We start from the raw sequence: 143,471 nt of genomic DNA on the forward strand, positions 1-143,471 counted from the left end.
ATTAACTTCATCACCTGGAAGATTTCTTTGACAAGAATTAGGTAACCATTTTGTGCTTACAGCAGAGGCCTAGAATTTTCCTATAGATAAATAAATTCATAAGATTATTTTAAACAGTATGCCAATGGTAAACTTTTAAGATAAACCCGTTTTCGAAATGTTTACATCTTGCAAGGCGCCTGACATAGATTTGAAGACACTTAATCAAAAGGAAAGGTTTATTTAGTAGACTGACTTATTAAGACGCAGATATCATATCATCAGGTCAAAGTGTGCCAATCAGTTTTACCGATCCATGCAGTCTCAGTCTTGAAGAGTGTGTAATGCTTTCCCAGGTGGAACCCACAGATAAATCCAGACTCCCTTATCTGCCTATAGCAGCTTTGAGTTTTTGAAAGCATTACCTGGATTGCTTTTTCAATACCACACTCACGTAACATCCCATGCAAAAACTGTCTTCCACCTTCCATCAAACAATTTCTGTGTACAAAATGGAAGTTCCTCTTACCTTCTCTGAATGTCATTTCGTCAACACTCGTTTCTTGGAGAGAAAGATCTGTGATAGCCTTATGAGCAATATAGAGATTCTCTTCTGGTTTTTCTGGGAAGAAAACCCCCCACAAGATTAATATTTTAACATTTAAGTAGTCTAAGATAAATAAATTACCAATGAAGACTCTAACAAGGTCGAGGTCTTTGATTTTTGTGGTCACCAAAAATAACTATTTCATTCTTCCAACTCATTTCTTCACTGATTCCTTTTATGTATAAGCATAACGGTAACCTCTCCTTTAATGTCTATGTAAGTTTATAGTACCACGAATTCAGACACTTCCAGGTAGATTTAGAAAGAAAAGTTGAATTTATGAATTTCTTCTGACTGAATAATAATGGTGCTGTCCATATAATAATAAATAACAGTAGTTAACATTTAACCAACAGGAATTTTCACAACAACTGTACAAATATCAGAACTATTATTCTGCCTTCTTCTAATGAGAAAACCAAGGCTTCGGGAAGCCAAGAAATTTGTCTAGGGTCACAGAGCTATCAAATAAATGAGCCTGGATTTGACCCAGGGCAGAGGTTTAGTCCTTATACTCTGCAGCCCCTGTAGGATAAGGGACTGCATTTGGGCAGGGGCAAGGGTGGGAGGATGTGCAGCTTATTCCTGTCATAACAGTTCACCCAAAGATTCCTGAGTGAGTTTACAAATCAAATCAAGCAAATTATAGAAGAGGAAAATGCTTTACCTTTTAGAATCTTCTCATCCATGGACGAGTGGAGCAGTATGTTCTCTTGTAATTTTTCACTTTTCTCCTGACTTCCTTTCGTGGGTTCATCTTCAAGACTAGATTCTACCCTGCAGTATGGTGGGGTGCCATCCATATCACTGGCTTTTTCCGTGATTTTAGTGATTTTTTGTTGACCGTTTTCAGGGGGTGTATCCCCATTACACTCAACCTGACTGAATGTCACTGGAACGTCTGTCATGATGTACAGTTGAGTCCGACTTGGAGAGAGCTTTGGGGAAAATCCTTGAGAAGTTCTCTTGCCTTCAAATCCAGCTCTTACTCTAAGGACACAAATGATTCCCTTTAGTGCATAATAACAAGCTTCTTTTCCTGAAGGTGTGCAGATAGAGCATAGCACAAAAGTAATAGAATTTGTCAGATTTGCCACCAACCCATGAGCGAGAATCTGGCCAATCACCACCTTCTTTGTTGCTCAGCAGTCCCACTTGCAGAATTAATGGCAGCCTTTTGATTTACATAAACAAACAATCCGAGGCAATCAGCCTTTTGTGTTGGCATGTACAGGGGGACTTTCAGCTTGTCAGTCCCCCTCTGGGAACAGAGATTTTTGTCCCTTTTCATAATGGCCCTTTGTCATTTTCCTTGTAACAGGAGCCACAATTGTTCCACAGCTTTAATCCAGAGAGAATGACCACCTTGAGGCATATTAGTTCTGTGTAACCAGCTTAACATTTCCAAACAGATTTTGTTCAAGTACAACCTCAGCTATTTTGTAAAGGACAATGGCCTCTTTTCTTATTTATTAAAGAATAAAAACAGCTTATCAAAAACCTGTAAACAGGACAACTTTATTGTAAGTGGTCTGGCAGCGGATTCCACGGTATGCTTTCGGGAGCCCAGAGAAGTAGATCTAAGAAAATACGAGCATAAATTCTGCCGTCTTGCTAATACCAAACGTTTTACATTTCAGTGATGTATTTGGTCTATAGCTTCTTATCCTCTAGTTTATTCATGTCTATTGTAGCTCAACCCATCCTGTAAAACCCTAGTATAATTGCCTCCATGAAATCTTCCCTTCCCTCAATCAGAATTATTTTCAATATTCCCTACTGCTGTTTCATGGTGCTGGTAAAATTATAAGGCACCCACACTGTCTGCCTTTGGGGGAAACAGGTGATTATATAAAACATCTGCCACCTACCGTTCCTTCCTTCTTAAAGTAAGACATTAATTCTTTTCTTTGTTGAATCTCATCTAGTGCAAAATGATTCCAGAGCCTTTGCCCATGTTGCTCCCTCAGCTTGGAACGCCCTTCTCTTCCTCAAGGCCAAACCCCTGGCCTAACCAGCTCCTCTGAAATACCATTTCTTTAAAGACACTTTCCCTGACCCACAGGATTAGGATGGGACTCCTGTTACACATTATCTTTCTCCTTCAGAGTGCTCTTCACAGTTGTGATTAAATAAGTAATTGCACAGTTATCTGCATAATGTCTCTCACCAACTAGAATCTAAGCCTTATCTGGGCAGAGACCATGGTTAACTTACTTATGTGTGTCCCCAGCATGTAGCATCTGCCTTGAAATAAGTAGGTACTGAATAGAGAAAAAAAAATTACTGTTGAATAAATGAATGAATGTTACTCCCTAGAGAATACATTTAAGATCTTTTCTAAAGGGAAGAAGAATAGAGGTTTGAGAGTAATTGCACATTTATCATCTTTAAACCTGTGTCTAGGGCTGAATGCATTAGGGTCTATATCAGGGACGACAAATACAAGGCACTCTGGTCTCATCCCCTTTCCCCACATACTTGGAGGATATCTCTATGATCCTAGAATTCTCTCCCTTGTCATCACTAACTCTTCTCTACCCAACACACTGATTATTTGTTTGTTTGTTTCTGCACAGGAGGAAAATTAACTTTCCCTCTACCTTCTTCTGAGTTCTTGTCTGAGATCCCTGTAATAAAAGATAGATTAACAAGAGAAAAGGGAACAGACGTTTATTAATATGTTGTTAAAAGGTAAATTGAGGTATATTAAAAATTTTAAGAGTTTTTTTTGAGCAAAAATCAATTCTAACTGGGTAATGTTAAAACAGAAGTGGCTAGGAGCACTGTATGGGACAGGAAATGGGGAGACTTTTATAGAGAAAAGGCAGAAGCAAAGTAAGGAAATTATTGATTGACTACAGCTTAAAACCTAGCTGGCTGTTTATGACTGGTTGTCCTTAGCATTTTGATCTAGGAAGCGTGAGGAATATATAGGCTTTTATTTTGGTTTGCTTATGTAGGCCACCAGGCACTAGAGCCACATTAGTCCAATGGCCTCCTTGTCTAATTAATTTAACAAATATGCCTCATGTATACATGGGAGAGACCCAGGGAAACCTAGTAATTCCCTAGGATGGCCTATGCCACTCCCATAAATATCATCTCCAGCTAAAGACAAAAGAGAAAGGTGTGTGCTGGGGGTGGAACAGAGGAGGCCAGTTAGAGGTTTCCAGGAAAACCACAGTCAACAAGGGTATGGTATGTTATGCAGATTTACGTGGCTGCCTTCTCCATTGACAAGATTCTGTTATGTTTTAGAGTTATCCTTCTTTTCCTGGTACCGAGAGGGAGACACCCTTACAAAGGGAGATCTCCTTTATAAGTGCCAATTTCCCTTACAAAAGATAACTTTCTATTTTCTGAGCTTCTCCAGTGTCTGCAGTTTCTCAAAAAAAATTAGCTCAAAATAATCCTTATGCCAAAGAGACATATTTTGGAGTGGCATATCCTAATGCTCTTCTTTTGTTTGTTTTTATTTTTTTTAACAAACTTTCATATAGGATTTATTATATGTTAGGCACTGTTCAAATGCTTCACAAATAGTAACACATTTGATCTTCAAAACAGCAGTGTAAGGAAGGTGCTATTATTAGCCTCATTTTGCAGAATAGAAAAATTAAACACAGAGAGATTAAGAAACTTGCTGAAGGTCACACAGCTGGTAAACCTACTGTTGAGAGTTTGCAGCTTAGATGAAGCCAAGAGCCATCTGGTCGGGGTGCTAGTGTTTCCTTGGGCCAGAGAACCCACTGGGCTCCAGCCTGATGAATTAACCGCCTCGGCAGCAGAAGTAGCTCTAGCCAGGAAAGGGCAACAGAAGGCCTGAGGTGTCATCAAGGCCTTCCCAAGACAGACACCCCAGCTGCTGAGGACAGGGTTGGGAGGGTCAGGGAGTTTCCTTCCCAGCAGAAATAACAGAGCTATTCTCTTAATTCAAAAATCAGAACCTGGAGCTTCAGGGCCAGGTCGATCCACCCCCACTAGCTTAGAGGTAGAACAGCCCAGGATCTAGGGCAAGAAGAAAATATAGGGGGAATCAGATGGGAGGATGCAGAGACTAACACCAAAGCTAGGAAAGTATGGGGACATACTAGATTGTGAGATGCAGAAGGGCAGGAAATAGTACTAATTCAACCGAATGCCCAGCAATAAACATAAAAATGTAGAAGCGCTCACATTAGCTTTGAAATCCTGTCTCCAACATCTGTCAGTTCCCTCGAGACTGCCAAGTACTTCAGGGACACAGCAAAGTTTTGTTTCTCTCTCATACTCTTAGATTGCTATGACCATATAGCAACTTGCAACTTGTACCTATAGCTTAGTTTTTATGGGGATTAAAATTTGGGGGTGGGGGGAGGATCATCTTTTTTCTAATGCCTTGCTTTGACATTTTTGGGGGGCATTAGAATTATTTCAGATTTAGAAACATAGAAAAGTGATCCAGACTTCTATCAGCCTCGGCTAACCAGTGTGTTCACTTCTATAAAAAGCCAGGTAAAATGTTTTGTAACGTGTATAAGTTTTCCTATAAGTAGATGGCAACACAAAAACCATTTAGCTCCAAAATGAGTCTAACAACCAAATAAAACACAGGGTATTTTATCTATTAAAAGGTATGTTGTCACCCATTGACTGTAACAACCTACGATTTGTAAAGTGTGTTTGAATTTGCATTAAGGATCCTCATTTCAAAATACCATTGCATATGGGCTTCCCTGGTGGCTCAGTGGTTGAGAGTCCGCCTGCCAATGCAGGGGACACGGGTTTGTGCCCCGGTCCAGGAAGATCCCACATGCCGCAGAGCGGCTGGGCCCATGAGCCATGGCCGCTGAGCCTGCGGGTCCAGAGCCTGCACTCCGCAACGGGAGAGGCCACAACAGTGAGAGGCCCACGTACCGCAGAAAAAAAAAAAAAAAAAACCATTGCATAATTTTCACTGCATGAAATATGACTTTTTTAAAAGAGAATTTACTGGAGTATTTATGTTTTTTCCCTAGTTATTATTCTAAATGGTAAAGGATATTATATAAATATAACCATTCTGAAATCTATAACAAAATATGATAATGAAAGAATTTTCACATGGGAACTTAAAAAGTATCAAAATTACATTATGCAGATACCCACATTTCACTTGTCAAATGCCAAATGATGAATCTTAAGGCTATATTAGGTCCAGCTAAGGAGCCAGGATAACCTGATTTGGTTCACTTAAGGGACTAACATTCCAAATTGACGGGACAGCCCAGCTAAAGTGAACTGTTACAGAAATACAAAATATTATAACATCATAAAATCAATCAGTAATCATATATCTCACTTCGAAAAACAATAATTGCCTACCACCTTGCATAAATTAGATTAAGTTGATTATCTTATGCCATCTTCGTACCTTGTGTTTATATTTAAGCCTAGCTTGAAGCAATAGCTATCATTTGGGCAATATAAGGTCTTGAAGCAAAGGATGGTGTCTTCCAGGCAGCCAGTAGTGAAGTCTGTGGGTAACAGTTGAGGTTTAAGAATTTAATGTAACAAAATTTAAAAATTCAACTGTTTTTTACTAAAAGCATGCTTTCCAGTCTTGGAGATGGGATCGGTTGGAAGGGGATAGTTAGTTATCTCTCTAAAGACAAAGTCTTTCTTATACCCCAGGAAAGATACATGTCTTTGCAGCCCTAGAATCTGGGGCCTAGCTTCTCAGTGAGTTACTGTTTACCATATTTTTAAAAGTACTGGAAGAAACAGGCTAGGAATTTGGTGAGGATTAGAAGAGAGTATAGCCCTGAACAAGAAGCCACAACGTAAATCCCTGTGGCCAAGGCAGGCAGGTGGGAGTGAGAGCACGAATCAAGAATTAAGAGGCCCCCCCCTCAAATAAAGGGCTAATGAGCATTATCATCAGCGACCCCTATAATGATCAAGAGGTTGGACTCGGTCATCAGATGACCTGGCATGAAATCTTGCTCTGCTGTTCGTTTTTTTGTTGTTTTTTTTTTGCGGTACGCGGGCCTCTCACTGTTGTGGCCTCTCCCGTTGTGGAGCACAGGCTCCGGACACACAGGCCCAGCGGCCATGGCTCACGGGCCCAGCCGCTCCACGGCATGTGGGATCTTCCTGGACCGGGGCACGAACCCATGTCCCCTGCATCGGCAGGCGGACTCTCAACCACTGCGCTACCAGGGAAGCCCTTGCTCTGCTGTTTTGTGACCCTGAGCCAGTGTACAAATCAGGCATGTTTGGGTCGCAGATTACAGAAACTCAATTCAAAAAATCTTAAACTCTGGATTTAATAGATCATTTCACTAGAAAGTCCAGAATTGGCTTTGCACTTGTTTGGATCCTAGGATTTAAACAGTGTCACAGGTAACCTTTCTCTCTTTCTTCCAAGGAAGGTGACGATTAGGAGGTATTTGGGTGAAACTTTTTTCTAGGTCCCATAAGATTTCCAGCTGAGTGTGATAGGCCGGAAGATGACCACCCCGCAAAGGTGTCCAAGCCCCTAATTCCCATACCCTGTGAATCATTACCTTACAGGGTAAATGGGACTTTGCAGACATGATTAAATTAAGGATTTTGAGATAAGGAGATTATCCTGGATTATCAGATTGAATCCAATGTAATAATCACAAGGGCCCTGAAAAAAAAGAGGTAAGAAGGTGAAATGTGATGTCACAGGAGATGTCACAGGAAAGCAAGAGGTTGGAGTCATACAAGGAAGGGATCGTGAGGTAAGAAACATGAATCATCTCTAAAAGCTGAAAAGGGCAAGGAAATGGAATACAAAGACTCTGAACGGAGTACAACCCTGCCAGCACCTTGATTTTAGACTTCCAACATCCAGAACTGAAAGAGAATAAATTAGTGCTGCTTTAAGCTATTAAATGTGTGACTATTTGTTGCAGCAGTAATAAGAAACTAATACACTGAGTTTCTTGTTTCTCTGCTTTCATTTTCATTGACTGCCTTGGGGCAGAAAATTCAGCTTTTCCAACTATTTGTGGGATATATATTTTTGAATCTTAATCATCTTGGATTGCTTCCTACTGGCCAAGAAGACCTCTCATACTCTCATAATAAGGTTGTATTTTCTTCTCACTCATCTGTCCATCAGTACAGGTTTGACTTTATCTGTAGCAGTTTGCTAAAAACTATAAGAAAATTACAAACTCTCAAGCATCCTGATATTTTTCTATCAAGTCTTCTAAAATTCAATCTTTAGTAGGAAATGGTCCTAATCAAGATTTGAGGGGACAGTTTAGAGCAATGATGGTCAGTTTCACAATCAGGAATGAGAGAATTCTCATTTCTTCTCATCACTCCTAGTTATCCAATCCCACATTTTAAGGTCTATAATCTACCTTTCACTCTTGGTGTCCATTTCTTTGATATATAATGTTTCACTGGTTGAAAATGAAAGAGAGTCAATTCAAAACAAATTCCACAGAAAGGAGAATTATTCTGGCTTCCGGAAAGTTTCATTTCTCTCCCTCTCTCTCTTTCACACTCTCTCTCTCTCTCTCTCTCTCTCTCTTATTGTTCTACTTTGCTCTATACTGGCTTGTTTCTCAGGTAAATTCTCCCAAGGTCATAGCAAATACTTCTCTGGCAACCCTAAGTTTACATTATCAAGATAATTATTAATATGAAACAGGAGCATTTCTTTCCCATTAATTCCAGCCCAAGTCCCTGGGATGGTCTTCATTGGGCCACTTTGGGGCATGGGTTAACTCCCGAGCCAGTTGTTGTGACTTGGGGGATAGAATCCTCCAGTTGCCAGGCCTGGGACAGGTGTCCACTCCTGAGCAGAAAAATGGGCAAAGACAATGAGAGGGACTATAGGACAAACAAACAAACAAAAACCAGACATTAGCAGATGCCTACCTTTTGAAGAGATTCAGGTCTCCCATCAGTAAAAGATAGATTCTAATATAATATTCCTCCTAGAATTGTAAAAGTTGAATGTGTTAATCCAGGGAAACTGATTAGCACCGTGTGGCATAATAGATATTCATTCATACTTGTTTCTTTTTTGTTTATTGTTTTATCGTTACTTAGTTATGTTACTATTATTATGACTGCTAGCCATGTAGCTTTGGAAAAGTCACTTAACCTACCTGAGCCCATTCCTTCATATTAATAAGAATGGTAACACATCCCTTGTCGCGTAACAGTAAAAAGCAAGTTAATATGTACAAGGTGCCAGGCACAAGGTTGGCACATAGGAGAGAACCATGAAGAGGAGATATTATTTTTATTGTTATCTGAGAGAGAAGGAACAGGACCACCCCTATCTTATCTACATATGCATAGATTTTTTTTTACAAACCAAACGCTGAAATTTGACTTCTGAGATAGGTATCATTAGATCACTGAAAGGCTCTTTTTCACTCAGTAGGAGGCAATGCGTGGGCTGCTCCCGAGACTGACACACATACATGGAATTTAGATCTAATGTAGCTTCAGTCCTATCCCTTCCTGTAGTCCCTGGGAAAACTTCAGTCATTGACACACTTTAGAATGATTTGTTGTAGAGGGTCATTGCAAACAATGGTGGCATCTGTTCCATCTAATAACACACACCTGGGTGAGTACCGTGGCTTCATCCTTCCTATCTTGAATTGGGATTAGTGTGTAAGCACCAGCCTGTGGCCACTACAAATACCCCAGTGCATTGGCTTGGTGGAAACTGATCCTAAAAATGTACAGAAACTGATCCTAAAAATGTATGAAATAACAGGTGACTATGAAAACCTTGAACCCTAGATCTCTCTTACACATCAATCCTTGCAGTAGAGAATGAATTATGTTTGAGACCCTTGCAGAGCAATCGCACAGGTAAGGAAGGGGAAGCCCCATGGAATGAAATCATTTCACTCTGTTGGCCATAATTTTAAGAGTATACTCTCCTAGATGCACGAAGGAGTGTCCCCGATGAGCTGGGCTTTTAGCCAGGCAATTATAATAATCCTGTCTTACTTACAGTGGGATTTTTCTTGATGCGCTTTAATGGAAAGAATGGTTTCTTTATTCACGGACACACCATATATGTTAGTTAATAAAAGGAATTTGTGCAGGTGTTTATAAAACCACAGAAAGAAAGTTTTTAACTGCATACACACTCTTTGGTAGTTTGAAAGCATTTTATCATCCTCCAGGGGAAGCAGAGCTATGAAAGTCATATCACTGCCAGCAGCAGCCCTCCTGAACTATTTTGAATGTCACTAGGAGTTTAAGGCAACATATTGTTTTTCAGAGGAGAAAGGCAACAAAATAATTAAACACCTTTTTCCTTCAGGAAAAAAAAAAGAAAAAACAAGTCATCTCTGCTTTTGTACAAAGGTGATATGATGTGACCATGAACAAATATAATCTCCTCAAAGATGCCTCTGGTAACTTAGCTCAGAAGACTGTTTCAGGGTAAGCAGGAAAAATTCACACACTCTCAATGAGTGAAATACATCTGCAGAGAGATTAGAATTTCTTGTAAATCCTTTGTGTTGAATCCAAATGAGGAACACTGGACAGCTGTGCAGATTCTTCTGACGTTTAGATGAGGAGAGCAATGATTTGAAAGCTCTATTTATTGATTAGCTTATTCACCCCCCTGCACCCCGAAACTTGAAGCCAAACAGGAAATGTACTTCAGAAACCATCTGGGGGCTTCCCTGGTGGCACAGTGGTTAAGAATCCGCCTGCCAATGCAGGCGACACGGGTTCGAGCCCTGTTCCAGGAAGATTGCACATGTCATGGAGCAACTAAGCCCATGCGCCATAACTACTGCAGCCTGAGCTCCTAGAGCCCACGAGCCACAACTACTGAGCCTGTGCTCTAGAGCCCGTGAGCCACAACTAATGAGCCCGTGTGCCACAACTACTGAAGCCCGTGTGCCTAGAGGCCGTGCTCCGCAACAAGAGAAGCCACCGCAATGAGAAGGCCACGCACCACAACGAAGAGTAGCCCCCGCTGGCCACAACTAGAGAAAGTCCACGGGCAGCAACAAAGACCAGACAACGAAGACCCAACACAGCCAAAAATAAATAAATGAATTAATTAATTAAAATAAAATAAAATAAAAAGAAGCCATCTGACTCAGAGAAATGTAGAAGAACAGCACACTCGCTCTGTGGGGTCTGCACAGCAAGGTAAATATAGGTTCTGGGAATTGTTGATGTGGACCGTAGTAATAGTCTTCTACCTGGTTGCCCACCTCCAGTCTTCAATTCTCTGTCTCCCAACTCCAAATGGTAATATTGCAAATTCCAAGTACATTATGTGCTTCACAGCAAATGTTCATTCACACACAGAGAAACTCAGTTTTTGCCCATTGCTCCACTGCTTGCCATTTTCAGTACCAGTTCCTTGTAACACAATACAGCTACTTTCCAGGTTGATCACCCCAAATTGCCCCGTTCTTGTTTCTACCCTTGCCACAGAGAAGTATTCTGTGTTACCACATGTGACTCCCGTTTGCATGTCTTGGAGTATTCTTTTCTCCATGTCTGGAACTTTCAGAACTTCAGAACATCTGGAGAATGCCTACCTCATGGAGTTTTTGAGATTAAATTACGTGACAAAATATATGTGGATCACCCGGTACAGTGCTTGATACGTAGTGAGAGCCGAATACTAGCAACAACGCTATTTATTAATATATTGTTGGCTACTTGCAGGCTTTGCGTGATTTGTTTTTGTACTTCTACAGGGGCAAGCACACCACCTAGTTCACAGTCTATGTTATATACACAAGATTTGAGTTGGCAGTAGAGGTTTCTGGCATTAGAATGTGACAATAAAATTCATTTGAATATATCTCGGATCCCTTTCTTGTCCTTCTTTTACAAATCTGCTTTTATCTATTTAAATTAAGTATTAGGGATTCAGGATCTAAGAGTTGGGTTTTCCACGGTGTAGGATTGTGGTATGGCTTTCGAAGACGCCACCTACTGGCAAACAGGCAGAGTTTGTTAGAAAGTGAAATAAAAGCAGCTCTGTGGGGCTTCCCTGGTGGCGCAGTGGTTGGGAGTCCGCCTGTCGGTGCAGGGGACGCGGGTTCGTGCCCCGGTCCGGGAAGGTCCCGTGTGCCGCGGAGCGGCTGGGCCCGTGGGCCGTGGCCGCTCGGCCTGCGCGTCTGGAGCCTGTGCCCCGCAAGGGGAGAGGCCACAGCAGTGAGAGGCCCGCGTACCGCAAAAAACAAAACAAAGCAAAACCAAAAAAAGCAGCTCTGTGGTGCCACAGAAGACTGTGCTCAGTGTTCTCATCGTCACCCTCCTGGTTGCTCACTGGACAGAACCTCTCAGTAGAATACACATTGGCTAATACAGTCTTCATGTAGAGAGTTTTAGAAGTCAGCTGACACTGATTTGGAGGTGAATATTCTGGCTCGGATTTCCCAGAGCAGAAAGCCTCCACAGAGGAGGAGCACGTGATCAGACAGGATGTGATGCGCTTGGCCTGTTTAGGAGCCCTAGATTCTGGCCGGGTAGACCCCACCCTATCCCTCAATGTGCCCCCTCACCAGTAGCTCTTGGGCAAATCCTTTCATCAGAGGCCTCTTATGAGGGCTTAATGAGATCCTATCCAGAGATCTCAGTGGCTGGTGTCTAATATATGCTCTAGAAACGGACCTGTTGCTGTGATTAAGCAAAAGAGGCCATGCCTGCATTACTCAGTCATCTTCAACATTCAGTTTGCCTCAGAATATTCTGGGCACCTCCTTTAAAATCTAGGTTTCTAGACTGTACTCCCAGATATTCTAACTTGGTTGAAGTCCAGAAGATGCACTATAAACAGACACCTGGGTGATTCTGGTACACATTCTGATAAGTAATACTACACTTTCTAACCTCCAACACACACCTAAACAAGGAAAAATAAAAGGCAGTAACTCTTGGAGGACAATGTTTTTTTCATTATTCATATTACTTAAGAACTTAAAGACTGTGAATAAATAAATTTCTGGAATAACAGTAATAATTTCAAAATAAAAGTAGTAATAATAATAACCAACACGCGCTAGCACTTACTATGTACCAAGATTGGTCAATGAGCTCTGAAAGCAATAGCCCTTTAGTCTTCACAACAATCTTTGAGATAGGTATTCTGGTTGTCACCATTTTACAGAAGAGGAAACCTAGGCACCATCTAGTCATCTATCTAGTAAGGGACAGAGCCAGGAGCCAGCATCTAAACCAAGAAAGTCTGGGTCAGAGCCTATGTTCTTAAACACGATCCACCCTTTATAAAAATATAGCACTATTCACAACCGAACCAAATCACAGGGACTAAACAGCTATTAGTCAAATAAGGGACCAAATTTCCTGTAGAGCTTTTCTATTTAATAGACATCCCAGGGGAACAGGTAACTAATAGTATAGTCACAGCCCACCTTTTAATGCATTCCACCTTCCCATGTTTGATTTTTAAAATTTTTTTTCTAATAGGTTGGTCTTCACTTCTTATACTTTACAATATCCCAATGTTGAATTCCCATGGTTAATAACATTCTTTAGTCTGGTGTTCATGGATAGACTTGCAACGTTATACTTGTTTGCAGTTTTAATTTTAAAAAATGAGCTGCCTAATAAAACCAATACATCCTCAATAAAAGTCAAGGTTCAGAAAGACTAAAGGGATAGAGAAGTCCTAGCAACCTCTGTGAAAGGCTGGTTTTGAGGGAAAGAGCTAATGTGTACCTAAAAGCCTAAAGGTTATACTTAGTTTTACTATCTACAGTAAGAAACATAATTTAAAGGGTAACGTCTCCCAGGCTATGTTCTCAAGAGATTCTATGGCTGACAATAAAATTCATGCCTGAGGCTCACTTTTGCAACAAATTTTAAGCAACCACTTGCCACTTCTTCCATCCAAAATCCTGAGGGAGAAGAAAAAAGTGCGTAAGAGAATGACAGGGCTCAGAACTCATAGTCATCCTTAAGGGGAAATTCGTGGAAATTAAAGTGATTTGTTTCCTTTCTCATTTTGAATCCCTCGCACTCTGTGCATAGGCTTTTGGATAATAAGAATATGTGTATAGATGGAGCATTCCTGTGTTCACAGTCTTTCACAGTCATTCATTTGATATGAGCGAAGCAAATCATTTCAGGCTGAGTCCAGTGAGGAGTTTTTTAAAGACAATGTTGGCAGCCCAGGATCATAGCCGTCTTGTCACTGACTTGACGTGAACTCAGAGCACCTAAGGGCAAGCCAGGACGTGTGTCTCTGCATCACAGAGAACTAGTGCAATGCCTGCCACCAAGGATGCACTTCATAAATGCTTAATTAAACGAATAAACAAAGTATCTTACCCAACCCACTCCATTTACAGATGAAAAGCTCAAACCTCATAGGAGTGGAAGGTTTCATGAAGCAGAAGTTAAGACATAAAGAGAGGCAAAAGAGCCAGGCATATAAAAGAGAACATCCTTCTGCCAATTACCTTCCTTTTTCCCAGCTCTACCTCTTCTCTCTGGTTCCTTGTTCACTAAATTAATTGACATTAATATGTAACTAAAATATATGGTTAATGTATTGAATTAAGAAAACTTGAAATATTTAAACAGGCTTCTTAAAAATGAGCTGACCTCAGATAGGTTTGGGTTGCTGTGTACATCTCTAGGATATGTACACTCTGCATTTATTTGTCTCTCTTTGGGTTAGTAGCCCTCAGGCGTAAAGAGGTTTATCGTACCAGCAGCTTATGTTTCTAGTTAACTCATGTAGTTTCATGCTCTCATTTTATTTTCGAGGCTAAAGAGGGGAATAAACTTGACATAATGTATATAAGTAACTCACAGAAATAACAGAATTACCACTGAGACTCCTGCCTCTTGGTCATAGAATCAAAGATGCTCAGGGATGAAGGGATCTTTGAGCTGAATCTATGACTCCAACGGTTCAATAGTTGAATCCCTTCCACAACACCCATTCCAGGCACTTGACTATTCTCTTTTCGAATATCGTTAAATAATGGAGAATTCAGCCGTGCTTGAACTGCTCTGAGTTCTGAAAACTTATCCCTGTATGGAGGTGAACTTTCATGCCCTAAAGCTTTCACACATCAGTTGTGCTTGATTGAACCCTCTGGAACCACCCAGAACAAGTCTAGTTTCTCTTCTACCTGACACTCTTCAGATATTTGAAGACAGCTTTCATGCCCACCCCCATCACCCAAGTCTTCCCTTTTCTGGAATAAATTTCTCTGGTTCATCATATAACATTGTATTGAGTAGCTTTACACTATCAAACGTTCTTACCTGAACATACTGTCATATGCTGTGTACAGGGCTGACAGGGGTCAGATATATACTAACATAGATACACTGTGTATTAAAATAGTTTCCCTATAACTGATAAAAAGTCATGGTTCTAAATCTCTCCCTGAGTGTCCACCACTGCCTTTGCCCATCACCTGGCACCCTCCTGACATCGGCATGACCAAATAATCAAAGGTTGTTCCTAGACCAATGTGTTGATTAGTAAATGACTAAATCATATTCGTTGCTAGATGTTCTAAATATGACCTATTCCTAACTATCTTTTTCAAGGTAATGGCCGGAAATTTAAAAAAAAAAACAACAACTTGAAGGAAACTTTCAACATTTACTCAGAGCTTCTTACGTGCCCAGCAATATGACAAGCGTTTTCAAACATTATTCTCATCTAACTGTCATAGAAAGACTGTGAAATAATCATTATTATTTCTGTTCTAGAAAAGAGAACACTAAGATCCTTGGAGGTCACATATCTTACCCAGTGTTTCACAACTATTAAATGTCAGAGCCAGAATTCAAAAACAGATCAATGGTCAAATAAATTTGGCAAATGCTACAGGTTCTTTATCCTCATGGAAAATCCTGATGAACTTGAGCACATTAAAGATTCTAAAAAGTTCTTTAATAAAGAAAGTAGTTTAACCCAATGCCTTTGAGGTTTTACTCTTATTCGATACCCATAAGCACTTAGCCGAACCAATGCTTTAATTACTTTGGAAGCTGATCCCCACTGTTGATTCATGGCAGTCTAAATGATGACTAAAGCCCCAGATCTTTTTCATGGATGTCATTGTTAAAGATCAGCTATCCTTTCCTATCCCTGAAAAATGTATTTTGAACTCAAGGGCAGAAACTTAAGTCTATCTCTTTTATATTACCTTTGGTTAAATTCATGCTTTTTCCAGCTTGTCAATATCACAACTCTGCCATCTTATGTAGTCACTGTTCCTTTTGTTTTCATTCATCCTCACACTGACCACATTCTCTACATCTTCACTTAGACTGGGAATTATAAATGTTAAACATAGAAGAATTGAGGACTTTCAGTTTCAGATCTAACATGTAATGAGGTCGGAAGTCATCACCTCCATCCTTATAATTAAAAATCTGGATAAATTAAAAGTCACTGACTTTTCTTGGACCTATCAGAGAATTGAGGTTTCAGGGCAAAACATAACCTCCAAATCTGAAGGGTTCATCCAGACAGACACAGTTGATACCTGCTTACTTAGAGCAGAAGGTACTGGAGCCATAAACTGTTAGAAACACTCACACAATAACTTTGACAATTTGCTATAAGCTGAGGGAGGACTAGTGTGAGAGGAGAAATGCCTGGGGGCCACACTTCTCAGGGGTTCCCTCACAGGTTTATGGGCTTTATGTCCAGAAACCCAACCAGGTTCTCATGATGAAGATCTGAGAAGGATCTTCTACTGGCTCTGGCAGAAAAAAGGAAGAATAATAATTGTGAAATATACCCAAGAGTCTTGTTCATAACAAAGGTCTAATCTCCCTGGGGAAAGACTTTCCCTGAGCATTAGTCCAGCTGGAGGAGGGCATTCCTCCCTCTCCAGCCCCGTCTGGTCTCCCTGTCTCACCTAAGGGAGAAATTAAAAAGCTATGCTAGTGCAGAAATACTTGTGAAGGTGACAGCTCAGAGACACTGCCCCAAAAAGGACTGAGATTTAATCATAAAATTATTGAATGTTTCTGCTCCCCCTACCTTTCCACCACAGCAATGGGGGCTCCAGTATAATAGTGGGTTGCCAATGAAGGAGCTTCAAGACATAGATTCTTTCTGAGGAAAAGTAAACAGGGAAGCCCAAAGGCAAGAGGAGAGACAAAACTAAGGAAGAATTTGAAATCTCTGATGCCTAACACTATAGTGAACACTAAACACAGCTCAACTACTAGCCAGATTAATATAAATCCTCACACTGAAATCCTATTACCTATTTACCTGTCTCACCTTCAACCAAGAATTACTAGGCATGCCAAAAGGAAAAACAAAAAACAAAAAAACACACTCTAAAGGGAAAATCAGTCATCAGAACTCAGAGATGCCAGATCAGTCTGGTAATTTATAATATAATAACTATGATTAGTGTGTTAAGAGCTTTAATAAATAAGGTAGGCAACATGCAAGAACAGATAAGTGATGCAAGCAGAGAGATGAAAACTCTAAAAAAGAATCAAAAGAAAATATTCCAAATAAAAAACACTCATTTATGGAGAACTATATGGAGGTAACTTTAAAAAACTAAAAATAGAGCTACCATATGATCCTGCAATCCTATTCCTGGGCATATATCTGGAGAAAACAATAATTCAAAAATTTACATGCACCCCAATGTTCATTGCAGCACTATTTACAATAGCCAAGACATGGAAGAAAACTAAATGTCCGCTGACAGATGAACAGATAAAGAAGATGTGGTATATATATACAATGGAATATTACTCAGCCATAAAAAAGAAGGAAATAATGCCATGTGCAGCAAAATGGATGGACCTACAGATTATCATAATAAGTGAAGTAAGCCAGACAGAGAAAGAAAAATGTCATATGATATCGTTTATATATAGAATCTAAAAAAAAAAAAAAGACACAAATGAACTTATATACAAAACAAAAATAGACCCACAGACATAGAAAACAAACTTATGGTTACCAAAAGGGAAAGAAGGGGGAGGGATAAATTAAGTGTTTGAGATTAACATTTACATACTACTGTACATAAAATAGATAACCAACAGGGTCCTACTGTGTAGCATAGGGAGCTATAGTCAATATTTTGTAATAACCTAAAAGGGAAAAGGTTGTCTTTTTCAGATTGAAAAAAACACAGATAAATATATATATATATATATATATATATATATATGTATATACACACACACACACATATATATATATATATAAAACTGAATCACTTTGCTGTACACCTGAAATTAACACAAAATTGTAAATCAACTATACTTCAATTAAAAATCAATAGGTCAATAGTGACTTCCAAAAACTGAAATGCAAAGAGAAAAATAATGAGAAAAAAATAAACAGAACATCTAAGACCCATGCGGCAATTTCAAAAGATATGACATATAATTGGAATACCAGGATAAAAAAGAGAGAATGAAACAGAAGAAATATTTGAAGTATAAACGCCAAGAACTTTACAAAATTAATGTCGGACACCAAACCACAGATCCGGGAAGATCAGAGAATACCAAGCAGGTTAAGTAAGAAACACAAAACAAAAAACTAACCACATCATATTCCAACTGCAGAAAACCAAACACAAAAAAGAAAAATCATGAAAGAAGCCAGAAGGAAAAAATCATTTTACCTATAAGGACCAAGAATAAGAATCACCACAGACTTCTCATCAGAAACCATGCAAGCAAGAAGAGAGTAGAGTGAAATAGAGTGTTAAAAGAAAAACGTCCACTCACCTAGAATTCTATATCCTGTGAAATTATCCTTCAAAAATGAAAGAGAAATACTTTTCTCAGACAAAAACTGAGGGAATTCATCACCAACAGACCCATCCTTCAAGAAATGTTAAACGTGGAAGAATCCTGGGAAGCAGCATTTAGAACTTCCTCTTTGGATAACATCATTCTGTTAAGCAGCCCTTGTTCAGACGCATGTGAACCATTTTCCAACAGGATATTTATAATTGTATTAAATCTATTCTTCATCCTTTCTCCAGAAACTTTATGAAGGAACTTCCAATATGCCTGTGGAAGATCAAATACACTCATACAACAGGCAATATTTCTTGCTAAAAGATGAAATGAAGTTATTCTGTCATGAAGTGACCTTAGTGAACTCTTGCTGGATTTTCTTCTCAGTTTTTCTGAATCCTCTCTTTAATAATTCATTCTGGAACCTTGCCCAATATTAATTTAAATCTCACTAATCTGGAATGTCAGAATATACTCTTTTTTGTTCCTCTTTTTAAAATGTGAATCTAAATTTGCATTATCGTATCTTCAACTTTTCCTTCTAATTTCTTTACACGTCACTGTCCTCATTTGCACCCTGGGAAACTGTACTCCTGATTTGCCACAGCAGGAAACTTGAACACATTTTTAGTAGCAGGATTATCTCTTAGACTATTTTATTCCATCTTTATCTTCCATTCTGCCTAACCAATGTTTATTCTGTACAATTTAATATAGAAGTCAGTCTATCTCAGTATGCTAACACATATATATGGAATCTAAAAATAAATGGTTGTGATGAACCTAGGGGAAGGACAGGAATAAAGACACAGAAGTAGAGAATGGACTTGAAGACAGGGAGGGGGAAGGGTAAGCTGGGACGAAGTGAGAGAGTAGCATGGACATATATACACTACCAAATGTAAAATAGATAGCTAGTGGGAAGCAGCTGCACAGCACAGGGAGATGAGCTCAGTGCTTTGTGACCACCTAGAGGGGTGGGATAGGGAGGGTGGGAGGGAGACACGAGAGGGAGGGGATATGGGGATATATGTATATGTATAGCTGATTCACTTTGCTATACAGCAGAAACTAACACAACATTGTAATTATACTCCAATAAAGACGTTAAAAAAAAAGAATGTATCAGTGTAAAATATGAACTACTTGCTTTTTTCTTTAAAAAAAGAATAAAATATTAATATGTTTTTGGAAAAAAAAAAAGAGTTCTACTCTCTGGTGTCAGCAAGCAACTTTATATCCTAATTGTGATATACCCCCTGTCCCTGAGCCTATTCTCTTGATGATCTTATTCTTGTTCTAAATGTAACTAAGATCATTTGGTCATCCTTGACTTTCTCATAAGTTACAAACCACTTTGGATCTTAGTCTTTCTAAAGCTGATCTTCAGATCTTTGCTTCCCCCCTCTGCTGTGACTTTAAATTTTTCAGTATCAGGAGCCCTTATTTTTACTTCTCTAAACCTAAGGTCATTGAAGAGTCTAGTACATTTCCTATACTGCCACTCAGGCCAAATCTCTTCCTTCTCCATACATCTATTACACTATATATGAAAGCAGATGAATGAAATTTCCTAACCAACCCAGATCCCTCTTGAAATAAATCACAAGCAGAGGCTGAATGTCAGTTAATAAAATGTCTACCCTCAGGGTACTGAAATAAGAAAAATCAGTTTCCTGTATCTTAATAAATTTTTTTGATAATTTTTATTGTTACTTATTTGAGATATTTAATAATAAAAGAGCTTAGTGAAATAAGTCAGACAGAGACAACAAACACTGTACGACCTTTCTTATATGCAGAGTTTTAAAAAATCGAACTCAGAAACAGAGACTAGAATGGTGGTTACAAGGGGCTGGGGTATGGAAGAATAGAGGAGATGTTGGTCAAAGGATACAAATTCCAGTTGTAAGATGAGCAAATTCTGGAGATACAGAATAATAATGATAATCACCATACAACATGGTGATTATCGTTAATAATATTGTATTATATACCTGAAAGTTGTTAAGAGACTACCTCCTAAATGCTTTTATCACAAAAGCAAAATGGTACTTTATGTGATGTGATGTGATGCAGGTGTTAGCTAACACTACGGTGGTAATCATTTTGTAATATATGTGTATCAAATCAACACATTGTATACCTTAAACTTATACAGTGTTATATGTCAATTATATCTCAATAAAGCTGGGGAGAAAAAAGGAATAAAAAGAGCTTGAAATAGTCGTTGTATAACGTATAACACAATAATAGTGTGAAACATAATAATATAATACAATGATTGTATAATTGGAAAGTGCTTTGTTTCTCAAAAATCTGGGCTCCTGTCTGTATCTAACACTAAACACGGGGGAGCAGTGGTCTTTTAACCTCCTTAGTCTTTGTTTCCTCATCTCTAAAATTGGTCTAATACATGAACAAGCTGTTAATGCCAACCTCATAAAGTTCTTGTAAGGGTAGATGAAATAAAGTATATGATCTTGACCTTGAAAGCCTCAAGGCAGTGAATTCAAAGTATGGGACATGATGTTTTGTTTTGTCTTGTTTTGTTTTGTTTTATGGCTGTTGGACATGCATCAATACTAAGTAACATTAAATCACATAGTAAGAAAATGATTTCAATATATTTTTAAAATTTATTTATTTATTTTTGGCTGTGTTGGGTCTTCATTTCTGTGTTAGGGCTTTCTCCAATTGCGGCAAGCGGGGGCCACTCTTCATCACGGTGCGCGGGCCTCTCACTGTCGCGGCCTCTCTTGTTGAAGAGCACAGGCTCCAGATGCGGAGGCTCAGTAGTTGTGGCTCACGGGCCTAGTTGCTCCGCGGCATGTGGGGTCTTCCCAGACCAGGGCTCGAACCCGTGTCCCCTGCATCGGCAGGCAGATTCTCAACCACTGCGCCACCAGGGAAGCCCCAATATTTTTAATTATGTAAAGAAGAAAGTCTCTTTTTGGTGCTGGTATGGTTTCACACCTTTCTAGCCCTAGTTAATCTCCTTTTTAAACAAAGGGAATGTAGGTCACAGGCCTCCCTTCAGCAGGCAACAGCATTTATCTAGAATTTAATTACATTATTTTGTTTTAATTGTACTTATTTTTTAGAACTATACTTACTTTAATTTTTTTTTTAATTTTTATTTATTTATTTATGGCTGCATGGGTGTTCGTTGCTGCACGCAGGCTTCCTCTAGTTGTGGCGAGCGGGGGCTACTCTTCATTGCGGCGCACAGGCTTCTCATTGCAGTGGCTTCTCTTGTTGTGGAGCACGGGCGCTAGGTGCACGGGCCTCAGCAGTTGCAGCACGCAGGCCCTAGAGCGCAAGCTCAGTAGTTGTGGCGCACTGGCTTAGTTGCTCCGTGGCATGTGGGATCTTCCCAGACCAGGGCTCAAACCTGTGTCCCCTGCATTGGCAGGCAGATTCGTAACCACTCCATCACCAGGGAAGTCGCAATTGTACTTATTTCTATAATTACTTTCTATTTAAACTATATTTGTTTCTGATTTTCCATTTCTTTTTCAAATAAGCAAATTGAAATAAAAAGAAAATTGACTTTAAAAAAAAAAGGAAATTGACTTTTTAAGTGAGTAAAAACTAGTACAGATGGTTTAAGGTTTGGCATAAATCATGAAGTTAATATAAAAAGGACTGAGGAAATATCCTATACTGAAATGTACTCATTTTACTGTATTATACTGGTATTATCAATGAAATTATATTCTTATTATTTGTTGCTAAAAACAAATCATTATTTGAAAAATTGATGTTTGGTACAATTTCCTACACCTGATTCCCAACGCTTCTTACACAGAATTTTAAAAGAATTCATCCATAAAAAATAAAAATGCAACTTGCATTTGATGTCTGACTTTTATCTCCTTTAAGTTAGGGATAATATCCTACTGCCTTTGTTTGTCCTACGGTTAACTCTCAGAGTGCTGAGTGCGTAAGTGTTGCTAAGTAAATATTCAAATGTGTTAAACTGACATTTAGGAATATCAAGAAAGTTTATGTTTAAGATATCAGTGCCTCCCCAACTCTTCTCAAAGTATCACTGGATGTTAACTAGCAGGACAATTTCCTCACCTAACTCCCATTCTCAACTATGAAGTTATAGCTAGATAATGTAGAGACCAGTCTGGCTCATAGAATCTTCAGCTGTTTAGCATAATGTCTGCCAGTACCCTTAAGCAGGCTGAGTCTAGGTCAAGGAAGTGTACTTTTCTCCATAGTTTATATATGCTATAATTATAATTACATGTCATTAAGTGTAATTATATATGCCTTCTCTAATCCTTTCCCAATTCAGTCCCTGTTCCCCATCACCATGACAATGCATATCTTACAAAGAGAGCCTTTATCAACAGTCAAAAGGTGAGACCTTTTGACTTTTCTCTTCAGGGATCTCATCCATATCTGTATTCTCTGCTTGTGGGCTCCTAACATTTTAATGTCTGAAATAACTAAATCCTTTATAACCAATAGGAAAAAACAGAACGAAACAAACAAACAAAAAAACACAATGTCTCTACATTCTAATCATAAAAATGGTTGTTCAAAGTCTTAAGCCAAAAAGGAATAAAAAACATTTCCAGGAACCTCATCTTGGAAGATATTTCAATATTCATGAGAAGCATTATTTACCATTAAAATATCTGAAAAGGAAAACCAAAGCCTGCAGAGGAAAGCCAGCTAAAGGCAGATTTTAAATTCTCTGCCCTTGAAGCTGGGTTAGTAGAGCTCATACCAATTGCATTTGATTAGGTTCTGCTTTAAGCCTGTGGAATCCTCTCAACTAGTACTATGCTTTTCCTTTCTCACTGTTGTGGCCTCTCCCGTTGCGGAGCACAGGCTCCGGACGCGCAGGCTCAGCGGCCACGGCTCCCGGGCCCAGCTGCTCCGCGGCACGTGGGATCCTCCCGGACCGGGTCACGAACCCGTGTCCCCTGCATCGGCAGGTGGACTCTCAACCACTGCGCCACCAGGGAAGCCCTCTGACTCTTACTCTTACTCTTAGGGTCTTTAATCAAAAAAGTGACTTGGCTGACTGCCCAAATAACACAGTTGGCTAAAATCCCAAGCTCTGACATTTGTCTGGCATGCTAGGTTGTTCATCAGAACCTAGATTTCTGAACCTTCTGAACGCTGGGCAGGCTGACTGCTGGCTGATAACAAGCGTCTGCCCAGTCTTCCGCCTGCCCTCAAGAAGGACTCTAGTGTAACTACTTTGTGAAAGACCAAGCTCTATCTTGCCCTTTATATGTGATATTTCCTGTCTTCCTCCCAACAACTCAATGAGAAAGTCTTGCTATGTGCATTATAGGGAGAAGGAATCCTGAGCTTAGAAAGTTGTTACTCAAGGTTATGGAACTTGTGAAGGGCAGGGCAAGTTAAAATCCAGGTCTGTCTGACTACAAAAGCCATTCTCTTTCTATTACACCAGCGAACTCCAAAACAGTGTTCTAATGGTAATCTTAAGTGTGTTTTAGAATATTAAAAGAAGTATTTCAATTGACTTGCATCCAATATTAGCTTATCACTTGCCTTAAGAAGCAACTATTTCTCCCATCTGTTCAATCAGAAAATCAAATCTCAACAGATATTTAGTACCCTCTCTGGCAACTTGTGATGGTAAAACAGCTCCTCTGTTCAAATGCTGTTACACTTGCTTCATGTATATGTGACCATAGTCATCCTTTCTGCAGAAAATACAGAAAATAAATGGACTACCACATCTTGCTAATGCTTATAATTAGTCTGTTGTTCAAACTCCTAAGCTTCTGTTTCAATTCTGGTTTTTTATTTGCATTCTTGCTTTTTTTTCCTTTTTTTTTTTTTACCACTAATAATTTCTACTGTTGCTGTTTTATCAAATTCAGGAAAGTCAGGCTTTCTGCACCTCATTAATAGCATTTCCTGCAGACCAACAGCACTTGTGAATCTAATAAGCCTGAGCAATCTGCAAACAATACTCCTCCCATGTATGTATAACCAAACCTTGGGGAAATAGTCTAGGACCCTTTCAGCTTTCTCGAAGAAGACATGCTTTCATCTAGAGAAAAACAAAGCTCGGGACAATTGGCTGCCTGATGAATGCTTCCATATGGAAGTCTGTGATTCCCAAATTTTCTGACTAGTAAAGCATGTTGGCATCTGCTTATTGCATCTGGAGGCAGCCTGGGGCATATGAATTTTATATCCATATATATTTCTTCATGTTCCTAAACAGTGTTTTCACTATATCTTTTGGTTAAAACTCTTCCTGTTTACTCTTTCCAAAATATGCCCTGCTTCTACATTTCATCCACCCCTCCCTGAATTATTCCAATAAACCAATTTTTAGAAGAGACCCCAACAGGATTCCTACACTAAGAATGCTTCTATGAAGTTTTAGAAGCCCTTGGATCGCAGTTTTCTGAAATACAAACAAAATCATAATGAGAAGAAATACTCCTCTTATCATCTAGTGGGACAGCTTATCACCACCACTCTTCAGTTCCATAGAGAACAGACTTCCACATCTCTCTGAAGAGTAAGCAGTGAGTTCTAAGTTGTAGGCAGCCCATTATGTCGCCCACAGTGGTTTCTATTTTCCCAATTGAGCTCTGACTGAGACAATCACATAAATTAATAAGAAATGAGATTGAGAACATAGTCTATCTTGCTGTGAGCCCCATGCTCTTTCTACAAAGAAATAAATAGCACACTTGTGGAGGTAAGGGAATTTCCACCACCTTGGATACCTATACCACCCAGCTAACTGAAGTTTAGCTTAGTACTGAGTGGCACTGTAGAAGCCATCCTAGTCCAGTGCCCTCATTTTACAGAAGAGAAAACTGAAGTCCAGAATTATTGAGACTTGCCAGAATCACCCAGATAGAATGTGGCAGAGTGATAACATGAACACAAATCTTTTGAGTCACATACAAAAAACTTTTTTTGATTAATCCATTAACTTTCACGTTACTACAAAGGAAGAAAGAATCTGGGGACTAGATACAAGAGAGGAACAAGTTTGGTCTTGCTAAGAAAGGGAGGACAAATCTGAATGATTCTGCCCTTTATGAAGGAAATTAAGAGTGGAAGGGGGTGTTAAAGATTAATGCCATCTCTTCCAAATTGTGCCAACATAATTCACACACACACACACACACACACACACACACACACTCACACATCAGTTATTTATCAAAACCATGTCTATTTGTGGGAATGAAATTATGGGTCTAACACAGCTTCCTTCTTTAGGATTGAGGAAACAAGTCTGCTTTGAAATGGTAAAGGAAACTGTGAGGCTTGAAAAGGTGGGGATGCTGATTTCCCATCTGTGCCTGAGTAGGACCCAGATCACCTGCATCCACTACCTGGCAGGTGAAGGACTGGCAGGTGACATGCACACATGCATTCTCCAGAGCAGTGCTATCTAGGCTGGGGACTACAGGTTCCCAAAGGAGAGGAAAGGGTGGACTCAGAGGGATTTCAAGAGTTCTGTCAATACACATAATTTCCTTTCATAGAATTTTCTGTGGACTAATATTTTTCTGGGCTCCCTGCTTTGGAAGCATGGAGTCTTAACCACTGGACCGCCGGGGAAGTCCCTGTGGACTAATTATTATCCAAAAGCACTCAGAAAACAAATGGTTTCTAATATTCCCGAATGATTAGGAGTTGTTATTTTAAAGCAAATGTGCTGGCTCAGCCACATCTTTTCTTCCCACTGGCTCCCTTCCCTTCACTACCTTGCCCTTTTCTGGGTCACTGCACATCACAGCTGCAAGAGGCAGCCAGGGCATTCTCTGCGACAGCCCCAGACACCTGGGTGGGGAGACACGGGGGAGGTACTGCTATTTCTGCATGAAGAGAAGATCCACCGAAACAGAGAAGTTGCAAGTATGGACCTATTCCCTGTCTCATTTTTGTGTGTTTCTTTAATTCTTTCCTTTTTTGCCACAGGTAAAATTTTAAAAGATGAAAATAAACCAAAAAAAACTGAGAAGTCTTTGCAGGTATCAGCCAAGATCACTTTGAGATTGAGTTCTCAATTAAAATAATTACTTTATTGCAAACAGCTATTCATCTCAGTAGACAAGAGCTGAATGTCTGATTTAGAGGTTAGGTTGAGACAGTCAAAGAAAGTTTGAAAAGCCCTAAACTCAATGTGATTGCACCCTAAGAGGTGGGAAAAGGGATGGAGAGGAGGAATGAGGACTTATGATGCATGGCTAAGAAGGCCAGGGTCAACATGCTTGGCAAGAAAGCTCAGGAAACAGCGTTGAATTGAACTTAATTGAAACTAGCCAACAAAGTGGAATTTCAATGTGATATTTGAATAGAAGACTAAAATAATTCCAGAATAGAAGCATAGAGAAAGAATATAGAGGAGTCTGGTAATTCCATTGAAAAATTAAAGACAAATATAAACATTTTGGTAGACTTAGACGACTAAATATAGTAATATGTCAGGAAAAATCATAAACAGTGAACTAAAAATCTTAACAAAAGAGAACAAAAAAAGAGAAACATTGGGCTCTTTCTCCAGGTCAAATATATCACTTCCTTTAATATTCATAATAACCTTATAAGACAAATATTATTTCTACTTTATGGATTAGGAAGCCATGATTCTGGAAGGTACGTAATGTGCTTGAAGTCATAAAGATACTTTCGTTTCTGCAAGTGTTGGTAGGTATTCTACAAAAAAGAATTTCACAGTAAATAATTTTTGTAAAACAACAGCTAATGCCATTTCTCTCTTCTACAGATTAGGCTCTGAGAGGTTGTACAGAGATAATTTTTTTTTTTTTTTTTTTTTTTTTTTTTTTTTGCGGTACGCGGGCCTCTCACTGTTGTGGCCTCTCCCGTTGCAGAGCACAGGCTCTGGACGCACAGGCTCAGCGGCCATGGCTCACGGGCCCAGCCGCTCCGCGGCATGTGGGACCTTCCCGGACTGGGGCACAAACCCGTGTCCCCTGCATCGGCAGACGGACTCTCAACCACTGCGCCACCAGGGAAGCCCGAGATAAATATTTTTAACCTCTCTTTAACCCAGAACTTCTCAAACTTATAACATGATGGGAAATGTGTGTGTGTACATTTGTACTCTCTTACTACCTTTGTGAGCACATGAATGTTCTGTAGGAAGTATGTTGCAAGAGACAGAAAAAAGCTATAATAGAGCTAACCAATAGGACTAAATTTAATAGAGAGCAATTTTAATCTGGCATTGGATATTTTTAAAGTCTGATTGTGCAAGAACAAATTCCAGGCGAAAAATGTCATTTAAAATGCCCAGAAGCAGAGCTACCATGAGTCAAAAGATGATGACAAAGCTAAAAGTTAATGAAATCTTAGGCTATGTTAATAGAACTATACTGCCAATATTAAAGGAGGTTAGGGTGTATGTCTGGCCCTGGATGAAACCTTGAAATAGAATGTTTACAAATTAAAGAAGACATTGAGGGGCTTCCCTGGTAGCGCAGTGGTTGAGAGTCTGCCTGCCGATGCAGGGGACGTGGGTTCGTGCCCCGGTCCGGGAAGATCCCACATGCCGCGGAGCGGCTAGGCCCGTGAGCCATGGCTGCTGAGCCTGCACGTCCGGAGCCTGTGCTCCGCAACGGGAGAGGCCACAACAGTGAGAGGCCCGCGTACCACAAAAAACAAACAAACAAAATAAATAAATAAATAAAAGAAGCCATTGACATTAAAGTTGAAAGTTCTGGGAATTATGTCACATGACATTACTGGTTAACTTGAGAATATTTTAACTGATATAAATATTTGGTTGGAGGCTTGGGGTCGCTAAGGAGAGGTAGTTATCTTGCCATAGTTAACAGATTGTCATAAGGATAATGGTGTAGACTTGGTGGTTTTCTAGAATGCTGAACTAGGACTAACAAATTATGGTTATAAGGGATTAAGTTTAGGTGTAACATAATAAAATGATTCAATAAGGTATCTAAGAAGAAAACAGGCTGATGAAAGGTTAGACTTGTTAGATAGTCTCTTAGAAGTTACCAAGGAAGAGAGGCATTTTCTGGTTACTTCACTTAATAAAGTTTCACTCCGAAAATTCATTAGTGAAAATGGCAGTCTCAGAAATCTCATAGCTGTGTTTAAAGAAGAAATAGAATATTATGTACTGATGTCCAGAATTCAGACATCTTTAGTTGTCAAAGAACTGTTCTGTTGACCCAACACAGCAACTCCAGTTATTGGCTATGCTTGTGACTGAGCTTCTCCTCTTTGCTGCTCCAACTGCTTTGACCTGTCCCACAATTGACTAACTTCTTTCCATCTCATGGCTTCTCCTATTCATGACTTCTTATGCTTCAGGGCAGGAGAACCTGCCGCATGGTTTGTACTCACTAGTTTCTTTCTCTGTTGTTTGGCTTCTGACAGCTCTGTTATCTGATGATTTTCTCCATGACTTACTTTAAAACTTTGTAGGAGATCATCTTATTGTATTGGCCTGTCAACATCCAGTTTAGTGCATCACTATTAGATTTCTCTCATGAGGCTGTCTTTCTTACTACTCTCTCCAGATAGCTGCCTTGGGGAGAGCTATCCAGCATAATCCACTCAGCGGTGACCAGGATGTTGCTGCCACATGATAGCAAACATTTTGCAACCTATATGAAGGAAATTCTTAAGCGGGGATATGAATGGCAGACACTTTCAATGACCTATCCAATACCACCATCTCTTAGGAATGTTCCAGAAGGAGCTTTCACTCTTTATGAAGGTTAAATAAGATCTCCTCCATAGTCTTTTCCAACACTAATATTCTATTACATTAAAGAATAACTATGAACTTATTTTATCATATTGATAAACTAGATTTTAGGTCTTCTGGAAATATTAGACTTACTGGCATCATATTTACTACAAAGCATTAATTGAACATAATATTACTTCTTCCAACACAAGCCTCTAATCCGGACCATTAGTTAACAAGTGAGACAAAAGAGAGAAATGAGAATAAGTTATAAGTATACAGACACAGCCTATATTTTACATGTTCCATCCTGCCTTTTACTTGCTGAATTTAAGCAAATCTCTTAATCTCTCTGAGACTCTGTTTCCTCATTTGAAACATGTGGAGACTATCACCTGGCTTCCAGGATGTAGAAATCAAATGATATAATTCTTTATAAATAACAAAAATTTCTATAATACCCTTGATCAATAATCCAGAAATGATTAAAATCACAGGATTTTGTTTCCCTCCGTATCTCCAGTTATCAAAGTACATTCTTTCAAGCAACTGTAGAGCACCTGTTTGGCGCTCAGAAGAAAACTGAGCATTTGGAATTTCAGGCACCTTTCTAGATGACAAACTCACGGCTAGCCAATTGTTCTGCCTTGATTTTCACCATTCCCTTCTCCATATTTTTCCCATTTGATTGCCCTTAATGATTCTTATGTATACAACCACTGATTATTCTATATTTCTTATTAGTCTTTGCAAATCACAGGGAGTTACAACTTAGACAATAAATCTTAGGGGAAAAACCCAAGAGTCTGTTATGACACATTTCTTGTTCTCTGGAATAAGCAGGGATAATAATTAAGAATCACATGAAGTATCGCTAAAAATAGATTTCCTCTGTTTTTTTGTCATACACACATCTAAACTTTTTTTAATGTTTATTTTAATGCAATACATATTTAGTGTCTGAGAATCATTTCACTGAGTAGCCAGGAAGCTGCAGTAAGTTCTTAGTTACTAAAATGACAAGCAGATGAATTATTTAAATACCCTTATGTGCATAACAATAGCGTGTTTGAGACCAATAGTCCTGTTGTGGCTCACTCATAAAGAACTCATAATCTAAATAGGAGGTATCATGCATCTTTTTTTTTCTCAATGCATGAATCTCTTTCGGTAGTCATTCCTTCAACATTTATTGAGTATCCCAAGGCTAAGGATACTGCAGTCAACAAGACAGATGAATATACTTCTCTCATAAATTCACAATTCTATTTTAGGAAGGCAGACATTGAACAATGAAATAAATAAATAAATATATAATTCCACATGGAGATAAGTGTTATAAAAAAAGAAACTGGGTAACAGAATCAGGAAAAGCTACAGAGATGGGGACAAAGAAGAGCTTATTTCTACTGGATTCTTATGGAAGACCCTGAGAAGAACTGAGTGATGAGAAACCTGTCACTTGAACACTAGGAGGAAGGATGGTTAAAGTAGAGGGAACCACAATGGTAAGCATGACATATTAGGGAAGGGAGGCCACTGTGGCAGAAGCACGGAAATCAGAATGTGTTTGGAGATGTGGTCAGTGTGACAAATGAGAGCCAGATTCTGCAAGGACGTGGGAACCTTGATGATGAGTTTATATTTAATCTAAGTTCCATGGGAAGGAGCAATTGGAGAGTTTTTAGCAATGGACCAATAGGACCTAATTTACATTTTCAAGAGCTTACTCTGGTTATTTGGCAGATAGGAATGGAAGTAGGGAAGTCATTTAGGATTTTGAAACACTCAGTAATACAGACAAAAAAAGTGATGGCTTGGACTGCCATTGAAGGTGGGTGCAGAGAAGAAATGGTGACTTTGAGAGGTGGTCAGATTCAGGATGTATTTTGGAAGTAAAGCCAATGGGTTTTATGATTGATGTGACATGTGAAATTAAAATGAGGAAATGAGGCAGCAATTTTTGTACTTTATTCTTCAGTCCATTTTATACCAACCTCTGTGTTGCATGGTAGGAGTTCATAGTTGGTAATAAAAATAAAGAGTATCTACATAAGAGAAGGGTTTTTTTTGTTTTTTTGGTGGTACACGGGCCTCTCACTGCCGTGGCCACTCCCATCGTGGAGCACAGGCTCCGGACACGCAGGCCCAGCGGCCACGGCCCACGGGCCCAGCCGCTCCGCGGCACGCAGGATCCTGCCGGACCGGGGCACAAACCCGCGCCCCCCGCATCGGCAGGCGGAACCCCAAACACTGCGCCACCAGGGAAGCCCCAGAAGGTTTGAGAATGAGGAAGGGTCTACTAGATATTAGAGAATTGCAGAACAATGCATTGTGAGACCCCCGTAGAAACAAAAGTAAGTAAATGCTGTCTCTAATTCTGTGATCATTGTAGGAAGACCAGGGCTTCTGGATTTGTGGAATTTTCCATGTCCTTCCTTTATTATAACACATTATGCTACTTCTGTCTTTATGTTTCACATTAGACTATAAATGTTTCACAATGTTTAATGAAGTGCCACAACCCTATTACATAATTTCAATAAAATTTGGCCAACATAGATATGGACAAAGAAAAGAAAAAAACAAAATGAAAGTGAGAAAACACTAGGTAAAGACAAAGAGGATGAAAGAAACAGAGGGGAAAAGCCTGAAACATGCCTGGCAAATACAAAGCAAATTCATTTCTAAACATCAGCTCCTGTGTGCTTTTGAACTGAGGAAGTTTTGAACTGAGTGAGTTCAAAAGGTGGCCAAGACTGATAACGTGTCTTTGTTAATAGAAAAATTTAAAACAAGTCTACTTGAGGGAGGCATACTTAGAAATCCTCTAATGAATTTCGCAGTGGGGAAAAAAAAAAATCTGAACCTAACCTTTGGTTTAGTAACTTAGTTTTCTTAGTGAAAGAGAAGTCTAGTGAAACAAATTTGATGAAATGCTGAAAGAAAAACTCTGCAGAGAATTGGGGCTTCAAACTACTGCATTTCAGGCCTCTCTTCTCTATTTTTTTTTTTCCATCCTCTTTGCTGGCTACTCTAGAAACCATGTATCAGGCTTCCAGGCAAGGCAAAAGTCTGAATGCTTTGTGACAGGCATTTGAAAAATATCACATTATGTCTACCAAAACTTTGTATTTGTGGAGGTGAACAGTAAAAACCAAGAGAACAAGTCTGCAATCTGTATTACTATTACAAGGATAATGCCCAGAACCCTTTATACTTAGAGGAAGAATAGCATAGGATCTCAGGCTATGTCCTTGAAGTACAAATATTATTATACAAGGAAAGATCTGCCTTGAACTGCATGGCCCTTGGTATTTTGGTAAACCTAGTTTCATAACCTTATAAATGATGCAAGGAAATTTCAATAAGAATCTCATGAAAGTAGACTTGGGTTGTAGAAAACATTATAAAGCTTTACTTCTGTAAGTCTCGAGGTAATTGCAAGCATCCAGTTTAACCAGCTCATTACATAATGGTCAGCTCCTTTTAGCCATGGATAAAGAGTAGAAGAAATTTAAAGATTCAAAGCTCTAAACTGTTTTAACTAACTTCTTTTGTGTGTGTGTGATACGCGGGCCTCTCACTGTTGCGGCCTCTCCCGTTGCGGAGCACAGGCTCCGGATGCGCAGGCTCAGTGGCCATGGCTCACGGGCCCAGCCGCTCCGCGGCATGTGGGATCTTCCCGGACCGGGGCACGAACCCGTGTCCCCGGCATTGGCAAGCGGACTCTCAACCACTGCGCCACCAGGGAAGCCCTTAACTAACTTTTATAACAGTTACAGAAGACATTTTGTCAACATGAGTAAATAAAACAAAGTGGTACTTGAGTTAAAATTGGAGTATTTCTATAGAACTTTTCATGGTAAAATGGCCAAGGTGAATTGGATAATGGGGCTGGAGGGAGGGACACATTATTTTTATATAAAATATAAAAGTAGTGATACAAAAGTAGAGAACAAGTTTTCCTTTTTATTGGTAATCAGCAAGTACCAGTGTGCCCCTCTAGAAACAATATTTTCCATCAATGGAAAAAAAATAACTAGTATATATAGATGGCTAAGGTAAACCTGGGAAAAAATGTCAAAAGGAAGATTATGCATTACAGCTTAATTCACGTGTTTAAGCTACTTTATTGGAAAGCCATGTGGTATTGCAAAAAGAGCACAAAGTATCTAGTAAGAAAGACATGTTTGCATTCATGCTCCATCACTCACCAGCCAGATCATCTCAGGCTAATTACTTTACCTTTCTGAGCCTCAATGTCCTTAACTGTAAAATTTAGATTCAAAAATTAATCTCATGGAGTTGCTCAAAGACATAAATGAGAGATTACCTTGGAAATATTTGACCCATGGTATGTAATACCTAAAACACCTTCACATCTAATTCACAGTGTTATCACTAGCATAGGTGGCAAAACTATATCAATTTGTATTTAAAGCAAAACAGCATCTATTCAAGAAATAAGAAAATTCAATGAGTTCTATAATTCCATTTTTCTTTAAAATACTGCATCCTCCTCTCTAATTACACTGAGACATTTTATTATTGGCAATGAGTTAAGCATCTCTTTACACAAATACACTTCTTGTTAACTTAGAAGCTCAGGACAAAGGATAATGAGAAACACCTTTTTTACAGGCTTAGGGATAAAGGGAATAAGTGAAAGTAAAAGGCTAACAAGATAGGCAATTTCTTCTCTCTCAAAGGCGTTTTAAGAGAAAGGATCAGAGTATCTGGAGAAGAACACCAACACCGAGTGTGGATTTATTTAAGGCGAACTGAGTTGGAACGGAATGGTCTAAGTTATAAGAACTCAAGCAGGATTATCTATAAGTAAAGAGGAATTCTAGAACCGATGGAAGAATTTCCCAACTTTCACCCTTCTAAAAGAGTTGCAGAGATAAATGCCAAAGTGTGGCAGTTTTTAAACCTAATTAACATTTGTCGAATCTTTATTATGGACCAGGCACTGTACTGAGAGCTTACATTAACTATCTCATTTAATCATCCAACAACTTCATGAGGTATAAAATATTTTGATCTCCATTTTAAAGATTAAAAAAATAGGGCAAGATCATATAATTAGTAGACAGAAACACCAACATCTGATTCCAAAGTCCAAGCTCTCAACCCTTTCACTGTACTCTTTAACAGCACCGGTAGATCTCGTAAGCTTCTGCTCAAACATTTCCACTTACCAATAGCAGCCTACTGGTGTTTAACCATAACTTATGGGATCAAATTCTTCAAAACAAGCAGCCTGATATCGGGCACAGTCTGACAATTTGTGGTCATTTTCTTATGGAGCCTATGAAAATCTCCATATTGGGTTTCTTTTTTTTTTCCAAGTAAACTTATTAAAAGAACTATTCCATTTTCTTTTCCTCTTGCAAGTATCACTAGGTATGAATTTCAGAAAACTCTGATTATCAGATTGATTTACAGGAATTCCCTCCTCTTCTGTAACCTCTTGCTTTCAATGAAGATATGAATTATTTATTTTTTATAGCTAGCATTTATTGAGCCTTAGTATGTGCCAGGCTTGGTCCTAAGCTCTATGCATAACATATTCTATTTGATCCTCACAAATCTCTATAGGTAGATGCTGCTATTATCTCCATGTTATGTCTGAGGAAACCGAGGCTCAGAGAAGTTGTGTCTTGTCCAACATTACAAAGCTTGCAAAAAGCAGGGACAGGATTTGATTCCAGAGCTATGCGACTACAAACTCAAACTCTTAGGCATTATAAAACTGGATTAATGTCACTTTTTGTTAGCTATGGGTACCTTGGGTAAGACATAAAACCTTAATGACCCACAATCTCCTCATATGAAAAATGGGAATAATAATATAACTGGCTCTCAGATTATGATCAGTAAATATGAGATAATGTATGTGTAGAGTTTAAAGAGTGCTATAGCATACATAGTAAGCATTAAATAAATACTAAAATTTTAATTTTACCCAACAGTATTTTTGAATAGAAATGATAAACTCTATGCAAATATGCTTGGATGTATCTCAGGTCCTATGAACACCAAGTTGCAATAATAGCAGGACAGAGAAGCTTCCTGGAAAGACTTCTACCTGATTATGTGCTGTTAAAATGCTACAGTTGGTGATGGTTAATTTTGCTTGGATTTGTCCTTTGGCTCAAACCCCAGTCTCCATGTGAGCTACTGTCCAAGTTCTAAGGAGAGGAGAGGCTATAAGTAAAAGCTCCCACAGTATTTTTGTGACCCAAAATATCTGTAAGACTCTGGTGGATAGAAACAGAAATGCAAGGTGTCACTCTTTATAATTGAAGTAACATGGGGGAAAGAGAGTCTCCTAAAAATGTTTTCTGGGAAGAAGTTCATAGTGTTTAAACCTTTCTCTTGCTTTGCTGTTCGGGTTGGCCTCCTTAGATGGTATCTCATATCAAACCACATCAAAGGACCATCCTGCAGGCTTGTATTGAAAAAGAAGCAGGCCTTGCATTTAGCCCCATTCTTCTAAAATTGTTTAGTTTGGAATTTCAGGAAAATATGTCAAATTAAAGGTATATCTATTCTATACTTTTCCTTGAAATCTACCAAAAGTACCAAAAAATTTTATATGGGGAGGAACATTACATTCATAAGTTCAGAAAAGCGCTACCATACAACCAAACATAATAAAAAAAAAAAATCAAGGGGAATGATCATGCGAAATCTACTGAGTTCAGTAAAATATGGGCCAAAATGAAGGAGGCAGCTATAAACTTAAGCATCTTAAAGTAAGCCAGAGGATCACTCAAAGACTCTTCTGATGGCATTTTATATAACATAAGGAGGATTAAGAGCACGGCTTCTGCAGAAGACTCATGGTAGAGCCCTAAGAATGTCAAAGCCAGCATCATGCAAATAGCACAGGAGAAACTACCACTGAAGCTGGGATATTTGACCTCAAACCACCATCTGGAGGTAACCTGAGGAGGAGGAGAATAAAAGGGAAACAAAAACCAGACTTGCAATTAAGTATGAATGTAACTGAGCAGAAGTAAATCCAGAATGATCACTTTCAAGACCATGGTAAGCCAAGATGCTCTACTGAAACCCAATATGACCTCTGACTAGTTCACCTGCTCACCCTGAAGGGAAAAGTGCTACAAGGTCAGAAAACTCTGTTGAATTGATGAGGACTTGTGAGGCAACATTCCTGAACTGAAGCTGTCCATGGCTCTAGCTCAGACCAGGGGTGCTTGGTCCATACTGCTCTTAATCAAAGTGCAGGTACACATTAACTTCCTCATTCAGGAACAGGAATAATAAAAATAAAGATTCCAACATGGGAACCTCAAATGAAAGCTACAAAATTTTAAAAAATGAATAAAAGGATAAGACCAAGCAAAAAAAATCTAATAGTACCCTAAGAAATAGAAGAAAATTAAGCACTACAACCCTACACTCTTGAAAGTTAAAAGGATTATGAACTCTGAAAAGGTATTCAATGAAGAGCTATAATGACCAAGAACACACCAAGGAAACAAGTCACCCTGGGTAAGAGTCACTGGAAACAATAGATTGTATCATCAAAGTCTTCAGATATTGGAACTATCAGATACAGAATATAAAATAGCTATGTACTAGGTATTTTTAAAAATGAAAAATTGTTTTTTTTTAAATGAGCAAGGGACAAAAGAGTACTAAGTAATGATGAAAATTTGAAAAAAAACCAAGTAGAACATTTATGGAATATAAGCATTGAAATTAAACTTTCAGTGAATGAATTAAATAGGAGATTTGATGCAGATAAAAGAACAATCTGAAGAAATTATCCAGAATTAGTTAAATGTGAAGAAATCAAGAGGGAAACACAGTGAAACTAGGAGAGGCAAAATGCAAAATAGAGGTTAAAACACAGAAGCATAGAATGGAATTATCCAACATACATCTAATTAAATATAAAGAAGGAGAAAAAATAGAGAGAATGAAGGCAAGGTGATATTCAAGAGATATAGCTGAAAAATTCCCAGAACTGATAAAAAATAAGAAGTCCTAGATACGGAAAGCAAAATATATGTCAATCAAGATAAACAAAAGAAATCAACACCTATACATATTGCAGTGAAAAAGGTAGATTATTATATATAAAATGAATATATAAAAATTATCCACTTAAAAAAACAACCTAGGAAGGACAATAAACTGATAGCAGACTTCTCAAGGGCAAAAAATTAATAAAGTCATAAAATAAAATCTTCAAGGTGTTGAGAAAAATTGTTACATGCCTATAATTATGAATCCATAAAATATTTATTTCATAAAATATGAAATAAAGTTTTTTTTGTATTCAAAAAAGAGTATTCACCACTAGATTTTCACTAAAGGATTTTCTAATGGATCAATATCTGGAAGGAAGAAAATGATCTCAGGACTGTCTGAGAAACAAGAAGGAATAGTAAGAATTAATCACGATAAGGGTCATAAATATTGTCTTTATAAAATAATATTTATTATATTTAATTTGTATAGTTAGAATTCAAATACTGGAAAATAATAGCATGCAAGTGAAAAGAAGGATGATCAGAGTTAATGGATAATATTCTTGCTTTCTTCAAAAGAGAGGTTAACTGTTTTTATTAACTTCAGGCCTTGCTAGGTTATTAAGTGCACAAGGTACAAGTTCAAGTGTGCCCATTAAGAGTATAGAAATAGGAGGTATAATCTCAAACCCAACCCAATAGAGGGAAAAACAAAAACAAAATCCACTCATTTTAAAAAAGAGCATTTTAGGAAGCACAGAAAAAGCAAATCAATAGCACAATATAAAATACTAGGACAAAAAATTCATTTATCAAAATAAATAAAATGAAACTAAATATTCCAACTAAAAATTAGACTTTTTAAGGACAAGCTTTTTAAAATTGAGCTATATCCTGTTCAAAAGAGACATTTAAAACATAAAGATCTAAGCCCTTTGGAACTCAGGGAAGGTCTAGGAAGCTGAATGAAGCCTATTTCCTACAAATGAGAAATGAGGGACACAGGAAGGATTTGTACTTGAGAGGGCCCCACAGGGTCCTGCTAGGTTTCATGACTGCTTGAGCTAATATGACTAAGCAAAAGCAAACAAATACAAAGGTTAAACTAAAAGTAAAAGAAACTGACCCAGTATGGAGTCAGATTTGTTCTTCCCGATTACACATTGAGTTTCTGTGATGGACCAGGCATTGTAATACGCACTAGAGAAACAAGGATATTCCCTGTCCAGAAGGATTTTCCCTTCCAGATTGTAAGGAAATGTATAAACTCCATGAAGCCAGAAATTTTTGACTGCTTTTTACTACTGAAATCCACAGACCTGGATTAGTTCCTGGTTCATACTGTGTGGCTGACAGGGTCTTGGTGCTCCAGCTGGGTGTCAGTCCTGTGCGTCTGAGGTGGGAGAGCCTAGTTCAGGACATTGGTCCACCAGAAACCTCCTAGCTCCATGTAATATCAAACGGCGAAAGCTCTCCCAGAGATCTCCATCTGAACACTAAGACCCAGCTCCATGCAACAACCAGCAGACTACCGTACTGGACACCATATGCCAAACAACTAGCAAGACAAGAACACAACCCCACCCATTAGAAGAGAGGCTGCCTAAAATCATAATAAGGTCACGGACACCTCAAAACACACCACAGGACGCAGTCCTGCCCACCAGAAAGACAAGATCCAGCCTCATCCACCAGAACACAGGTACCAGTCCCCTCCACCAGGGAGCCTACACAACCCACTGAACCAACATTAGCAACTGGGGCAAACACCAAAAACAATGGGAACTACGAACCTACAGCCTGTGAAAAGGAGACCCCACACACAGTAAGTTAAGCAAAATGAGAAGACAGAGAAACACAAAGCAGATGAAGGAGCAAAGTAAAAACCCAACAGACCAAACAAATGAAGAGGAAATAGGCAGTTTACCTGAAAAAGAATTCAGAGTAATGATAGTAAAGATGATCCAAAATCTTGGAAATAGAATGGAGAAAATACAAGAAACATTTTACAAGGACCTAGAATAATTAAAGACCAAACAAACAATGATGAACAACACCAAAAAAGAAATTTAAAATTCTCTAGAAGGAATCAATAGCAGAATAACTAAGGCAGAAGAACGGATAAGTAACCTGGAAGATAAAATACTGGAAATAACTACTGTGGAGCAGAATAAAGAAAAAAGAATGAAAAGAATTGAGGACAGTCTCAGAGACCTCTGAGATAACATTAAACACACCATCATTCAAATTATAGGGGTCCCAGAAGAAGAAGAGAAAAAGAAAGGGACTGAGAAAATATTTGAGAAAATTATAGTTGAAAACTTCTGTAATATGGGAAAGGAAATAGCCAATGAAGTCCAGGAAGCGCATAGGGTCCCATACAGGATAAATCCAAGGAGAAATATGCCAAGACACATATTTATCAAATTATCAAAAATTAAATACAAAAAATTATTAAAAGCAGCAAGGGAAAAACAACAAATAACATAAAAGGGAATCCCCAAAAGGTTAATGGCTGATCTTTCAGCAGACACTCTGCAAGCCAGAAGGGACTGGCAAGACATATTTAAAGTGATGAAAGGGAAGAACCTACAGCCAATATTATTCTACTCAGCAAAGATCTCATTCAGATTCGAGAAAGAAATTAAAAATTGACAGACAAGCAAAAGCTAAGAGAATACAGCACCACCAAACCAGCTTTACAACAAATGCTAAAGGAACTTCTCTAGGAAGGAAACATAAGAGAAGGAAAAGACCTACAATAACAAACCCAAAACAATTTTAAAAATGGTAATAGGAACATACATATCGATAATTACCTTAAATGTAAATGGATTAAATGCTCCAACCAAAAGACATAGACTGGCTGAATGGATACAAAAACAAGACCTGTATATATGCTGTCTACAAGAGACCCACTTCAGACCTAGGGACACATACAGACTGAAAGTGAGGGGATGGAAAAAGATATTCCATGCAAATGGAAATCAAAAGAAAGCTGGAGTAGCCATTCTCATATCAGACAAAATAGACTTTAAAATAAAGATTATTACAAGAGATGAAGAAGGACACTACGTAATGATCAAGGGATTGATCCAAGAAGAAGATATAACAATTGTAAATATTTATGCACCCAACATGGGAGCACCACAATACATAAGGCAAATACTAACAGCCATAAAAGGGGAAATCGACAGTAACACATTCATAGTAGGGGACTTTAACACCCCACTTTCACCAATGGACAGATCATCCAAAATGAAAATAAATAAGGAAACACAAGCTTTAAATGATACATTAAACAAGATGGACTTAATTGATATTTGTAGGACATTCCATCCAAAAACAACAGAATACACATTTTTCTCAAGTGCTCATGGAACATTCTCCAGGATAGATCATATCTTGGGTCACAAAACAAGCCTTGGTAAATTTAAGAAAATTGAAATTGTATCAAGTATGTTTTCCGACCACAACTCTATGAGAGTAGATATCAATTACAGGAAAAGATCTGTAAAAAATACAAACACATGGAGGCTAAACAATACACTACTTAATAACGAAGTGATCACTGAAGAAATCAAAGAGGAAATTAAAAAATACCTAGAAACAAATGACAATGGAGACATGACGACCCAAAACATATGGGATGCAGCAAAAACAGTTCTAAGAGGGAAGTTTATAGCAATACAATCCTACCTTAAGAAACAGGAAACATCTTGAATAAACAACCTAACATTGCACCTAAAGCAATTAGAGAAAGAAGAACAAAAAAACCCCAAAGTTAGCAGAAGGAAAGAAATCATAAAAATCAGATCAGAAATAAATGAAAAAGAAATGAAGTAAACAATAGCAAAGATCAATAAAACTAAAAGCTGGTTCTTTGAGAAGATAAATAAAATTGATAAACCATTAGCCAGACTCATCAAGAAAAAAAGGGAGAAGACTCAAATCAATAGAACTAGAAATGAAAAAGGAGAAGTAACAACTGACCCTGCAGAGATAAAAAGGATCATGAGAGATTACTACAAGCAACTCTATGCCAATAAAATGGACAACCTGGAAGAAATGGACAAATTCTTAGAAAAGCACAACCTTCCGAGACTGAATCAGGAAGAAATAGAAAATATAAACAGACCAATCACAAGCACTGAAATTGGACTGTGATTAAAAATCTTCCAACAAACAAAAGTGCAGGACACGATGAGTTCACAGGTGAATTCTATCAAACATTTAGAGGAGAGCTAACACCTAACCTTCTCAAACTTTTCCAAAATGTAGCAGAGGGAGGAACACAAACACATTCTATGAGGCCACCATCACCCTGTTGCCAAAACCAGACAAAGATGTAACAAAAAAAGAAAACTATAGGCTAATATCACTGATGAACATAGATGAAAAAATTCTCAACAAAATACTAGCAAACAGAATCCAGCAACACATTAAAAGGATCATACACCATGATCAAGTGGGGTTTATCCCAGGAATGCAAAGATTCTTCAATATATGCAAATCAGGCAATTGGATAAACCATATTAACAAATTGAAGGATAAAAACCATATGATCATCTCAATAGATGCAGGAAAACTTTTGAAAAAATTCAACACCCATTTGTGACAAAAACTCTCCAGAAAGCAGGCATAGAGGGAACTTACCTCAACATAATAAAGGCCATATATGACAAACCCACAGCCATTCTCAATGGTGAAAAACTGAAAACACTTCCACTAAAATCAGGAACAAAACAAGGTTGCCCACTCTCACCGCTATTATTCAACATAGTCTTGGAAGTCCTAGCCACAGCATTCAGAGAAGAAAAAGAAATAAAAGGAATCCAAATCAGAAAAGAAGAAGTAAAGCTGTCACTTTGCAGATGACATGATACTATACATAGAGAATCCTAAAGATGCTACCAGAAAACTACTAGAGTTAATCAATGAATGTGGTAAAGTAGCAGGATATAAAATTAATGCACAGAAATATCTTGCATTCCTATACACTAATGATGAAAAATCTGAAAGAGAAATTAAGGAAACACTCCCATTTACTATTGCAACAAAAAGAATAAAATACCTAGGAATAAACCTACCTAAGGAGACAAAAGACCTGTATGCAGAAAACTATAAGACACTGATGAAAGAAATTAAGCATGATACCAACTGATGGAGAGATATACCATGTTCTTGGATTGGAAGAGTCAACATTGTGAAAATGACTATACTACCCAAAGCAATCTACAGATTGAATGCAATCCCTATCCAACTACCACTGGCATTTTTCACAGAACTAGAACAAAAAATTTCACAATTTGTATGGAAACACAAAAGACCCCGAATAGCCAAAGCCATCTTGAGAAAGAAAAATGGAGCTGGAGGAATCAGGCTCCCTGACTTCAGATTCTACTATAAAGCTACAGTAATCAAGACACTATGGTAGTGGCCCAAGAACAGAAATATAGATCAATGGAACAGGATAGAAAGCCCAGAGATAAACCCATGCACATATGGTCACCTTATCTTTGATAAAGGAGGCAAGAGTATACAGTGGAGAAAAGACAGCCTCTTCAATAAGTAGTGCTGGGAAAACTGGACAGCTACATGTAAAAGAATGAAATTAGAACAATCCCTAACACCATATACAAAAATAAACTCAAAATGGATTAAAGACCTAAATGTAAGGTCAGACACTATAAAACTCTTAGAGGAAAACATAGGCAGAACACTCTATGACATAAATCTCAGCAAGATCCTTTTTGACCCACCTCCTAGAGAAATGGAAATAAAAACAAAAATAAACAAATGGGACCTAATGAAATTTAAAAGCTTTTGCACAGGAAATGAAACCATAAACAAGTTGAAAGACAACCCTCAGAATGGGAGAAAACATTTGCAAATGAAGCAACTGACAGAGGATTAATCTCCAAAATCTATAAGCAGCTCATGCAGCTCAATATCAAAAAAACAAACCACCCAATCCAAAAATGGGCAGAAGACCTAAACAGACATTTATTCAAAGAAGAAATGCAGATTGCCAACAAACACCTGAAATGATGCTTAACATAACTTATCATTAGAGAAATGCAAATCAAAGCTACAATGAGGAATCACCTCACAGCAGTCAGAATGGCCATCATCAAAACATCTACAAACAATAAATGCTGGAGAGGGTGTGGAGAAAAGGGAACCCTCTTGCACTGTTGGTGGGAATGTAAATTGATACAGCCATATGGAGAACCGTATGGAGGTTCCTTAGAAAACTAAAAATAGAACTACCATATGACCCAGCAATCCCACTACTGGGCATATACCCTGAGAAAACCATAATTCAAAAAGAGTCATGTACCACAGTGTTCACTGCAACATTATTTACAATAGCCAGGACATGGAAGCAACCTAAGTGTCCATTGACAGATGAATGGATAAAGAAGATTTGGCACACGTATACAATGGAATATTACTCAGCCATAAAAAGAAACGGAGTTATTTGTAGTGAGGTGGAAGGACCTAGAGTCTGTTATACAGAGTGAAGTAAGTCAGAAAGACAAAAACAAATACCATACACTAACACATATATATATATGGAATCTTAAAAAAAAAAAAATGTTATGAAGAACCTAGAGGGCAGGACAGGAATAAAGACACAGATGTAGAGAATGGACTTGAGGACATGGGGAGGGGGAAGGGTAAGCTGGGATGAAGTGAGAGAGTGGCGTGGAGATATATACACTACTAAATATAAAACAGATAGCTAGTGGGAAGCAGCCACATAGCACAGGGAGATCAGCTAGGTGTTTTGTGACCACCTAGAGGGGTGGGATAGGGAGGGTGGCAGGGAGACACAAGAGAGAGTATATATGGGGATATATGTGTATGTATAGCTGATTCGCTTTGTTATAAAGCAGAAACTAACACACCATTGTAAAGCAATTACACTCCAATAAAGATGTTTAAATAACTAAATAAAGATCCAAACACATGGAAAGCATGGAAAATGATACACCTGGCAAATCAGAACAACAATTAAAAATCCTGAAATATATATATTAATATTAGAAATATGGACTTTAATACGAAGTGCTATAGGGACAAAGACATCGCTGCAAAGTGCTGAAAGTAGCCAGTCATCAGAAAGATATAATAATTCTAAATTTTTATACATCTAATAAAATAGCTTCAGAATACATAAAGCAAAATATCATTTAAACATGAGAAACTGACTAATCTAACCTGAAGTGGAAGACTTTCAAACACCTTTCTCATTGTCCATGCACAGAAAGGTAAATTATATATAATTCTACAGCCAGAAATTACAGAATACACATCTGCTCCAATAAACGTGGAGCAAGAAAAACTTGACCATGTAAAAAGCTAAAGAAAATCTCAGCTCATGTTAAACACAATGCATGATGCAAACCATATTATTTGCGTTATAATTAATTAAGAAATAAATAATGAAAAGTTAAATAAAGCATCCCATACATTTGGAAATATAAAACACAATTCTATATATCTCATTTATAAAATAAGTAATAATGCAAACTTAAAATATTTAGCACCAAACAACAATAAAAAAATACATATATCAAATATTTGTCAAAACCTGTGGGATGCATCCAAGCTAGTCATCAGAAAGAAATCTATAGCCTTCAATTATTACTTTAGAAAATACAAATCCATCATGAGAAATTAGAAATAGAACAGTAGACTAAATTTGCAGAAAGTAGTAGGAAGGAGAAAATTTTAAAAGAGCAAAAGTTAATAAAATCAAAACCAAAAATACAATAAATTCAACAAAGATAAAAGTTTATTTCTAAAGACTAATAAAATAGACAAGGCTCTACCAAGATTGAAGAAGGAAAATGAAAAGAGACAAAAAAATTAGGATTTTTAAAAGGTAACATAACCAGAAAGTCAGTGGAGATTAAAAAGAAAATAAAATGATACTATGAAAAATATTATGCTAAAGTCTCTGAAAAGTTACACAAAATGAACAGAGTTCTAGAAATACATAAACTATTAAAATTGTCTCAAGAAGAAACAGAATTATCCTAAAATTAGTACAAAAATCAAATCAAAATTTTAAAGTTTTTCTGCAAAGTAAATAGTAGACCTAGGTGATTTTACAGGTGAGTTCTACCAAGCCTTCAAGGACCAGACCATGCCAACCTTTCAGAAACTCTCTGGGAGAATAGAAAAAGAGCAGACATTCCTCACTTCAACCCTAAAGCTAGTATTACCTTGATAGACCAACAGGCTACAATGAAGAAAATGGTTCAGTTAAGAGTCAGGACCATAACCAGTACTAGAAAGTTTTGGGTAATCTTAAACCTCAAATAGGATAAGGAGGATGGGGTGGGAGTGGAGTGACTGGATATCTGTAACTAACATAGACAAGGAAGAAGAAAATCAGGAAATCATTAGCATAAGCAAGGGACTCATTAAGATAGTTAAAATGCTAATTACAAGAAAACATTTCAAGGTAACATAATTAACTTTAGATATTAAAAAACTTGATTGTAAATTTTACAGAAATAAGAGGACTCTAATGAAATTTAAAACATCAAGTTGCTGAGCATTATATATGGTATAATTCAGTTTATATAAGTATAATAAACGTTTTTGGCTTTTTAGATATTAAAAAGTACAATTTAATATATAAATTATATATATATATATATATATATACACATATATTTTAAACCACAATTTAATATATCAATGCCCAGACAAATGCCTATAAGAAAACTCACCAAAGTTTTGACAAAAATACCTCTGAGGAAGTGAAGAGGAGTTAACTGAACATTTTCAATTTGATTTAATAACAGCACAAAAATTGTTTTGTCACTGCCAGGCAGCTATGCTCATGTACATTCTCATTTGAGTACTGCCAATGACCCATGCTTGATTCCTGCTAAGCACGTTCCCTGTTCTGGCACCCCGCGAGGGGATTCTGCTCTTGTAAACCTGACATTTTCAAATTCTTTTTTGTTTCCAAAATAAACCCAAAGGGCACACATATTTCTGTTTGCCTTTCTAAAATGACTGCCATCGCTTCTTGGCCTTTAGGCTAAGATCAAGTGTAATATCTGTTCTTATTTTAAAATGACTGCCAAATTTTTGTCTGTCCCATGCTTAGTGATGCATACACAACATTTTTAAGTTTTTTGTTTTTAAGGCAGAAACATCAATAAATGTCTTCTGGACCATTTTGAATGTGAAATTCTTCCCCTTAAAATAGCAACAATCAAAAACCTCCAATTGCACAAAAGTAAAGCATGTGGATTTACAATCTCGAATTGTAAAATTAGCATAGATACTGCAAACATGATCATGTATTAAAATCCAAAGATTTTGCTAAAAGCAGTGAACGTCAACTCAGTATTTGCCTGGCTATATACCACTTGTAAGTTCAATATATCTTTCTACCCGGAGTTGGTTCATGTGCCAACTCCGATGACAGAAAAAGGGAAGGAACTCATTATTACTGGCCTGCAAATTCAGTGACAGATTTTAAGTCTCTTAAGTATTTAAATACAATCTTTCAAAAGAAAGAAAGAAAAGGAAGCGGAAGCGAGGGAGGGAGGAAGGAAGGAAGGAAGGAGGGAAGGAAGGAAAGAAGGAGGGACGGAAGGAAACAAAACCTGAAAAACAATTCACTGGAGCTGAGTAGCAGCTGGCTTCCTGGCCATAACCTCCTGAGTGCCCACCTTTCCCTGTTGTCCTGACACTGAGGCTGAGTGTCTGTTACAAAATGATCCGTCTTTCCCTGGCCCACACCACTCATTTATGCATTCTCTCTAATCTCTGTAGTCATAGAGACAGAAAAGTTTGTTCATTCAATACAATTAAAATACAGGATATGTAGGAGAGACAAGGAAAGATAAGGTCAGAGGGTTAGATTAACAGCAAGGAATTCTGGTCTGGGAAAATGGCTGAGGTATACAGCAGTGATATTTGAAGTTGTAACAGAAGATGAGGACCCCAAGGAAAAGAGTATAGAGAGGAGAGAACCTAAGGAATGGCTCCGTTTAAGTGGCTGAAAGAGGAATCAGAAAAGGAATAATCAAGAAGGCAGGAGCAGAGTATTTCATAAAGGAAAGAGTGTGATCACAGATATCAAATGTTACAAAGAGGTTGAGGAAAATAAAGTTTAATTTTAAAAAAAACATAACACTGTTCTTTAGAAGGCTGTCAATGACACTTTTCCAAGATTAGCTGTTAACAGAAGGAAAAAGATACAGCAACAGATGCAAGAAGAAATCAGTCAAGATGCATATATACAGATGTATACATATGCATGTGTGTGTGTATATATATATATACACACATATCACATATATATACACATATATTTAAGGCATATAAAATTACGACAAATTTCTCTAAGCCTGGAAGTGGAGACTGCAAGTTATCCTGAAGAATGATTTTGTTAATAAGGGAAGAATCACTAGAATGGCTCTTTAATTAGCTAGTTGTAACACAAGTAGCAACCTACCATCCCAGGTGTAAAAATAAAACAGGACCCTTCATCAGCAAACAATGGCTGCCCTTGGTATGTGAAGTTGGACACCATTGGAGGAGAATCAAGAAGCCAGAAAAGAAATACTGCTTCCTCTCTCTAGACTCTAAAATTAGCTACTTAAGACCTCTGATAAACTGAGATTGTCTTTAATGAGGTCCACTAACAGGAAAAGCTCACAAAGAGATTTCACCACAAGGGAAGGATCAGTCTCAACTGGTGGGTTTTGCTCCATATCTGAACCTTGCTAGGCATGCAAAGAGGGGTTGCTCCATTTTGAAAATTAGACCACAGCTCCTTCCAATTCAGCCATCCCATTACGAAAGGGGTCTTGAAGACAAAAAATGGAGCACGTGAATGAAAGCTAAAACAACTGCCATCTTGGGAGCTCACATTCTTTTGGCTGCATTAAATACCAGATGACCTAGACTGGCTTCTTTCCAATACCAAGCTCTTGAAGGCTCAGGAGAAGGAATGGTGTCAGTGCCTTGAACTCTACAGGGCAGGATTTCGGTAACAACATTTTGTGACAGCAGCAGAACAGTAACGGAACCTGGGCCCACTAGTGGCATTTCAAATTCTCCATTTCTCTTTTCAGGAAGTTTGGAAGCACCACCAATTAAGGACCCTCGATTCTCAGGGAATTTAGGAAAGAAGGCAGAACAGGAACCATGAATGAAAATCTCCTCCTGCAAAGCTGAGCAGATTGTGGGCTCATGAAATTAAATATTGAAGAGATGTGATCTTCTTTTTACTTCATGTTGGAAAAGCAGGTCCAACTGGTTAAATTCAGAATAAGGAAAAATAGAAAACATTTATAGGCCTAATGGAAGAAATCCGTGGGTAAGTAAAAAAGATGTGAGGGAAGGGAAAAACATGAATTCGCTTCAGTCAGTACCTTATCTCTGAAACAGGGGCAAAGGGAAAGAGAGACAGAAGTCAATGGGGGAAGGGAATTAAGGAAACTCCTTTCAGAAGACTTCCACTGCAGTGGAGTAAGGGTTAGTGTCACTCACTGAAAATGAGGGGTAATAGAGGCTGGAAAGGGTAAAGATTTCACACAGCCCTGATGGGAAATCAAACAGGAAATTCCTAGGAGGCAGCTTTTTTCTAAAGACACTTTTAATATTTTTTAGATTTCTCATAATTTTTTCTTATACTTCTCTCTTTATCACTCAGTCTAGCCCTTTAACACGACCAGAGCTGGCAGAGAAATTGTAAGCTTCTTGTGTTTCTCAAAGTGTGGTTCCTTGGCTATCTGTATGAGAATCTCTTGGGGAGCTCGTTTAAAAGGAAGATTCCTGGACCCCGCCCAGACCTATTTGACAGACTCTTTGGGATCTGGTGCCTGGGAATTTGCATCCTAACAAGTTTCTCAGGTGATTCTTACACAGCAAGCCAGCACTGGTCTGAAGATGCTGTTTCAGAACCACTATCTTAGCTCATGTCTAGTCCAGCAAGTCCTACGCATAACTGTTTACCCACATCCTGTTTTTAATCAGTGGCTCCGTCTACAGTTTTAAAACTAAATAATAGTGTCACACACTGTGGTGAGGAAATGACAACCGTGCCTTCAAGTGCAGCTAGCTAGGATCAGACTCATACCCATGATCATCTTCTATGGTTTCGTTATTATTTTATATTTAAAAATAGTTTAAAAATCCACTTAGTTATTGATGGTCAAGAATGGTAGAATAACTATATTGAAGCAATGTTATAATAGTAAACTGCATTGTTCAGTCAATTAGATTTGAAGATATATCGACCTAGTTACTTAATTCTGAGCATTTGAGGACAAGACAATTACAGAATTTCACTCACCAAACAGTGCAAACACATTTCCTCTCTGGTTTAGCTGGTTCATTGGTATTTGGAGATTCAGGTAGGAAACGAGTGTGGCAAGAATGGAAGATGCTCTCTTCATTGGCCGTTCGTTGGGAAGGAAAGTGGGTACCATTCCACCTGCTCTGCTCTTCAGTCTGAGCACACACTTTCATCAATAATGAATTTGTGACCTGACCAGAAGGCTCTCAAGTCATAATCACCAAATTGGCACAGCTGTGAAGAAAAGGAAAGCTTACTTCAAATCCAAGTGATTTGCTTAGATTAAAAACTTTGTAATTTCCTTTGTCATATGTCTGCTTTAATGTTATAACCAGGTGAAGTTCTTTGCACTCCTCCCCCCGAAGGGTTTGTGAAAAATAATGATCACATTTCTAACTACAGTCTGAGTTAAGTGGCCCTTGTATAAGTTCTTAAATTACGTTACATTTCTTTACCTTAGAATTTATCCTGGGGAATTCCCTGGCGGTCCAGTGGTTAGGACTTCATAGTTCCACTGCAGGGGCCAAGGGTTCGATCCCTGGTTGGGGAGATAAGATCCCGCATGCCGCACGGTGCAGTCAACAAAAAAAAAAAAGGGGGGCTTCCCTGGTGGCACAGTGGTTGAGAGTCCGCCTGCCGATGCAGGGGACATGGGTTCGTGCCCCGGTCCGGGAAGATCCCACATGCCACGGAGTGACTGGGCCTGTGAGCCATGGCCGCTGAGCCTGTGCGTCCGGAGCCTGTGCTCCACAACGGAAGAGGCCACAACAGTGAGAGGCCCGCGTACAGCAAAAAATAAAAAAAAAAAAAGAATTTAGCATGCTATAATATCAATATGTGTCTTCTGACAGAACTCTACCTTTTGAGATAAGGGATTTTTAGTTGTTTTGACTTTCTAAGAGTTCCCATTAATTAGAATTAGCTCAAAAATGATTTGTTGACTTGGATGATTGTAGAAACAAGTAAAGATTGAATATATGTATTCTTTTACATACATATCTTCAAATCCTTGTCCCTTTAATAAATATTTTCCTTACCTAGTAACTGCAGAAATATAAGAAAGAAGGAAAAGTGTGCGCGCCACCAATGGTAAGTTAAATTCTCCCCTAGGAAAGTACAAATGTTCATGTATCATTTTTTTGCCTTTAATTTTACAGACTTAAGTCGTTTCCAAAGTTACTTAGGTCAGCTTCTTTTCCTTCCACTTTCTTAAGGAGGTTGTTGCATACATTATTAATACAGTTAGATTGTCTTGTCACATTCTGCATTCTCTTCTGGGATCCCCCAAACTCCTAAGTTGGTTTTTATTAATTTGCATACATTGAGTCATTCTTTGTGCTGAAAGTTCTGTGGAAATTGACAAACACATAGTGTCATGTATCCACAGTTACTGGTACAATATCACACAGAGTAGTTTGCCACTCTTGTCTTAGTCAGCTCAGGCTGCCATAACAAAATTCCACAGACCGGATAGCTTATGTGATAAAAATTTGTTTTCTCATTATTCTGGATGCTGGTTCCAGATCCAGTCCAAGATCAAGTTCTGGGAGGGTTCAGTTTTTGGTTAGAGCTGTCTCCTTGGGTTGCAGATGGTTTCTTTGTCCTCAGATAGCTTCCCTACCCCCCAAGGTTCTGCTGGGCAGTCAGCCTCCAGAACTATGAGAAAATAAATATCTGTTGTTTCAGCCACACAATCTGTGGTAGTTTATTTCAGTAGCTCACGTAGACTAAGAGAACATTATAAAACTCATGAGTACCAGCAAGCCCTCGCTGCCCTCAAGAGCAACAGCAGGGACTCAGCCTGAAAGTCCGAGGGTGGGAGTGCCAGCAGGTGCCCCCAGAACGGGGCCCTGGGCCAAGAGGAGCTCACCTGATGGTGCAGCCCTGAGGTCACATGGGAGCCATTGGCCAGGGCCGCTCTGTCCCCTCCCCCTCCCCATCCTACTTGAATTTAACCAGGAAAAAATGTGATAGCACATGGGTAGCCTAGGCAGTGGGTAAATACTTCAGAAGTCCTCTTGCAGCAAATGTCTGTACATGTTGTGGTCATTTTCTATCTTATATGTTCTCGAATGTTTGTATTTCAATAAACCTCTACCTCTTCACACACACACACACACACACACACACACACACAAACTCATGAGTGCTCCATCGATTCAACCCTCTCCACGTACACACACCCCCACCACCACCTGCAAACCCCTGCGAACCACTGATCTCTTTACTATTGCTATAGTATTGTCTCTCCCAGAATGTCCTATAAGTAGAACCATACAGTATGTAGCCCTTTCAGACTAGCTTCTTTCATTTATCAACATGCATTGAAGGTTCATCAAGTCTCTTCTTGGCTTAAGAGCTCATTTTTATAATAGTTGAATAACATTCCGTTGTTTGTTTATCCATTAACCTATTAAAGGACATTTTAGTTCCTTCCAATTTTTTTGTGATTGAGAATAAAGTTGCTACAAATATTTGTGTGTGGTTTTTTGTGTAGACATAAGTTTTCAAATCAATCAGGTAAATACAGGCATACCTGGGAGATATTGAAGGTTCAGTTCCAGACTACCGCAGTAAAGTGAATATCTCAATAAATAGAGTTACATGATTTTTTGGTTTCCCACTGCATATAAAAGTTATACTTACAATATACTGTAGTCTATTGTGTGCAATAACATCATCTAAAAAAAAAAACCCCACCAATTTACACACCTGAATTTAAAAATACTTTATTGCTAAATAATGCTAACCATCATCTGTGTCTTCAGTGAGCTGTAATGTTTTTGCTGGTGGAGCATCTCGCCTTGATGTTGATGGCTGATGACTGATCAGGGTGGTGACTGCTGAAGGTAGAGGTGGCTGTGGAAATTTTTAAAAATAAGACCAAAAAAAGTTTGCCACATCGATTGACTCTTCCTTTCACGAATGATTTCTCTATAGCATGCAATGCTGTTTGATAACATTTTACCCACAGTAGAACTTCTTTTAAAATTGGGGTCAATCCTCTCAAACCCTGTTGCTGCTTTAGCAAATAAGTTTATGAAATATTCTAAATCCTTTGTGATCATTTCAACAGTCTTCACAGCATCATGACCAGGAGTAGCTTCCATCTCAAGAAACTATTTTCTTTGCTCACCCAAAAGAAGCAGCTCCTCATCAATTAAAATTTTGTCACGAGATTGCAGCAGTTCAGTCACATCTTCAGGCTCCACTTCTACTTCTGGTTTTCTTGCTATTTCCACCACATCTGCAGTTATCTCCTCCACAGAAGTTTTGAGCCCCTCGGGGTTGGAATTAACTTCTTCCAAACTCCTGTTAAACTCCTGTTTGGCCTTTTCCCATGAATCACAAATGTTGTTAATGGCATCTAGAATGACGGCTCTTTTCCTGAGTTTACTTTGCCCAGGTCCATTAGAGGAATCACTATTTATGGCAGCTACAGCCTTACAAAATGAATTTCTTAAATGATAAGACTTAGAAGTCAAAATTACTCCTTGATCCATGACGTTGTGTTAGCAGGCATGAAAATAGCATGAATTTCATTGTACATCTCCACCAGGGCTCTTAGGTGACGAGGCACATTGTCAATAAGTAGTAATATTTTGAAAGGAATGTTTTTTTCTGGGCAGTAGGTCTTAACAGTGAGTTTAAAATATTAAGTAAACCATGTTGTAAACAGATGTGCTGTCATGCAAGCTTTGTTGTTCCACTGATAGAGAACAGGCAGAGTAGTTTAACATAATTCTGAAGGGCTCTAGGATTTTCAGAATGGTGAATGAGCTTTGACGTCAACTTAAAGTCAGTAGCTGCATTAACCCCTAACAAGAGAGTCAGCCTGTCCTTTGAAGATTTGAAGCCAGGCATTGACGTCTCACCTCTAGCTATGAAAGTCCTAGATGGCATCTTCTTCCAATAAAAGACTGTTGGTCTACATGGAAAATCTGTTGGTTAGTGTAATCACCTTCATTAATCATCTTAGCTAGATTTTCTGAATAACTCGCTGCAGCTTCTGCATCAGCACTTGCTACTTCACCTTGCACTTTGAGGTTACAGTGACGGCTTCTTTCCTTAAACCTCATGAACCAACCTCTGTTAGCTTCAAACTTTTCCTCTATAACGTTCTCACCTCAGTCAGCCTCTATAGAATTGAAGAGAGTTAGGGCTTTTCTCCGGATAAGGCTTTGCCTTAAGGGAATGCTGTGGCTGTTTGATCTTCTATCCAGACCCCTCAAACTTTCTCCATATCAGCAATAAGGCCATTTCACTTTCTTATCCGTGTGTTCCCTGCAGTAGCACTTTTCACTTCTTCAAGATTTTTTCGTTTGCATTCACAACTTGGCTAACTATTTGGCACAAGAGACCTAACTTTTGACCTATCTCAAATTTCAGCATGCCCTACTCACCAAGCTGTATCATTTCTAGCTTTTGATCTAAAGTGAAAGATGTGTGACTGTTCTTTTTGCTTGAACACTTAGAGGCCATTGTAGAGTTATTAACTGGCCTAATTTTAATATTGTGTCTCAGAGAGGGGGAGAGATGGGGGAACACTTGGTTGGCGGAGCAGTCGGAACACACATGACATTTATCAATTAAGTTTGCCGTCTTATATGGGCACAGCTTGTGGTGCCTCAAAACGACTACAATAGGAACATCAAAGATCACTGATCACAGATCACCATAACAAATATAATGATAATGAAAAAGTTTGAAATATTGCAAGAATTATCAAAATGTGACACAGAGACCCAAAATGAGCAAATGCAGTTGGAAAAATGGTGCTGATATTGCTTGCTTAATGTGGGGTTGCCTTCAATTTGTAAAAAAAAAAAAAAAAAAAAAAAAAAGATGCTTCAATTTGTTAAAAAAAAAGCAATATCTGTGAAGCATAATAAAATAAAGCACAATTAAACAAGGTCTGCCTGTACCTAGAGGTGCAATTGCTAGATCATATGGTAAGGCTATGTTTAGCTTTGTAAAAAACTGTCAAACTGTCTTCCAAAGGGCTGTACTAGTTTGCATTCCCATCACCAATGAAGGAGCATTCCTGTTACTCCACATCCTTGCCAGCAATTTGTATTGTTAGTTATCTGGATCTTAGTCATCCTAATAGCCATCTAGTAGTATCTTGTTACTACTTGGGATTTAATTTGTAAACCCCAAGTGACAAATGATATTGAACTCTTTTAATGCACTTATTTGCCACCTACATATTATCTTCGGAGATGTGTTCACATCTTTTGAACATGCTTTAATTGGGTTGTTTGTATTCTTATTTTTGAATTTTAAAAGTTCTTTTTATATTTTGGATGCAAGTTCTTTTTCAAATATGTGTTTTGCAAATATTTTCTCCCAGTCTATGGTTTTTCTTTTGATTCTCTTAACAGTATCTTTCCCAAAGCAGAAGTTTTTAATTTTAATAAAGTTCAATGTATCAACTTTTTCTTTCACAAATCATCCTTTTGGTGTATCTAAAAAATTTATCATGAAACCCAAGGACATCTAGATGTTTTCCTTTGTTATTGTCCAGAACTTTTATACTTTTATGTTCTACATCTAGGTCTATGATTCATTTTGAGTTAATTTCATGAAATGTGTAAAGTCTTGCATATGGATGTCCAATTGTTCAAGAACCATTTTTGAAAATACTGTCCTTTCTCCATTTAACTGCATTTACTTCTTTGTCAAAGATCAGTGACTATATTTGTGCAGGTCTATTTCTGGGCGCTCAAATCTGTTTCATTGATCTATATGTCTATTCTTTTGCCAAAACCATGCTGTCTTAATTATTGTAGATTTATAGGAAATCTAGAAATTGGGTATTGTGATTCCTCCAACTTTCTTCTCCTCCCCTTCCTTCTTATACTTCTTATTCTTCAGTATTACATTGGCTATTCCAGGTTTTCTACTTTTCCATGTAAATTTTAGAATTAGTTTCTCAATGATTGCAAAATATTGATTGGAATTTCAATGAATCTATAGATTAAGTTAGGAAGAATTAATATCTTAACACTACTGAGTCTTCCAATCCATGAATACAGAATATCTATTTAGATTTTCTTGGATTTCTTTCATCAGAGTTTTAGAGTTTTCCACATATAAATTCTGTACATATTTTGTCAGGTTTATACCTAAGTGGTTCATTTTTTTTTTTTTTTTTGGTACTATTGTAAACGGTATTGATTGTTGAATTTCAAATCCCAGTTGTTCATTTCTGGTATATAGGAAATCAGTTGACTTTTGTATAGTTATTTGTGTCCTGTGACCTTGCTATACTGACTTATTAGTTCTAGAATGTTTGTTGTTGATTTGAGGGGATTTTCCACATTGACAACCATACCATCTGAAAACAAAGTCAGTTTCATGTCTTCCTTCCTAATTTGTATGCTTTTTTATTTCCTTTCCTTGTCTTAGTGAACTAAGTAGGACTTTCAGTACAGTGGTAAATAGAAGTGGTGAGAGGACATCCTTAGTTTGTAACTAATCTTAGAGAAAAGGCATCTAGTTTCTCACATTACGATATTAGCTGTATCTTTTTTGTAGATATTCTTTATCAAGTTGTGAGACTTATCCTTTATTCCTAAGATATACATTTTTTATATTCTTTCAAACTGTTTTATTTTCTCAAGTTCTAATAATTCTGCTATTTGTGGAATCACCTGACATTTGCTCATGGCTGATCATTTCCTTTTGTGCTTTGTAGTTTTGATTATGAAAGTTTTGTTTTGTTTTTCTGTGGAATTCCTGTCATCTGCTCACAAAGATGCACCCACATAGAAGTGATGAAGTCTAGCATGTCAATCACTGAATTCACTTAAATACATCCAGATTCCCTGAGCAGAATTTGGAAGCAAGTTACTGGTTCACTCTTTAATATTCTTTTAAAATCTTCTATCATTTCATGCACTTGGGGGACAAAGTTGGGTGGTCAATAATAGACCTGGATACAGTTTCCTACTCAGCTTATTGGCTAGTTATACAATCTTGGCCAGTTTCTTTAATTTCAAAAGTTGTTAATCTTAACATTTCTCTCTATAAAAATTAAAAATGGTGACATCACAATTTCTTTTTGCTCAAAGAAGTTTAGAGAAGACTCAATATCTGAAGTTATCAATCTGTGAACTCCTTGAATAGTGTTGTGAATAGATTCTAAGGTAGCCCCTGATCCCCACCTCCTGATGTTCATGCCTTTGTGTAAGCCCTGCTTTGTGAGTGTGGGTGGTTCCTGTGAATTGTGTCTGACAAACAATATGCCACAATTGATAGGATGTCACTCCTGTGATTATGTTCTATTATATGGCAAAGGTGCCGAGATGTCAGTCTGGTTACGTTGCATTATTTCGGACTCTGTCTTGCTTGCACTATCTCTTTCTCTCTGTTGCTGGGTTTTAATAAGCAAGCTGCAATGAAACCTACGGCCACAAGGAATGCTTCTGACAACAACCTGAAGGATTGTGGTAGGAAATCCTTCCCCAATAAAGCCTGCAGATGAAAACTCAGTCCTGGGTGACACCGTGATTGCTGCTTTGTGAGACACTGAGGAGACCCAGGTAAGCTTTGCCCATACTCCTGACCCACACTTTGAGATAATAAATATGTTTTAAGCCTCTATGTTTGCAGTAATTTGTCAAACAACAACAGAAAGCTAATACAAGTGCAAAGCTTCAATTAAGTAGGTAATGCCTCTTAAGAACCGCAAAGAGGTAGGTGTTAAGAGGTCACCCAGATTTTTTTTAATCTTCTTTAAAAACAACCATTTCATTTAAAGTAAGTAAGTAAAGTGAGAGAGAGAGCAGAAAGTTCTGACACTGAAGAATAGCATTCTTTATTTCAAAAAGGTATCAAATTTTTATTTTATTGCCCATAGTTCTGTAAGGAAATGGATATAAAGCACCAATAATTTTGTGATCTGAAGGATAGTATAGCTGTTAAGTATTATTTACTGTGCTTAGATTGTATACATCCATAGATATTTATACTTTATGATTAGTCACACAAACTGTGTCCAAGTTTGATATTCAGTTCAAACTGGGATTTTTAATACTGTTTGTATCATGCAACTAAGATATAAAAGAATTGAAAAGTATAAAGTAATAAATAAAAGTTCATTTCAAAAAATATGGTTCCAACCTGTTTGACATGGTGGTGTTCCTTTTAGTCACATGACAGAGTAATTCCCAATAGGCTTGATTCAAATTTGGCTTATCAATCAATGCCATACTAGAAAAATACATTTTCATAACAAATTATCAATTAATAAGTTCACTAACATTACATATTTGACAACTTTGGGGTTAAAAAAAACTCTTCATTCTTTTCCCAGTAAATTACAGCAAAGTGAGTCCTGTGGTCATTGTACACCAGAAAATTAGAGAAATGAAATCTTCTAAAGCCCCACTGAGGTCAGATTCAGTCTGAAAAGCTGTGCTATGAGAAATTTACCCACATTTCCACTAAACAAGAGTTTTCATACAACTTGTGAACACACAAAACATGACATACCCTTACTTCCTGTACTTTGGTTAAAAAGTGCTTAACTTTTTTCCCTGAACATATCTAATTCTTGACTCTAATTCTGCTCATCACAGACTACAGCAAAACATGCCATGTGCTTCTTCCCTGTACCATTTTGGGTTTGATATTTACTGTAAGAAAGTATTAAACTATATTTAACACTTAAAACCACTGAAAAGCAAATGACATATTGTCTGCTTTTCCAGATGAACTGTGGTAGTTCTTGAAACATTGTTCACATTGTAGAAGACTTTAAAGTCATCTTTCCTCAAATAAATGTGATATTTCTTTCCCCTTGACTTGGCGAAATAGGATTAACAGATAATACTGCATTCATGTAAACAGATCTTTAACGTGATAATTCTAGCCTACGATGAGAAATAAGCAGTATCAATCAAATCACAATTGATTTGCAAGCCCTTGTTGAAAATAAATGTATTGCTAACCATGCAGTTATTAATGTGCTTATATCTGAAAACTTGCTTGTGGAAGCGAGAAGGAAGGAACTAGGAAAACAAAATATATGTTTGTTTTCCTATTTACCAAATAGGAATTTTTTTTTCCTATTTACAATATCCTTATTCATGCAATATCTACAACTGCGCATTTTAAATTTTCCTGGGATTGGGGCAGGAGGTAGTCCTGTGGTGATAACTACACAGACCCAGCAAAAGGGTAAGCAATATCTAGAGAGACTAAGCGGGTAGGCTAGAGCTGGGAAGAACTGGCTTCCAATATCAGCACTGCCACTGACCATGGGAACTTCTCCCAATACCTGCTTCCTTATCTGTATGCTTAACATCTCCCTACAGGGTTATTTCAAGGATGACATGGCAAGCATCTACAACCTATTATGCATTCAGTAAATGACAGACAAGATTGCTGTTGTTCCTGTGAAAGCTCTGCTTTTCACATGAGTGATTCTCAAGCAGAGCCCACTGGATACTTCTGAATTCAGAGACTTAATAGGAAGCAGATCTCAGTTAGAAATCTTTTTCTATTTTATTATTTATTTCTTACCCTACAAGCTTCCTTACCTTCACCTCTTTTTTTTTTTTCCTCAAAATGACTCACTCTTTACTCAGTTTATTTAAGTGTTTAAGTGTATCAGTTGCGCTCAAAGTCAACTATCTCTCACACACACACACACACACACACACACGGAGTTTAAAATCAGTAAGGACTATTTATTGCATTGTCCAGATTATCTACCCTAGAATATAGGTAATGAGCACCTTTATCACCAGAACAGAGAAATCATGGACTTTAATGGGTATTGAATAAAAATATGATTGAAAGGCTAGAAGTAATGTGATACTAACATAACTAATAGACAAAAGAGCGCTGAGGCAATAACTATTTGGAATATATAATATAAAGTGAGGAGTAACGTGGAAAAAAATCTACAGGAGGAAAATACTTTTCCTGACTAATTTTTCAAATTTTAGACATTTGTTCAAAAAAATCACAAGGCTGTAGGATCTTGAGAGAGCTAGACTTGTCCTCAATGTTTAGGCAGAACAAAAGTTGAATTAGGTAAGAATGACATCCTCATCCATTTTGTTTAGGCTACCAATAAAAAAGGACTTACTATAGTCTTCCTTAGCACCCATCTTAGATAACATCTTTCCATGGATCTCATAAAGTTTAAACCCCCATATTAAATCGTATACTTCCTGATTTATTGTCACTCTGGATGTAAAAAAGGGCTGATGATCATCTTTGTTTATAATCTTTCATAGATTTGAACAGAAACATTCAAAATTGCCTATTAATAAGCCTCCCCAAAGGCTACCGAGCTTAAGCAAATATAAAGTTTTGTAACCTACCAATTAACCTACAGAAGGTATTCCAAATAATTATACTCTGTCACTTTCTTATTCACACTTGACTCCAAAAAGTTCTCAACATTTTACATGAATAATCTAGAAAATAAATTTTACTCTTGCCTTCACAGGCAGCATTAAAATGAGCAGGCACTTGTGTTAATTTGTTAATATTTTCTAATTTATTACTTAATTTTCCTACTGCCTGCTTGGAACTTGAGTTGTTCTGGTTAAAAAAATGATTGAAGGAGCAAACATAATGATACAAAAATTTAAATAAAGTTCACTCTTGCCATGAAATGGGATGTCAGTTTTGCAATCCATCTGCACTTTCCCGCTAAGCTGGGTGGAGTTGGTCTAAATGAACCTGCAGACATTTATGAAATAAGCTAATACAAAAGGGCACTACAACCCATTAAAAGCGACTCTCTTCCTCTTCCACAGCGCGATGAAGGCCAGGGATGAATTTTAAGAGCTGTTTCCGGACACTTCCCCTTCTGCTTTTCCTGGGCAGAGTCCCAAACATGCTTGAGAAGTTGCCTTCCCACAAGGGAGACATGGACCCACTACTAGCAGAACTAATGCTCTGGTTCCTCCTTGAAGAACACCTCTTCAGAAAATCATCCCCATCCTTGAGGACAAAACACTCATCATCTGTGCTTGTCTGCCGGCTGAAGGCTTCCCTGCTCGAGTCTTCAGACACACATGTCTGGTACCCATCCTCACTGTCTATCGTCATGGAGCTCAGGCAGCTCTTACAGCTGCTCTCACTGGATAAGCGACTCCGGTCCAGGAGAGCTGAACCCGGCAGGGGTCCAAACAAAGTTGATTCATCTATGTCCATATTTTCCAAACTTGGGCAGTTAGCTGCATCACCTAGAAAGCAGAAAACAAAGACTACTGGGAAATGGATCTGAGCATCACTCCTTACAAGTAAATACACCAAATTTCTCTTTGAAGGGCACAAGAAAGAATAAGGGTAAATAATACTTTTCACTAAATTTTCACTTGCATGAATAAGTAACTGTTCATGAGACCATTCAATAAACCTTACAGTATGATTTTTCAAACTATCTGTTCATGAACTAGTTTCCAGGTAAAAGGGTTCTATGGTGACAAAAATGGTAATGCTAGATTAAATAAATTGAAACGAGAGTCTTCATATGAGAACAGTTCAACTCATCTAACAGTATGCCAGTGTGAATTATGAATTTCCAAAAGAATCATTTCTTATATTGTAGTGACCATGCCACCTTTTATTAAAATTATCATAGAAATGGGCTCCAAAGAATATACTTGGGGAAATGCCTCTTATGGCTTTTCTCTATTTTAGTTCCTCTGATTTTTAGTTACTATCTTTTTTTAATAGTTGTAAAATTATTATAACATCACTTGAAGTGTATGGGAAACACAGTTATAAAACCTGCCCCTGTAGGCTGATTATTAGAGAATTCAAAGATGTTTAAAACAGAAAGGATATCTTCCAGCCTCGATATGCCCAGTTGATTCTTAGAACACTTTAATACTTAAATGCTTTGAAATGGTAGTGTACCCAGAAAACATCCCTAAAATAAGTAATAATTCATTTGAAGAAATGAATGTTATCTGTTTAGCTGAATTTCTTCATCAACCTTTTATAACCTACATCTGGGCTCTCCAAACTCAAATTTTAATCTCACACCAACAGCCTGTTCATATCCCACTTGTTTCTGTACTACTTGAGTTGGTTAGTATGCTGCTAAAAGAAAGGAGATTATTTGTAATACTAGCATGAGAAAAACATCATTAGAAGATGACTTTGCTTCAGGAAAAGTAGTAGAACCTTACACACTCAGAAATTGTTTTATTTTGTGCTGATAATCTCTAATTCTGCTCTCCTTTGTCCTTGGTTGACACTATAAAAAGAGACTGCTTATTTTTCCATTTGATCTGCAAGGTTGAGTAGGGCCAGCCCTGTGGTGACTAGTTATAATGCTTTCCTTTTTGTTAACAAAACCAATTTTATTTCATCTCCCAACAAGTTGATGAATTTCTTTTGATTGGCGAGCAGTTGGCTTGTGGAAACTCATGCCCTGGATATTTACTGTAGGTCTAGAAAAAGTAAGCTAAAGAACTCCTTCAATCTCTCAAAAAATATGTACAACAATGACCTATGAAAAGTCAAACTCCTTGATTCTGAACTAAGGATCGTGTCCATACAAGGCCACTTCCATAAAGCCATAGAACTGCCTACACTTACCAGACCAAACCCCATCTCCGCTCCAGGATGCTCCGGAAGTAGAGGCAAAGATATCCCAAACACCCTCAAGTCTACAGAAATCCAGGAAGTGGCCAGAAATGTGTGCCTCTGTCTGGTTAGCAAACTTCAGATCCCCCCCAACAAAGCCTGCTATAGGTTTTTAAGAATATTAATTTAGAAACACAGAAAAGAGAAGTAACTCATACATGTTTCAGTTTTTGAAAAAAACCGAACTTTGACACAAGCCCCTAAGCCATAAATTCGTGCCTAATTAAGAATTAAATGTACCCTTCTTCTGTAAACAGATTATCACTTTTAACAAACAGATATTCTAAGGTTATAGAGACGTTAGCTCTGTGTTATCTGAAGATACAACCTATATTTCACACCCACACAGTTAGTGGTTTCAGTGAATTATTTGTATCTACAAGTTCATTCCTCAGGTTATACCAGTCACATGGCAAATGCCACGTCAACAAGTTTTAAACTCAACCCTTCTTTTCAGAATGTACACAACAGCAAGAGCCATGCATTTACTGTTATAACGATCCTTCATATTTCTGTTTTGGATTTGAGGGCCATGAGGAAGGATTTCTCTGCATTACTGTAACTTACACAATTTGAGCAAATAATAGGAGCTCCACCCAAGAAGCATGTTACCATTCCCAGCTTCAAGAGTTTCTGAGAACTACCCAGCCCCTGAACCGCAGATGTTCTCAGGAATTTAATTCATCTGCTGAAGTAGTAGGAAAATCAGGCAATCATTCATATTACTCTTCTAAAATCCCCAGGTGCCTCTTGAGAGCGAGTGCACACATGCACCTGTGTCCATGTTTTCATGTGCATGTGTTCTGTGTATGGAGGAGGGGGTGTGATGATGACTTACCCCTCCTCCAAATACAGTGGTCACTCCAAAAGCCATGCCAAAGAAACACAGGCTACTATTCTCAATCCATGCTAGGCAATTTTTTTTCTTGTAATGATGATAATCTTAAAACAATTTAGAGGCAGAAATACTGAAAGAATGAAATGTAAGTGTGCTTTCTGAACAGGAAATCACATTTACCATGAAGCAGGCGCTGTTCCTGTAACTGCAGAGATCTGAACTCCACCCATTTTCTCTTCAAGGTTTGCTGAGAAAGAAGAAAAGTGCTAATTATTTGGAAACCCCAGTGAAGATAGCAATTTACTTCCAGGTGTTGAGATTTGTCATTATTTTTTTTTTCATTTCTTTCTATCACTAACAATCCCTCCCACTCATTTGAAAGATTCTTTTTCTGTATAAAAGCAGAATATTGGGAACACTAATTTCTCAAGAAATAATCTAGTATCACCAACAAGTTGAAACAATGATGTCATTTCAATAGAAACAACAGATAATAGAAACAATGATATTTGTATTTTTTTAATTTAAAAATATTAGAGAAACAGATTGCTTAGGTTTGTGTCCATTTACTAGCTGTTTTGGCAAGGCTTTTACACTCTAGGCTTCTTCCATCAGCAATATGAGAACAACAACAGAACCTAAACCTGGGAATTGTCATGAGGATTAAATGCATTAGTAAATGTAAAATGATTGGAACAGTGGGTACAGCTTAGTAAATGTTCAAAAACTACCATGATCATTTTGAATGGATACAGAAGACGTGGTATATGTATACAACGAAATATTACTCAGCCATAAAAAAAGAACGAAATAATGTCATTTGCGGCAACATGGATGGACCTAGAGATTATCATACTAAGTGAAGTACGTCAGACAGGAAAGATAAATACCATATGATGTCACTTATATGTGGAATCTGAAATATGATACAAATAAACTTATTTACAAAACAGAAACAGACTCACAGACATAGAAAACAAACTTATGGTTATCAAAGTGGGAACGGGAGGACGGATAGATTATGCGTATGGGATTAAGAGATACACACACTATACATAAGATAGTAAACAACAAGGGTTTATTGTACAGCACAGGGAACTACATTCAGTGTCTTGTAATAACAAGTAATGGAAAAAAATCTGAAAAAAAATAGATGTATAACTGAATCACTTGGCTGTACACCTGAAACTAATACAATATTACAAATCAACTATACTTCAATTTAAAAAAAAAAAACACCATCATTCTATAAGCCTGGGGCACTAAAATAGTCTTTTCTGCTGGATATCTACTTATTTTCTATACCCAAAAGGGGAAGCTGACCAGTTCTAAAAGGCTTTCTTGGAGGGCTAAACTTAGAACACTGTAAGCACCCTGACTTCTTAACTGCTTCCTTCCTTGGCTACCCCGCACATGAGAGCAGTGGCCCAGGGAAAGATGAAATGGCTGCTGTAATGGTCACGACTGCACGTGAGGCCTGGCCTAGCCCACAGGCTGGAATCAAAAGTCAACCAAGCAGAAGGCATCTGACAAGGCAAAAAGGTTCCTTCTCCCTCCCCCTCTTTTCTCTTTACTCCACCCCTTCCTTTGCCATTTCAGGTCCCCACAGCAAGTCCAGCAGGTAAGAACAGCTCAGATTTGCCTGGGGACACTTATCCTGAAGGACAGCCAGCCTAGTTGGAAACAAGTGGTCCTTTGTACAAATCAATCTGGAAGGGGCAGGCGAAGGCTAAAAAGGAAGAGGGGGAAAAAAGCACATTTGGAAGGGGAAGACTGAAGGAAAAGAAAATATTACAAGAATGTCATTAAGTGTTTAAGGGGGAAAGTGGCTGGTTCCTCAGTTCAGGGATTGAACAATCACTGGGCAGGATTTTCCAAGCCTTGATAAGAGTAACATTTAGCAGCAATCATTATGATTGTCAATATAATATGCAATCAATGAGTCAAAGCCATAAAATACCTGGCTCAGTTAATTTCTTGTTCTTTCTGTACTATAATATAGTCTACCTGGCTATGAGACTGCTGGGCTACCTGAATTACAGCTCTTGTAAACCTGTGGTCATGTGAAGGTCAGAGTTAGGAAACCAGGAAGTACAGAACTAGCAGGGATCTGGCATATATACCAAGCCCTTTTTCCTTTCTTAAAGAGGTTTATCTCTTGCAAGAGAATAGAGTCTAGTTGGGGAGCATAAGGATAGACTGATGCTCAAAACTAATTATAGGGAGAAGAGGAAGTTGTATTTCTGCACTTACTATGCAGAAATACAAAGTTAGAGCTTGCCAAACAGTTTCTGTGAAAGTCAAGGTTTTTAAATGTCAAATCTGTTGATTTGTCCCAGTCATCTAAGTATGTCGTCACTTAAACCAAGAAAATACCAATGCAAAGAGCAGATGTGTCAAAGTGACTAAGAGTTTTTAGTCTATATTGAAGCTTCCTTATTTTCCTCGGAGTCAGCCTATTATTAATATCACAGTAGTGTATTTGGACAAATCTAACCTCTCACTGTTAGAAGAAAATTAAAATACATGTGAGATTTAACCCTACTGGATCACGTCACCTCGCTGTGCCTAGCTCAGCGCCTGGTACATAGCAGATGCTCAGTAAATATTGGCTAAATGAATAAATGAAAGGATGGCTTCCTGGAATAACACTCAGCTATCACAGACTGGATATTTTGGTTGAACATATCTCCAACGTTTTCATTCTACATGAGACATATAGCTAAACATTTTCACGGCACTTTACTACTTTTATAGTGCTTTCATGGATAATATGCTGTTTAATTTTTCTAACTGTCCTAAAAAGTTCCAGATTAGAAAATAAAGGTTTAATGTAGCAAAATATTTCCCAAGGGCTACAAACACAGTAAATATCAGAGCTGGATTAAAAAGTAGGTCCCTCAGCCCACTAGATGTACTGTTTTCATGTTAAACATTTGAATCACAGGCCATGAGAAAGGGAATCCCTGAAAACACAGCTCAGAAGGCACCATTGTTTCTAAAGAAGAGGTTATGGCCCCACAAAGAGTCTTTGAGGGACACAATGCACACGTAGGATGCACAAACTAAATGTCATTGTGTGAAGGGGAAGCCAACCTGACTCTGGTTAATAGGTCACACCCAGACATTTCTGGCTCAAGAGATGAGCTGGAAATCTCATAATTTCAAGATTAGAAAAGGAACAGAAATGAAAGAAAGTGAGCAGAAATGAACCCAAAAGTCTTCTGGACCTGGAGAAAAAGAAACAGGTCACAAGGAAATTGGACCCTATGGCGATAGTTTAAATGCAATTATGTGAGGCAGAGACAAAGACAAGTTTCCTGCTTGAGAGAAGAACCTTGGCTGAAGCTCCACCATTGTGAAAAGGAGCTGAGCAAAGCTGTTGAGGGCGACTAAAGCTCATGGAGAGCATGTACCCAGAGAAGCAGGAGCACATAAACGTGGCCTCATGACCTGAACTGAGCAGCACACCGGCCCTCCAGGGAAGGCATCCAAGCTGCCAGACCTGGCTTTAGACCGGAAGCCTTGAAGTGCAGAGCAGAGGCCACTGCCCAACTCTCACACTGAGTGGAAGGAAGAGGCCCAGGGAAATGGGCAATCCAGACTCCGGAGCTCCACAGAAGTTTAATGAAAAGAAAGACAACAAAACTGATAATCAGTACATGGACTCTCTACAACAAAATAAAAATAGAAAAGTGTTCAAAGACTTTAAAATAAGAATATTTACAATCCTCTGAGAGAGAAATGTGATGTTCCTAAGAATAAGAAATTTGAAACAAAGGAAGAACAGATAGACACGAAAAAGAACTATTTGAAAATAAAAAATTAACTTTTAAAACTCAAGAGAAAAAACACATTCTATACAGAACACAGACAACATTACTGAAGATATTACTAAAGAATTCAAAAATAACATAACAGTGAAAAGAACTGAAAAAAAGAATATAGATATAGTAGATGTATACACACATGTATGTATAACTCAGTCACTTCGTTGTACACCTGAAATGAACACAATATTGTAAACTGACTATACGTCAATAAAAAATAACATAACAAAAAAGATAAAGTGATACAAAATCTGAAGTGGTTAGGAAGCATGGAAAATAAATCAAAAGACTCTGAAATATGTCTAACAGAAATTTCAGAAGATAATCCAGGGAATGATGAGGAAGGTGTATTCAAAAAGGCCAAGCTGACAATTATACGAAACTGAAGAAAGTCAGAAGTCTTTAGACTGGAAGGACGCTGCAAGTTCCAAGCAGTGTAAATTTAGAAATGAATCCAGACCTAATCACATTGTGGTGAAACTGTAAATCAGGAAAGACAAAAGAACACCTTAAAAGCAACCAGCAAAAGATGAAAAATTGCCCAAAATTGAAATACTGGGTTTTGAAAAGAGCTTAAAAATGGGAAATCCTCTAGAGAGAATTACCGAGAAAAAAAAAATAGAAAGAAGGCATAAAAAGTAGTATAAATGAAAATGGGGACACAAGCACAGCTGCGATAGAAAAGAAAAAGATGAGAACAGAATGTTTATTATCAACTTCAGGCAATAAATGTGAAAATTTTAAAACTTTATTAACAAAAGCATCATTCAATAAACCTGGCTCAAACAAACAAACAAAAATAGAAAGGCTGAGCAGTCTTATGGCTAATAAAGAAACTGAAACAGAGTTTAGAAGTATTCACATCAAAAAGAAACACAAGCCCAGATAATTCAGATAGCGTTACAAGAATTCTACCAGAGGATGAAAAGGGGAAGAGACTCCTCACCTCATGCTAAGAGTCCAGTAAATTTGATACCAAAACTAAAAAAGATAGTCTGAGAAAAGAAAATTACAAGCCATTCTACCTGTAAGATGAAGTTACCCTCAACAATGCTAAAGAAAATGTTATCAAATCAAATCTACAAGTATATTAAAAAGATGATAAGTTATGACCAGGTTGGATTTATTATAGAAATGCAAGGGTGGTTTTACATTAGAAAATTTTTAAATGTTATTCACCAAATTGACAGATTTTTAAAAATAAATAAATGAGACCTCCTCAACACTTATAGAAAAAAAGTATTTGATACAATTTAATACACGAGCACTGTAAAAACTATCAGAAAACTTGGTGTAGAAGGGAACCTCCTTAATCTGAAAAGTATAACCCTAGAGACAGGAAAGAATCAAAAGAATTCCCTTTAAGGTCAAAAGCAAAGCAAGGATGCCTACTATTTTAGCTTCTATCCATCATTGTATTATAGGCCTTAACCAGTGTAGCAAAATAAGAAAAAGAGCTAAATATCATTCTCAGCAGGTAGTTATTATCTTCATGAGAAACTCAAAATAATCTAATTTATTAGAAATTATATAGTTTAGCAGGGTGTTTGAATATAACAGCACAGAAAAATTGATTTCACACATCTACACATTAATCAAAACATTATTTTTAATAAAGAAACTATAATAAGAACAAAAATCATTTTACAAAGGAATAAATCTAATAAAAGCTGCATAGGATCTATCTGCATAAAATTATAGGAATTTATGGAAAGAAAATAATTAAAAATTATTTACTGAGGTAGTCTGTCAGTAAGATAACTCAATACCATATGGATGTCAAGTCTCTTCCAATTGATCTATCTATATAAAGCCGTATTATCTATCAAAGCTCCAACATACATTCATAGAACTTAACAATCTGATTCTAAAATGTATACAGACAATCAAAGGGCCAAGAATCACCTGGAAAGCTTGCCCAATCAGACATCAATATTTATTACAAAGGTACAATAGCTGAGTTTGAAATAAACAAATTGATCAATGGATCAGAATTGGAAGCCTGTAAGATCCATTCATATCTGGAACTAGCTTAAAAATAGAGGTTTTACTGCAGGTCCGTTGGGGAAAAAGAAGGACTGTATAAAATAAATGGTACTGGGAGAACTGAGTACTCAAATAGAAAAAAATAAAACAAAATTGGAATCCTATCTCATACTACATACAAAAATTAATTCTGAATGAATTAAAGACTTGGATATTAAAAAGCTTTAAAACTTTTAGAAGAAAATATAGAAAATGCAGAGTACCTTACAAAGGATAAACAATTAGGAGCTCCCTCATAAACAAAATATCAAAGGAACAAAGCGTTCAAAGTGCTAAGGAGACAAAACACCAACTTAGAATAATTCAATTACCTATAAAACTCTCTATAGCAGCAGTGAAATAGATATTTTTCAATAAAGACCCACCTACCCTCACTAAAGGAGTATAATACTACAGCAAGAAGGAAAGTAAACCCGGAGGTAAAGAACAGAATACAAGAAACAAGGGCAAGGCTGACAGTTCACAGGTTGGTATACTTGTTTACCAGCTGTTAAGAAAAAAAGTCTGTCTTTTTCATTTTAAAAATGGATAGAATTTTCTCAAGTAAGCAATAATAAGGAAGATGGAGCCTTAAATGGACATTTAAACATGTTGAGGTCCTCATGATGTTCTGGGAGAGGATGGAGATGTTGAAAATTTTCTAGGTTAGAAAAAATAATAAAGTATGTATATTAAAAGTTCAAGAGAAAATGTTCAAAGAACAGAAAATGCTTAGAAGTATGCAAATATGTGTTGTGCAATAGAGTTCTTTATTCCATGAAACATAAACCTATTTTTCACTTATGTTTTAAATAACATCACTAGTTTACATTCTACATTTCTTTCCTTTTTTTTTTTTACAAAAGCCTGAAAAAGCCAGTTTTACTTTTTTGAAAATGATGTTCACTAAGACTCTCTCTCTTTTGCAGAAACAAATTAACTTTCGACAGTTTAAAAAATCTAAATATAATATGAAGAACTATTTACTCCTTACAAAAATTTAATGATAAAATGTTAGAGGCACCCCTTTTAACATGAAGAAGATGACTCACTATTTATAACATCCTGAGGGTCCTAGCCAATATTGTAAGAGAAGAAAAAATAAACTAGTTGAATAATTGGGAGTAAAGGGGCAAAACTTTCATTATTTGCAGATGATACTATGTTTATATAAAAAAATCCAAGGGAATCTACAAACATATTACTAGAATAAAGGGAGTTCAGCAAGACTCCTGGATTTAAAACTTTACACAAAAATCAATAGCAATAAGCAGTTGAAAATGTAAAAGACCACATTAATTATAGCAAAAAAATTAGAAGGTATATAGGAATAAATATAATCAAAGATATATAGAAATGTATGAAGAAATTACAAAATGTTTTTGAAGTACATAAAAGACCTGAATGGAAAGAGAGATCCTGTGTTTGAAGTAAGGAAAGCAAAAACCATAATAACGTCGATTGATATCATTTATTCTATAAATACGATTCAATTACTATCACAGTCTGAAGAGGACTTTTTTCCGATGAATTTTATAAATTGATTCAAAAGATCACAGGGGTAAGCAAAATGACAAGAATATAAAACCAATGTTGACAAAGAAGAAAACAGGTCTTGTTGATGAATTAAATGTGGTAGAAGGGAGGAATAAAAGATAAAGTAGGAATATACCAACTCTACCCTCCTGAGCTCAATAACTGAGCGCATCCTGAGATGCAAATGAGCGAGGGCCTAGACTTCATGGTCTGCCAGAACCTCACCAGTCTAGGAAACTGAGATTTTTAAGACCCTCAAATAGCCTAGAGAATTTTCACTGAACATCCTGCATTGTACACTGTCTCCTGTAAACTTTAATTTCCTCTTCAAAGTTGACACTGTATTTGCCAGTGAAAGTAGATACAAGGACAGCCACAGGAGTAGAGGGAGATGATTTTTGTAGTAAGAATGAGGCAAAACGAAAGGATGCAGAGGAGGACAACAGAAAAACAAAAATCCCAGGCCCTCCTGCACACATATATAGCACTTGGGAAAATGACAAAAAGACAGCTTCTACTTCTTTGGTTTTTTCCAAACAAAATGTAAATTGAAAGAGATCACAGGTGCATTAATGAAAAGTTCTTCAGGTGATGTGCCTTCCTGTTGCCTTTCTGAGCCTCATAGACATGCAGAAGAAGGAAGGAAGAAAGTGATTTGCCCTGGTTTGTGGAATTTAATATTCCTGCAAAGGTAATTGTATGGCTCTTGATAATTCAGCAGTTTAGTCTCATCACGACATTTCATCTTCAAGGGCTATCTCAATTCTTCAAATAGATCTTTATTCCACCACTCACATTCAAGGATGAAAAATGTGTCTCACTGTATTAAATTAAATTACCTTTAAAACTTGCAGCTTTGCCTCAAGCTCTGTTCTTTTGAGAATCATTGTTCCATTAACAGTCTCTATCCTGTTTGAAGAAAAAAAGGAGGGGGAGGGGAATAGCATGAGTGATTCTTTCAAACAAGTACCATCCTTATGGAGTACTACACTTTGAGCACAGGCTATCCTTAAAAAGTAACGTAAATGTTACCATCCTCACGGCACTTCAAGTATCTGGATGTAAGCCAAACCTTCTGACAACATTCTAAGAAAGACTATGGAAAATAAATACTCTCTTTGAGAGGGTGACTGAAAGAAAAGACTCTGGTTTATTTGTAAACTGTAGCTCATTTTATAGAAGCCCCTATATGGCAATGACGGTTGTTCTCTGCTAGAACCTATTCTTGTGTGGTCTGGGTGAGTCACCTCCTTCATTTGGTGAATATTTATTGGGCATCTACTATGTGCCAGACTCTAGACATCGTGCTAAAAGTGAGGGATACAGCAATGAAAACAGGCACTAGGGACTTTCAAACAATGGAGTCAAGAAGCTATTTCTTGAAACAAGGGAAAATCCTTTCTTCCCTAAGATTCTAGGAAATTTTACCTCTGTAAATTGCCTTAATTTTGGAACTAGAACAAATAGAACCAGAACTACTATGAGATAATAACTTTCACATGACTCTCATCTCAAAACCTTTTAAGCGTACAAACTTTAATCTTAGAATTATCCATCTAATGGTGTTCTTTCTCCCTATACCAAATGCCCTTCTAAAAATAAAAAGACTTGCTCTATCCCGAGTGATTTGATTTGTTTTGTGGGCTCAAGTTAGATGCCATCAATCTGCATAAGATAAATATGATATGTGAGTTATACAACTAAGCATTTTTAAAATATTGGTTCCAATTCATTTTGATAAATAAGCTGTAACTCTATAAAGATGCAAGAAAATTTTCAAGACATGGTAAAATAATAGTATTAAATGCAGAGACCAGGTTCCCTCTATTTCCAACAGCATTATGCCCAAGATAATGAGATGATAGCAAGAGAACACGTTGTCTGCTTTCTCATTAGCGGGTCTTGACTCTGGGCGATAGTGACAATTCCTATGAATCTATTTGGCACTTTAATGTTGACCTGACCTGCCCAAGCAATAGATGTCTGTGGGCAGAACTGCAGCCATAGATTGGCCGCTCTCTTCAGTATTTGTACAAACGGTCTCTCATCTTCCTTATCTCTGGATTTCCAATTGTCTCCACCCAATACTCTTTAATTATCCACCTGAGGTCTGCCCACTTTACCCATCTGGAATATAGGTTTCTGTTTCTAATCACCAGCATATTCCCCTGGACTCTATATGATTCCTACCTTATAGACTCAAGTTTCTCTGGAGCTCAAGTGGCCCCAACCTTTACCCTGAACTCATAGGATTCACAGAGTTGGACTCAGTCCTCTACCACCACCAGTCATCTTTCAAAACTACTCTCACACAAACCCCAAAGAAATAGCCTTTGAAGTTTTAGACTAGAATCACTAAAGAGTGTCCAGCAGATTTTTTATTGGCAGCTTACAAGGAGCAGCTGTGGTGTAGCTGGAGAATAGGGCCTGGCATCCAGAGCAGATGGTCAAATCCCAGCCCTGGCATTTACTAGATGGTTGGTCTTAACTAAACCTCATTTCAGCCTGAGTCACTTCGTTTATAAATAGGAATATAACTAACTTCTGTGAAGAATAAATGAGATGATCAGAATAAATTCTAAAACTATTAAGCCTGGCTGGTGAGGCCCATACTCTGCTCCCTGGAGAACTCTGTCTTCATTTCTTACTATAGTCTTCCTAATTCACCAACCACCAATTCCACTGGCTTCCTCTCTATCCCTTGAATATGCCAAGCCCACTTTGAGAACTCAGAGACCTCTCCCTTTATCTGAAATGTTCTCACCAGGAGTTCATCTAACCATCCCTTCTCTTCATTTCGCTCTCAGCTCAAAGCTCACCTTCTCAGAAAGGACCACTTTAAACACTTAAGCTAAAATAGCAGCCCCCTCACTCAATGTTCTATCCCATTTCTTGTTTTACTTTCTTTATAGCAGTTATCAATAACTGAAATATCAAAATTACTTATTGTTGCAGGCTCTTCTTACCTATCTCCTTCCACAATAAAGCAATAGAAGAGTCTTTATCTCTCCTGAGCCTATCACAGAGCTGGAAACATAGTATTTGCTCAATAAATATCGTTTTATTTTGAGCAAAAATAAATTTGCTCAATAAATATCGTTTTAGTATTTGCTCAATAAATATCGTTTAGTTAAATTCCATCTTTTAACTAATTACGAAGGTCTTATTAGTTACTAAGGGTGGAAATGTCAGTTGAATCTCTAACTGGGGAAACAAATGTCCCATTAGTAAGTTGGGAATAGTAGCAGATGTGAGTGTGTGTGTTGCACGGCATGAGGGCCGAGCAGACTGTTCTTTCAAACAGAACACTAGGAGAGAAAAACAATTGGCTGGTGGTAGAAGAGGAAAAAACTCAGCCCTTCTGGCCTTTCATTTGTTCTAACCACAGGATTATATCAGCCATGGAAACTGGACCCATTCCTCTCTGTCCAAAGAGAATGTGTGCCAGTTTAATTGAATTTGAATTAAAAATAAAATTTAAAAAATGCTATCCCACCCACTCAGATGTTTGGGCTATTGATGTCCTCTGACTTCAGATGTTGACAACATGTTCAAGTTTGAGGAAACCTTGAGAAACAAAAGGAACTGATAAAAATGTCTGTACCCAATCCCCAAGCTATGGTGCACTGCCTCCCTTCTTGTGATCCTGAACAAAAAGCCTATTCATTCACTCAACAGGCATTATGAGAGACCGTAACATTTTTGAAGCCCCACGGGAAGCAGCCAGATAGTTACATTAGCAGGTTTCCTGATGATCTGATGAGGTCAACAACTTGTTTGTGGGTGAAACCTTCGGTGCTCACACCATTGATATTTGCAAGGACATCACCTGGGAGATGCCAAGAAAAATGAGTGTTAAAACGGTTGGTTAAATAATCTTTCCTGACCCACGAATGAAATAAAACAAGCAAGACCCAAACCTTGGCAACATAAAGGAGTTAAGGAAATTCAAAGCAACAATCATGTCCTGACCTTCACTATCAAAAAAGTTATTTTTCTTGCTATTTAAATAATTCCTAACATGAGCATAGTTCTAACTTACCAGCTTGCAGGCCAGCGCAGTGTGCTGGGCTATCCTCCTGGATTTTGCAGATCAGGGTGCACATCTCTGAGGAGCAGGTGTTCTGGTTTTGGAGCCTGTAAGTCTGTAAAATTAAAGGGATACATAATTCCCATTACCAAATATAAAATAGATCACCATTACCAAAAAACTCAAAATCTATTTGTTAAAAAAATATTAAGTGGTATCAGTTACCTTAAGCAGCATAATAGATAAGTGCAAAGAACAATTTGGGAAGCTTTTCTGAATATAAACTAAATCTAAGTACCAATCTTACACTTCTCCCACACAATCTGTAGCTGACTCCATTCATAAAAAATACATCTGGCTTAAGAAAGAAAGTAGGATAAGACTGGCTTAAGACTTTAAGACTTTCAAGCCTAAGAGACCACCTGATGCTATCATTATCGCATATTTAACAAGAAAAATTTGGTTTCTCTTTTCCCAATGGGCTAAAACAATAATGGCCAAGAGCAGAGAGAAAAATCTCTATGTGGTTCTCCCGAGCTAAAGTACTTCTTACAGGAGCGTATGAAACAGTACACATCCAGCAAGGGAGATACGCCAACAATAATTATTTTAAATCAGAGTTCTGCAAATAATGACAATCTGCCCTGCATTCATTCAAAAGCACTATGATTGACTCAATTACCTTCATTCCTGAGCGCTCGGTGGTACATCTGCCCTAAATACTCATTCATTAGCCACTCGACTGAATTAGAAAAAGTTATGCTTCGCCTCTGGCCTCAATTTGGCAAAAGCAGCTTGTTTTTGTTTTTGTTTTTGTTTTCGATTTGTACCAAGAACACAGCACAAGTGTTTGGTGAATAGAGTGGCCCAAGGACCTATATTTTTCTTTTTCACATATTTAAGTTATGAGGTCTTGCTGCATTTAGAATCAAAGTCAGCATTCTGAGTTGAGTAAGTCTTCTAAACATCTGTTTCCTAAAATTAAACCACATTCCAGCACTGCTTCCCTGTGGAAAAATGAATGTCCGATGTTCATTCCTTTTGGTATTACAGACCTCCAGGCTCCAGAACCAGCAGAACCAGAAGTCAGTCAAACTTCTAGAAACTTGACTTTGTTAACCTAAGAGATTTCTATGTACTTTGCAAGGCATTTAGAATCCCCGCATCTTAAAGATAGAGGGGACTTTCAGAGATCGTGTAATCTACTTTCCATCTATGCCAGAGATCCCTTTAACAGCTTTTCTGCCCGGGAGTCTTCTTGCCACAGCCCAGGCCCTTCCAGAGATGGAAGGGTGGTCTGGTTCATGGAGGACATGAACCAAAGCTATAACAGACCCTCCTTTGGGAAACCACTGTTGTAATGATTCTCATTAGCAGTGAGAGTCTACCCTCCATGTCCAGGGAGAAAGGTGAGTACAGTGAAGGGGAAACATGTTAATTGATGTAGCCTGCACCTGTGTATATGTTTGCAACAGGTATAAAATTTGTGGCTTAGAGAAGGAAAGGCAGAGGTCCCCAAGTTTTGGAAAGAAATTATTAGTTGGATATTTCTCTCTTTTATCCAGTCTTCTAGCTCAGTCATTTCCTAGAGACACAAAAGTACATTGCCTTTCTCATGCCTGATAGCCTTCATTCTAACAGTTGTCGTTTGCTGATCTTCTACTGGAACCAGGCACATTACTAAGTACTTTATGTGTTAGTTCATTTGAAGTGCCTAAGAACCCACTAAGGTAGCACTGAAAGGATATGAACTCAGGTGTACATGAATCTAAGGTCTATCTTCCTGCCAAATTACTACATTACTTTCTGTAGCAGCAAAAAACTAGCACCCATGGAAACCAGAGGAGGTGGACTTGTTCTCTCCCAGCATGCCCTGCACCTGGTAGACAAGGGCCCAAATACGTGTTAATGATGGGGGCACAATAAGGGTACGTGAGGTTCTATCTGGTCTTCAAAATGTTGCCAGAGCATGTCCCCTATTTGATGACTACTACAAATCTTATGAGTACTAGAGAATAGGTTACGGCGTAGAGCTGGTAATGGAAAGCATACGCCATAAGGGAATTTGCAGAGGAGTGGATCCTTGCATCAGTAAGATAGCACAGACATGCTGCAGTCCAGAGGTGAAGCCATTAGCTCACATGAATCCACAAAGTTTCAAGGCACTAGCCTGCTCTCTACTAATGATAGTTTTGATTCTTGCTTCATATAGAGTGTTTATGGTATAAGGGAGAAACATGGGGGAAGCAGTGACATATCTATAGAAAAATGAGAAGAGATCCTCTCTGGTTACATTAAGTAAGAGTAAGTGAGTAGACTTTGCTCCTGTTTTCAGTAGCAATCACTGCACATCCTTGGGGATAATCTCATTTGAAAAGAAGTGGTCACAAAAAGCATAGTGTCTCTACAACAGAATAAGGAGTGTTTCATGTGAATGAGGAACAAGAGAGAGTACTATGCGTCTCAAACCTGATGGAAGAATTAGAGATTTCACCAAATTCAAAAGTAGAGGAGTTAAGAAAGGAGAAGGTCTCTTCTTTTCTCCTAGAGCCTTCTCCCTATTCATTGCAGCTAGAGTTCCATTTTGTTTCTTTATTCATAAAACACATCTTACATAGCAGCTTCCTGTTCCTAATCTAAAAACACACTGACTTTACAACTGTGGGGCTTATATTTAGTCACCAAAGTTTTCTGAAGGCAGCACCAAAGTTAAGATATAAAAACTGATGTGCAGTATAAGGATATGGTTATGCAAAATGCCTCTAAAAGAAATGCAAAAGTGTAATGGAAAAAGAACACAGTAATACTTAAACTACTTCTCTTGCACTTAATTAGACTAGACTTCATTTGACCTAACTCATCACCTTAGCAAATATGGCCACGAAAAGCAGACAGAAAATAAGAAATGAAATTCTTAGGCTATTAAATAGAAATCCATAAAGAAGTCAAAATTTTCCTAAAGCACGAGACAATACGCACATACAGCCAAATGTTCTTAAGTGTTTCAAATAATAGTTTAAAAATGTTGCCATAGTGAAAGCAATCTTGAGAAAGAAAAATGGAGCTGGAGGAATCAGGCTACCTGACTTCAGACTATACTACAAAGCTACAGTAATCAAGACAATATGGTACTGGCACAAAAACAGAAATATAGATCAATGGAACAGGATAGAAAGCCCAGAACAGGATAAACTCACACACATATGGTCACCTTATCTTTGATAAAGGAGTCAAGAATACACAATGGAGAAAAGACAGCCCCTTCAATAAGTGGTGCTAGGAAAACTGGACAGCTACATGTCAAAAAATGAAATTAGAACACTTCCTAACACCATAAGCAAAAATAAACTCAAAATGGATTAAAGACCTAAATGTAAGGCCAGACACTATAAAACTCTTAGAGGAAAACATAGGCAGAACACTCCATGACATAAATCACAGGAAGATCCTTTTTGACCCACCTCCTAGAGAAATGGAAATAAAAACAAAAATAAACAAATGGGACCTAATGAAACCTAGCTTTTACACAGCAAAGGAAACCATAAACAAGATGAAAAGACAACCCTCAGAATGGGAGAAAATATTTGCAAATGAAGCAACTGACAAAGGATTTATCTCCAAAATATACAATCAGCTCATGTAGCTCAATATCAAAAAAACAAACAACCCAATGTGAAAATGGGCAGAAGCCCTAAATAGACATTTCTCCAAAGAAGGTATACAGATTGCCAACAAACACATGAAAGAATGCTCAACATCACTAATCATTAGAGAAATGCAAATCAAAACTATAATGAGGGGCTTCCCTGGTGGCGCAGTGGTTGAGAGTCTGCCTGCCGATGCAGGGGACACGGGTTCGTGCCCTGGTCCGGGAAGATCCCACATGCCGCGGAGTGGCTGGGCCCGAGAGCCATGGCCGCTGAGCCTGCACGTCTGGAGCCTGTGCTCCGCAACGGGAGAGGCCACAACAGTGAGAGGCCCGTGTACCGGAAAAAAAAAACAAAAAAAAACCTGCAAAATGCTGTTTAAATGCTGGAGAGGGTGTGGAGAAAAGGGAACCCTCTTTCACTGTTGGTGGGAATGTAAATTGATACAGCCACTTTGGAGAACAGTATGGAGGTTCCTTAGAAAACTAAAAATAGAACTACCATATGACCCAGTAATCCCACTACTGGGCATATACCCTGAGAAAACCATAATTCCAAAAGAGCCATGTACCACAATGTTCATTGCAGCACTATTTACAATAGCCAGGACATGGAAGCAACCTACGTGTCCATCGACAGATGAATGGATAAAGAAGATGTGGCACATATATACAATGGAATATTACTCAGCTATAAAAAAAACCGAAATTGAGTTATTTGTAGTGAGGTGGATGGACCTAGAGTCTGTCCTACAGAGTGAAGTAAATCAGAAAGAGAAAAACAAATACCATATGCTAACACATATATATGGAATCTAAAAAAAAATGGTTCTGAAGAACCTAGGGGCAGGACAGGAATAAAGATGCAGACATAGAGAATGGACTTGAGGACACGGGGAGGGGGAAGGGTAAGCTGGGATGAAGTGAGAGAGTGGCACTGACATATATACACTACCAAATGTAAAACAGATAGCTAGTGGGAAGCAGCCGCATAGCACAGGGAGATTAGCTTGGTGCTTTGTGACCACCTAGAGGGGTGGGATAGGGAGGGTAGGAGGGAGACGCAACAGGGAGGGGATATGGGGTTATATGTATACATATAGCTGATACACTTTGTTATACAGCAGAAACTAACACAACATTGTAAAGCAATTATACCCCAATAAAGATGTTAAAAAAAAAAACAAACACATCACTAATGCAAATATATAAAATGCACATTATAAAGAGTACATCACTCTCTTATTTATGAGCTGGCTGATATCAAGAATTTCTGATCAGTCTCAAACCTACCAGAAGACTAAAGCGCTACAAACAAGAAGCAGACTATGTCTCAGGGTGGGTTTTTTATCCGCTGAATGTTTTCTTTCCTTGATGGTACCCAACACACTGAAAGACTACCAAAAACATTGAAAACAAGTCACAGCCTCCATCATTCCCTAAGCCCAACTTCATTCTTTCTCTGCAAATATCATGACATAACCAGTGCCACTTTCTTCACTAAAAGTCTGGAAAATCTGAAAACTGCCCACCTGAATTTCAAAGCCAAATTTTCCTTTATTTTGTTTTTCCACAGTAACAAGCTTTCTGTAAAACAAAAAACAAAAAATTAGGCATGAAGATCAAAGTATAACATTTGGCACATACCTATCATTAAAAATAACTGTCAATAAAAAATAGCTGATGTTTATGTAAACTGTAGTATATAAGACCCTATGTGTGTGTGTGATATCAACAGCCTGGAAAGCTGTGTTCCTAAATATCTTGCTGAGAAACCAAAAAATAAATTAATTTCTTTACCTTTGAGACCAGAAAAAGGTATGATCTAAAGAACTTGATCTCGTCAGAGCAAGCTGAAAAACACAAGCACACAGTTATTGAAACGTCCTTAAGACACATCTGCAAAATGTTCTATATCACAAAGGACTTTGTTCTTTATCACCTTCTTTGGCCCAGCTCCTGGGAAATTGTTACGGAAAGGCGGTAATCTCCATTCTCTAGCGATAGCAAAGGAGAGCTGGGAAAGGGACCGTTCAGGCAGTCCGCTTGAAAGATTAAATGAGGCTTCCATAATAATACCCCATGGCAAAAGAGTTAATGTAATGTGGCAAAGCTCCAAAGCTTCCAAAAAGAACTTCATATCTAATCTGTATTTAAAATAGCCTCTGAAAGGTTAACCACAGCAATTTATAATCACACTGAAATCCAAAGAAAAATAACACCCATGGAATGGCATATAAAACCCAAATAGTTGATAGTTTGGGGAGATGCTGATGAAATGACTGTGTTTATTGCAATAGTTCAATATGTTACTGTTTTTAGCAGGATAAAATCATCTCTAAAGAACTAACGAATACTCAGAAGCACAATTCGGGTGAAATCAGAGACTCAAAACCTCAATTCTTTTCATGATTTATTTTTGCAATAGTTGTAAAAGAGTACAGTGAGATTTCCAGCCAAGAAAGGAAAGGAACCTCAGAATGATGTAAATGGTATAAATAACATCACCTTTACTCCTCTGCATGTTTTGGGAAAAGATCATATAAACATAAGCTTCCAGGATACAGTCTACCGTTATAAACAAAGTAAAAATTAACAAAAAGTGGCATCTTGTTTTTAAGGTAATTATACTGAGTTTTTGTGTTTCTTGTTTTGTTTATTTGCTTAGGAATTAACAAATGTTAATTAGCTCTTTCTCAAGTGTTGGTCCAGGGCTCCAAAACATAAGCTCATTCTACTAGTTAACCCATGGTGTTTATTTAACTGGCAACCTATTATGCTTCTCATATGTCAAGGACTACAGAAAATATCAGGAGATCAATGCAGGAGTCCAAACAAATAAAAGTAAAATAGAGGATGAAAGCCAGGAGAAAAACACGTAGAAGAAATGAATGCACAAATTAAATCTTCATTAAGGCATTTGTGAGTGGAGAAGCTTACATCACTAGAAGGAATTTGAATTACCAAGTACAAAATGTCAGCATTCTCACAAATTTTCTGGAATGGCTCAGTGTTCAGAATTTGGCCACTGGTCAGAAAGGTTAACATAATGAAGACCTACGAAGACCTCTTCCTAACAATTTGATGTAAATTAATTATATTTTCCTCTCTTGTCAGTTTTGGACTTCAAATCATTTATATCATCGTGAAGACTGCAATAGGAAGGCTCAGAACCAAAAAACGAAAAAAGTTCTCTCTATTTGCTAAAAAGTATCTGTTTTCAATTTATAAGGACTAACTGTGGAAGACCTATAACAGTTTGTATGGTTTGTTTCAGCCTGATTTTGTCCTGATAAGTACCATTAACAAGGGTGGGGACCATTCAGTTATGCAGTAGGCTGTCTTCTTGAGGAAGATAGCAGTAAATTCGATATGCCCAAGCATTCTCAACCTCTCTATTATACTGTACACACATTTTCTTACCTACTTTCATTATTTTCATTTGCTTGGCTTTGATCCTTATTTCAGATTGTAAAGTACTTAGGTAGGTCATACCTAATCGTGCTATCTGTAAATCATAACTAGGGTTGATATTTAAAATCATTACTCTTGCTGTTAATATTCATCAGATAATGCACATATTCATTCATGTGGAGGCACAGATGTGTATTTATGTGAAGGGCAGATTGGATTAAATACCTCACTTCTGTTCATAATTCCCCGTATCCTTTGGGCCTCTTGGGGAATGTATTTGTTTTACTTTCTACCCCAGTGCCCATCACAGGGCCTGGAGTCGAGTGGACCCGTAAAAACAGCTAAACAGACAAACAGAAGTAAACTACTAGACTACAAGACGAGCAGGTAAGAGGTGGTGGGAGATCCAAAGTAAGAGAGCCTTCAACTCTGTCCTTCATTAAATTAAATATCCATAGGAAAAGCTCAAGGGTGTACATTTAAAAATATGAAGTAAAATTTAAAATGAAAGAAAACAAACAACGATAAAAAAAACAAACACCGGAATCGCAAAACAGCAAGAACCATAGAAAAAGGACTAATAGAAAGCAAAGTCAGTCAGTAATGCCTTAATACACAACTGCTAAATGAATGAATGGTGGCAAAAATTAATGAGTCCTTACAATTTTGAGCTTTCCTTCACCAATTTTAAATACCCTTTTGCTAAGCAAATAATCATAGCATTGATGGGAACTTCAAGATTTCATCTCTTCCACCATTTAACCTGCCTTCTAAATCAAAAATTATTCCAGATAGTTTCAAATATAAAATTGTTTAAGTCCACATGACAAATCCCAGACTTCTATAGAGAAGGAAATTTCCCCACCTCTCTCGGTCTAACCTTTCTATCTAGCTAATCAACTAGATTAAGATGGAAATATCTGCCTAGCACAAGGTGAGATGCAGAGCAGATACTCAATTCTTGTGGACTGACTGATCCAGGTCATCAGTGACACAAAGGAAAAACTCAGACTAAATCAAATTAGGAATTAGTTTCCACTCTGGATCAGCAATGAGCCTGTCATAGGCACTTAACGGTTAAATAAAAAAACAATTTAAATAAATTAAGCACCATCAAATTCTCTGACACGTTCCACATCTCGCCACAATGCTTACTTGGTTTTGATCTGGGCTGTCAGACTCAGGCGATGTGGAAAGGAACGTTCTCAGGGTTCAACCAACTATCTGCCTAAGTGACAAGAAGTACGTCTGAGGTCTTAGCAAAGGTCTTACACTTTAGAAAAAGTTTTCCCTGCGGCCCTGGAGTGAGCAGCCCTCTTCTAGCATCTGACCAGTGGAGTCTCTGCTCCCTTGACTGCCCTCCCAGCCTGAGCTTTTTCTTAGGGCTGTGGGGATGACAGCGAAACTCATGAATGAGGAACTGGTGTGCAATGAACAGCATATGCTGGCAACAGCTGTCTTTTATTACACATTATCTAATATGAGAAATCTAGGTTTAGCAGTTTGGCAGGGCTGCAAACTACACATTCAATTACATCTGCTGAGTAGACAGCTCTTTAACCCCTTGCTAGCTTCTAAAATAAAGATGCCTGGGGTAGGGCTGAGGATCCGTCTCTTTTGTTTTTAGTCAGAGGACTTAAAAGATTAGACATCAATGTTAAAAATGTCATTTTTGCTGCTATGCAATGATTCACAATGCCCCTCTTTAGTGCGAAACCAAGACCAAATACTTCAGCTGTCAGTTTGCAAAAACTAGGAATAATCTGCCCCAGAGCCAGCCAGACAGCCCTGCAGAAGGAGCTTGTAGTTCCATACTGCAGCCACTTCTGCGGCTAAGTAACAGCCTGTTACTTCCTGGCCCCTCTGTGTACTCATTTCCTGAAACTGTTGTGGGTCGGGGAGGGGAGGATACCTGTTCACAGATGAGGTATTTTTGGTTTTGTTGTTTGTTTCAAAAGTCCCAAAATTATGTGCTCTGCTCCCTTTCCAGTCCCCTGCCTCATTCTTCCCAATTCTTCCATGAACACAGGTTGTTTTTTTTTTTTTTTTCCTTTTTAAGTCAGGAGCTTTAGGATAGCAGGGCTCCACAGAAATATTCTAAGATTAGCAAAATAATAGAGCTGAACTCAAGTTTTTAAATTTAAGGGCCCTTTAGGAACCCAAATAGAAGGTTGTGGCTTCTCAGGAAAGTCCCATTGTGGGCCCATGAACCTCTTTTTCAAGAAAGAATGTTTGGATATTGTCTCTAAGCATACCACAGTATGGATTAGAGAATACTTTTCAAATTCTTTTGTAGTGAAATTAACAGTTTTCTACTGAACGTATACATTCAATGATCAAAATATCTTGCAGTCAGGAACACTTGGGAGTTTTGGTAATGGATGGGTGTATAGCCAGAAATAATGCAAAAGCTCGTGAAGGGCAGAACCCATCCCAGAAATACACGCATTACCGGGTTTAGCACAATATTCTGTACCTGAACTTACAAGTGAAATAACCCTTCCAGAAGTTGTCTATTTAGTAATAATTCGATAACCAAAAGAAAACCAGGCAAAGAGTCTGTCTGTGGTCCCACTAACGCACATGCAGGCTTCTCCTCTGTTTGTCAGGTTTTCGCTATAGCATTCAGTGAAAACTACTTTCCAACGACAACCCACTGCCCTTGGGAGAGTGGGTGTAAGGTCCAGTGGTACTCCTTTAGCATTGCCACATTCATCAAGATGACGTTACTTGATCCTGTCTCCCTCCTACAGCGTTTTCTATTGCAGAGATGGTTTTTTTTCTAAAACCATGTTCAGAAGTAGAAGCCACACTGGGAGTGTGTCACCTCCTACAAATAAAGGTATTGAGATCATATAAACACACAGAAATCTGTTTTTAAATAATGTTGAGTATAAACACCCTGGCTAACCAGATAGAGCTTTGCAGAAAGCAAAGCCAATGATAACAAGAAGTATGAATTGCTGACATCAGCCCTGAAAGGGTTGAAAATAACAGTGGGCAGAGAAACACCTGCTTGTGGGACTGCCTCAAAGGGATCTTGTTGCCTGCAGTTCAGTCAGTGCCAAATAGGTGATTATTCTCTAAAAAACCAGTTAAGGGAAATGAACATCCATTCGGAAAATTCTGAACTGTTGGGATAAACTTGCATCAAGCCTCACTGATGATAATTGTATAGAATCAGAAGTATCGTATACAAGACGTTTTGTTTTGCCTTTTTGTTTTCTTAAGTAAATCTCACAACAGTAAGAAAAAGCTGTTTGAATAGGAAAAGTCTTACCATGGGAAAGAATATGAGAAAAGGGAAAAGAGAAGAACTAAAAAAGATGAGAACATATGAATAAAATAACTGGTGTGGAAATGTGTGTGTATGTGTAGATATTATACAGATTATACACACACACACACACTCAGGTACATCTCATATGCCTACATCCCTCTCATTATCTTCTGCCAATAGCCTTCTACTGATTCCTCTTTTTAGTTCATGCTACCTTCACTCAGGCTTAAAACCAGATGCGTCTCCTCCTTCTTCACTGCCTTCACAGCCAAGCCTCTGAGCCTCTTCTCCATTCCTTCGAATCTTCTTTCTCCAACTACAAAAGTTGCTCCCTCACTGCTAGTCTCTCTCTACCCACTTACCGACAAGCATGTTGTCCGACTAAGGTTCCTAAAACCTTCTACTCAATCATGCTCAGTTGTTTCCCTGTGCTGGTCAAATTACTACTTCCTCAGGGAAAGTGTCCAAGTGTTGTGTAAAGCAGCCCAGCTCTGAGGTCTCCCCTCCCCTCCCACACAGACTCTCATCAGGTCCACCTAACACAATAATGTGTTGTTACTTAAACTGCCCTAAGAGCCCCAAGATCTGTGCTGCGGCATTTAAATTATTCCTTTGCTCTGGAATACCCTTCAATATCTGGAATATCTATCCTTCAAGGTTGTATTCAAAGACATGTACTTGGATTGGAGCAGGTATATTATTTTACGTTGTATAATGCCTATTGGTTCTGCCTACTCAGTTGTAAACCCTGTAAGACCAGGAAAAAGTGTCCTTCTCATCTTTGTACACCCTACACTGCTGTACACATGAAAAGTGAATAGAGATTTTGGTACTTCCCACAGTTGCTTTAGTTTCAGACAGTAAATTGATAAGAATATTCATTATTATGTTAAACAATGTCATAAAGGCACTTTTGGATTGAAAAGGATCAATCATCCAAACCATGACAAATTATTCCCTTATCTTCATTGTGAAAAATACCAAGGAATCAGCTATGTACATCACTGAAAAAAGATCACGACTCTCCCACTATGCTGTAACTCTCTAATCCTGAAATTAGAAGGCTTAAGAGGAACATATGATGTGCATACAAGATTTAAGGGCAAAAATTCATGCTTTAAAGCAATTCTTAATATTTTCTGTATTCAGATATGTACGTGGGGCATTATAGCAAGTTATTTAACCAAAATCTGAAGAGGTGTTTTGGTTTAAATTTTTTTTACTAGCTAGAAATTGAAAAATGAAAAAAAACCGCACAATAAATCCAGTTGTACATGGATTTTTTCCAAATGAGTTTTCCTCTCTAGGGAAATACTTTTCAATAAAAATTAAAATAATAGCATAATTATTGAGCACATACTACATGTCAGTCACTCTGTTAAGCACTGTACATTTCCTCACTTAAGCTGCAGAAGAGCCTCACTGGATGGTTCTATTATTATCTTCATTTTAGAAAAAACAAAACTGAATCTTAGAGAAGAAAGTGACTCTACTCAAGATTCTACAGTTAGTAAGTGGTGGACCTTGCACTCATTTATCCCATTAAGGGTCTTAATTCCCAATAGTGTGAGGTATGTGCCAGTGCCCCAGAACTGAAGATAATTTAGTCAATAAAATTTGCCCTAATAAAAGTATTCTCATTGGATTATGAACTGAAATGACTATCAACGACTGGGAGAGAGGCTGGGAGGGAAGGAATCAATGGGAGACACTGGAAAAAGGAAAAAGGAACAATAACTCTCAAGCTGGTTGTGTCTACATACACCTTCTTCAAGTTGATGCGCTCAATGATTTTTATTTTACCTGAACACCTCTTCCAGTAAGAAAAACAATCTTCTTTTAACTTTTGCCCTAAAAATGTTGTCTTATAGTCTTAAATCTTCAAGATTTAAGGATTAGCGCAGGAGCTTTCTGGGTTCCTCACCTCCTTCCTCACCCATACTCTGAGCCACTAATTTCAAAGCAGCTAAAATAACATTTTTAATATGCAGTCAGACAAACATCACTCTGCTCTCAAGAGAACATGAACACTCTAAAAGGTACAAAATAGCAACCGTACCTGCTTTCTTCCCCGAGGCAAAGTAGCCACAGTATCTGCCAGCATTTGAAGCCTTCTATTATCATCCATGGGAAAGCTGCCTGTGAGTGTGGGGTAAGAGCTATACGCTGGACCAGCGCAGTACTCCACGAAACTGCCATTGCTGCTCTGTTGCATGAGCCTTTGTAAAGACATTGTGAATAAAGATTACTCCAGCTAGCACATGGTTGAGTGGCCTTGCAGGCTGGGGGAAGCTAAGAGCGTAACCCTCTGACAAGTAATCAAAAGTAGCAAAGCAGAGAGAGCCCATGTGACTTCTGTGGTTTGAGGTACTTGTTACACAAACCCTATCTTGCAGTTCACTCCCATTTCTCAGTGCTCTTTTCTTTAAGCCCCTGAGAAAACCTAAAGCTAGTTTATACCATTAAAATAAGTCGACTTATTTTTTTTTCTCCTTCAAACAGCCAGAACTCTTATGCTTTCATGTTCTATGGCAAGTTGTGTTCAAAACACCATCTGCCTTTTTTTTTTCAAAGCAAAAAGAAAAACTTCCCCAAATTCTGCCATTTGTTTGCCATCCACTAGGCTACTTAATATGGTCAGTGCAATGTAAAAGTCAGGATGTGTGGACATTGAGTTCTTGTGAATATAAGCAAGACTTACAGGATCCAGTCATAAGGTCCTCTCACGAAGTCCTTGGAATGTACTTTCCCCAAAGTACATCTTAGCTCATTAATGGTCATCAAAAAGACATTATATCTGCCACGTGGTCTGTGACCATTCAGCATTCTTCTGATTGCCCTTCCACTACTCTGTCCTCACTAAAATTATCCATTATCTTTACAAAGAACAATGGGAGGGGAAGACCAGCCCATTTAGAGCACAAAGTTGTCCATATCTTAGACTGGAATTTGTCACAGCATCAGCAAGTGGTCCCAGGGGAGGAATGAGGAGGCCATGAAAGTAATAGGCAGACCAAGGTGGCACAAGGATGTTGCCAGTTGGTCCCTGCTTATGCATATGGGCCAAGGGTACCATCATGAATTACTCAAGATCACAGATGCTTTTATTGGCTGGGGGGTGGGGGGATTGGGGACATGCAGTTTTAAGAGACTTGATTTTAGAGAAGCAGCAGTGTATATAAGTAGAAGGAAGATTCAAAACAAAAATAAAAATGAGAAGTTTTGCATAGTATAAAAAGTCAATTGTCATTTTCAAAATCATTTGGAAGGTCAATAGTAGGATTGTAGAGACAGAAAGTCTTTGAACTAAAATGGAAGTCAATGTGAATTCAGCTCAAGCAGAGCCTGCCAAATGTAAATTGTAAAATCTTCTGAGTTAACAGTGCTTCAAGAGATGGAGCCACCTCAAAAATTTTTAAAACCCTATCACAGCATGACTCATTACCATTGGAACTGGATAATGACATGAGCAAAATGATGTCTCCAAAGACATAAAAAGATCTAAATCAGGGATTACAAACACATATGCCGTCTGGGTTCAGGTAGGTAAAATAATATCACATATATGTGTAAAACAAAAGGGAGTGGCAGAGACTTTGGCAACTAAAAATATGGTCAATTATAAAGACATTTATGTAATACGTGTGTGTGTGTATGTGTGTGTGTGTGTGTGTGAGAGAGAGACAGAGAGAGAGAGAGAGAGAGAGAGAGAGAGAGACAGAGAGACAGAGAGAGAGAGATTGATTTTAAAAACATCTCCAGGCTGCTATAAGGTACATGACTTAAATCAACACTGTTACTTGAGGACAGCAGTCTTCCTGTCCTCTGGGAATTTTATAAAATTAGGGAAATATTTTAATATTTCAAAATACCAAATGGAAATTACATATTTGCTTGATATAAGGCCACTAGGCCAACCAACAACCAAGTTTTACAGATGGATGCTAAAATTGTATCAATTTAGTTGTGTGATACTAATCTTAAGCTAATATAAATTATAGAAATCTATTATTAAATTAAGAAATTGGAAAATAAATTATCTTTTTACTTAATTTATGAAATGTGTTTAACAAGTAGAATATTTCAAATCATGAGATCCATGGCTGTAAAATTGGAGTCAAAGGCAAGTTTGACATTCAGCCAGTACATACTGGCATGGTCACACTTGTTAATTACATATTTATGACTTGGTCTATTTTGATTGGTCAGTTCCCTGTTCTGATTGTCAGGACGTGTGTCATACTAGTTATTAAATATTTTTAATAACATCCCTGATCAAAAGTATCCTTTGTGACAAAATGTGGGGAAAAACTAATCTTTCCATACAAATGTGACTTCCACCCTCAAACCTTGATTTACAAAGGTGTTCTACTATTTACAACTTCTCTTTTCTATAGAATTTACCTTAAGACAAATATAATAGCCTGAAGCTGTCTTCCCCTTCATCATCCCCTTTATTTTATAATAAAATGAAATCAGACCAAGCTATCTACCTGCTCAAAAGATTTCACGAGTCCCTCATTGTCCATAAAATAAAATTAAAAGTAAAATTAAATTAAAGAATTTCAAGTTCTTACCTAACTTCATCTCTGAAATGTCATATCACTTTTTTTAGAGACATCAATGGTTTAATGGATGGGGGATCTGAAGCAAGGTCCTGGAGCAATACCCCACTGTGTGCTGCAGACGGAGGGCAGGACATGGTATCTGCCTTTGCTCTCATATCACTTTTTTTAGATCATTCTTTTAAGACTTAATATTTTATTGTTAGACTACAGTTAATTGTACACAAGTCTGTTTCTACACTGTCTAATTTCCTCTAATTACCTTGAGCACAAGCCCCATCTCTCATCTTTAAATTTACACTCATGTCCTATATCTATAGGTGTTCAGTAAATGTTTGTTAAGAAAAAGAAAAGGGTAGAGCAGTAGATGTTTAACAAAATGAATTCAACAATATTGTTCTAAAACATCAAAGAAGAAAAACTAAACTGGCAGAAAATTTTTGTGCTATTAACCCATATTCCAAAGTGCTATAGTCTTCTATAAGAGTGATCTGAAAGATGTGGACAGAACCTTTTACAGTAGTCAAAGTAGTCAAAAAATCATGAGATTAGACCCAGGTTACTTTATCAGTGCTATACCAAATTTTCAAGATAAGTACAAATCTTATATTAATAGTCCCAGAGCATAAAACAAGATGCATTCTCTAAAGCTAATTAATCTGATCCTAAACTATATATAGAGGGAAAAAAGGAAGGAAGGAAGGAGTGAAGGAAGGAAGGAAGGAAGGAAGGAAAGGAGGGAGGAAATTAAGCTAATTAAGCTAATCTCACTTATTAATTCTGATACAATTAAAATATCAAATTGAGTCCAATAGTGTATTAAAAATAATACCTCTCAATGAAGTAGGATGTACCCCAGGAACACAAGGATACTTCAACTTTAGGATATAAAATACTAACAGACGTCACTAAATCTCTGGATGAAAGAAGAAATTCAATGCAATAGACACCGACAGTATAGTGATTCATCTTTGCTTTGAAAAATCCTAAATAAATGAGGAATAGAAGGAAAACTTTCTTAGCATAATGAAAGGTATCTACCAGAAACACCCACAAAATATCATCTTCAATGTTGAAATGTGTTTCCATTACAGTGAGAAGGAAAGCAGAGATGGCAATAGCCCTCACCACTGATCACTGTTGTAGTTCATATCACAGATAGGAGGCATAGAATTTGTAAAGAAAGAGACTAAACTATAAGGTTTGTTGGTGCTATGGTTGCATAACTAGAATATCCAAGACAATCCACTGAAGAACAGACTTAAGATAGTTTTCCTAGATGTAAGATTCTAAGGGTAACATATAAAAAGAAAGAAATTTCTCATACAGCAGCAGTGGATGATATGAACTGGTAATATCAGAGGAAAGAAATACTATCAAAATAGCCAAAAATTCATAAAACAGGAATGAACTTAGCAAGCATTTTTAAGATTTTATGAAGAACATTATAAAGTCCAGAGTAAGGGAAAAAATACCATGTTCCCATATGAGAAGAGTCCTTCTTGTAAAGATGTCTATTATCCCCAAATTTTCTAAAATATTCAATGTACTGAATTCAAAATCCACACAGGTTTTGTTTGTTTGCTTGTTTATAAAATTTGACATACATTCTTACACTCATCTGAAAGAGAAAGTGCACAAGACGAGCTAAGAAAAATTTGAAAATAATAATGGTAGGGGATAGAGGTAAGGATGAGCATTGAGAAAATCACCCTACTTGGGTATCAGAAAATATTACAAGAGTTAGGACTGTATGGTCAAATAGAATAGGTCAATGAAAAGAATAATGACAAATCAAATATTGTCAATGAAGAGAGAATCCCAAAACATATCCATGAATATTCAGAAATTTACTATATCATTAACTTATTTTAATTCATTAGGAAAAGAATAACCCCTTCAATAAATGGGTTGGTACCCGTGTGGAAACAATTAAGTTATAGTCTTTTATTACATTATAATAATAAATTCCAGATGGCTTAAAGAGTTAAGTATAAAGATAATTTTAAATATTTAAAATAATAGCAAAAATATAAAGTATTTTAGTAAGATTAGATTGGGAATGTTTTTCCTAACAATACAGAGAAGTCCAGAGAGCATTAGTAACATAAATAACTTCCATTCAAAGAAAAAAAACTTCTGTTCAATGGAAGCTATAATATACATAGGTTAAAGCTAAATGACAACAAGAAATTATTTGTGATACATAATTGATTAAAGGCCATAATACATAAGGAATACTTTATTCTTTGAAGAAAAGTAGTTTTAGATGATTAAAGGTTCTGAACAGATAATTTACAGAGAAAGCTCAAATCATCAATATACTTATTAAAGGATGTTCAAACTTACTAGTAATCAGGAAAGTAAAACTTGAAACAACAGTTAGATACTAACTGTTGCCTACCAAAAAATGAACAAAAAATAAAAATTGGCGATATCCAGTATTGGTGAAGTTACAAGTAAATGGGCTTTTGGCACTTTGTAGGAATAGAAATCAATAAAACTTTATTAGTGGGGTAATTTGACAGTATTGAAATTTTAAAATGCACTCCAGGAATTCTACTTTTAAGAATTTATCCGACAGAAGTACTCTTACATGTGCAGAAAACAAGTATGTTTCTTGTGACATTGTTTGAAATTGTGAAAAATTGAAGTTTTAAATGTATATCAGTTGAGAAGTAGCTACATAACTTATGATAATTTAATTCAATGGAATGCTCGGCACCCACTAGAAAGTATAAAATAAACAATTACGTGCATAAATATTTTTAAGACAGATAAAGTAGGGGAAAAGATAGAACAATGTGCCCGATATGTTTCCATTTATTCTTTTTTCTTAAAGAAAGAGCATGTTATCTATATGTACAGTGACACATACAGACATAAAAAAGACTACATAATATGGATGGTTCCCCGCATAAGATGGTCTGACTTAGGATTTTTCAAATTTGCCTTGGTGTGAAAGTGGCATTCAGTAGAAACCATACTTTGAATTATGAATTTTGATCTTTTCTCAGGCTAGCAACATGGGGGATGACACGCATGATGCTGGGCAGGGCAGCAAGCCGTCGCTCCCAGTCAACCACCTGATCACGAGGGTAAACAAACGACAGACTTTACAACCATTCTGTTTTTCAGGACAGTATTCAATATATTACATGAGATAGTCAGCATTTTATTATAAAATAGACTTAGTGTTAAGTGATTTTGTCCAACTATGTAGCCTAATGTAACTGTTCTGAGCTCATTTAAGGTAGGCTGGGCTCAGCTGTGATGTCCGGTAGGCTAGATGTATCAAATGCATTTTCAACTTACAATATTTTCAGTCTATCTGGATGTAAACCCATTGTAAGTCGAGGAAGATCTATATATACTAATCTGTTAACAGTGGTTACCTCTGGAGAACGAGTTGAGGGAGAAAGTGGGAAGGTTTGTGAAGGAAGACTTCCAAATTTTGTTCTATTATATATATGGTTTGAACCTTTTTTAATAAGTATGCATTCTTATATTAGTTGGTCAACTTTTAAAATATTAATAACTCACAGAGAATTTTTAAAAGCCAATCACATTTTGCTGAGAATACCTTATGATTTTCTAGGTCCTCATACTGTTTATGCTTACTGATAAGAATTATTGGTCTATCTACTGAATGTTTGCCATTTGTTTATAGGCTAAAATTTTATTTTGCTTAATGGGATTTTTTAAGTAATTCTTTCATATTTCTTTATCATGTTCTTCCAACCAAGCAAAATTGCTCCTCAAAAAGGACTGCTGAAGTCTCCACAAAATAGTACAGTAAAGGAGAGTAGGGCAATCACGCCGCTAATTCTCATGGAAGCAAAGGGCATTAGTTTGTCCTGCTGAAATCTGCGGTTCTCAAACGGCAGTTATCAACTGCCTAAGAGTTCTCATTAGTCATTATTACCTCCACCTTCCCCCACCGCATACACGCTGTTCCATTTCAAAATCGAAATCTTTTATCAAAATTCAGGGTAAACAGGTGACAGTGTTCCTTCCTCTTCCTTTAACTAACACCCTGTGTCACACTCAGGGTTCAGCTTTTACATAACTTGCTCAATGGGGTTGGGCAGAGCCACCCCACAGAACTGAGAAGGGCTTTAGTGCTTTAGAAAGTAGCTTCTTAGAAAGCAAGAAACCTGTTTGGGACTGGAATTTTGTGTAATACTTGGAACAACAAAATACTTACTTGAGATGTAGGTAAGTTCCCCCTGGCCTTTGAATAAAATCCAAACTTTTTAGCCTGTCATTTAAGGTCATGTTTGTTCTAGTAGATCCTATGGCGTCATTACCAGACCACATCCTGGTCACACTGGCCTTCCTTCTAACCCTCCAACAGAGGCAGTTTCTCCTCAGGGCTTTTGTACTGACTCTTCCTTCTGCCTGGATCACTGCTCTCCCCACCAGTCTTCATTTGTCTTGTTTTCTCTCTCTCTTTCTGTCTCTCTCTTCAAATCTCAGCTCAAATGCTATCTACTAGAGAGGCCCCAAATATTCCTAACTGAATGGATAAAGGTGTTAAACAGGCTGCATCCAAACGGAACAGCTCCAAAGAGAGCTTTCACCTTGGAGTTCTCTAAGTAGACACCCCTCCAGTCTGCTCACCCCCCAGAGCTGCCTGGATTGGCCACCTGGTGGAGACTTGCCTTTGACAATAGCAAGAGAATCAGCAGAGAAGGGCCAGCAGGAAGCAGCTTAATGGACTGATCCTCACCTTCCCCGTCTTTGTTTTCAGAGTCTAGAAAGGTGGCAGGGGCAGGTAGCGGGAAATGTGTGTGCACCAGAAGGAAGTACAGAAGAGCAATAAGGTAACGTCTTAGAACATCAGAATCCCCTATTTTCTTTCTATCCCTGTCTGATTACAGTTTCAGAAAACGATATGCAATCTCAACTTCTTTGATATTCAAATGTAACACAGGGAAGAATAGTATAGTAGTCATTTCTATGTATAACCTAACACAGAGACTAACAGTGGGCATCAGTAAATATTTTTTAACTTTACTGAGTTAAAATAATAAAGCCAAACAAATAAGCACAAGGTAGTAAGGACAGGAGATAAACCACTAACAATACATCTTTCTTTGGTAATCACAGTGCTTGTTAGAATAGAATCAACTATATATAGAACTGAAACTATATATGTATTCTTGAAGTCATCAGAAGATACCAGCTGAACTTACAGAATGTTAGACTGGAAGGAACCTCAGAGCCATGTCATCTAACTCCCTTAATTTTCAGATTAAAAAAAATAACGCCTAGAAAATGTAAGTCTTGCCAAAGAGACACAGTAATTTAATGGCAGAACTATGGCTGGACAACTTGGTCTCCTTCAACTCAATTCTACAAAAATTTATTGAGACTATAGTCATAGTAACAGCTAGGCAATGTGCTAAAGAGTTTAATCCCATAAAACAATGAGAATAGTATTATATTTTTGATGCTTTTCCAGATGAGGATACTGAGGCTAAAACACCTGCCCAACATTACACAGCTGATACCTAGGATAGCTGGGATTAGAATCCACATCATCCATTTCCAATGACAAGGTCAACCACTATGCAAAGCTGCCTTCCCCAAATTGTGCTAACACTGTGCGGATGAGCCAGGTATGACTCCTACCCTCACGGAGATCAGAATCTGGTAGGAAAGATAGAGAAAAAAATGTCTCAGTGTGATAGCAATTAAAACAGTGATTCGAACAACCACTATGAACTTACCAAAGAACAAAACAGTAATCCCTCTACTATAGTTCAACTCATACCCCTAAGAATTTTACAATCTAGATAAAATGTTATTATCTGTATAGAATTAACCATAATAAAAAGGAAAAGTGCCAATTATTGCTTACTATCTTTTTTTTTTTTTTTTTTTTTTTGCGGTACACGGGCCTCACGCTGTCGTGGTCTCTCCCGTTGCGGAGCACAGGCTCCGGACGCGCAGGCTCAGCGGCCACGGCTCACGGGCCCAGCCGCTCCGCGGCATGTGGGATCTTCCCAGACCAGGGCACGAACCCGTGTCCCCTGCATCGGCAGGCGGACTCTCAACCACTGCGCCACCAGGGAAGCCCTGTTGCTTACTATCTTATAGGTTAAATTCTATCTCCCCAAATGATGTTGAAGTCCTAACCCTTGGTATCTGTGAGTGTGACTCATTTTAGAAATAGGGTCTTTGCAGATGTCCTCAGGTTAAGATGGAGTCTTAGGGTGGCCCTAATCTGATATGACTGGTGTCCTTATAAGAAGAGAAAAATGCCATGTTAAAAACACACACACAGGAAGAACACAACGTGATGTCAGAGGCAGAGTTTGGATTGTAGGCTTTACAGTTGTAAACTAAGGAACACCAACTATCAACGGCTAGCACCAGAAACCGGGAAGAGGCAAGGAAGTATTCTACCCAGAGTCTTAGATGGAACATGGCCCTATGACAGCTTGACTTCAGACTTCTAGCCTCTGCAACTGTGAGGGAAAAAATTCTGTTGTTTTAAGGCACTAAATTTGTGATAATTTGTCATGGTAACTAGGAAATTCATACGCTAGGAAACACATACACTCTCTATTCTTGCTTACATTTAGAGATATTATGACAATATTAGAAGTGCAATGATGCTGTCAATCTCAAGAACAGAGAGGTGATTATTCAGCACCTCATTGGCCAGGATATTAACCCAAAACACAGTGGAAGTTCTTTGAAATAACCAGTATTGAAATTTAATATACAAATATATGACAAAGAATTGTGCTGAATTCAGAAATAGTGACACCTTCTCTTTAGCCAAGCACTGTGGACATTCTATTTCACTAATAAGCTGCAGAGTGGGGGTCAGAAAGGTTGTGAAATGAATGATTTAACCTAAGATAGTTGGACAGCTGGCCTAGTTCCCAAAAGAGAAGTCTGAGAAATTTTCCATGAAATCCTGACACTGTTTTAAGAGGCAGCAGCTAGGACAGCTCCCTCCTCAGCAGTGGAAAAGTACAGAAGTCTCCTGACCAAGCACCTGACTGTGTGGTCCTGCCTGTGTCAGCCAGAAACTGGTCCATTTTTCTTGGTGGGCAAGGATACTATCTTCTACTTAGGAATACTTATTTCCAGTGTTGAGCAAACCCATCAATTACAGTATGTAGACCCATTTACACCTCTGAATGTAAAGAGGGGATTGTTGATGTAAAACCAGTAAAAGGAAAAGAGGTCTGAGGAAAAAGCAGTAGCAATGATTTAAGCTCCAGAAGATCTTGCTTCCTTCTCTAGCTCCACCATCTATCAGTCCTGGGGCTTGCTTAGGCAAAGTTAGTACCAATGTAGGGTACGTTTCCCCATATACCCAATGCAGGGAGAAATGCCGCATCAATCTGTGGATCAAAATAAATGACATAGGAAATGAAAAAGATCTTTGAGAATGTAAAGTCCTATAACAATTTAAGGGTTTTAAATGTTCCCTGGAGGCTGCTAGAATTTGACACACAACCTACCCTCCTCTGGTACCGTATTTCTAAAGACCATTACACACACTGATTCTATTACACATACCAAAAGGCGGGTGGCAGAGTGTTCCAAATCCAGAGAATGCCATAACATTAGCTACAGAGTCAACTTCAGACTCCATCACATGGTTTGCAGCACCTTCCCTAACCCATGTCCAGCATTCTTTCACAGCTGTATATTCCTGTGTGTGCCCTTACAAGCACACTGCTTATGAAAGGAATAAGGCCAATGGTTCAGCTTGAGCTCTTAGACCCCTGGGCAAGTTAATTAACTGACCTGGTCTCACTGTCCTCACCTATAAAATGGGACCAATCATTCTACATATCACCAAATAAAGTGTAACAGGACCTAGCACATAGTAACTGCTCAATAAATGTTTCCTGTAATCATTGTTATTATTATTATTCACACTTTTCCCTGCAACTACCCTGGACTGCTGTGCTCCCTGAATATGCATGGTTCTTTCCAACTTAACCTTTGTTCATAACACATGGTTCACCTGGATTCACTTACTTCACCTCTATCTGTAGAAATCCTACCCATTCTCCCAGGCCAAGTTTAAATGCTACATCCTTCATGAAGCCTTGACTGATATCCCCGAGCAGATATGAGCATCACCTCCCCAGAGCATCCAAAGTACATCTAAAGGACCTCTCTTATGATAAATCACACTTTGCCCTGTGAAAATTATGTGCACCTGCCTTTCTTCTGTAATAACTTGTAAGCCCCCAGTCCTACCCCAAGACAGAGATTCTTTCTCATTCATCTTTGTATCCCTCCTGCCCTTAGAAGAGTGACTTTCTCATAAGAGCTGCTCGGTACGCATTTGATGAATACATCCATAATCTCCCCAAAGCTCTGGCAGCTGATTTATTCTCCTAGTGATTCTTTTCTTTGGGCAATGTAGGTATTTGATGAATAGTATTTACTGTGTGCTTAATACTTAATGTAATTTATATTTACTGGGTAGTTTGGCTTAATTATAATGAGAATGAAATAATTTGGCAGTTTGAATGAAAATCCATTACAGTAACAATATATATTTTAAACTTTATTTCTATTATGATAAGTTGCCATCAATGACAGTATTCACCATTGATTTACTAACAACCTTTCAAGGAAAACTTTCACATTAAATGTGTCCATAGATGGTAAGAAGCATCTTAATTTCAGAAATGTAAAGGGTAAAGTAGAGGTGCAACAACATGAAGAAGTGCAGTCAGGGCTCTTTTCTCCCAATACATATTCCCCTCCATACCCCAAGATGTACACACATTAAACTAGACTCACCCAGTCAGTCCTGTAGAGCAGAACACAGCCTAGCATCTCATTTATCTCAGACTTTTCTTTTTCTATTGATTGGACCTCACGTTTTGTCACTTCTGCCTCTAGAATGTCTAACATCTGTCTCCTCCTTTCCATGACCACCTGCTGCTTCCAAGCTGAGGCCCTGGGTTCACTCCTCAACACACACAATAGCAGGCAACGGGTCTCCCAATAGAGTCTCCCAAACCTAACTATTACTACCTAATCATGTCCTACCCCATGCCTACTGAATTAAGTTTAGACTTCTTAGCCTTGCATTAAAAGTTACCCACCGTCTAATTCTTACCTAATGTTCCAGTCTTAAGTTTTAATCTAAATAAATTGACTTAAGAGGTGCCAAGATATAATAGCCTTCCTCCTGAGAACATACCTAGCATTGTCACACCTCTGCATCTTTTTTTAAACTATTCCCTCTTCCTAAAACTCCCTTCTATTCATTGAAATCCCCTCTGCTATTAAGAGCTGAGTTCAAATTCCACCTCCCCTGTGAAGTATTCCCTTTGGACAGCAGCCAAAATATCTCATTACCACTACTGAACTCCCATAAAATTTAGTATCTGTCCCATTCACATAACCCTTGGTACATCACCATATAACCCAGTTATTTATTTGCATGGCCATTCTCCTATTAGGACAGGAACCCCAATTTATATCTATTTGTGACCCTCGTAGATTTGAACATCTTGGTTTAGTAAAAATTGGATTAACATATGTCAAATAAGTAAGATTTCTGAAACAGGTAATTTCGTTGATTAGATGTCACATGGTGGTTTCTGAGATGACATGGAGGGAGTCAGACCGAATAAAAATTACTGAAATTAAGAATTTTATTTCAAGCTATTTCGCACGCTCACTCGGGACACTCAGAAGCGTGGTAGAGGAACACGCCAGACATGTTTAGAATGCACTAAAAGGTGAAATAGCCATTGTCCCAACCAATTTTTGTTTTTTAGACCAAGCAGAACAAGTGCAAAGTGGAAATTATAAAACGTTAGTTTCAGAGTCAGAGAGGGGGCAAACCAGGGTGTAAGTAATCTACAAAATATCAGTATTTTGCATTAGCAGTGTCAGGAAAAATGTATCATCACCATTTTACAGGAAAGAGAGAAGCAAGGAAAAATAATACCATTTTGCAGGAAGAGAAAAGGAAGCACTTTATGTCTTTCTCGCTAGTGGTATGAATTCAGCAGATAAGCTCTGTAACACAGAGAATTTCAGCACCACCCTTCTCCATAAGACTGGAGAGGAATAAAAATGAAGTCTGTGTAAGAGATGCATCTGGAGAGAGACAGTAATTACTGGCCAGGACTGTTTAAAATTCTCAGTAGGACCTCAAAGAAACACACTGAACATGGCTGAGCAACGGAAGGAAAGCATAGCAACTGCTTGGAGGAGGAACAAAGAGAGGAAAATATAACCCTGGCTTCCAGCTACAAGCTAAAAACTGAATGAAGGAAAAGCCAGATTGTATCGATCTGTCACTCCTATCCATGATGTGATATTCAACTCCACCATAGGTGTATAAGATGTACTTCCCCTCCCTGGTAAGAATATTGTTAACATTTCTTAGTCTTTCTCATGCTGCTGCATTTCCTCTCCCTAAATAATACCTATCATAAGGGCCAAGTGTGTTTGTGTCACATTATTTTGTCTTACACACCTAGCAAAAATTCTCTACATATTACATACCAATACAGAACCAAATAGGGACTGTTTCCTTCCCTCTTGACTCCGGAAAACAGACCCAAGATTTCACTCCCAGAACCAAGGGTTGTAAGGTGTTTTTTTGCCAGGCTACTGACTCCCATCTTTCCCTGGCTTTGAGAGTCAATTTACTAACTAGATTTTAAAGTAGATTTTCAAAATAGATGTTTTTGAAATATTCTTTCTAAAATGCAGGAATAGGGACTTCCTTCATGCTTCAGTGGTTAAGAATCCGCCTGCCAATGCAGGGGACACGGGTTCAAGTCCTGGTCCAGGAAGATCCCACATGCCGTGGAGCAACTAAGCCTGTGTGCCACAACTACTGAGCCTGCGTTCTAGAGCTCGCAAGACACAACTACTGAGCCCACGTGCCACAACTACTGAAGCCCACGTGCCTAGAGCCCGTGCTCCACAACAAGAGAAGCCACCACAATGAGAAGCCCGTGCACTGCAATGAAGAGTAGCCCCCGCTCGCCGCAACTAGAGAAAGCCCGCGAGCAGCAATGAAGACCCAATGCAGGCAAAAATAAAAATAAAATAAATAAATAAATTTTTTAAATTAAAAAAGAATTAGCCAGGAACCTTTAAAAAGATAAAATAAAATGCAGGGATAACATGAGTAATGGTGTTCACTACGATTAACTGATTTGTTTTCCAATTACTGCTAACCGATGACTTTATTTTTCAAAGGGTAGAAATTCCCTAAAATAGTAAAGAGTTCACAAGTGCATAGTAATATTGATTTGTCACTCTCCACTGGACCCGTTGCTTGCTGTTTGCTATCCTTTGCTTAATGGTTTGGCTTTTGAAACATGGCTCACTCTTTCAAGCAACTGGAAAACAAAAACCCCCTAAATTAGTGAACTCCCCAGGAAAAAGAGTATACTTATCCGCAATGCTGGGTAGGGGGGTTGGGTAGGGACACACTAGGAAGTAAAACAGGCTTTGTCATTTTCAAGTGAACCGCCTTGCCCTAGTGTGACTTCCCCTTTCCTCCACTTTTGGAATGCGATTTCCCTAGAGGCAGGAATCATGTCACGGAAACTTTAGACTGCATGGGACTTTGAAGATTGTCTAGTCCTTGCTCAACAAACCTTGAACCCCTCTTTGTCATTCTCCAAGGGAGGAGTAGTTAGTTATTTACTCGATTCCATGGGTTTGTGAAGGTTTTAGGTGTGGAGAGGAATGCGGTTCCGCTATTTTGCTTTTAAGTACTGAAAGTCTGTTAGTTTTATTTAATTTTGTGATTGCCTTTCTTTTTATTTCCTTTTTTAGCCCCACTTTTTTTTTTTTTTTTTGCCAAAACTCTAACACAGTTTGCAAAGACACACACAAAACTGGCATGCAAACCAGGTTTGAAAAAAAGTAGGGCAGGCTGGAAGGAAACAAGTAGACTCCCCAGAAGAAATTGTACTTGGCATTAATTTTTCTATTTACATTTTTTTTTTCTTTTTTACAGCTGGTATTTGAACTGCTAAGAATAAGCAAGACACAATGGGCTTTACAAAGGGAAGGAAAGAAGATAAACATTGAACCCAAACGCCAACATCATAGATTAAATAAAATTTCCCCCAATTCTATGAATGTTTCATCCCTAGCTTTAAAAATGCAGTATTTTTTTCTTACCAAGGTTAACACCATACACTCTGTACATTTCTTCTTGTTCCACATTTCTGATAGATGATAAGCCATGATAAAGTTTGAGCTGGAGAGACCTTAAAAATTAACCAAACCAATGCTCTCACTGACTAATATGGACAATTCGATACAAAGAGGTAAACCGACTTGGGTCATCGGCAGCAGCTGTAGAACAAGGCAAAGGTCTCCTACCTCACAGAGCAATGCTCTTCCTGCCAAACCATACTACCTTTTACTGGAAGATCATCATGAGAACCCACTTTGCCGTTTTCTCACCTTTCTTCATAAATCCAAATTTTCAATCATGTTTATGGTCTTTCAACTAATCTGTAAAATTTCAACATGGCACAAGTAATTTTTCAATAAAAAATAATCAGTTCATTTTGTTGTAATGGTATCAAAAGTTCCAGCTCTCTAAACTTACTATGTTTCTATTCCTCCTAGTAAAAATAATTCCTTGCTGCTATTTTCTGACTTTAGACCAAATTCTCATACATATTTCTGTTTTTGCTCTTTTCCTACTCTTTTTCATGTGCTACAGATCAGATTGCTAAGATTTCTGAAGCCTGACACAAGAATCGTTTAGTACTCAATCCTGCTGCCTACTGCCTGTCATCCATCCATCAATTCAAAAATGAATATGTAGGAATGTATTTCACAGTCTTGGCAGGACAAATTTTTTAAAGACTCTTACTGATTTACAACATTATACTAAATTGCTAGAAATATACTCTGACAAAAAATAACTCTCAATACTAAAACATAATTATAGGAAAGCAAAAAAAAAAAAAAAAAAAAACCTGGAAAAAAGTCTGAGATAAAACAACTCTAAATGAAACTGCTTTTCTTATTACTTATTCTTCTAAATTAAATAAATCTAAGACTTTTTTCTGTCCTTGATTATTTAAGGTAGAAAGGAAAGGAGGTAGAATACAGATTCAATCATGGTAACTGGAATTTCATTAGAAAATAAAATTAATATGTTAAAGCAAAAAAATCCGTCATACTAAAATATGCACCCTGAATTAGCATGACCTTTTTTCATGGGAAGGAAAAATATCATGGATATAAGGAATCTCACTCTCTAATAAATATTCTATCCACTGAGCCCTTTCTGTCTCAGGTGGAAAGCTAAGGAGATGCAAAGTTAATTTAATATACACATAATAAAGTTTTTAAAACACACGTGGACACTGTCACAGACTTTTTGTTCAATATCAGTCTACGTAAGAATGAGAATCTGGGGTAGTCATTGCAAAAGCATCCTAAGTGTGCTGCCTAGAAAAAGTATGCCTGTTTTCCTCTGGAAGAATAAAATGGGAAGAAAGAAGAAGAAAGAAGAGCATAGGGGAAGGAGGAGGAAATAAAAAGGAGAAGAAGAAAGAAAATCAGCAGGGGAAGTAGAAGGTTGAAGACTCTTCCTGAGTTATGGTGAAGACTCTCTCAGCAGGAGAAAGATGATCCTATTTGACTCCCAAACTCTTTTTTAACTTCAAAATTCATGTCTTTTTGTCCAACTGTCCCTTCACATCACCTTTCTATCCACAATGAAGTTCACCTACAATCTCAAAATCAACAAGTATGATTGGAGTATGAAACATCCTTGGCATAATCCCGTTCCTCTGCTTCATTTATAGACAAAGAAACTTAGGTAGAAACAGGGTATTCAGTTTGCCCAAGAACACATAGAAACTTATTCTAAATAAGTTAGAAGAAATAAATTAATTCCAAAACAGAACTACTCTGGGCAGGAGGTGGTGGGATGGTCCTTTAGATCAGTTTACCAAAAACTTATAACTGAATATTTAGAAAAGATATATTGTCTCTCCTCAAGTGTTCAATCCCATGTATATAAAGACACTAAGTTGAAGGACTCAGAATGACCTTTTACTAAAAGTTGTCACAGGAGTATATCTTCCTGGTCCTTGAGGTTCTTAACCAGAAGAGTTGGAGCTGAACTAGTTGGTGAAAAAGCAAACTTCTTTCACTGAGTTTATTTCATGTAGAAGAAACTTCAATATGGAAAATAACTTTAGAATAAAGAAAGCCCCAAATTTGGTCTTTCATAGGTTGTGGATATCTGGGAGGTGATTCAGAGAAGAAATCAGGAAGAAGCTAAGACCCTAATGACAGGGTTTGGATAAAGCATGATAGATAAATAACTTGATACCAGTCTTCTGATTATCTAAAAGAGGACATGACTGACGTCCTCAGATATCCCGATAAGAACAACCTGGTTATTACTCTTCAGATGATTACTTGAGGTGGTACTTTCCAGAAAAGAAAACCATTTGACATCAGCATGTACTGTCAAGGGAATTTGTGAAGTATCTTTTTCCTAAGTTCTACAAAGTTAAGCAAGACATCTGGGGAAGAGGGTTGGATGAAACTCAGTGACTATATATAAGAACTGAGTATGTGGGACTTCCCTCGTGGTCCAGTGGTTATGATTCGGTGCTTTCACTGCCGTGGCCCGGGTTCAGTCCCTGGTCGGGAAACTAAGATCCTGTATGCTGTGTGGCACGGCTGTAAAAAAAAAAGAACTGAGCATGTAAGGAGTGAGTATCATCAAGCACCCATCTAGCCCTAAGAAATCAAGCAAATGACCAAGAATGTGGAGAAAAGAAAATATATCCTATTCTCTAAAACAAAAAACCATAAAACGACAACAACAAAAAGCAAACAAAAACAGGAGGTAAAAAGGAAATTGCCTTAGTCTGTCTCCTGTTTTCCTATCCTGAAAACAGGATAACTAGCATTTGCAGAAGAGAACACGCTGTTTGCATCTACAAGGACTGAAAGATACTATCAAAAATTATCAGTTTATGGGGTCACATTTCCTGCCAGACTAACCTAATTGTCTTTAACTCACTTTTCATCTGAGTGGGTGTGGTGAGAAGGGCTGATGTTGCTTAACAGCACTTGGTATTAAATATAGAAAATTCACAAAAAGATTCTTATCTATAGAAGAATGGAAAACTTTGTTACACACGATGAAAGAGTCAGAGAGAAAGGAAGTTGGGAAACGTCCCCCATCCTGCCACACATTTCATCTATGAACAAAGCTCTGACTGACCTCAAAGGAAGCTCTGTGCCCAAAAGAAATAGTTGAATATGTAGGGGACTGAAAATCAGATCCATTATGAATAACATTACCAAAATATATATGTATGTATTACCTGAAGGTATGATGGAAAAATGACACACTTCAAAACTGAAAACAGGATAACTAAATATTGTTGAGGTGCAAAGAGAATCAATTCTGAACATTATAACATTTAATATAACAGAAAAAAGATTTGAAACAAAAAATCACAAGAAAGAGCATTTCTTTAAAAATAGCAGTTTTTAAGACTTTAATATGCAATTTTCTGTGACCCTAATTCTCAAACTAGCCTACACATCAGTTGGCTGTTGTTAGTATAGTTGAAGATGGAAAGACACGTCGGAGGTTCTCTCTTCTCATAAACCTACCACACGACAGAGTTCACCTCTAAAAAACAGATGAAGAAAACAAAGGCATAAGGCATATATAGCAAAGTATTTAAAGACTTCCCATGTCAGCATATTGGGTTACTTATAATTGGAGTTACTGTCTACGAGAGTTGTTAGAGTTGATAAGCTTTAACACAAAAGAATAACCACTGTACATCCAATTTTTGAGGAAACAATCCTATTGTCCTTGGGCAATTATATCTCTGTGATATCCTTTAATAAATCACACTTAAAATTTTTGGCTTAGCAAATATAATCATGGTAATTAGGCACCAAAACCAATCATACAATTTCTTTACATATCCCTTGCTTTACACTCTTTACATACAGAAAAACTGGAGTTAATGGTCTGAATTAGATGTAACTTTTACCCAGAGAGAACCTGTGAAAATTCGATTCAAAACAACAAATTTTAGCAAAGGTCTACTACCTACCTGGCTCTAAGCTAAGGGAAGGCGATGCTGAAGTTATTAAAACCTCATCTCAGCCCTGCATGAGCCTACAGTCTGGTAAGAAATCAACACGCCCACTTCCATAGCTTACAAGACAGAAAACGATACAAAGCACTTCAAGAAGACAGAAGAGAAAGAGTAATTTCTTCTTGAGGTGGCGTAGGAGTTGCCATTGAAGGACAAAGAGAAATTTAAAGAATCAGTGTAATTCCAATAGTAAGATGTGGTGGCCAGGAAAGAATCAACATTTCCCATGTGAAATGAGCTTATTAAGGAGAGCCATGAAGAGAGAACACGGAGAGAGAACTGATCAGAGATTGGTAATGAGACTGGTGTTTCAGGACTGTGGGATGCTTAGTAAGGGATAACTAACATGCACTTTATCAGGGCTGGATGGGTAAGGCCCCTTGTCTATTATATCAAATAATTTGAACTTGATTCAACAATCAAAGGGGAAGAAATAGAGTTATAGATGTAGAAAACAAACTTATGGTTACCAGGGGATGGGGCGGGGGGAGGGACAAATTGGGAAATTGGGATTGACATATACACACTGCTATATATAAAATAGATAACTAATAAGGACCTACTGTAGAGCACAGGGAACTCTACTCAATACTCTGTAATGGCCTATATGGGAAAATAATCTAAAAAAGAGTAGATATATGTATATGCATAAATGGTTCACTTTGCTGTACACCTGAAACTAACACAACGTTATAAACCAACTATACTCAAATAAAAATTTAAAAAAAAATCAAAGGGGAATCACTTTTTTTTTTTTGGCCTCTCCACGTGGCTTGTGGGATCTTAGTTCTCTGACCAGGGATTGAACCCTGGGCCACAGCAATGAAAGCTCCGAGTCCTAACCACTGGACCGCCAGGGAACGCCGAAGGGAATCACTCATTGTTTGAGGAGAGGCGTAAGTGAACTAAATAGGAATTTTAGGAAAATTGACTTGGCATTGGATTATAAGAGAATTGAAGGGAGAAAGCTAAAGACCAGTTCAGTTAATGTCATAATCTTAAAAACAGGCAATAAAGGCTTGAACTAGATCAGTGCCAGTGGGGGAAGACGGGAAAGAGTAGAAGCCAGGAGCACTGGAGAGGAATAAGCAATAGAGTTTTGTGCCTCCTGGATATGAGGAGCAATAAAGGGAGATGATGACTGAACCACCCTGGGGAATAGGAAGGATGATGGACCGTGATGACAAGGAGCCTAATGATTTTGCTCCATCTTTAGATCCTAATTTCACTGCCACCACTCCAGTCAAGACCCAGCAAACTGTGCTCAACCTCTGAGGTCCAAAAATTAAAATCACACCGGGAAATCTAATTCTCTCTTTATCCCACACTACAGAAGCCATTTTCAATGGCAAGTCAACAAGTGTCAAGATTCTGTAGCTTTCCAAAACAGTAATTCTGAAAGCCACACGAAATGTACACCTTGAACTCGACAAGATAATTGTGTCTGACCGTCCCTTTAGACCGATGTCCAATCAGAGAATCTGACTTGAGTATCAAGAGGCTGTCGTGAAATTCATATTTCAGTTGCTTTCTCTTCCTATATCAGGCAACCCCCAATGATTACTAAGAGGTTATACTCTACCAAAGAATTTTATCAGAGGGGAAGAACTTGGTCTGTGATAGGTAGGCAGCTTGGAGGTTGGCCTTTAATGACCTATTCAAAAGCAATGGTTTAAAGTAGTTTAAATATTAAAAATAATAATAAAGCATAAGCCAACACCTGACCTCTCCTGTTAGCACTAAATTAAAGGGAGGATGGAGTCAAGCAATACTCAGGATATCCACTTGGGTGGAGATGTCAGTAGGCAACATGACAGAAAGCTTCTACAGGTAGCCCAGACGTATTTAGCCAAAGACGTTGACCTTGTCTGTCTGACAGTTTTCCAAATACACTTAATTGTGAGTACAACAAGCTTTTTTTCCATTGTATCTCTGGTTCTAAGCCCTTGCATCTTCACTGAACCTTAACGACTGCTTGTTCCAACTCTATCGAAGCCAAAATGGGAAGAAAAGAAGAGCCCTTGGAGCTTGCATGCCCCAGTTAAGACTCCTCTGAGGGAAGACCACAAGTATGTGCATTACAGTTGTACATGTGCATGTGGTGGGGGTCAGAGATTATTCCTAGGGGCCAGGTTGGTCTGAGCCAGGTGTCAGTTCAAGTGACACCAAGAGAGAACTAATATGTCAATTTCCAGTGAACAGGGGAGGTTGAGAGCTGAGTGAGGAAACCAAGTGTGAGACGATGAAGGGTAGTTCAGAGGAGATGACGGAGAAACAAAGAAGACAAAATAACACGTAACAGGAATAGGTTCTGAGACAAATTCTGTGAACAAGGGCATCCATCCTATCTCCACCTCTCTCTTTTGCACAGCTTACTTTGCTTGGCTTGGTCAAGAAACGTGTTCTTCAAAACCAGACCTCAGCTGGTGTTACAGACTAGTTTCAGTACCAGAAGGCCAACATAGATACTGTCAGTGCTCTGATAGGCACCTATAATATTTATCCCCCCCAAGGCTAAATAAGACACAGCCTTCACACTTGGCTCTCATCTTTCCTACCCAGAGTTTCACCTTCATACTAATTTAACCACTGCCAAACATGCAAAACTTTTGAGCAGTGCAGGTGAGCTTCACTAGAAAGGGGCAGGGCTTTATGCGCTGACCGTGGTTCCTAGAGGATGCACAGTTTCAGTGCACCTGCTCACATGAAACTGAGCCTAGCACTGGCCCCTCTTTCCCCTTCACAATCAAAAGGGCACTTCTCAGAAACCTCCTGGACAAAGAAGACAGCTCAAAGGCATCTACTAGTTACCTCAAGGGAATCATTTCATAAGCACCTTTTCTACTAACCCCTAGCAATTGTCCCTTGTGAGATTTTATACCCTTTTGAGATAATGGACAGCATAGTCACAAGCATGAGCCACCACCTCCCCTCCCTTGTTAGCCCAGAGCAGTGCAAAGAGCTGCCTCCTCCCAATCTGGAGTCAACAATTCTATCTCCTAGATGTTAATTGAGCATCTGCTGTATACAAATATAGGAAATAAACGTCTGTACAGTAGAGTGATGGATCTAAAATAAAAAGATACTTGTAACAAGTTGTATTTTCCAAAGATGGCCTCATCCATATAGCTTATCCCACACAATCTACTTACAATGTGATTTTTGAGAGGCAGGGTATACATTCTTTCCCCTTGAATCTGGGTAAGCCCATGGCTACTGCAACAATGATGCTATGTGGCATCCAAGGGTAAGTTATAAAAGAAAATACAGCTTCTTCATAGTTCTCTTGGGATGCTTGGAACCCAACCACCACACTCGGGGAAGCCAAGCGGCTACATGGAAAAACCATGTGTAGGCGTCCCAGCCACCACCTCATCTGAGGTCTCACTGACAGCCAGCATCAAACACCACACATGTGAACAATTGAGACTTCAGGTAATTCTAGCCTCCAGCCTCAGCCACCCCAGCTGATGCTGAGTGCAGCAAAGGTGAGATTTTCCCAGTGAGCCCTGCCCAAATGGCAGATCTGTGAGCAAAATAAATGTTGTCTTTAGTTTAAGCCACTAAATCTTGGGATTATTTGTTATTTAACAATAGATAACCAGGACAGCACACACAGCATGACCTCAGAGAGCTTACAGTCAATTCAGGGAGGTAAATATGTTCACAGATAACTATAATATGTCAAGGTATGACACAAGTACCTTAACAGATCCAAAAACTAAAATGAATATGTATGCATATGTGTGTATATCTTGATTTATGCATAGACAATTTTGAAATACATAAAAAATTAATAATATTTACCTCTATGGAGTAGTCCTTAGGTGTAAGGGATGGAAGTCTTCCTTTTGTTTCCCTATCTCTTTGTATGTTTTAGTCCTTACCTTATACATGCACTTATTTTGTAGCTTCAAAAACAGTTTAATTTGTAAAATAAAGATGAAATAAAGAGGAAAAGAGCTAAACAAGTGCTGCTGGTACCCCATGAGGACTGTACTAGGGACCCCATGAGGACAGGAGGCAACCAAGCTGCTGGGAATCACTGCATTTTCTCTCTGTGTCCCAGTTTTCACATCTATATAAAAACAGTACCAACCTCATATGGTTTTTGTGAAAATTGAAGTGCTGTAGAAGTACCTGACACAGTAGCAAGCACTCAATAAATATTAATAAAAATAAGATATCCTGAGTGGCTGAGCACTGGCACGGCACGTGGACACAGGGTCCCAAGTGGCAAAATCAGACAGTTGCTTTAGGAAGAAAGACATTCTCTCTCCTCATTAAAGGATAAAAAGGGACCAGCATTCTCAGGTGCAATTACAAAAGAGAATATAAGATGATTTTGATAACAATGTTAGAACTTCTGCAAATGCCACATTGACTTACATTTTCCAACATGTTAAAAGACCACTAACTTAAAACTTTCCATCCCACTTCCCCATTCTGCTTCCCCTTCACGGTTTTCATTGGGTGTGACAAGCTGTCTGTATATTACAGATGACTGCCTTCCATAGGAGGCCAAGGAGACCAGGTGTTTACAACAATTTTGCATCTAACGTTTAGCTTCTCCCTGGATTTTTGAGAAACCAGTTATTATCTCAACTATGTCAAAGGAACACCAATCTTTCCATTTGTTCTCATATATAGTTTTCCCATTCAAATTACCAATACACAGTATGGAGTAGGTCACCCAAAAGACGGAGTGTTGTAAGTCATCTTCTTCCTCCCCAAAATGTCCCATGTTCTAAAAAGTTTGTGAAAATATGATCTAGTTCTGAAGGGCTGGAGTTGTCTAAAGGAAATTGAGAAGGTGAAGTTTTCCATGAGATTACATGGTGTGAGAGCATAACCATAGTATTTCATAATCGACAATGAGTTGTCTTAAGTTTTGTAGATTTCAGGGTAGTGGCATCATCTCTCTGCTTGCTAAGTCACATGAGTAATGAGCAGTTCCTCTCTGACTCAAGGACTTCTGTTGCTTCCTGTTTGGTTTAACTTATCTAAGTATCTTAGAAACAGATAAAATATTATTTCAGCTCCTTAAAGATGGCTGGACTTAATGTTTTTTCTTATGAACTAGGTGCTTTACCTCATTCAAATTTCTGGCATTTCAGAAAAATTCTTTTATCTCAATTTTCCTTTCGTTAACTTAAAGATGATTCCAGCTTCTCAACTGCAAATCCTCTATACTCACAATGAAGTAACCCTCTCCCCAAAAAAGTAAAACTTTCCAAAGAAAAGAGAAACCATGCTAAATGTCAACCGGTTGAGCCAACTGGTTGCATTTTACTAAAATTTAACCATTTAAATCCCTTTTGATATAAACAGGGATGAGATTAAATAAACCACGAGATTGGCTAAATAACAAACAAAATCTGGCTGATTCCATCACTGTGTAGTGCATATGAACAAATGTGTGTATGTGAATTGTAATGAATATGGAGTGTAGACCGGAGTGTAGTTTTGAATGCTCAAAACTCTTGCTGATACATTGGGTAGAATTGTATAGGGGCAGGAAGCATCCCTAATTAGCTCTATGTGAAGTTCTTGAAGGGGGAAAATTTACCTATAAAGATTTTGTGACGACACTTAGCTGGGACTTCTGAAAGCTTGTCCAAGCCAAGAACAAAAAGAAATGTAAACAAGATTTATGTGATACGACAGTCAGCCACAGCCCTTTTCCAGGCAATTTCCCCTTCCATGTCATGTCTCTGTCTACGGCAACGTTCTGAAAAAAGAAGTAGAAGTGATTCTCTTTGATATCTTCTAAGTACCCTTTTATCACAAGCCTTTAGCACTAGTGGTTCTTCAACAAGAAGGCTACTCAGTATAAGATGAATAAGGTCTGAGTATCTAATGTATAACATTGAGACTATAGTGGATAACACTGTATTGTACAATTGAAATTTGCAAGAGTGTAGAACTTGAATGTTCTCACACACGCACAAAAAAGGTAAACTTGTGGGGTGATGGATGTGTTAATTAACTCAATGTGGGGAATCCTTTCATGATGTATACATATAACAAATCATCACATGTTACAATTTCAATATCTTACAGCTTTGTCAATTATACTTCAGTAAAGCTGGAGGAAAAAAAAGAAGTCTATGGAGGTTGACAGTACTTCAAAACAAGAAATAGAGCCCCATTAATCCATGGCCTATAGCTAAATACACCTTCTATTCTTAGCTTCCCAGGCCATACCTCTTCCTCCATCACTGAAAGTGCCTCTTCAGCGACCTGGTTAGAACCAATTTGACCCTTGCTCTAACTTCATCCCCTTGAAGTAAGGAATCTCTATAATCTTTTTTATCTATCCACATAGCACAGAGAGTAAAAATTAAAATTTGTTTTTGTGTTCTTTCTTATTTTATGTATTCTTACAATAAGTAAAAAATTATTTTCATAAAAACGTGTTTTTTTACTAATAAAACTTTTATAGCAGCGCCAAAGCATCAGTATATTTGCAGGGTTACATAGGAACTGCTGATGTAAATGGTGTTGATCTGATAATCAAAGCACCTGTCTCCCTGTCCCCAACCAGGGTGGTTTCAACTACAATACTTCAGATCATTTTTTCTGGCCAAGAATTAACAACTCTAAGCCCATAACAACCAACACTCAGTAAACAGTACAAACGAAAACAAAAAATAAAACAAAACAGAACAGAAAATTAATGCCTAATGACACCTCTGCCCCAGGATGGAGTATTCAGGCCTCCCCACTGATTGCTGATTCTGGAGTCTGACATTGTTTCTCCACCAATGGGGCCCACTTGGCCTCAAGAAGACCCTTTGCTTGCCTTGTGTTACGGACTGCATGTTTGTGTCCCCTCCAAATTCACATATTGAAACCCTAATACCCAATGTGATGTTATCTGAAGATGAGGTAATTAGGCAATGGTAGGTGCTCTCTCTGTATTTGCTAAAAGAATGATTGAATGCTAGAGGTAGAAGCCATGGTGGAAGGGTTTACATCAGAGGTTAATAGCAACAAGAATTCCAAGAGGGAACAGAGGGACTTACGTGATATGAAGTAAAACCACAGGCTAACGCAGCTCCACACTTCTAGAGACTTAGTGACTCGAGAGGCATCTGAGCCTACCTATAGACATTCCGACTTTAAACTAGCATTTTACAATTGTTTGCGACTTTTATATTTACGAAGCAGCAGCCAAAATCACAGCTGAATTACAAGTAGGTGTGTCCCCACTGAAAGATGAACTGGCTCAAGCGATGAGATGTTCCTGTAAATAGGCACAACACCACTTGCGTTAAAAAATTTGGCAGTTGGGGTACAGTATTTGGTGGCAGGCAAAACTGCCTTCAGAGAGAAAGAGGAGAGAGGAGATGAAAGAAAGTGAGGGTGGAGGAGTATGAATTCACAGGCATCATCTCCTTGGCTCAGCAGAGCAAAGCAGCAAAACATTACATATGCTCTGATGATTAATGCCCTGGGACTCGGTGACATCACTCTTTGGAGATCCACCAACCAGAATGTCACATCCTGGGTTGATGGAGAACCCCGTGGAATCTTACTGAGTCTGAGGGGAAAGAAAATTCTCCTCTCTACATAATATAGTTCAACGATGACTCAATGGAAAACACGACTCTAAATACACTTTGTTTCTAGTCAAGTTCTTTAGACATAAATAATTACGTTCATGCTTTAACCAAAGAAACATTGATACCTCTTAAAAAGGAATTTTAAAAAAAACACATTCCTTTCTATCATGCCTACCTAAATGGTCACTCACTGTTGGAATATGGGGTTAAGTGGTGGTGGGCAGGCTACTTAGTGCAAGAGAGGACAGGATGAGATCCCAGAGTAATCTGAGGAGACAGAAGCTGAACTTATAAACCTGAGTGTGTGGATCAGGGATCCAATATGCTGAGAGCAAGCACATAAGAGCCTGACTCTGGAAGGGTTTGATTAGAACCAAGAGGTCCAGTTGAGAACTGAGAATGCAGGGAAGAGATTCCCTTGGCCATGGTGCAGAGCCTACAGCCAAGATATAAACACATCCAACTTCAGAAGAGAAAAGCATTTAAGAAAATACTTAGACCTTCAAACGCCTCCGAGACAGAGGAGGCCAATTGATGTGAGCAAAGGAAAAGTTGGAAACTTCTGTATTTTTAGACTATAGAGAAATAAAAGCAACAGTTAATAGACAAATTGCATCTACATTTGCTGCTGCTTCCTGAACCCCTCAAAATTTATAATATAGCATGAATTGGAAAGCATGTTCCTGGACTTAAACAAAATATAGAGAAAATGCTAGAGACTGAATTCCAAGACTCATTTCTTTGAAAACATTTTAACCAGACATTTTAGAGGTAAATTTGAAAACCTACATGACATCTGTAAAAACATGAGTTTGGGCAGAAAACTAGTTTGTTTTAAGAAAACACTTTCATCGACATATCCCAGAGGATGGACTGGCTTTCCAATGGTTGAGCGAGAAGCAGATGTCTGTCCCTGCAATTGTTATATTGACTCTGGCGCTCTGAAGGAGCTGGCCAAAAGCATTAATTGTTCCAATACATTTATTTGCTCTCTGCTCCATTCCAGCTCTGCCAGGATATCAGATCTGAGATAATATCCATGTGCCTTTCACCATTTTCAACGATCTGCCCTTTTTTCCTTTGTCTCTGTATTGCACTCTGTATTTCTTTTTTCTTACTTAAAATAATTTTCCCCATTATTATGTCTGTTTGTTTTAGGCAGTTTGTAAAATATAAAAATCCTTTCTGGGGCTTCCCTGGTGGCTCAGCGGTTAAGAATCCACCTGCCAATGCAGGAGACACGGGTTCGAGCCCTGGTCTGGGAAGATCCCACATGCCGCAGAGCAACTAAGCCCTTGTGCCACAACTAGTGAGCCTGTGCTCTACAGTCCGCAAGCCACAACTACTGAAGCCCGTGCACCTAGAGCCCGTGCTCCACAACAAGAGGAGGCACCGCAATGAGAAGCCTGCGCACCGCAAGGAAGAGTAGCCCCCGTTCGCCACCACTAGAGGAAGCCCGCGCGCAGCAACGAAGACCCAACACAGCCAAAAAATAAAATAAAATAAATTTAAAAAAAAAATCCTTTCTGTCACCAATTATCATCATGGACATTTATCATGACTTTTCAATTCCTTTTTTTATTGTTATTAACTTTAACTAGATAAGACAATTATGCATAAATAATTATATATCCTCTTTTATTACACAAAGCATTATCTAATAACTGTTTTCTTTTCTCACTAAGAACTGCTCATAACATGATTTTATTTGTGGTGTGATGGTCCATCCTATAGCTGTACCATACTTTCCACTTATTACCAACAAATTCAATTTTATTAAACATTGTTTCTAATATTGCCCTATTAGAAATTAATGATGTTATAAAAATGTGAACATAAATCTTTGTCCACATAACCATTTTCTTAGGACAAATCCTTATATGAAAAAATATTGGTTTGAAAAATATGGCTGTCTTTAAGGCTCTTGCCAGAAGTTGCTAAATTATTGTCAGAAAGCTTCAACATGAAATCGTCCATCCATCCTGTAGAACTCCTGACAACCTGATTATTATCAGTTAAAAATCTTTGGTAAAATGTGCTCTGTGAAAACTGCTACCTAATTTTTGTTTTAATTTGAATTTCTGAAAAATTTGCCTTTCTTATATTACAAAAGAAGGTATTTTTCATATTTTGTTAACAATTTCTGTTTCCTCTTTTGTGATTTTCTTACAGATGTGTATGAAAAACCACAATTTCTTTAATGTGTTAGTTGTTGTTTATCTTTTCATTTGGTTTATAACATACAGAAACTTTTTTATTTTACCCATCAATCTCTTCCTCTGTGATTTCCTTAATTGCTTTTAAGTTTAGAAAATCATTTTCCATCTAAAGATCAGGTAAATATTAAAGTATATTTCTTCTAAGTTATTTTGGTTTAGCTATTTAGACTTAACTTTTTAATCTATTTAGAATAAAATGGGTTATTATTTTTAGGGGGATTTGCTAAAATGAATTTATTTAATCTAAATAATCAGCTTCCCCAAAATAGCATTTTAAATTACCCATCCCCTGTCTCACTGATATATGGTGCTTCATTTATCCTGTTAAGCTTTTCTTTTATTCTATCTTATTTATCTTTATTACATTAGTAGCTCTGATCTTTAGCTGGTACTGGTGCTTGTTCTCAGATTTCAGCTCTACCCCTTACTAGCTATCTAACAATAGACTAGTTATGGCCTCTCTGTGACTCAGTTTCCTTATCTGTAAAATAGGCATACCAATATTACTTCCATCGTGAGACTGTCATGAAGAGTAAAGTGATTAATAGAATAAAGAACTTAGAACAGTGCTTGGCACGTAGAAAGTGCCACAGAAGTATTGGCTATTATTGTTGTCAGTGTTCTGTGTTAGCAGTGCAAGTCCTTCTTGTAACCCTCATCTTTCAAAACTGTCGTACCGGGCTTCCCTGGTGGTGCAGTGGTTGAGAATCTGCCTGTCAATGCAGGGGACATGGGTTCGAGCCCTGGTCTGGGAAGATCCCACATGCCACGGAGCAACTAGGCCCGTGAGCCACAAGGCCCGTGAGCCACAACTACTGAGCCTGCGCGTCTGGAGCTTGTGCTCCGCAACAAGAGAGGCCGCGACAGTGAGAGGCCCGCGCACCGCGATGAGGAGTGGCCCCCGCTCGCCGCAAGTGGAGAAAGCCCTCGCACAGAAACGAAGACTCAACACAGCCAAAAATAAATAAATAAAATAAATAAAATTTAAAAAAAAAATTGTCGTACCTCCTTTATCTGTTTTTCTTTTAGATAACCTTTATTTTCAAATGAAAATAGATTAATTTTTTCTGATAATAAAAAATGCATGTCTATTATAAGAACATTTTTCAGAAAATGCGTAAATATAATTTTAAATCACCTTTCATACCAGCACCAAGAAATACACGTTCTTAATACCTAGCTAGAAGATTTCCAAATATTAACTCTTTATTAGTTGGGCACGACCTCTTATTTTGATAGAAGGTAGTCTGAGATACTGAGGCACAGAATGGGTTTCTATAGCTAAATGTGAAAAAGTAACATAATAGGCAAATGCGAGGTTTGCCCAAGGGGCCACATTTCTCAGAGCTGCTATACCATGTCAAGTTTGCCAGCTTCAATTTTGTCTTTCTCTGCTTCTTTTAACCTGGTTCAAAGATCAACTAAAATTGTGAACACAGAAATGAATGTTCTAGGAAAACAGAATCCCAAATTTGAGGAACTGCTGGTTTTTTTAGGTAATAATGAGTCACTGTAGAGTTACATCATTCAGAACAGTAAGTGTCATGCAGTTTTCTGTGGCCTTGAAAGCAGCTGCGCTATCAAAGAGAAGGCTTCCAGGAAGAGGCGTCTCTACTCACCCACCTGTGCTGCTGCCTAGTCATTTCAGGATCAGTATCGATGACCATAAAATACAGAGGAGGCAGAAGAGTTAATGCATCTATCATTTGCTAGACATTCACTGTCCAAGGGAAGGAGTCATATAACAAAACATCACTCAGTCCCACACAAAAGTGGAAAATCTGTTATCCATTTAGAAAGCAGACTTCTCTACTTTAGCTACCTATGACTTTTTATAATACTATTTCAATACAAATTAATGCTTAAGTAGACTATCTTTTACAGTAGTGTTAGGTTCACAGCAAAATGGAACAGAAAGTGCAGAGAGTTCTCATGTACCCCTTGTCCTCATACACACACAGCCTCCTCCCCCATCAACATTCCACACCAGCGTATTTATTACCACTGATGAACCTACACTAACACCTCATTATCACCCAAAGTCCAGAGTTCACATTAGGGTTCACTTTGGGTGTTGTACATTCTATGGGTTTTGGTAAGTATACAATGACATGTATTCACCATTGTAATATCACACAGACAAATTTCACTGCTCTAAAATCCTTTGTTCTCCACTGGTTCATGTCTGTCCCTCCAGTCCTTGGCAACCACTGATCTTTTTAATGTCTCCATAGTTTTGCCTTTTCCAGGATATCATATAGTTGAAATTTGGAATCATACATTTTGTAGCCTTTTCAGATTGCTTTCTTTCACTTAGTAATATATAGTTAAGATTCTTCCGTGTCTTTTCATAGCTTGATAGCTAGCTCATTTTTTTAGTACTGAATAATATTGCATTGTCTGGACATACCACAGTTTATCTATTTACCTACTGAAGGACATCTTGGTTGCTTTCAAGTTTTGGTGATTATGAATAAAGCTGCTTAAACTTTCATATGTAGGTTATAACGTGGATACAATTTTTCAACTCATTTGGGTAAATACCAAGGAGTGCAATTGGATCCTATGGTAAGAATATATTCAGTTTTGTAAGAAACTGTCAAACTGTCTTTCAGAGTGACTGTATCATTTTGTATTCCCATTAGCAATGAATAAGAGTTCCTGTTGCTCCACATCCTGGCCAGCACTTACTGTTGTCAGTGTTTTGTATTTTCACCATTCAAATAGGCGTGTAGTGGTATCTCACTGTTGTTTCAATTTGTAATTCCTTAATGAGATGATGTTGGGCATCTTTACAATGTTTATTTGCCATCTGTATACCTTCTTTGATGAGGTGTCTGTTTCGGATCTTTTGCACATTTACTAATCAGATTGATCATTTTCTTATTGTTGAGTTTTAAGTGTTCTTTGTATATTTTGGATAACAGTCTTTTACCAGATATGTCTTCTATAAGTATTTTCTCCCAGTCTGTGTCTTGCCTCTTCATTCTACTGACAATGTCTTTCACAGATAAGAAGCCTTATATTTTATATCAATTAATTTTTGCCCCCAAGATTGCACAAATGTAACAGGCTATTGAGGGCAAGTCTTCCTCTTACCCTAGATATGGCCTGTAAGGCACCAATATTGGGATAAAGACGTTGGATAAGTAATGACTGGAGCCACTATCTCCTTCAAGTTCAGACTCCTCAGGCAAGTTCAGATTCATCAGTAAACTCTTTATTCAAAGTAAACAAAATAATATAATATTGCCGTTAAGAACAGAAATGCTCCACTAAAGTGATCATAAGTGAAAAGTGAAGGAGTAGGACACTAACACACTTTGCATTGTATTTCTTTTTTTTTAAATTTCAAATACATATATAATTTTTCCAAGCCTCCAAATATTTGTTTTGTTAGTTTCTGCTTTATAACAAAGTGAATCAGCTATACATATACATAAATCTCCATATCTCCTCCCTCTTGCGTCTCCCTCCCACCCTCCCTATACCACCCCTCTATGTGGTAACAAAGCACTGAACTGATCACCCTGTGCTATGCAGCTACTTCCCACTAGCTGTCTATTTTACATTTGGTAGTGTATGTATGTCCATGCCACTCTCTCACTTCGTCCCAGCTTAACCTTCCCCCTCCCCGTGTCCTCAAGTCCATTCTCTATGTCTGCGTCTTTCTGAATAAAAATTAGGAGACTCTGAATCAAGGAGAAACTATACAGGATTATTATGAATGCACTCAGTACAGCAGATTTATGGTATATTAAAGGAGTAGAAACATGGGTTTTGGAATTAGAAAGACCTAGATTCAAATCCTGACTCTGCTATTTGCTGTCTCTGTGACCTCTCAGAATTCTCATGGAAGATGGCCACAATAACGCCAACTTAACAAGGTTAGTATAAGGACGAAAGATGAAATGTGATGAGCACAGTAACTGGCAGATGATAGGTGTTCAAAATATAGTGGCTTCTGTTATTTTTTTCTTCACTATTTATCATTAGTCTGTATTATCATAGTTATTTATCCAGAGAACTAACAGCATTGGTAAAAACATATTTGAGTTGAAATTTGGATTTATGGGGGAAAAAGCACTAAAAAATTCATAGTTCAGGGTAAACAAAATTCCTCAAAATAGCTAGCATTTGGTGATAACTTAGGTACCTTAGTTAGGGACTACTTTCCAGGTGTGAAAAATGTAAAATAAAATGTTTAAAGTGTTGGGATCTGACCCACCATCTATGCCTTATCACAGTGTATCAGGCCTAGAAGGGCATTTAGAGAGGAAAGTAAGGCCCAAAGAGCTAAAAGATTTGCCTACACACAGTCTGATCCTGCCTCACCCCCACCTGTCCATATCCCTCATCTACTAACTTGTTGCTGGTTCGGCCATAGCATACATTCAAGTGCTGATAAATCTCATCTTTGTCTTTTAAGGAAGGTATCAGTCCCCTTTCCTCTATTCTTCATGTGTCATCTTGGGAGAGTACCTGGCAGCAGCCACATGCAAGCAAGCCAGCCGGTTCGGTACCACCTGATGTACCAATGAATTACCAGAAAAGGATTTCATTTAATGACAGTCTATTTGATTTGCGGTCCCTGTTCCCTTCCTCCCTTTGACCATTTTTCTCTTCATTCATTAATCCTTCTATGTAGGGTGGGCGGCAGAGATGAACAAATCACTGAATTTGATGCATTTCATTCTGTTCCCTTTTAGACGTTCTTATAATGGTTTTCCCGAGGACAATCAATTAAACTATTGACTTAAATACTTTTTGGGGATCAATTATAATTCCAATTAACTGTGCCATCTGGGATGTTCATTACCATTCTTGGGAAACATTTGTAATGGTGAGAAATTTTGTCTCCCAAGCTCATGTTTATTCATCTTCCGGTCTAGGATCTCATCTATCTTTAGAACTAGCCTCCTGGTTGGTCCTGCCTTGCTCTGTCTGCTGCACACCATTTTCCTGGCCTCAGAGGACTTATTGACATCTCTTTCTCTCCCCACCACAAGAAGTAACGTTTACTGATTGCTTTGTTATGTGCCAGTCACTCTGCTAAGTGCTTTTTTGCATTATTTCTTTAAATCCATGAGGTAGACAATAGGGTTCTCGTCTTTCTAAAAGGAGGAACCTGAATTTCAGAGAAGGAAAACACTTTGCGCAAAGCCACAGGGGATTCAAACCCTGGTCTGCGGGGCACAGGCATGAATTACTTCTTCATCCAAGCTGCTCAGTCCCTCTCAGAGCCAGGCAGCTGGTGGGTTCTGAACCAACAGTCCTGCGAAGAGATCAACAAGCTAGAGAAGCCTGACACTTTTTTCTCAAAAGTGACGTCCTCCAACACCTACATCTTTTACAGAGTAAAGATTCCCAGGGATATCTGTCCCACTCCAACTGATGACTTCCTGAATCTGAATCACTAGAAGTGACAACCCGGAACTAGTCCTTGAACACTTTTCATTTTTAAAAGTTTGAGATCCACTGCCCTGTGTCTTTCTTCTTTGACACCAAAAGTGTCCTTTAACAAAGCTTTCTTGGAGACAATTTCCTGACCTGTGGTGGTCTAACCTAAAAGCGTGACCACCCTGACGGGGATTTGAGGGAATACTCTGTGATCTGCTGCTCACAGCTCGCCTTTTGGCTGCAACTTATTTGATTAAGTTCCAGCTGCCTCTGCCTGAGCTCTGATTACCTTCTTCAGCCCTGTCTCACAGAAAGCACATAAAAGCAACTAGTTTATGGACCTTTTTTTTGTAGCAGCTACAAAAAGAAATACCTTTTGTGATCAATAAATGTTTTTTAATTGTCATTCTTTGCAGATTGTACAGAGCTCAGAACAGAGTCCCTCTCCTCAGAAAGGCTAGTGTGGATATAGATAAGAAAATAAGCAAGTCTTCTCTCTGTCTCTTACACACACACACTCACACACACACACACACGCACACACACCGTAAATTTCCATTAGCTGCCTTACCCTGTCTTCATCATTAGAATATTGTGTTTGAGCTCTAGCACTCAGCCAATTTAAACCTGGCTTCTTACCAATTCCCTCTTTTCTTTTCTCTTAATAAGAACCTTCAACTTTCTAAATCAGCCTCTTCTATTTTTCCCTTCTTGCAGTAATGTCACACTCCTGTTTTTATTGGACCTTTCTATTACCAAAAGTTGTCTGGATATTACAAATTCAACCTTTGCCTTGATAGAAGACACCCTGTCATCAAATCTGCTGACCATATGCTATCAGAAAAAGTAGCAGAGACATAGTAACGAGAATATCAACAAAAACGAGAGACCTAGTAAAAACAAGATGTCCAAAATATTTAGGAAATAAACCAGAAAGAGCCAACCAGCTTACTCATTAAACACTTGAATAAGGAATTCCCAATAATAATTCCGTCAATATTTTATTTATCTTATTAAAAAACACTTCATTAAAACTCGTTTGCTTCCTCCCCTCCCCCATATCAAAGACAAGAACATAATGAGAATCAACCGCATATTTCAAAGTCAAGCTTACCATAGAAGTTTAGTTGGCAAATCTCAGTCAGAGATCCCTCCTGGTCTCAACACCAGAGCATATGAGGTGTCCTCTAGTCGGATGCAGATGAATTTACAGCCCCCTGCAATGCAACAAGACACTGACATTCTGAAAAGGAAATTTGATCTCACCCTAACTCATGCTAACCTCCTCATCTTTCCTGAAGGGGGTTCCCATCTATTTATTCCAGGACATGGACAAACTGCTTAGTATCAAATACCTTACAAAGACAGAGGGAGCGTTCTGGGAAGATGGCGGAAGAGTAAGACGCGGAGATCACCTTCCTCCCCACAGATACACCAGAAATACATCTACACGTGGAACAACTCCTACAGAACACCTACTGAACGCTGGCAGAAGACCTCAGACCTCCCAAAAGGCAAGAAACCCCCCACGTACGTGGGTAGAGCAAAAGAAAAAAGAATAAACAGAGACAAAAGGATAGGGACGGGACCTGCACCAGTGGGACGGAGCTATGGAGGAAAAAAGGTAGGAAGCCCCTTCGCGGGCGGAGGCTGCGGGTGGCGGAGGGGGAAAGCCTCGGAGCTGTGGAGGAGAGCACAGCAACAGGGGTGCAGAGGACAAAGCAGGGAGATTCCCGCACAGAGGATCAGGGCCGACCGGCACTCAGCAGCCCAGAGAGGCTTGTCTGCTCACCCGCCGGGGCGGGCGGGGCTGGGAGTTAAGGCTCGGGATTCGGTCAGAGGCAGGGAGAGGACTGGGGTTGGCGGTGTGAACACAGCCTGCAGGGGGTTAGTGCGCCACGGCTAGCCGGGAGGGAGTCGGGGAAAAGTCTGGACTTGCCGAAGAGGCAAGAGACTTTTTCTTCCCTCTTTGTTTCCTGGTGCGCGAGGAGAGGGGATTAAGAGCGCTGCTTAAAGGAGCTCCAGAGATGGGTGCGAGCCGCGGCTAAAAGCGCGGACCCCAGAGGCGGGCATGAGACGCTAAGGCAGCTGCTGCCGCCCCCAAGAAGCCTGTGTCCGAGCACAGGTCACTCTCCACACACCCCTTCCGGGGAGCCTGTGCAGCCCGACGCTGCCAGGGTCCCGGGATCCAGAAACAACTTCCGCGGGAGAACGCACGGCGCGCCTCAGGCTGCTGCAACGTCACAGGCCTCTGCCACCGCAGGCCCGCCCCGCACTCCGTGCCCCTCCCTCCTCCCGGCCTGAGTGGGGCTCCCTCCTCCCGGCCTGAGTGAGCCACAGCCCCCGAATCAGCAACTCCTTTAACCCCGGCCTGTTTCAGCAAAGAACAGACGCCCTCCGGCGACCTACACGCAGAGGCAGGGCCAAATCCAAAGCTGAGCCCTGGGAGCTGTGAGAACAAAGAAGAGAAAGGGAAAGCTCTCCCAGCAGCCTCAGAAGCAGCGGATTAAAGCTCCACAACAACTTGATGTACCCTGCATCTGTGGAATACATGAATAGACAACGAGTCATCCCAAATTGAGGAGGTGGACTTTGAGAGCATGATTTATGATTTTTTTCCCCTTTTCCTCTTTTTGTGAGTGTGTATGTGTATGCTTCTGTGTGAGATTTTGTCTGTATAGCTTTGCTTCCACCATTTGTCCTAGGGTTCTATCCGTCCGTTTTTAGTTTTTTTTTTAAATTTTTTTCTAAATAATTACTGTTTTATTTTAATAACTTTATTATATTTTATCTTTATTTTATTTTACTTTATCTTCTTTCTTTTTTCTTCCTTCCCTCCTTCCTTCCTTCCTTCCTCCCTCCCTCCCTTCTTTCTTTCCTTCCTTCTTTCTTTCGTTCTTTCTTTCTTTCTTTCTTTATACTTCTACTAATTCTTTCTTTCTATTTTTTCTCCCTTTTATTCTGAGCTGTGTGGATGAAAGGCTCTTGGTGCTACAGCCAGGAGTGAGTGCTGTGCCTCTGAGGTGGGAGAGCCAACTTCAGGACACTGGTCCACAAGAGACCTCCCAGCTCCACATAATATCAAACGGTGAAAATCTCCCAGAGATCTCCATCTCAACACCAACACCCAGCTTCACTCAACGAACAGCAAGCTACAGTGCTGGACACCCTATGCCAAACAACTAGCAAGACAGGAACACAACAACACCCATTAGCAGAGAGGCTGCCTAAAATCATAGTAAGTCCACAGACACGCCAAAACACACCACCAGACATGGACCTGCCCACCAGAAAGACAAGATCCAGCCTCATCCATCAGAACACAGGCACTAGTCCCTCCACCAGGAAGCCTACACAACCCACTGAACCAACCTTAGCCACTGGGGACAGACACCAACCACAACGGGAACTACGAACCTGCAGCCTGCAAAAAGGAGACCCCAAACACAGTAAGATAAGCAAAATGAGAAGACAGAAAAACACACAGCAGATGAAGGAGCAAGGTAAAAACCCACTGGACCTAACAAATGAAGAGGAAATAGGGAGTCTACCTGAAAAAGAATTCAGAATAATGATAGTAAAGATGATCCAAAATCTTGGGAATAGAATAGACAAAATGCAAGAAACATTTAACAAGGACCTAGAAGAACTAAAGATGAAACAAACAACGATGAACAACACAATAAATGAAATTAAAAATACTCTAGATGGGATCAATAGCAGAATAAGTGAGGCAGAAGAACGGATAAGTGACCTGGAAGATAAAATAGTGGAAATAACTACTGCAGAGCAGAATAAAGAAAAAAGAATGAAAAGAACTGAGGACAGTCTCAGAGACCTCTGGGACAACATTAAACGCACCAACATTCGAATTATAGGGGTTCCAGAAGAAGAAGAGAAAAAGAAAGGGACTGAGAAAATATTTGAAGAGATTATAGTTGAAAACTTCCCTAATATGGGAAAGGAAATAGTTAATCAAGTCCAGGAAGCACAGAGAGTCCCATACAGGATAAATCCAAGGATAAATATGCCAAGACACATATTAATCAAACTGTCAAAAATTAAATACAAAGAAAACATATTAAAAGCAGCAAGGGAAAAATGACAAATAACACACAAGGAAATCCCCATAAGGTTAACAGCTGATCTTTCAGCAGAAACTCTGCAAGCCAGAAAGGACTGGCAGGACATACTTAAAGTGATGAAGGAGAAAAACCTGCAACCAAGATTACTCTACACAGCAAGGGTCTCATTCAGATTTGATGGAGAAATTAAAACCTTTACAGACAAGCAAAAGCTGAGAGAGTTCAGCACCACCAAACCAGCTTTACAACAACTGCTAAAGGAACTTCTCTAGTCAAGAAACACAAGAGAAGGAGAAGACCTACAATAACGAACCCAAAACAATTAAGAAAATGGGAATAGGAACATACATATCGATAATTACCTTAAATGTAAATGGACTAAATGCTCCCACCAAAAGACACAGATTGGCTGAATGGATACAAAAACAAGACCCATATATTTGCTGTCTACAAGAGACCCACTTCAGACCTAGAGACACATACAGAATGAAAGTAAGGGGATGGAAAAAGATATTTCATGCAAATGGAAACCAAAAGAAAGCTGGAGTAGCAATTCTCATATTAGACAAAATAGACTTTAAAATAAAGACTATTAGAAGAGACAAAGAAGGTCACTACATAATGATCAAGGGATCAATCCAAGAAGAAGATATAACAATTGTAAATATTTATGCACCCAACATAGGAGCACCTCAATACATAAGGCAAATACTAACAGCCATAAAAGGGGAAACTGACAGCAACACAATCATAGTAGGGGACTTTAACAACCCACTTTCACCAATGGACAGATCATCCAAAATGAAAATAAATAAGGAAACACAAGCCTTAGATGATACATTAAACAAGATGCACTTAATTGATATTTATAGGACATTCCATCCAAAAACAACAGAATACACATTTTTCTCAGGTGCTCATGGATCATTCTCCAGGATAGATCATATCTTGGGTCACAAGTCAAGCCTTGGTAAATTTAAGAAAATTGAAATTGCTTCAGGTATCTTTTCTGACCACAATGCTATGAGACTAGATATCAATTACAGGAAAAGATCTGTAAAAAATACAAACACATGGAGGCTAAACAATACACTACTTAATAATGAAGTGATCACTGAAGAAATCAAAGAGGAAATAAAAAAAAATACCTAGAAACAAATGACAATGGAGACACGACGACCCAAAATATATGGGATGCAGCAAAAGCAGTTCTAAGAGGGAAGTTTATGGCAATACAATCCTACCTTAAGAAACAGGAAACATCTCGAATAAACAACCTAAACTTGCACCTAAAGCAATTAGAGAAAGAAGAACAAAAATACCTCAAAGTTAGCAAAGGAAAGAAATCATAAAAATCAGATCAGAAATAAATGGAAAAGAAATGAAGGAAATGATAGCAAAGATCAATAAAACTAAAAGCTGGTTCTTTGAGAAGATAAACAAAATTGATAAACTATTAGCCAGGCTCATCAAGAAAAAAAGGTAGAAGACTCAAATCAATAGAACTAGAAATGGAAAAGGAGAAGTAACAACTGACATTGCAGAAATACAAAAGATCATGAGAGATTACTACAAGCAACTCTATGCCAATAAAATGGACAACCTGGAAGAAATGGACAAATTCTTAGAAATGCACAACCTGCCAAGACTCAATCAGGAAGAAATAGAAAATATGAACAGACCAATCACAAGCACTGAAATTGAAATTGTGATTAAAAATCTTCCAACAAACAAAAGCCCAGGACCAGATGGGTTCACAGGCGAATTCTATCAAACATTTAAAGAACAGCTAACACCTATCCTTCTCAAACTCTTCCAAAATATAGCAGAGGGAGGAACACTCCCAAACTCATTCTATGAGGCCACCATCAGCTTGATACCAAGACCAGACAAGGATGTCACAAAGAAAGAAAACTACAGGCCAATATCACTGATGAACATAGATGCAAAAATCCTCAACAAAATACTAGCAAACAGGCTTCCCTGGTGGCACAGTGGTTGAGAGTCCGCCTGCCGATGCAGGGGACACGGGTTCATGCCCCAGTCCAGGAAGATCCCACATGCCGCAGAGCAGCTGGGCCCGTGAGCAATGGCCGCTGAGCCTGTGCGTCCGGAGTGTGTGCTCCTCAATGGGAGAGGCCACAACAGTGAGAGGCCCGCGTACCGCCAAAAAAAAAAAAAAAAAAAAAAACTAGCAAACAGAATCCAACAGCATATTAAATGGATCATACACCATGATCAAGTGGGGTTTATTCCAGGAATGCAAGGATTCTTCAATATACGCAAAAAAATCAATGTGATAAACCCTATTAACAAATTGAAGGATAAAAACCATATGATCATCTCAATAGATGCAGAGAAAGCTTTCGACAAAATTCAACACCTATTTATGATAAAAGCCCTGCAGAAAGTAGGCATAGAGGGAACTTTCCTCAACATAATAAAGGCCATATATGACAAACCCACAGCCAACATTGTCCTCAATGGTGAAAAACTGAAAGCATTTCCACTAAGATCAGGAACAAGACAAGCTTGCCCACTCTCACCACTCTTATTCAACATAGTTTTGGAAGTTTTAGCCACAGAAATCAGAGAAGAAAAGGAAATAAAAGGAATCCAAATCGGAAAAGAAGAAGTAAAGCTGTCACTGTTTCAAGATGACATGATACTATACATAGAGAATCCTAAAGATGCTACCAGAAAACTGCTAGAGCTAATCAATGAATTTGGTAAAGTAGCAGGATTCAAAATTAATGCACAGAGATCTCTGGCATTCCTATACACTAATGATGAAAAATCTGAAAGTGAAATCAAGAAAACACTCCCATTTACCACTGCAACAAAAAGAATAAAATATCTAGGAATAAACCTACCTAAGGAGACAAAAGACCTGTATACAGAAAATTATAAGACACTGATGAAAGAAATTAAAGATGATACAAATAGATGGAGAGATATACCATGTTCTTGGATTGGAAGAATCAACATTGTGAAAGTGACTCTACAACCCAAGCAATCTACAGATTCAATGCAATCCCTAACAAACTACCATTGGTATTTTTCACAGAACTGGAACAAAAAATTTCACAATTTGTATGGAAACACAAAAGACCCCGTATAGCCAAAGCAATGTTGAGAATGAAAAATGGAGCTGGAGGAATCAGGCTCCCTGACTTCAGACTATACTACAAATCTACATTAATCAAGACAGTATGGTACTGGCACAAAAACAGAAAGATAGATCAATGGAACAGGATAGAAAGCCCAGAGATAAACCCATGCACATATGGTCACCTTATCTTTGATAAAGGAGGCAGGCATGTAGAGTGGAGAAAGTACAGCCTCTTCAATAAGTGGTGCTGGGAAAACTGGACAGGTACATGTAAAAGTATGAGATTAGATCACTCCCTAACACCATACACAAAAATAAGTTCAAAATGGATTAAAGACCTAAATGTAAGCCAGAAACTTTCAAACTCTTAGAGGAAAACATAGGCAGAACACTCTATGACATAAATCACAGCAAGATCCTTTTTGACCCACCTCCTAGAGAAATGGAAATAAAAACAAAAATAAACAAATGGGACCTAATGAAACTTCAAAGCTTTTGCACAGCAAAGGAAACCATAAACAAGACCAAAAGACAACCCTCAGAATGGGAGAAAATATTTGCAAATGAAGCAACTGACAAAGGATTAATCTCCAGAATTTATAAGCAGCTCATGCAGCTCAATAACCAAAAAACAAACAACCCAATCCAAAAATGGGCAGAAGACCTAAATAGACATTTCTCCAAAGAAGATATACAGACTGCCAACAAACACATGAAAGAATGCTCAACTTCATTAATCATTAGAGAAATGCAAATCAAAACTACAATGAGATATTATCTCACACCAGTCAGAATGGCCATCATCAAAAAATCTAGAAACAATAAATGCTGGAGAGAGTGTGGAGAAAAGGGAACCCTCTTGCACTGTTGGTGGGAATGTAAATTGATACAGCCACTGTGGAGAACAGTATGGAGGTTCCTTGAAAAACTACAAATAGAACTACCATATGACCAGCAATCCCACTACTGGGCATATGCCCTGAGAAAACCATAATTCAAAAAGAGTCATGTACCAAAATGTTCATTGCAGCTCTATTTACAATAGCCCGGAGATGGAAACAACCTAAGTGTCCATCATCAGATGAATGGATAAAGATGTGGAACATATATACAATGGAATATTACTCAGCCATAAAAAGAAACGAAATTGAGCTATTTGTAATGAGGTGGATAGACCTAGAGTCTGTCATACAGAGTGAAGTAAGTCAGAAAGAGAAAGACAAATACCGTCATGCTAACACATATATATGGAATTTAAGGAAAAAAATGTCAAGAAGAACCTAGGGGTAAGACAGGAATAAAGACACAGACCTCCTAGAGAATGGACTCCATTTGGGGAGGGGGAAGGGTGAGCTGTGACAAAGCGAGAGAGAGGCATGGACATATATACACTACCAAACGTAAGGTAAATAGCTAGTGGGAAGCAGCCGCATAGCACAGGGAGATCAGCTTGGTGCTTTGTGACCACCTAGAGGGGTGGGATAGGGAGGGTGGGAGGGAGGGAGATGCAAGAGGGAAGAGATATGGGAACATATATATATGTATAACTGATTCACTTTGTTATAAAGCAGAAAGTAACACACCATCGTAAAGCAATTATACTCCAATAAAGATGTAAAAAAAAAAAAAAAGACAGAGGGAAACAACAAAAATTCAGTAATGCCTATGTGATCCTTTAGCCCTGTACAAATGGAAAATCAGGGTTCTTCATTCTATAATGAATTAAGTGGAGAAAGAAACCATTTCTTATCTGGAGTCACTCCCATCTCAATGTTTCACATGTGGCTTTTATGGGGATGCTAAACTTTCAGAGTTTCAAATACTACTTACTGTAAACTAACTACAAATTTTATTCCCCTTGCTTTTGTTTTCAGATTAATAATGATTGCAATTTAATTGGAAGGTACTTCCGTAATTTATTCTGAACAAAATTTGAGACTTTTGGTTGACTTCATGCTGTTCAACTAAACCATGCTTACCTGAGTTTTCCCTTTAAAGCAAAGCAGACATCATTTACACGGTCTATCTTTTCAATAGAAAACCATGTTAGCTTTTATCCCCATAACATTCATTTCCAGTCCCTAGAAACAATTTCTAGAGAGAGCAAATTTTCACGCATACAGCAGCTAACATATAAATATGCATCATGGAAAATTTTCCACACACAGAGAAAACATCATGATTTGGTTTGGAAAACAAGTCATTTTAAAGTTGTGGAAAATAGGATCTGTTCCTGCCTTTAAGGCAAGATCTGCCCCTGATATAGTCATTCTAGTTATTCTGCACCTGTAACCGGCTTTCCCGGAATTACCTTGAGATATGTATTGTGTGTGATCAGTTGAAAGTTCATATATTGTAACCTGAAAAAGAAAAAAAAAACTCTTCTTCTAGAATTTCTTCATAAAGGACAACCATTCTTAATAGAAAACAGCTTTTGTTTCCCAAATCACATTTGAACTGTTTAATTATTGAGTTTCTAAAAATCAAGGCAATTTTTATAGCAATAAACACATTGGAAAACAGTCAGCCTATGATTATCTATTGTGAGATAGAATCTCTTTTTTTCATCATCAAATATTTTTTTAAATTATAGGGAAAGTAATCATAACAGTTGAAATTTTTACCCATGTAAAAGAAACACATCTTGTCTTATGGAGTCCCTTTTAAAACAACTCTAGTACTTTCTGCCAGTTACTAGTCAAGGTTCTGTATTGTGTGTCTAAAATCATATACACTTTAGAAACCAGCTGCTTTGGCACATGCTCCCAGTTGCCTCTGTGACACCCTCTATCTCCCCTTCAGGATCTAGTTTGATGTATCGTCACAGATCAACCTGCCTGTCCCAATAGCTTCTTCCATGGCCGACCAAGAATCTGCATCCCTCTATACACCAGTTGCTCTAAGTGTTATTAAAATCAACCCAAATTCCATATTTCCAGAGTCTCTTGCAAGGTCTTAAAGAAATTCTTCTGGCATTTGCTCTGTCCCTACCTGTCCTGCAGGGCTGGAGGTAACAGCTGCGAGAAGGCAGTGAGAGCGGTGTGGCTGCCTTCTGGGAGATCCTGGTGCAGCACAGAGCTGGGGGAGGGCACAGTGTGGGCAGCTGGAGGAAGAGGAGGAGGAATAATTTGTGTGCCACTGCAAACATGAAATGGTGCCAAAAAAAACACCATTCTTTTTCCCAAGAAGTTCAAAGTGCTTTGCAAACATTAACTCATAAGACCAAGCAGTCATGGAGCAATTACTACTTTATTATGCCCTTAAGGTAACGACTGCAAGCAAGGTCATGAGGAAAGAGAGTCTATTCATTGTTTCATTAGACCACAGATATTTAATGAGTACCTACTATGTGCAGGGCACTGGCGGTAGAGAAACAAGCAAGACAGCCAACATCTGTGCTCCTCCAGGCTCTTATGCTAGTCTATGGCCTCTTGTTTGTACGATGAGGGCACTAAGAACCTGGCTACACTTCTTATCACACTTATTTACACTTTATTTTTGCCCCCCCAAATTGTTGAATGGAGTGTGCCATCCTTCAGAATGCCTATAATGTGCTAAGTGCTGAGCAAACACACAAAAGAAAAATTTCTTAACTTAAATGTAAATCTCATTATGATGATAGGGATCGGGGAATATCAGTTCAAAGTGCTTTCTTTAAGATGCCATAAACAAAGCTTTATTGTGAGCAACGTGTCTCTTGCAATGTTTGTGGAATTACTGTAGGCAGACAAGAAAGTTTAATATCAGTAATATCATTCCAAGCAGCTTATATAAATAATTTGACTTTTAAAAATGATTAATCAGATGAGCGAGCATATTTGGTGAAGTGGAGAGCCCTTATCCATGGGTCTTTTTCTGATCTCTTTTTTATTTTATGTGACAAAACGGCAGGTCAGACATAGAAAGTGACTTATGACATTTGTAAATACTTCTCCTTAGGCAATGGACTCGATATTTTAAGGTATATGGTTATCTAAGACTAACTGGACCACAGAGGCTGCTTTTTAAAAATGTGTGACTTTCTGATGATTCAAAAGGGATTTAAGCTGTTGTGTTTTAAAGATCCAATATAAGGATTATAATCTGTTCTGAGACTCACTCACTAACCCAATTTAGAGGTTGTTGCAGTCCTCATTCAGCAACTTACAGGTAGTTTGAAAGGCAGAGGGAATTATAACACTACTTAAAACCCAACTTCAAACCCAACCCTCCCTCATAAACACTTCCCTGACTAAACAGAATATCACAGGGGTATAATATTAATTCGTCACTCAAGTGTATTAGTTTACACACATACCCAGTGAAATTCAAACTCTATATCTTATTAGTTTAATAGCCTCTGCATTGGGCCCCAAACCACCAGTCCAGCCTCAGCCTCATCTCCCCATTATTTGCACCGATTTTCATAATTTTCACTATATCTTACTTACCTGGAACTCTCTTGAAGGCTGCTCTTCACCCACTCTAACACATGCATATATTCACTCTGCCCACCTGGAAAATTGTTCAATTTTAAGATCCAGTGATATCTTCTAGTTATTTCTTCCCCATTTTCCACACCACTAGCTTATCACGTATTTAGTTATATAAGTATGTAACTAAAGCCTGCGTATCTCATGAATATCTCATATATAGAGATATTTCTGCATATGTTCAGCAACTAGTACTAAATCGTTGTTGAAGTAGAATTTCCTACAAAACATCAAAATAGCACTTACTGAGGCTGGCAATGTGATCAATTAAATTTGGGTTTACTCTTCAATTGAAAGCACAAATGGGATGTTTAAAAACCCTTTATCATGCAGAGCTGCTAATAAAGAGAATAACATCAATTAAATAAAAAATCAATTATTTTTTTATTAAAAAGCTACTACAGGGCTTCCCTGGTGGTGCAGTGGTTGAGAGTCCGCCTGCCGATGCAGGGGACGCGGGTTCGTGCCCCGGTCCAGGAAGATCCCACATGCTGCGGAGCGGCTGGGCCCGTGAGCCATGGCCGCTGAGCCTGCGCGTCCGGAGCCTGTGCTCCACAACGGGAGAGGCCACAACAGTGAGAGGCCCGCATACCGCAAAAACAAACAAACAAACAAAAAAAGCTACTACAGTAACATCAACACCATTGTCATTCAGCTTTTTACCCTTTAAATGAGCCAGGACCATACTCTACTCCAATTATAATCATAACACGGAAGAGAAAACGACATACTTAAGGAATTTCTACATGGGATGAGAAATAGCTAACCAGCAGTGACAATACTAGCTGAAGCTACTTATTTCTGGTTTCAAATCAAACAAATGGAAGAGAAGGATAGGGAAGGGCCCAAGAAAAAAGAGGAAAGGAGAAAAGGGAGGGATTATATTTCTGTAAAAGATTATTCTTCAAATTCATTTTTGCCATTTTTCTCTTTATGAAAGTGAGAAAAGCAGATGTTCTTATAGGTTGTACAGAACATAGTGATAGGCAGTTGAAGATAAATACTACTTAGTAAAAAAGTTCTGTCTCTAGAGCTTTTTATAAAAATTATTTGCAGGGCATCCTGCTTTCTTTTCACTCTCTGGATTTGAAATATCGATGATCTGTTTTCTAGTTTTACCCAAATACATTTCAGGAAGTCAATAATTGAACAATGTTGGTTTGTACGTTTGTGTGAACTCTTGTGTGTTCTGTTTTACGTAAACTTAGTTGATAAAGCAGTTGGCAGGGTTTGAGAGGATTGACTCTAATTTTGAAATAAGTTCTACTGTGGGTAAAATGTTATTAAACAGCATTGCAGGCTACAGAGAAATCGTTCATGGAAGGAAGAATCAACCGAGGAAGCAAACCTCATTGTTGCCCTATTTTAAGAAATTGACACAGTCACCACAACCTTCAGCCACCACCCACCCTGATCAGTCAGCAGCCGTCAACATCAAGACAAGACCCCCCACCAGCAAAAAGATTGACTCGCTGAAGGCTCAGACAATGGTTAGCATTTTTTAGCAATAGTTTATAATTTAGGTATGTACATTTTTTTGGACATAATGCTATTGCATAGTTAATAGACTACAGTATAAACATAACTTTTATATGCACTGGGAAACCAAAAAGTCTGTGTGACTCAAATGATTGTGATATTTGCTTTATTGCAGTGGTCTGGAACCAACCCTGCAATATCACTGCGGTGTGCCTCTACTTTGTGTGTGTGTGTGTGTGTGTGTGTGTGTGTGTGTGTGTGTGTACTCTTGTGTGAACCTGTGCAAAGCACGTATATTTAAGACCTCATAATTTCAGTGGGCACAGCAAAGTGCTTTCTCATTCCTCGTTAGCTCATCTGATCCTCACAACAACGTTTTAAGGTGGATATGTACCTTACAGAAGAAATTGAGTCTCAGATAGATTTAGTAACTTGCAGAATTAATATATAAATCCGGGCAGTCTGACGGTTCTCCCAAAGTTCTTCCTGTCATATACCATGTGAATACTTTAAAAATTATTAGAGATGCAGCTTTGATTCTTTACATTTCTTTAAAACTGCCAACATTGCACTCCTATTTACTGAGCAAGATGTATACATATGATACACAAAGATTTATTTTTTTTCCTGGATACCTGGAAGTCTTCTAAGAAAGCCACATGTCATCAGGGGATGCACTCCTTGATTAATTAGACCTCATCGACATGCAAGCAAATATTTATTTTCAGATAAAACCCCAAACTTTCAACCTTCATTAATTCTTTAGCAGGCAATGCAAATTCATTTTTCCTGCCAAATCCAGCAGAGGGCAGGATGCTCCCACCAACAGCCAGCTAGCTGGTGCCAACAGCCAAACCAGAGCAACTGCTTCGTAGAGAGAGTTCTACCTTTAGAGCAATCATCATTTTCTCACCTGGATCTGATAAAGGGTGTAGGCTTGAGCTGCGAATAGCGGCTGTGGGATGTGGCCTCGGAAATGTCAGGAAAAGTTTTGCTTTGGAGGTTGCCCATGTTTTGTTTGGGACTTGAAATTAAGATACCTGGAAACCAGCCAATTCCAATTATCTTCCTGAAATATCTTTCTGAAGAGGCTACACTAGGGAATTAATTTAAAATGTGCCATGATAATTTCTGTTTCTGGTTTTAGGCTGTCTGAGGTCACAGCTGGGCTATTACACTCACATGTCCTGTCTCAGGTCGCCCACCTCAGCCCACCCTGCACCTACCAGCTCTCTCTTTCAAAACTTCTCGTGACTTCCCACTGCTTGCCCTCCTCTGCCTGTCATTACTGCACAGTCCCCAATGATAGGGGCTAATGACCTCCTGCTTGCTAATTCAAATCCTCTCTCTCTCCCCAGGCCCAACTCAGGGATCACCTCCTCTAAGAAGTTTCTGGAGATCCCAGCCCCAACGATCATCATCAAGAAATTTTCACCAAATGAAATACTAGGTGAAGGTTTTATACCAGGTCTTGAATCTAAAAATATATTGCCTGTTCCTCCTCGTGCAGGTAGTGGCATGGTCAATGCAAAATGGAAGGGAGCAAGGATAAAAACCACAGCTCACAGTAGGGATAAACCAGGGCTTCTGAAGGTGGTAGAAAAATTGCAACAATCTGCTAGAGTTTTCAAACTATGGACTGGAAGTTTGTCATTGGTACCTCAAAGGTTTCCAGAGTTGGGTGGTGGCTGGGGAGGGGATGTTGTTTGGGCAGGCTTTCCATCATTCTACCACACACTCCTCTCTCCACATGTCCCCTGATGGAGCAATTCCTTTTTTCCTTGTATTATTTATGTACACCTCTGGACACTACATACAGATTTCTTTTAAAGAAAAGGGGCCTTAGAAAATAAGCAAATAAACAATCCCTTCGTCAATAATCACAACAACAGCAAAACAAATGTTTAAAAGTTTGAAAATCATTGCTTAAAAATCCAAAGACCTGGCCAGCTTCCCTGGTGGCGCAGTGGTTGAGAGTTTGCTTGCCGATGCAGGGGACGGGGGTTCGTGCCCCGGTCCGGGAAGATCCCACATGCCGTGGAGCGGCTGGGCCCGTGAGCCATGGCCGCTGAGCCTGCGCGTCCGGAGCCTGTGCTCCGCAACGGCAGAGGCCACAGCAGTGAGAGGCCCGCGTACTGAAAAAAAAAAAAAAAAAAAATCCAAAGACCTTTCTTTACTCTTGAAGTAACCAAGCCTGGAGAGGGGGAAAGACTGAGGTGGGCTTCTGGCTGGAGGGTGAGAGAAGTAAGATCTGAATCCTTATATTTAGTCTCTAAAGCCCAAGATGGGGACTTCCCTGGCTGTCCAGTGGTTAAAACTCCACGTTTCCAGTACAGGGGGGTGTATGTTTGACCTCTGGTCAGGGAACTAAGATCCCACATTTTAAATAAATAAATAAATTATAAAGCCCAAGATGCTCTCCACTAAAAGATGGGGCTTGCATTGAGCCTGAAGGAAGAGGAAGCATTAAATAAAGGAATGAAGCCCTCAGCCACCAGCGGATAGAGCATTCCAACCAGTGCAGCTACTCGGAGCAAAGTGAAAGACAAAATGTGTTTGCATGGGCTTGACCAGCAAAAGAAGATTAAGGTTATACTTTTCAGCACACTTATTGAACACTGACTATGTGTAAGGCAATGTGTGGGACAGAGCGGTGAATGAGATAGAGGTGGTACCTCTCTGTGTGCATAGAGCTTACATTCTAATAGGGGAGACAGACAGGATTGTAACTTGATAAATGCTGCATTGGAGAAGTTCAGGGTGCTACAAGAGCATTCTTAAAGTCTATGACCAGCACCACTTCCTGGATTATTCATTTGACCCCATCTCTTTAATTATGCAAGAAATCACCTATATTCTAATAGCATAAAATCCTACCTGGCTCTCCAGAGAGCTTCCCCACCCCCAAGACAGGCTCTAATCCCACCCAGTCTCCTCCAATCTGGGACTGTTCCTCAGCCTTATATTTTCTTTGTCTTTCATGACCTTGACACTTTTGAAGAATACTGGTCAGTACAGAACAGTTCATAAAATGTTCTTCAATTTGGGTTTGTCTGATGTTTCCTCATAATTACATGAAAGTTACGTGGTTTTGGAAGAACACCAAGAAATGATGTTGTGCACTTTTCAGTACCTCCTATCAGGAAATCCATGATGTCAGCGTATCACATTATTGGTGATGTTAACTTTGGTCACTTACATTGGTGTCTGCCAAGTTTCTCCATTGTAGAGATACTACTTTATCTTTGTAATTAGTATCTTGTAGAGAGATATTCTGAGATTATGCAAATATCTTGTTTCTAATTATGTTTCTGCCTACTGATTTTAGCATCCATTGAGTCTTCCTTATGACAACTATTACTGGGCATTTGCGAAATGGTGATTTTTACATTTCCACCATTCCTTCTACATTTACTGATTGGAATTTTACTGTAATGAAGAGCAGTCTTTTCTGCTGTATTTATTTATGTAGTCAATCATCTGTATTAATCAACAGACGCACAGATATTTATTTTATTCAGTGTGTTATAATCCAATATTATCATTATTTATTTTGTTACCCAAATTATCCCAGCTTTGGCAACTGAGCTACTTCAGGTTGGTGTCCAAGCTTTTCAATATGCTCCCATCATTTATTGAACACTTACTTTCTGGTACCACAAGATGATCAAGGATTACCGTATGCTTTCTGCACCCAACCCTGGATTCAGTCATTTTATTGAAAAATGGCACTTAAAAACCAAGTTCTGGGTACTAGGTATACTCATTACTGCTGAGGTGTCATTGCTTCTAGGTTTTCTAAGTGAACAGAGCAAGGAAGTACATACATGTATACACACACAACTACATGTACATCTGTATCTATTTTTATATCTGCCTTTTTCTCTCTCTCTCCCCCTATATATATTATATATACATAATTATTATAGAAAATTATTATAAATAAATATATCTATATTACATAATATATTATGTATATATATATAACTAGCAGTGAAATGGATACCTACGATGCTAATACCTGAAGTTCACTCTAGTCTTCTCCCTTTCCTCAGTTGTAACCCCTTTCTCTGACAGTGATAATTCGGCTCTCATTCTACAAAATTTATTTACTTATTTACTCGCTTTCAGAATACACATAGTTTCAGAATTACTAATATATACACCTCTGTGAAAAACAAATTTACTGAAAAGAGTACAGTATTTGTGTGCAGCGCTTTTGACTTTGGCCTTGTAGAATATATTCAAAATACTGTTTTTCAATATTACTTAGGTTTGTTATTTTCTTTTTTATCCCATTTGTTATGGTTGTGGTATTCATTTCTAGTACATTAGTAATCATTTGTATTCTGTTTGGATTCTCACACATCCTGGTTAATATTAATTATCTGTTTGTTAATATGTGAACCACTACTTGGTTCTCAAAGTCAGAACTGTACAAGAAGGTGTGTTTACAGAAGTGTCCCCGCTCATCCCTTCTACCCATTCCCTCTCCCGCATTCTTCCTGCTCCATTCCCAGTCACCTCTGTAGGTAATCAATCACATTAAAGTTTTTTTGTTGTTGTTGTTTTTGTTTTGCGGTACGCGGGCCTCTCACTCTTGTGGCCTCTCCCGTTGCGGAGCACAGGCTCCGGACACGCAGGCTCAGCGGCCATGGCTCACGGGCCCAGGCGCTCCGCGGCACGTGGGATCCTCCCAGACCGGGGCACGAACCTGCGTCCCCTGCATCGGCAGGCGGACTCTCAACCACTGCGCCACCAGGGAAGCCCTAAAGTTTTTAATTTATCCTTGCCGTATTCCTTTTTGCACAAATAAGCAGATATATGTATAATTTCTTCCGTCTCCTTCATGTTTACTTGAACGGTATCATACTCTAGATATATTTTGGCACTTTGCTTTTTTTCATATGAAAGCATATCCTGCATATCACTACGTGTTGGTTCGAAGTGGTATTCCTCATTCTTTTTTTATAGCTGCATAATGCTCTCTATTGTGTGGATGTATCATAGTACCTTTAGATGGTTTCCCATATTTTGCCTTTATACACAATGTTCAAATGAATAATATTGTGCATTGTATTGCTAGAGATAGGTCTCCAAAATAAATTCCTAGAAACAGAACTGAGTCAAAAAGTAAAAGCATATGTACCTTTGTTAAAGATTGCTAAATTTTCCTGGGGAGTTTTAATACCTATTAATGTCCAAGCCCTACCCCCAGAGGTGCTTGTATAATTGAAGAGTGCAGCCAAGCAACAGTATCATTTTTTAATACTTTCTACCACTTTATCAAGGCATAATTTACACTATAAATCCACATACTCTAAGTGCACAATTAAATAATTTTTAAAGTAAATTTATAGATTTGTTCAAACATCACCACTGTTGGTATCTTTTCAAAGCTTCCTAATGATTCTAATGACAATCAAGAATTTAAGACCACTAAACAGGCCCACTACTGTTGGTGTTTTTGCTACCACAGAGTGTCGCTATTAAAGACCCATCTGTTACCTGGAGACACAGGCTTTTCCTACACTACAGTGTCCCTGCTGGTTTAGATCCAATGGAACCTGTTTCACATTGAACAAACTGCAGCTCAAAATCCGTTTTCCTTCTTCAAAGTGGAATCAAAATCCCTAAGCTACAAAGGCTGCATTTGAGGGAGTTTCCAGCAAAAGTTACACACTTGTCCAAACCAGTTCTCCACTAGACTCATATGCTGAAACCATGTCATTAAACTAGACTTCATTTGTGACTTCTTTAAGGATATTCTCTTTTTCACGTCAATCGGTTCCTTCTATCTCGGCAACTAGCTGAGTACAACCCTAACAAAGGAGAAGCCAACATAAATTTTAAATGTCTCCCATATGAGGTACTCCTTTGAACGTCTCCCTTAAGAAGCACTCATACTGTTCCTTATATAAAGGGTGTAGCTACAGACTCAGTCTGGGAGATGTTGAAATGGTTTCCTTAGGTAGGTGATATTCGAACAGAGCTTTAACTGAAGACTGCTAATTAACCTGGTGAAACACAGGGAGGTGAAGGAGGACACACCCCAGGCAAAGCAAGATGCATATATATGCAAAGACCCTGCAGGGGGATAGAACAGGAAGGCTAGTGTGACTGGTGCACAGAGAGATGATGGGGGAATATGTTGCTAGATAAGACTAGACAAATAGACCTGAAGCCAGATCATCTGGGCTCATTAGAAACCTGAAAGAATTTGCTCCTAATCTTAAAAGCAGTGGAGTCCCACTGAAAAAAATATACGTGCTGGATTAGAGGAAGATAGGGGGGAATTGCATGACATGACAATATTTACTAAGAAAAGTTCACTGATTGCAGCAAAGAAAACAGACTGGCCAAAGTAGCTAGTGGAACCTCATTTAGAAAACTAATGCTTTGAAACAGGGAGAAATGATTTTTTAAAAAACCCAGTGGGTGACTGGAGTGGTGCTAATATTGAGAAAAGCAATAGACTGACAGGATTTAATGACTGGTTGACTCTGGGGGCTGAGAGAAAAGCATTGAGGATGACTCAGGCTAACAGACCAAACCACCCACTTCTCCTTATTGCAATCATCTCTGGTCCTCATCATTCTTTCTAAACTTTTAGCTCCTAGTTCTCTGTCGTTTTCTCCATCCTGTGATAATTCTTGATTATTTCAATATATGTGCAGAAAATCCTTCCATTTTCCTGGTGGCTTAGTTCCTTGATTTCCTTTCCTTCAATCATTTTGTATTCTGTTACCTTAGCCACAGATTTCCATAGACATATACCTGACCTTTCACCACTATTAACTGAAATCCCTCCATAGTCTCATTAGCAAAAACTCCTCGTAGTACTACAACTCCAATAATTTTTTTACCCTACATGGTCCCGTATTCCATTGATTCTACCATGGTTGCACTGTCCCTCATCCCATCGTATGCTCACTTTCATTATTACTAAAAAGATTAAATTCCAGAATCAATTGTTGCAATTACTCTCTTTCATATACTCTCAACTCACTCAGATGTCTCTCAGTCTGTAGAACCTCTTGGCCAAGCCACCATTACGATAATTAAATGATGCCCTTTGAAGTTGTGTAAAAATAAGCCATACGCCAGGTATCTTGTTTTTCCCTTAAGATTTAATCTCTTTCCTTCTCCTCCCCACTCGATCCCCTGGGAAGCTGACCTGTAAGTACTATATCTACAGTGTTCTCATGCCCTCTGCTTTCAGATGTACAACCAATGGCAAGACCTAGCAGAAATAGAAGGGATAGAGGATAATAGAGTTCTGATTATTTATTTCACTGGTTCCATCCCTGCAACTCACCGAAGTTTGTCCATGTCCCTAACTGAAGTCAGTTCACTGGCCTGTTGTAGGGAATTCACTCTTCTTCTGAATTTTGGAAATCTCTGCTTTCACCCAGGCCTTCCATCTAGAGATGTTAGTAGCTCCACTGCTAGCAGACCTGTGTTCCAGCATATCCCTGTAGTTCGACTGCACCCCACTCACAAGTTCTGTTTTACATTTATTATTAAAATATAAGTGAGACACAGTGAAATGTACATGAGCCAATCAACTTTGACAAATGTATACTCCTAAAAATCCCACATTCGAATTAAAACATACAACATTTCCATCACATCAGAACGTTTTCTCATGACCCCTTCCAGTCGGTACATTCTCTGCCACAGCAGACACTGTTCTGATTTCTGTCACCATATATTTTGAACTTCCGTAAATTAAATTTTTAATTTTTATTCTTGCTTTTTGCTCTCAACATCACATCTATGAGATTCATCACATAGTTTTATCTGTGGTATGTCTCCTTTTACTGTGAATGTTATTCCATTGCATAAATATACTATTAATGATCTCTTCTTCTAGTCATAGACATTTAAGTGGTTTCTAATTATTGGTTTTTATACATAAAGATATTATGAGTATTCCTCTACAGTATTTTTGTGGGCATATGTTTTCATTTTTCTTAGATAATTAAAGAGGAGTGGAAGTGATGAGTCATAAGGAAAACCTGTTTACCTTTATAAGAAATTGCCAGTTTTTCAAAGTGATTGAATAATTTTATATCCAAAAGTAATGCATGATGGCTCCAGTTGCTCCATGTTTTCATAACATTTGGGGCTTTCTATTGTCTTTATGTTTTTAGGCATTTTACTCAGTGTGCGGTAGTCTCTCATTGTGGTTTTAACTTGCATTCTAATACTGAGCGCCTCCTCATGTGCTTTTTGACCATTTGTCAGTCTTCTTTTGGGAGGTCCCAGTCTTTGTCCCAGTGGGGAAGGGAGCATTTATCTTTTTATAATTGAATTATAAGAGTTCTTTTTATATTCTCAAGGTAAGACTTTTTCATATACGTATATTTTGAAAAATGTTCTTTCATTTGTGCCTTGCTTAATCCACATTTTCTGTAGATCAGATAATAATAGTGTATCAATGTTAATTTCCTATTTTGATCATTATACTACTGTGGTTATCTAAGAGAATGCCCTTGTGTTTAGGAGATACATACTGAAGCAGGTAGAAGTAAAGTAGCATCATGTCTGCTATATATATATGGATGAAAGAGAGACAGAAAATGTTATAGCAAATATAGTAAAATGTTAACACGGAGAATCTGAGTGAAGGGTAATAAGGAAGTGTTTATACTAGCAACTTTTCTGAAAGTCTGAAATTATTTCAACATAAAATTTAAGAAAGAATTTATGATATGAAAGAAATCATAGGAAGAAAGTCTTTTAGTAAGAAGGAAGGTGTTATGGACTGAATGTTTTTTGGCCATGCCACATGACTTGCAAGGTCTTAGTTCCCTGACCAAGAATCAAACCTAAGGCCATGACAGTGAAAGCACTGAGTCCTAACCACTGGACCACCGGGGAATTCCTGGACTGAATCTTTTTATGTTCCCAAAATTCATATGTTGAAGCCCTAACACCCAATGTGATGGTCTTAGGAGGTGGGGCCTTTGGGAAGGTTTAGATAAGGTCATGAGAGTAGAGTTTCAATGATGGGATCAGCACAATTATAAGAAGAGGAAGGGAAACCAGAGCTCCCTTCTCTGCCATGTGAGGATACAGCAAGAAGGCAGCCACCTACAAACAAGGAAGAGTGATCCCGCCAGACACTGAATCTGCCAGCACCTTGATATTAGACTCCCCAGCATCCAGAACTGTGAAAAATACATATTTGTTTTTTAAGAAGCTACTCGCTCTATGGTATTGTGTTATAGGAGTCTAAACTAAGACAGAAAGATTCATCAGACATGTACTGGTGGGAAGTCAAGTCAGATAAGGACTGAAGTACATTGAAAAGGTATGTAGAAGCTAAATTGTATCAGTTTTCAATGCCACCCTAAAGATAATTGATTATATTCCTGAGGGATACATTAACAATTACTGAACACTGGGACAATATGTGTGATGCACTATTTTAGGAAGATTAATCTGGCAAAGGCATTCTTGGGGAGACAAGAGACTAGTTGGAGGCAACAATTCATAAATAATTGCAACAACCCAGCAAATGAAGATTTGGACTTGGGTGGTAATGAGAATGAAAAAGAAGGAACAGATATGAAAAGCATTATGATGCAGTAGCTCTGGATGGGCCTTAGAAATCTATAATTTTCAAAACTCCTCAGGAAAGTCTGATACACAGCCAGCCTTTGAGACTAGAAGAGGTACCAGCACCATATAGTGGCATTAATGGAGCAAGAGCCCTGGACAGAGGGATCCATGATCAAAGGGAACAAGAGTGATGCTAAAGAAAGTGGAAGGTTACCATAATAAAATTGTGGGTTTAATTA

General features: G+C 38.3%; 2 protein-coding genes and 1 long non-coding RNA gene across 7 annotated transcripts in view; all 3 read right to left on the reverse strand.

Annotated features, from left to right (window-relative positions):
• ERMN (ermin) overlaps positions 1 to 1,518 on the reverse strand; it is a gene marked incomplete at both ends in the record, with an annotated part of 4,392 nt that extends 2,874 nt beyond the window's left edge. The window contains 2 exons of one of the 2 annotated variants that reach the window (XM_079924395.1): positions 509 to 601; positions 1,254 to 1,518. In XM_079924395.1, coding sequence (XP_079780521.1) covers positions 509 to 601; positions 1,254 to 1,494 — 334 coding nt within the window. The remainder of the gene's footprint in view (positions 1 to 508; positions 602 to 1,253) is intronic. The other variant, XM_079924394.1, reaches the window with a different exon arrangement.
• Positions 1,519 to 60,086: 58,568 nt separating this feature from the next.
• Positions 60,087 to 121,659, reverse strand: CYTIP (cytohesin 1 interacting protein). 4 transcript variants are annotated; one of them, XM_079923935.1, is made up of 9 exons: positions 121,629 to 121,659; positions 86,680 to 86,839; positions 79,727 to 79,779; positions 79,459 to 79,513; positions 74,293 to 74,395; positions 73,986 to 74,079; positions 71,090 to 71,159; positions 63,040 to 63,106; positions 60,087 to 60,610 (listed from the first exon to the last, which is right to left on the reverse strand). In XM_079923935.1, the coding sequence occupies exons 2-9, from the start codon at positions 86,833 to 86,835 to the stop codon at positions 60,150 to 60,152; spliced, it is 1,059 nt and encodes a 352-aa protein (XP_079780061.1). In that variant the 5' UTR covers positions 86,836 to 86,839; positions 121,629 to 121,659; the 3' UTR covers positions 60,087 to 60,149. The 4 variants fall into 4 exon arrangements, with proteins under 4 accessions (XP_079780061.1, XP_079780062.1, XP_079780060.1 ...); XM_079923936.1 differs by lacking the exon at positions 121,629 to 121,659 and adding an exon at positions 87,322 to 87,359; XM_079923934.1 differs by lacking the exon at positions 121,629 to 121,659 and having other exon boundaries at positions 86,680 to 86,900.
• Positions 121,660 to 130,624: 8,965 nt separating this feature from the next.
• The window catches only part of LOC307187619, a 17,298-nt gene continuing 4,451 nt past the window's right edge, over positions 130,625 to 143,471 (reverse strand). The window contains exons 2-3 of the long non-coding RNA XR_013828665.1: positions 132,142 to 132,205; positions 130,625 to 130,814 (exon numbers count right to left, since the gene is read on the reverse strand). This is a non-coding gene — a long non-coding RNA (uncharacterized lncRNA). The remainder of the gene's footprint in view (positions 130,815 to 132,141; positions 132,206 to 143,471) is intronic.

The sequence above is a fragment of the Stenella coeruleoalba genome (genome assembly GCF_951394435.1).
Source record: "Stenella coeruleoalba genome assembly, chromosome: 6".
Classification (NCBI taxonomy): Eukaryota; Metazoa; Chordata; class Mammalia; order Artiodactyla; family Delphinidae; genus Stenella; species Stenella coeruleoalba.

What these genes read in the sequence shown, in the direction of transcription:
- CYTIP (XM_079923933.1), bottom strand. Translation starts at nt 80,066, where the DNA reads ATGAAGTTCTTTTTGGAAGCTTTGGAGCTTTGCCACATTACATTAACT. An exon ending in ACCTTTTTCTGGTCTCAAAG is followed by an intron (nt 79,514 to 79,726) that starts GTAAAGAAATTA and finishes TTTGTTTTACAG; the next exon opens with AAAGCTTGTTACTGTGGAAA. An exon ending in CAAAGCTGCAAGTTTTAAAG is followed by an intron (nt 63,107 to 71,089) that starts GTAATTTAATTT and finishes CTTCTTTCTCAG; the next exon opens with CAAACCTTGAAGAGAAAATG.